This window comes from Perognathus longimembris, unplaced genomic scaffold, assembly GCF_023159225.1.
Source record: "Perognathus longimembris pacificus isolate PPM17 unplaced genomic scaffold, ASM2315922v1 HiC_scaffold_5100, whole genome shotgun sequence".
In the NCBI taxonomy this organism is placed as follows: domain Eukaryota; kingdom Metazoa; phylum Chordata; class Mammalia; order Rodentia; family Heteromyidae; genus Perognathus; species Perognathus longimembris.
In genome coordinates, this window is record NW_025960491.1 from 1 (window position 1) to 128212 (window position 128212).

General features: G+C 57.9%; 3 protein-coding genes across 6 annotated transcripts; 1 reads left to right on the top strand and 2 right to left on the bottom strand.

Moving 5' to 3' along the window:
• Positions 1 to 12537: 12537 nt before the first annotated feature.
• On the bottom strand, positions 12538 to 43481 carry LOC125345007 (pituitary tumor-transforming gene 1 protein-interacting protein-like). 2 transcript variants are annotated; one of them, XM_048337267.1, is made up of 7 exons: positions 43477 to 43481; positions 26397 to 26513; positions 22106 to 22158; positions 21480 to 21588; positions 18918 to 19089; positions 17644 to 17690; positions 12538 to 14258 (listed from the first exon to the last, which is right to left on the bottom strand). In XM_048337267.1, the coding sequence occupies exons 2-7, from the start codon at positions 26509 to 26511 to the stop codon at positions 14221 to 14223; spliced, it is 534 nt and encodes a 177-aa protein (XP_048193224.1). In that variant the 5' UTR covers positions 26512 to 26513; positions 43477 to 43481; the 3' UTR covers positions 12538 to 14220. The 2 variants fall into 2 exon arrangements, with proteins under 2 accessions (XP_048193224.1, XP_048193223.1); XM_048337266.1 differs by lacking the exon at positions 43477 to 43481 and having other exon boundaries at positions 26397 to 26570.
• LOC125345006 (integrin beta-2-like) lies at positions 39364 to 68447 on the bottom strand. Of its 2 annotated transcripts, XR_007209689.1 has the most exons (17): positions 68278 to 68447; positions 61093 to 61153; positions 60644 to 60732; positions 60077 to 60257; positions 57880 to 58050; positions 56702 to 56943; positions 54890 to 55045; positions 53527 to 53622; positions 49404 to 49493; positions 48706 to 48846; positions 47490 to 47677; positions 46149 to 46393; positions 45530 to 45749; positions 43564 to 43766; positions 40654 to 40820; positions 40261 to 40375; positions 39364 to 39815 (listed from the first exon to the last, which is right to left on the bottom strand). XR_007209689.1 is itself a non-coding variant. In XM_048337265.1 (16 exons), the coding sequence occupies exons 1-16, from the start codon at positions 68287 to 68289 to the stop codon at positions 40313 to 40315; spliced, it is 2325 nt and encodes a 774-aa protein (XP_048193222.1). In that variant the 5' UTR covers positions 68290 to 68446; the 3' UTR covers positions 39978 to 40312. The 2 variants fall into 2 exon arrangements, 1 of the variants encoding a protein (XP_048193222.1); XM_048337265.1 differs by lacking the exon at positions 39364 to 39815 and having other exon boundaries at positions 39978 to 40375; positions 68278 to 68446.
• Positions 68448 to 82397: 13950 nt separating this feature from the next.
• Positions 82398 to 119863, top strand: LOC125345008 (ribosome biogenesis protein SLX9 homolog). Of its 2 annotated transcripts, none has more exons than XM_048337269.1 (6): positions 82398 to 82613; positions 83459 to 83567; positions 102792 to 102860; positions 109980 to 110127; positions 116686 to 116751; positions 119609 to 119863. In XM_048337269.1, the coding sequence occupies exons 1-6, from the start codon at positions 82476 to 82478 to the stop codon at positions 119730 to 119732; spliced, it is 654 nt and encodes a 217-aa protein (XP_048193226.1). In that variant the 5' UTR covers positions 82398 to 82475; the 3' UTR covers positions 119733 to 119863. The 2 variants fall into 2 exon arrangements, with proteins under 2 accessions (XP_048193226.1, XP_048193225.1); XM_048337268.1 differs by having other exon boundaries at positions 82399 to 82613; positions 116683 to 116751.
• The last annotated feature ends 8349 nt before the right edge of the window (positions 119864 to 128212 follow it).

Here is a 128212-nt window from a genome sequence, read left to right on the forward strand (position 1 = left end):
CATTCCCAGCCCCTGAACATGTTTGTTAAAGAATCGACGGGGGCACAGTCAGTGAGGGCTTGTGTAAGTTGTCAAAAATGTATATTGGGCTGAGCACTAGTGACTCACCAGCCTGTCATCCTAGCTACTCAGGAACCTGAGATCTGAGGATTGCAGTTCAAAGCCAGCCCTCATCTCCAATTAACCGCCAGAAAATTGGAAGTGGTGCTGTGGATCAAGTGGTAGAGCGCTAGCCTTGAGCAAAAGAAGCTCAGGAACAGTGCTCAGGCCCTAGGTTCAAGCTCCATGACTGGCCAAAAAAAAAAAAAAAAAAGAAAAAAGAAAAGCATATGGATGCACATGGGATAGATCTATCTTATAAGAAAGGGATTAGAGCTGTCCCTGGTGGCTCACGCCTATAATCCTAGCTACTCAGGAGGCAGAGATCTGAGGATCACAGTTCAAAGCCAGGCCAGACAGGAAAGTCCGTGTGACTCTGATCTCCAATTAACCACCAGAAAACCAGGAGTGATGCTGTGTCTCAAGGTGGTAGAGTGCTAGCAGAAGAGCTAAGTACAGTTGCCCAAGTCCTGAGTTCAAGCCCCATGGCCAACAACAAAAAAACTAACTGGGCCTGGGCACCAGTAGTTCATGCCTGTAAACTTAGCCACTCAGGAGGCTGAGATCTGAGGATCACAATTCAAAGCCAGCCTGGGCAGGAAAGCCCATGAGAATCTTATCTCCTGCTAACCACCAAAAGCCTGAAGTAGAGCTGTGGCTCAAGTGGCAGAGTACTAGCCCTGAGCAAAAAAGCTCAGGGACAGTTGCCCAGGGCCTGAGTTCAAGCCCTGGAACCTGCATACACACAAAAAGCTGGTGACTAAAAATATATTAAGACATAAATTTGGTGAGAAAAGATCAATTTACAGACATAAGGAGCTCAGTAAACACAAAGCCACATAGAGAACAGCATCCTTTAACTGTTGAAAACCAGAGAGAGATGACATTCCCGAAAGACACAAGAGGAGTATTAAAAGGGGAACGGGGTTTAAACGTGTTAGCATGTCCTCTTCCATTTGGGGCTTGACAGTCTCCATCCTAGGCCCTCAGTGTGTATCTCCAGCCCCAGCTGCATCAGTGGACAGCCCTCCCCCTCAGACCGGAACTCCACCCTGCCCTCCACAAAGAAAAGACAACTCTCCCCCCCCCCTCCCCACCACCAGCTTCCCCTCCTACACCTAAACCCGGCCCTGCCTATTAGGGCCGGCTCCAGTGACCAGCTGTGCAGGGCCAGTGCCTCCAGCCTGTAGTCCCCACGGTATTGGGATGCCCTGAACCCAGACAGGCGCCATTTCTCCCTCTCACGTGAGGGAGGTGGCCTTGTCAGCCCTGCTGACAGTACAGTCCTGTGCTGTACGTGACTGAGTCCCTGTGGTCTTCTGGGGTGGGTGCTTTCAAAATGACTGCAGGGAGTCCACAAAAAGAAAAATAAAACTACTATCAGGCATACAAAAGAAACAGGAAAGTCTGAAGTATTGAAGAAAAACCAACCGATGGGAACGGCCCCTAAAAATCACTGGTGACAGGGCTGGGAATGTGGCTAGTGGTAGAGTGCTTGTTTAGCATGCATGAAGCCCTGGGTTCGATTCCTCAGTACCACATAAACAGAAAAAGCCAGAAGGGGCACTGTGGCTCAAGAGGTAGAGTGCTAGCCTTGAGCACAGAGAGGCTCATGGACAATGCCCAGACCCTGAGTTCAAGCCCCAGGACTGGCAAAAAAAAAAAAAAAATCATTGATGACAGATCTACCGGAAATAGACTTTAAAACAATCATCTTGAAGATGCTCCAAGAACTAAAGGAAACATGAAGAAAAACAAGAAAACATCCAGGAACAAAATGAAAGTTTCAAGAAAGCGCTGGAGACCTGAATGAAAAGCAAGAAGAAATTCTGGAACCAAAAAGTGCAGTAACATTCACGGCAGGGATTCACGGCAGATTGGATCAGGCAAAGAACAATCGTGAAACCAAACGGACAGGAAAACAAAGAGATTGGGAAAGGGAACCAGATGTATTAGGCCTGTGGGGCACCTCACGAGGACCTGTGCAGCCATCGCCAGAGACCAAAGGGACAGAGAGGGCGGAGTGGAGGGGATTCTGGAAGAAACAATCTCAAGGAGGTAACAAGTGTGACAAGAGACGTGCTCACCACCTTCAGTAGGTAACTGTAACCCCTTGCCATCCCTTGACAATAAAAATGAAACACAGAAAGAAGCAATAGCTGAAAACTCAAATTGGATGAGAGACATGAATATAAACTTCCAGAAAAGTCAACAGACCCCATTAAGATGAACTCAAGAGAAACCACACGGAGATACATCACACTCAAACTGCCGACCAAGACAAGGGGGATTTGGAAGGCAGCACAAGGGGGCCCCAGGAAGATCATGTGAAACTGAAAGGGCCTGGACATAGTGGGCCCACTCCTTCAAAGTGCCCAGAGGGAAACCGCAGCCAGGAGTCCGGAATGTGGCCTAAGGTCCTTGAGAAGCCAGGGGAGAGGAGACATTCCAGATATACGAAGGCCGAGGAAGCTCCTTACCAGCAGACGTGTGCTCAGAGCGAAACGACAGGGCATTCCCAGTGACTCCAAGGAAATTCAGGCCCTGATTCGTGTAAGAAATGTGTGTAGCCAGATGCTTGTGGCTCACGCCTGTCATCCTAGCTACTCCAGAGGCTAAGATCTGAGGACGATAGTTTGAAGTCAGCCCCGGCAGAAAAGTCCGTGAGACTTATCTCCAATAAACTGCTCAGAAAAATCTGGAAGTGGTGCTGCGGCTCAAGTGGTAGAGCCCTAGCCTTGAGCAAAAGCAGCTCAGGGACAGCGCCCAGGCTCAGAGTTCAAGCCGGAGGAGTGGCAAAAGAAAAAGAAAGAAAGAAAGAAAGAAAAAGAATGGCTTATAACTGTACGTTTTATTTCCTACATGATCTAAGAAGCCAATACGTAGAAAACCATTATTATGTTAACAGCATGTATTATTCTGATTTATACAACCATATTTTGTTTTTGGTATAACTTAAAAGTGTCATGTATTAGCCAAGTACCATGGCAGACACTGAGTGCTGAAGGTTGCAGTTCAAAGCCAGCCCAGGCAGGAAAACCCATGAGACTCTTATCTCCAGTTAGCCACCAGAAAACCGGAAGTGGGGCTGTGGCTCCAGTGGTAGAGCGCTAGCCTTGAGCTGAAGAGCTCAGGCACAGCGCCCAGGCCCAGAGTTCAAGCCCCACCCCACCCCCACTCACACGCACACAAAACCTAAAAAACACGGAACTTCCCTAATAAGATGAATACAAGGAAGCAGAAACGGGCTTTGTTGGGAGTAGGTGGCAAAAGGATGAAGAAGGGTGAGCAAATGCACTCATTATATTCAGCATACACTACCTAAAAATTGAACTATGTGAACTCAAGAGTAGAGATGGAATGGGGAAAGATGGGGAGAAGAGGGAGGGGGGCAGTGATCAAGGTGCATTGTACTCATAACCTGACTCATGGAATCGAAGCCCTTTGTGCAACAACTTCACGGAACAAAACAAATACATTTACAGAAACAGAGTAGGAAACACGATGTAAAGCAGACATGCCGCAAGGACCCGCTCTCCACAACAGATTCATCTTAGCTCTAGAAGCAGAGCAGGTTGAAAGACTGGGGAAATGTTGCATACACTTGGAAACCACATGCTTTAAAGAAGGCAAGAGAAAGGCTTAGCTAGGAGTCTGTGTGTGCTTGAGCGAGCAACTCTGGTGGAGACAGACAGACCCAGGGGTGGCAGTCAGCAGCTCAGTTGCTTCATGACTTCAGAGGTTTTGTTTGCAAGATGATCAAGTTCTGGAAACCCATGGTGGTGACTTGCACAAAAATAGGAATGTACTTCATGCCCCTGAACTGTGCCCCTAAAAAATGGCTGTTAAAATGTGGCTGAGAGGCCGGGCGCTGGAGGCTCACGCCTGTCATCCTAGCGACTCCGGAGGCAGAGATCTGAGGATGCCGGTTCAAAGCCAGCCCTGGCAGAAAAGTCCATGAGACTCTTATCTCCGATTAACCACCAGAAAACTGTTGCTCAATGTGGTAGAGCACTAGCCTTGAGCTGAAGGGCTCAAGGACAGCACCCAGGCCCAGAGTTCAAGCCCCAGGACTGACAAAAAACAACAACAAAAACAAAAAAAACCAAGATGGAGAGAGATGTGGCTAAGAGTGTGGCCCTAGTAGTAGAGCGTTTGCCTAGCAACCAGGAGGTCCTGCAGTTCCTTAATGCTACTAAAAAATAAAGTTAAGGGGCTGGGGATATGGCCTAGTGGCAAGAGAGCTTGCCTCGTATACATGAGGCCCTGGGTTCAATTCCCCAGCACCACATATACAGAAAACGGCCAGAAGTGGCTTTGTGGCTCAAGTGGCAGAGTGCTAGCCTTGAGCAAAAAGAAGCCAGGGACAGTGCTCAGGCCCTGAGTCCAAGCCCCAGAACTGGCCAAAAAAAAAAAAAAAAACCCCACAAAAAAATAAATAAATAAAGTTAAGATTGTCAGATTGTCAATTTCATGTTATAGATACCTCTATGTTAGTATTTGTGCCAGTACTGAGGCTTTAGCGCAAGAGACTTGAATTCGGGTTGGGGATGTGGCTTAGTGGTAAAGTGCTTGCCTAGCACACACGAAGCCTTGCGTTCAATTCCTCACAACCACAGAAACAGAAAAAGGCAGAGGTGGCGCTGTGGTTCAATGGCAGAGTGTTAGCCTTGAGCAAAAGAGGTTCAGGGACAGTGCTCAGGCCCTTTTTGGCTAGTACAGCTCGTGCAGATAGTAGCAGCCTGCGACTAGTACCCGGCATCTGTTGCCGAGCCATGAACTACCGAAAAGCTGTGCCTTAGAACAACCAACTTACTTGGTGAACGGCTCAGCCTGGACTTGCCGGGTGCTCTTGGCGGCCTTGCGGGGCTCCCTCCAGTGGTGGCACTCTGCCAGCTGCGGCCAGGCCGCGCCCACCACCTCCAGCAGGACAGCCTGGGCTTCTCCAGAGTAAACTTCCTAAGGGAACAGAAGAGGCCGGCCTCCCGAGGCTCCGTTTTCAGAGCCTTGCACTCACTTCTACCACATCCTGCTGGCCAAGGCACCACTGGGCTTGCCAGGCCAGGGCCAGGGACCAAGAGTGCCGCAGAGAGACCCGACAGGAAGGTCTGGCTCCAGGAACAGACCGAGATGAGACTAAATACAAGAGCAGAGATTTGATTAAAATGCACAAGCGCGGAGGTGTGGGTCAGTGCCAGGCCTTTGCCTACATCTACAAAGCCCTGCAGGCAATGCCCATAACACACTGTGGATTCCCCCTCATGGGGAAGAGGGACACCAGGGCTCGCTGTGGATTCCCTCACGGGGAAGAGGGACACCAGGGGCATGCTGTGGATTCCTCTCATGTAGAAGAGGGACACCAGGGCTGGCTGTGGATTCCCTCTCACGTGGAAGAGGGACTCAAGGGCATGCTGTGGATTCCTTGATGTGGAAGAGGGACACGAGGGCACGCTGTGGATTCCCTCACATGGAAGAGGGACACGAGCACATGCTGTGGATTCTGTGACGTGGAAGAGGGACTCAAGGGCACATTGTGGATTCCCTCATGTGGAAGAGGGACTCGAGGGCTCGCTGTGGATTCCCTCTCACGTGGAAGAGGGACACGAGGGCATGCCGTGGATTCTGTCACGTGGAAGAGGGACTCAAGGGCTCGCTGTGGATTCCCTCACGTGGAAGAGGGACACGAGGGCATGCCGTGGATTCTGTCACGTGGAAGAGGGACACGAGGGCTCGCTGTGGATTCCCTCACGTGGAAGAGGGACACGAGGGCATGCTGTGGATTCCTTGACGTGGAAGAGGGACACGAGGGATCGCTGTGGATTCCCTCACGTGGAAGAGGGACTCGAGGGCTCGCTGTGGATTCCCTCTCACGTGGAAGAGGGACACGAGGGCATGCCGTGGATTCTGTCACGTGGAAGAGGGACTCAAGGGCACGCTGTGGATTCCTTGACGTGGAAGAGGGACACGAGGGCTCGCTGTGGATTCCCTCACGTGGAAGAGGGACTCGAGGGCATGTCGGGACACTCAGCTCCACTCGTTTCTCCCGCCGGCAGGAGAAGCAGGAAGTGTATCCCGGGGGGGCAAAGCCAAGATGAGGTAGAGCCGCAAAACCGCCCGCGAGCCCCCCTTAAGTTTAAAGCAGGACTCAGGACACACAGGCGATTTTGGGGAGCCGTCTGGCGAGCTTTCCGTTTAATAAAGGGGAGGGCAATTACATTTATAGCAGTGATGACGGCGGGAAGGGGAGGGACTTGGATTGCCTAACTAGGTATCAGCGATTGGCTGATGAGCTGTCCGTCCGAGGCGGCATCCTAGGACCTCCTCCAAGGCTAACGTCACGTCCCCTAGGACCGTCCCCCCCCTCCCCCAGGGCTCGGCCGGCGCCATTGTGGCACACGTGCTTACAGATGGGAGGCGGGGCTGGTTTAGCCACCTCTTCCGGTTGAACCTGGAAGGGGGTAGGAGTGGATAACAGCCATGCAGCCCCAGTGCGGGAGAAAGGGGGCGGTCTCTCAGGACCGCTCCCCTCAATGCCAAGCCGATGCCCCAACATCTCCCCCTTTTGTTTTGTTTTTAAATAGCAGGAGGTGCTGCATACATAAGGTATGTGCAGGCATGAGGCAAATGTTGACCTAAGATATATGCGGGGCCTCTTCCACAAGGGGGGGTAGGTGAAGGGGCCACCCATTTGGCTCAGTCCGGAGAAACGAGTTATTAGCCCATTTCTGTGCCACTCAAGATAATGCAGACGTTCCCCTCTTCTGGCGGTGAGGTAAAAGCAGGTGGAAGCTTTGGCGACTCTGGTGGTCCACAGCAACCAAGGCGCTGGTTACTTAACACATGTGGTTAGTAAACATTTTATCATAAGCGTTGAAGCAAGGTGCTAAACCCTTACGCCTATCTTATAAACATTTTATCATAAACATTGAAGTAAGGTGTCAAAGACCTCAACTCCGATTTCCCTTCAACTAGAACCCCTAAGTTTAGCAGCAGGGGAGAGACAAAAGGGAAACAACAAGGTAATAATACTCCATTCCAATTTTTTGTAAGGCTGCAGGCAATATCGCCACAGCAAAACATTACGCCAGAAAAGATGTCAAGCAGAGTCCAGGAAGCAAACAGGGCCGGCGCTGGTCCACCGCTGGTGTACACAGGCAGGCTTCCTGTTTTTTCCCTGGAAGAGTAGGAAAAAAATCCACCACAGTCTCTGTTTCCCTAGAGAAAACAAGGAGAAGACATTTCTCCAGAGCGAGTGCTCTGGGCTTAATTTCCCAATCGGGAAAGGCATATACAAGGCTCCTTCCCGCACTAATTTGGGGGGATTTAAAATTTCTTTTTGTGTAATTTAAGATATTTAATGTGAGCATAGCTGTACTTAACTGGTCATGGGGGCTGTTCCCCCCTTTTGTTTTAATTAATGACATGGGGGGCACCAGGCTGGGAGTATGGGCGAAGGACAGTTTTTTGGAACTAGTTCCTGCTGAAAGGGGGCGAAGTAGTCAGGGGCCCCTGATTTTCCTGGTACCATCCAGTTTGGTTGGTAAAAGTCCTCATCATTACTACGAGAATAGTTATTAGGGCCAGAGGGTGTCATGGTCTCCTCTGGCCAGCTCCTATAGCTTGGGCACATCGAGAAGCTCCTAGGGCTGGGGCCTCCAGGGTCCAGATCTGCACTGGGCACAGCAGTGTAGAAGGATGATGGCCTTGAACTGCAAGTTCCCAGGTGGTGACCTCAGTGAGGGATGTTATTTTGTTAAAAGAGAAAAGGCCAGGCAAAAGACTGACAAGTTCACAGGGCTAGTTAAGATGAATGGTATAGGAGAACATATCCTGGGCATAAGCCAGAAAAGTTCCATTCAGAACATAAACCCAATTGTGGCCAATTACAAGGAAGGAAGGATAGCTGAAGGAAGTGTTTAGGGATAGTGGTCCGGTTTGGAGTAGCCAGTCAGAGGCTAAAATAAATATATATACATATATACAACTGGCAGGAAAAGGAAAACGGACAGGTATGGGCATTGGGTAGGTACAGCTATTCCTCTTGATCTCCTGGCTCTGATTAGTTTTGAAAGGGCAAGACAAGGCAATTCTGTTTAGGATGTGACATCATTCTCCTCTTATTCCTCTCCATGATCCTTGTTCCCTGGACTGGCTGAGTCCCAGGGGTCTAGGTGCTTGTTGTTGGGATGGCATGTTCCCATTGGCATTTACGGGGTTTGAATTCAGGGCCTGAGCACTGTCCCTGAGTACTTCTGCTCAAGGCTAGTGCTCTACCACTTGAGCCACGGTGCCGCTTTTAGCATTTCTCTAGTTCTCTTGAGCCAAGCTTCCAGTCTGGCTCTTTGCTGGTTAATTGGGAGATGGAGTTTTAGAGAGATTTTCTGCCCGGGCTGGCTTTGAACTGTGATCTGAGGAGTTTTAGCCATAAAAGCCCTTTTTATATCCAATTAAAGCAACAAGGAGAACAATAGGAACAGAGTCCCATCTGTAATTTGTTGAAATTGACCAGCAACTACTTGTCAGAGTTCTGTCATAACACTCAGAGAACAGCAGACTGAATGAGATCTATGTGCCATCAATTTAAATCACACCATTTGATCTTACTGGCAGGTGGAAGAAAGCACAAATAAATGACAATCGAGAGGGAAAAAGTTCAGGATAATGTAAAAGTCTCAGCTTTAGCAGTGGCTGTGTCCTCCATCCTGGATTAGCAGGCTTTATTAGCCACGTGGGATGGAGTCAGGCAGGAGAGATCTGGGCAAGGCTGTGGAGGCTTCTCTTGGAATCCACTGGATAGATCGTCACCCCCTGCTGAGATGCCTGCAAAATTTTACACAGACTGGTTATTTGAATCTCCCAGTATTCACTGGTTGCTTATTCTGAGTATCCTCTGGCTTTTGTAGGCTGAGGCCCTTCTGGTTCAAGCAGGGTAAAAGGATTTTCCTAGTCACAAAATCCACACAGCTAGCACACATTTTTAACCTGTATTCTGTGAAGTAAAACGTTAATTTTGGGTCAGGAAAATTTAGGTTAATAGTCACATTTGTATAAAAACGATTCTGATTCTTCGATCTTAAGAGTTTATGAGAGCACAGGAGAGAAAAATGGAAAAGTAAAATCTTAATTTATGCCAATGAACTACATATCTTACCCACAAACAGACAGACAGACACACATACAGACACGGTTGTGCACAAGCTTTGAGCGCTCTTAAAATTGTTTTTTGATTGGCCATGTAAGTTTTCTGGAATTCCAGTGGCAAAATGATATTATTTTGCCCATAATTTTAGAACCACGTGATCAGTTAAAAGAAAAAAATCAAAACCTTTCCTAGGAAGCAAAAATTTTCAGATTCGGGCTCACAGCGAGACACCTCTCTTTCCTTTGTTTAACAAAAGCTCCGAATTTAAGCGAATTCCCAAATTTTATCGAGCCCCAATAACAGAAACATAAAACCCCTGTTATTTTTCTTTCAAAGCAGATCAGCCAGTATCGTGTTAGGTAGGCCAGCAAATGATCAGGCCTCAGACCAGGGGGGAGGGAGCAGGCGCAAGGGCAAACCCAGAAGAACGGCGTGTGCGGACACACAGGGGCCTTGCCGCCCGTCCCCGCCAGGCCAGGTGTCAGGTCGGGCTCCCGCTCACCGCTGCCACCGGGCGGCTCCCTTCTCCCTCAGCCGCCGCCGGAACCGTTGCTTTCTCCATGGGGGGGGGTAATACGAGCGAGGTCGCAGAGGGCAGGGCCGTGGGGGCTACGCTCGGCCGCGACTCGGGCTGCCCAGAGGCCGACCCCGCGCACGGGGCACCGGCCGCCTCGGTCACCTCTACGGTCGCCGTCGATGCCGCCGCCGTGTCACATCGGGTTCCCGCTCGCTGAGCCACGGGCGTCGCGGGGGGGGGGGGGGGGGCTGCCAGGCTTGGACATGGGGGCTCGCGTGACGGCGCCCGCCGCTCTCGGCTCCGCGGCCCGCTCTTCCCCCACCGGGATCCGGGGGATGAGGCCAAGGCAGGTCTAAGGGCCCCTCGGAATGAGGCTTTGTGCCCCTCTCCTCCCGAGCAGCGGGAGGGCTGTCCCCCTCCCACGCGGCCAGGCTAAAAAGGCCAGCGCCATGTTTTAAAGTGTCTGAAAAGTCCAATCCGGTATTTTGGAGCATGAGCCTTAGTGTGTCGGCGGCTGACTGTGGGTTTGCCCCAGGGGGGATGCCCATGCCTCCGTGAAAGATTGCTCGGCTAGGCAGTGGAGCCTCTAAGCCCCAGGTTCGCTCATCATGCGTTCGTTCGTCCCACGTTCAGGCGCCAGTTGTCGGGACTCTCGGCTCCGCGCGCTTCTCCCACCGGCAGGAGGAGCAGGAAGCGTATGGGGGGGGGCAGGGGGAGGGCAAAGCCGAGATGAGGTAGATCCTCCAAACCGCCTGCTGAGCCCCCCTTAAGTTTAAAGCAGAACTCAGGACACACACGCTGTGTGTCCACGCTGTGGATTCCCCCTCATGGGGAAGAGGGACATGAGGGCATGCCGTGGATTCTGTCACGTGGAAGAGGGACTCAAAGGCACACTGTGGATTCTGTCACGTGGAAGAGGGACACGAGGGCATGCTGTGGATTCCCTCACGTGGAAGAGGGACTCGAGGGCATGCTGTGGATTCTGTCACGTGGAAGAGGGACTGGAGGTCATGCTGTGGATTCTGTCACGTGGAAGAGGGACTGGAGGTCATGCTGTGGATTCCCTCACGTGGAAGAGGGACTCAAGGGCATAATGTGGATTTCCTCACGTGGAAGAGGGACACGAGGGCATGCTGTGAATTCCCTCACGTGGAAGAGGGACACGAGGGCTCGGTGTGGATTCCCTCACGTGGAAGAGGGATACGAGGGCATGCTGTGAATTGTCACGTGGAAGAGGGACTGGAAGGCATGCTGTGGATTCCCTCACGTGGAAGAGGGACACGAGGGCATACTGTGGATTCCCTCTCACGTGGAAGAGGGACTCAAGGGCATACTGTGGATTCCTTCACGTGGAAGAGGGACACAAGGGCATACTGTGGATTCTGTCACGTGGAAGAGGAACTGGAGGTCATGCTGTGGATTTCCTCATGTGGAAGAGGGACACGAGGGCATACTGTGGATTCCCTCACGTGGAAGAGGGACACGAGGGCATGCTGTGCATTCCCTCATGTGGAAGAGGGACTCGAGGGCACGTTGTGGATTCCCTCACGTGGAAGGACACGAGGGCACACTGTGGATTCCCTCACGTGGAAGAGGGACACGAGGGCACACTGTGGATTCCCTCACGTGGAAGAGGGATACGAGGGCATGCTGTGCATTCCCTCATGTGGAAGAGGGACTGGAGGTCATGCTGTGGATTTCATGTGGAAGAGGGACACGAGGGCATACTGTGGATTCCCTCACGTGGAAGAGGGACACGAGGGCTCAGTGTGGATTCCCTCACGTGGAAGAGGGATTCGAGGGCATGCTGTGAATTGTCACGTGGAAGAGAGACTGGAAGGCATGCTGTGGATTCCCTCACGTGGAAGAGGGACACGAGGGCACACTGTGGATTCTGTCACGTGGAAGAGGGACACGAGGGCATGCTGTGCATTCCCTCATGTGGAAGAGGGACTCGAGGGCACGTTGTGGATTCCCTCACGTGGAAGGACACGAGGGCACACTGTGGATTCCCTCACGTGGAAGAGGGACTCGAGGGCACGCTGTGGATTCCCTCACGTGGAAGAGGGACTGGAGGGCATGCTGTGCATTCCCTCTCACGTGGAATAGGGACTCGAGGGCTCACTGTGGATTCCCTTTCATGTGGAAGAGGGACATGAGGACATGCTGTGGATTCCGTCACATGGAAGAGGGACACGAGGGCACGCTGTGGATTCCGTCACATGGAAGAGGGACTCGAGGGCTTGCTGTGGATTCCCTCTCACGTGGAAGAGGGACACAGGGCACACTGTGGATTCCCCCCTGCATTGGAAGGATAGACAATACTGTAAGCCCCCCTACTTTCCTGTCCCAAGCTGGAATGTTAGGGTGCACAGGAGGTAAGGCACTAGATGAATAAGCAGAGACCTGCCGTGCCATTTTCTCACAGGATCAGTGAATCTGAAAGCAGGGGGCGGGGGTCATTAATAATGGTTTCTAGGTTTCTAGCTTGTTCCCCGGGAGCCACTGAGGATTCGCTTGCTTTCTCAGCACTCCTGATTGAGCAAGGGACAGGGGCGCAGGTAGAGGGCCCGTCAACAGCCACCCGTCACACTGGGGTGGCTCTGGCCACTGCCCTCTCCAGGTGCATCTAGCCCCGAGTAAGCAACACTGAGGGGCAGGCCACAGGCAGTCTGTGAGTGTTCAGAGCTCACGTGTCATGGTGGCGACCCAGCGGTGCACCACCTGGTTCCCCCCCAGGCCCCTGTACCACAGAGATGGAGCACACTGGAGCACAGAGCAGTATTACATGTTTTTATTGGAAAGTGGTTAAAAAGCAAGGCACCTTCCGGCGCAGTGACTGCTGGGATGGTCTGGAGGAAGGCAGAGGGCCTGCAGCTGCCTGCTGCGTTTCCACAAGGTGGGAGATAAACACCTCTACCTTCCACTCAGCAACCTAAATGACACATCGTGTGACTTCACACCAACGACAGCGCCAATAGAAGTTTGCTAAGGTCTATCTCAAAGTTTATCAACAAGCTGTAAAAAGTCAAATTCTGAAAGTATAAAATATTCTGGAATGTGTATGATATTTTAAATTGTTATCAAATGCCCGAGAAGTCAGGAAAGTAACATATTAAAGGTTATTTCCCCAGTCTGTAAGAATCTCTGGTAGCTATGGGGGGGGGGGGGTGCGGGGAGGCCTGGCGGCCGGCAGCCACCCCCAGGCACGCGGGCGAGGTAAGAAGTCACAGACGTTGGTGACACCAAGGCACAGGTAGCACAGGATGAAGCAGACAGCCTCCCCGCACGCCGCCACAGTGTGCCCGCCGCCCTTCTAAAGGTTTCCTTAATTCAATCTGGCAAGTGAGGCTGTTTCTGAATGTCTGTGGAGTGTCCAGGAACTTCCGGGTGGCCCTCGCTCTCCCCGTCAGCAAGCGCACGACAGTTACCCAAGTCACAGGTCTTGAGTGTAAAACCACGTGCGCCGTGGAGGGCTCTGGGAGCGACCTGGAATCCCACTGATCAACTTGCAGAGGCCAACGGCATGGGACAGGGAGGGGGGCTGGAACCCAGCCGGAAGTGGTGGGTAGCCAGGGAACAACGTGAGCACAATGCCTGGGCTGGACAACCATGCACCTGCCTCCAACACCCCTGGCCGTCGACAAGCCCTTCACTCTCCCTAGAGGGGACATGCCACCCCCAGGCCCCTCGTGATGAGCCCCTCCACAGCCTGACAGAGGAGGAGAAGTCTGAGTCCTGTTCCAGGACCTGTGGAGGACGCGGGACCACACACCCGTGAATGCACCTGACAGGAAGCAAGGCAGACACAGGGGTGGCCGGCCACTCCACCCTCAGAGAGACTTCAAGCCACACTGAGAACTGGGTGTCCACCGGGAAAGTGTCTCATCACCACCTTACAGGGCCTGAAATTTCACATCTAAGTTTCTGGGTGAAACTTTGCGAGGGGAGCAAAATGATTTTGATTATCTCCAAAGCTACCGATACAGATGGGCTAGGAAGTACTGTGTCCTGGGACGCTATGCTCTCACAAAGACCACCAGAAAGAGAAGAAATGGGCGGGCACACACATCAGTCTTCCCCAAGACCAAAGGACAGACAGACGGCCTCCGTGCTCCGCGGGGGTGGGGGGCGGGGTCCTGAGGCTGTGAGCCAGGCAAGGTGTGAGGAGTGCGGCCCACGCGCCTGAGCCACACTGAGTGGAGAACAAATACATTTCCTCTAGAGAAACTCAGTGCGTTTCACGTCTGAAGCTACAGCCACAGCAGGGAGAGGAGGGGAGAGGAGGGAAGGGGAGGGAAGGGGAGGGAAGGTCACAGCTTGCAGAGAAGGAGAAGATTGTCCTTCAAGGCTGCCTCCACTGTCCCAGCTGGAGGTGTCCACCTGCAGGCTGGGCTGGGGGGCAGGCTCTCCCCAGAAGCTTTGGGGCTGCCTGGTCCCAAGGAAGTGTGTGGCGGTGGCTTTAAAACTTCGCATATGGGTTTTGTTCTTTAAACAGACCTGAAAAAAATGACAACTTCACTTACTCAACTGGAAACCACATTCACCAAATACAAGATGGCTAATTTTATAGTACGATTTACTGAGCTTGTGAGAAAAATGACTTCTAAACGTGTTGGGTACTATCTAAGCTTGACCTTAAAGTAAAATACAGCTGGCTTTAAAGCTGACATCAGTCAGAAAGAGTGTTGCTGGTGGATAATCCCTACCCTCGGGAGGCAGCAGAAGGGCCATGAGTTTAAGGCCAGCCTAGAGACAGAGCAAGACTGTCTCAAAAGAACGAAAGGAAGAAAGAACACAAACATTTCAAAATTTACCAGAAAGGATTCCAAAATGGCCTAAGAGACACAGTTACTGATAAAGAGAAATTAAAGTTAAAGCAAGTATTTTTTTCCACAATGGCTGGCTACAAAGTACACAGCAAACAAAGCAAAACCATCCCAACAATGAACATCTTTAGATTTGCTGTTGAACTATAAAGAGTGAAGACCACCAAATCAACTCAAGTGTTGCAATATACCTGATACAATGCCAATGGAACCATGAAACTCAATTTGTATACGCACCCAAGATTGGGAGTTCTTCACACTGGACACTCACTCTCTCTCGGATCACCAACCCCGCCCCCTCACCAGTGTAAATACAGGGCCCGCTCAGCCACACAGCCGGGTCAAGTGAGGCAGAGGACTTTGCTCCACAGCCCTGCCCAGGCCGGAGGTCAGCACAAAATCTGAGGGACTCCACCTTGCACTGGGGGTACTCTGCACCGTGGCCAAGTATATCCATTCATCTCATCGTTGATTCACATTAACGTGGGTCAATGTCAAAAAGCTTCAACTTCATGGAAAACGGGCTGCTTCCCATGGAGGGCTGGGTAGGGCTGCAGGCCATAGGAGTGCCCTCCTGGGGCTGGGGCTGGGAATGCAGCTTAGCAGTAGGGTACTCGACTACCACGCATGACGCTCTGGGTTCAGTTCCTCAGTACCATATAAACAAAGCTGGAAGTGGCACTGTGGTTCAAGTGGTGGCGTGCTAGCCTCGAGAAAAAGAAGCACAGTGACAGTCCCAGGACTGGCAACAAAAAGTGTCCTGACCACAAGGCAGGGCGACACCATGGCAGTAGCTTACTGGAAACCAAGTAGCTACACACCCCAAGAACCCTGGCATCCTCGGGAATGGGCAGGGCAAGGACAAGGCACCCGGCACGGGGGAGAGGTGGAGATGGTGGGCCAGCCAAGAAAGAAGCAAGTTCAGGTAGGACCATCGACAAGGCAGACCATCTAGCAGCCTTGGAGACACCAACAGCTAAGGGCCAGCAAGGGACAGGCACTGGCTGGAAGATATCACTCAGGCTGGAGTCTAGCCCAGCCCATGCAACCCAGTATGGCATGACCACATAGATAGATCACCAGCCCAGAGACCGAGGCCTCCACACCATAGGCAACTGGGCCAGCCCGTGAGCACAGCCCCATTCTGCTGGTGCTGCAACTTCTCACAGATGACCAAGACCATCAGTGCCACGGTCTGCATATCGTGTCCTCCACAAATCCTGCGTGGAAGGTTTGGTCCCCATTGCAATATTCAGAGGGAGACTTGGTAACTGGATCCCGAGGGCTCTGATGTCGCCGGCGGATTAATCCACTAAGGGCTTATACTGATGCCTGACGGGGAGGGGGTGGAAACTAGAGATGGGGCTTGGGTGTAGGAAGCAGGCACAGGTGCGCTTCCACCACGACGGCCTGCCATCGGCCAAGGCCAGTGTGGCTGAAACCTCTGCAATGCAACTGTGGGCCAGAAGCAACTGCCCCTCCTTCCAACAGTTTACCTGAGGTACTTTCTTTCTCAGCAGGAAAAGCTCATACACACAGTGACATAATCATGCCCTTGGTGAACGAGATACTGGCATACCACGAAAACAGCACTGCACACAAACCCAAGTCTAAGACAGGCACCTGTGGGAAGAATTTCCAAACTCCCCTAGTCGGATTCCACCCCTAGAGCTGATATTAAGGCCAGTACAGTAGCTCCCACCTGTAGACACCCTCAGGCCTGTCACCTCATGGGAAGACAGGTGAGAGGTCAGCTTCTAGCATCACTAGGCAATCCCAAAGTCTACTGCAGAAAACTAGCAAACTTCATGGGCTTTAAAGTAAGCTCAGAATCAAAGTGGGAGCAGATGTGGAGCTTAATGTTTTGTTACTATCATGAGCCTCGGGGAGCATCAGTTATTTTACACATGGGCATCCAGTTCATTCCAACAGAACAAAAGGTTTGCCCATGCACGTATGGTCACACTGCATCCCTTCAAGTTCACCCCCTGAAGAAACCACTCCAAACCAAACCAAACAAGATAAAGCACAGAGGGCTGGGGATATAGCCTAGTGGCAAGAGTGCCTGCCTCGGATACACGAGGCCCTAGGTTTGATTCCCCAGCACCACATATGCAGAAAACGGCCAGAAGCGGCGCTGTGGCTCAGGTGGCAGAGTGCTAGCCTTGAGCAGGAAGAAGCCAGGGACAGTGCTCAGGCCCTGAGTCCAAGGCCCAGGACTGGCCAAAAAAAAAAAAAAAAAAGATAAAGCATGGAGAAGGCAGAGACACACAAGGGTGAAAGGCTACACAGAGACAAGACACTCACAGAGATGAGGCTACAGCGTACCCTACTTTAAGGCAAACAGGATGGCAGATAGGGACAGCCCTTCCAGAAATCTCCATACTTCCCATGAATAAGAAGTCTGCTGAGACAAAGCCTCGTGAGGCTGGCTGTGGGACCCGGGAGCCCTGGGGACTGTGACTGGCTACAGAGCTGACTGGGCGCTTGGAATGTGAGTGGACCAGGGGAAAACCCCGGTTGTGTGGTTGTTTACCCCAGGTGTAAGTAAAGACGCAGGACTCTGAATGTCTGGCCTTCTACAGGAATCCAGTCAAGAAACAGGAGGAATCTCCTACGTACTGAGCTCAGTCATTCCTGGTATGTGAGGTGTTACCAAAACTGCTTATCTCAGTGCTTCTTGATTTCTCCTCATGTACCTCTTGGAATGTGCTTTTATTTTCCCAGAACTCCCTAAGAGAGCCCCGGGCCCATCTGAGCCTGTAAAAGTGGAAGCTGAGGGAACAATATTTGGTTTAATCATGTCTATGGGTTAACTAGCCCATTCCTCACCCTATGGTGGAACTGGGACATTACTTATTGAATAGGAATGTGCTGAGCTGTCACTGCATGGGCGGACGTCCTCCGCCGCCCCGGAGTCTGCTGGTCAGATCCAGGAGCTGGCTTCTCGTGGGGAGGCCAGGGCCCTGAGGGTGTGCCCGCTCCTGGCCCCAGGACACAGCCACCCATCACGGCCAATCCTCCCAACCAATCAAAGAGAAACAACCGCTTCTTACCGTATTTTTTTCTGATTTCATCATGTCTCAACTTCATCTCTGCTCTCCTATAAAATATAAAGAAATATCACGTAACATCAAGCCGCAACACACAAGATCACCTCAGAGAAGGGCTCCTCACGTTTCGGCTATGGTTCCTTTGGTGGCTTTCCTCCATCTTCCCAAAAGTGAAGTGGGGATGTGCTTGACCATGGGGTCACCACCCCGGGACCCACAAAGTGTCAGCAAAGTGAGTCTCCTGAGGCTAATTCTTCATTCTTGTGTCTGTGCTTGCATGTGCATGCACGCGTGCCGGTCCTGAGACTTGAACTCAGGGCCTGGACACTGTCCCTGAGGTGCTTTTGCTCAAGGCCAGCACTCTGCCAACTTGAGCCATAGCTCCTTTTCCAAGTTTTTTGTAGTTTATTGGAGAAAAGAGTCTCACAGACTTTAATGCCTGGGATGGCCTGGAACCACGACCATCAGATCTTAGCCTCCTGAGGAGCTCGGATTACAGGCATGAGCATCTGACTCAACCATTCTCTTCTTTTCATCCGTTTGCTTAGGCTTGGCGGTGCATACCTGCAACTCCAGCACTCAGGAGGCTGAGGCAGGGGGATGAGGAGATCAAGGCCAGCCCAGACTACAAAGTAACATTCCTATCTCAGAATGTTAACAAGTCGAATGCCTGACACCATAATCTTTAAAAAGGTCTTTTCACATAAGGAAGACGCACTGGACAGTGAACGCCTATGGCAGGTTCTGATGGTTAGGAAAAGCAATTGTTACTCTCTATTTAGCAGCACCTAATTTCAGGGGATAGCATGAGCGATGTGTCCGCATGTGTCCCCATGTCCCCATGCGGGGGGGGAAGGGATGACATGGCTCCTCCCCAGTCCCGGCACACACCAGAGAAGCATGGCCTTGGCCTGACTCTGTAACGGCACCAGCGAGACTGAGCTCCGAGCACCTTCCCCCACCTCAGTGCTCCTCCTGAGGGAATGGGCAGACTATCAGAAGCCTTGGCCACCTGGGCAGCTGTAAGGGCAGTCTGACGCACCCCCCCCCCACAAGTGGCACTGCCAGCCTCCAGCCTCCTTCATTCAAAGGAGGTCACAGGTGCAGTCTGGCATGATGACTACCATGGCCCCTTGCAAGGCTCCTGACACTTTCTCTCTCTAAGCACAGCCTAGAAAACCCGCAGACACCATGCCAGGCCTTCACTCCCAGGACCTGGCATCACCTCCCCCATCCTCCGGATCTGAACCCGGCCAGAGGAATCACAGAGAGCTCACCTCTCCTCCTGCCGGACCCTCCTCTCCTCTTGCTCCCTCATGGCCCGTTCATCGTTCTTATCTGGCTTCCGGCTTTTCTTCGTGCGGCAGCAGCACCAGCAACAGACAACAATGCTAAGAAGGATGGAGCCTCCCAGCACCGACATGGCGATAATCAGCGCCTCAAAGTTCACTGGAAGCCCAAAGTGTGCAGTCAGCACCACGTCAGGTCCACACCCCTCCACGAGCACCACTCTCGCCCCTGCCAGCAATCCCGGAGCACGGGCCCCAGGGGCCTGCCTCCACCAGCGCAGACCCACGGTGTCACTGGCTTCCTTAAGCCACTGTTTGACTTCAAATACTTCTGGATTCGTAACAGTGAACTGAAGGGACAGGCTGGCCTTTTGCGTGTGCCAGTCCTAGGGATTCAACTCAGGGCCTGTGCACTGTCTCTGAGCTTTCGTCTTCCTTTTGCTAAAGGCTAGCAGCTAGGGTGACATTTTTTACTTGAGATTAAAAAGATACTTGGTAGGGGCTGGGGATATAGCCTAGTGGCAAGAGTGCTTGCCTCGTATACATGAGGCCCTGGGTTCGATTCCCCAGCACCACATATACAGAAAACGGCCAGAAGTGGCGCTGTGGCTCAGGTGGCAGAGTGCTAGCCTTGAGCAAAAGGAAGCCAGGGACAGTGCTCCAAGGCCCAGTGAGTCCAAGGGGCAGTGAGTCCAAGGCCCAGGACTGGCCAAAATAAATAAATAAATAAATAAATAAAAATAAAAAGATACTTGGTGAGGAAAGGCAAAAGAAACCAAAAAGAAGAAAATGAAGACAAAACCGTCTACTGAGACTAAGACACTGTGCCTTTAGTGGCTCTCAAACAAATGGAGGTAAGTGTCCTGGCCAGTCAACAAAATCACACCTATTCCCCAGAGAAAGAAAAGTCTGTTCAGGCATGAGGGGCACCAAGCCCAAAAGAGGCCCACGAGCAAGAATCCAGAGAAGCAGCCCTGGCCACAGGCACTGTGGGCCACCTTCACACCTCTGAGTTATGGGTATTCTGGGCCCGAAAATGGCCACTGGTCAGCACCACTCAGTGGCAAGATTTCCTGGAAGAGCCAAGCTACAGAGACAAATACAAGCCATGATCAGTTTGATCATTCTTCTTTCTCTAAAGCCCTTTACATCACACCAGCTAGTTCAAACCAGAGCTAACTAAGGAATTCCCTATACTACTTGTGCACCTGTTCCAATTACCTAGTTAAAACTGAATTCATTCAAGAACCAATGACATACGACTGGCATTTTCCCCCTTTGGGGTGTGGGTGGGTGGCGGTAGTAGGGCTTGAACTTAGGTTTTTCTTGCTCAGGCTGGAGCTCTACCACTTACTTGGGCCACAGCTCCACTTCCAATTTGGGCTGGTTAACTTAATGAGTTTCATGGACTTTTGCCCAGGCTGGCTTTGAACCACAATCCACAGATCTCCGCCTCTTTAGTAGCTAGGATTATAGGTGTGAGCCAGATGGGGGAGGCCTGTCCCCAGCCTGGTGGATTCTGACATACTCTTCTTGTGAGCTACTCATTTAGCAGTTTTTGTGTTTCAGTCTTTTGTCTGTTTTTTTTGTTTTTGTTTTTGTTTTTTTTAAAATAGTACTGGGGTTTGAACTCAAGACTTTGTATGCTTGCTAGGCCAGTGCTACTCTTTGCTAGTTACTTTGGAGATGGAGTCTAGTGAAATTTCCTGGCTGGGCTGACTTTGAACTACTATCCTCTAGATCTCAGCTTCCTGAGTAGCTAGGATTATAGGTGTGAGCTAATGGCACTTGGCTAGCAGACTTTTTTAGCTTAGCAAACGTTTTAAAATCAGAAGTAGATGTTACATCTGCTCGGATGCCTTTGAGGTTTTAATCATATGTTCTATCTTCCTATGACCCAGTCTAAAAAGTGTAAAATTGCAAAAACAAAAGGAGTCAGTGCTCCACGACCAGTTTCCCAGTCCCAGAGCCGTCTCGGCAAACAGGGAAGGAAAGGCTCCAGGGAGCAGACAGTGGAGATGGAGGCCACGGGCTTCCTTGTGTGAAGCACCCGTGATGGGCAGAATTGGGCGTGCACACGTGCACATGTACGTGCTCCCACAATCACCACCCCAAACCTCTGGGCTCTCTGGGGCCTCAACAGCAGGGATCCTTTCAGAGAGATGCTACCAGGCTTCTGAGATAGAAATGAAGTAGAATGGACATAGCTAAGGAAGGAATAAGCCACAGAGGGATCTGCAAAAGAGTGAGCTCCGGGGAGCAACACACACACAAACTAAGGCAAGGTAGAGGGGCTGTGGCTGTGGCCTAGTGGCAGAGCGCTTGCCTTGCATGCATGAATCCCTGGGTCTGATTCCTCAGCACCACATACACAGAAAAGGCTGGAAGGGTTAGTGGAGCCTGGCTACTTGCCTGGGCTCTAGCCAATCACCACTTTCTGACCTCTTGCTAAGTGCCAGGAGCTACAGCAGCATGCTACGCCACCTGACCATCTAACTACAACTTTCAAAAAAGCACGGATTTTGCACGAGGTAAATGAAAACAACTTACCCCAGCAAACGCCCCATCGTGCAGAACTCAACTTGCAAAGGGAAGCGGGCGGCAAGATCTTCCTCACAGGGTAGTCCAGGCATGCCTTTGTACTACTGCACCACAGACACTGAAAGAGAACGGAGCAGATGACGCGGGGACCCTCCCCCTCTGGCTGCCGCTCACTCCTCTCCCCAGTGAGGAAAGGGCCTCGCTGCTCTTCAGTCATACCCAGTGTCCCAGATGGCTGCAGTGCCTTGCTGACCGCCATGGGAGGAGCTGAGGGACGCCTCCTGGCAGCTATGAAAAATCACAGGTACCACAGCACAACCACGGCCAGAGGCCTGGCTTCTCCGACAGGAGCCGACCCCATAGCACTGCCGTGTAGAGGTGGCAGGTCCCCCAAGTGCCACCACACATTAGTCCTTCTGTCACATGGTGTCACACGGTGTCATGGACCCAACAGACCTCTCCAGTTTGCACAGGCCTGGTCATGGGCAAGTCCAGGACACCAGATGCTTCTCAGCTAGCTCTAGGGAGGGTCCCGCCCAAAGCAGGGGTGATGGCAGGGGCAGCCTGTGTTTATGAAGTGAAGATGCCAAAGGGGCAGGTCTGCCTCCAGGCACGCTCTCTACCGCACTACTTACTGAGACGTTCTTCAGGCACTCCTCACACGATCTGTTAGTACTCTGAGAGCAACCTGCAGGGGAGACAAGGGCGTCACCAAGGGCATGGGATCAAAGAGGTGCCAGAGCCAGCGGGGGCGCCCAGCGCCAGGGCTGGGGCCCTCTGACTTCTGGTGCCAGCCTGCTTCGACATCCGGGCAGGTGACGGCTACCTGCAGGCCTCAGGAAGAGCCAGCCTACGGCTCTCCTCCATATTCTTTTTTCTTGGTGGGTCTTGGGGCTTGAACTCTGGGCTGGGGCACCGTCCCTGAGCTCTTCAGCCCAAGGCTAACACTCTACCACTTTGAGCCACAGCGCCACTTCTTGGCTGTCCCGTAGAAAGGAAGATTCCAGACTCAACAGCTCTCCCTGAAAACAGGTGTGCCAGGTGACTTCACCATCATTAACCCAAACAGCACGCTCTCCTGGGAGACAAAGTCACAGCAATGCTGAACAATGCTGGTGAACATCCAAACACCACCAAACACTATTCAGCCATGAAGACAAAAGCAAATGGATGAGTCTGAAGACCTGGGCGTGGGGAGAACCCCTACACACACTGTGTGCCAAGGGAGCTCACCCACCCAGCATGAGGACGGTGAGCTGGGTGACACGGAGCAAGGGACGGGTGCCGGACCACTGTTCCACAATGGGGTTCTGCACCGGGACAGGTGCCTGAGGGGTCACACAGGACTAACGCACCCAAAGGCACCCCTAAGTTTTGTTTCCTTGTTGGAACAACAAAACCTTGGGCTCTGGTTACTCTCAGGCACAGTACAGTACCAGAGAGTGCGTGTGTCTCCTGAGTCACACACTAGGAAGGAATGTGGGGACAAAATGCATGACGTGGCTTCCTGCACTGTCCCTACCCTGGGCAGAGCTGAGTAACACCTTAGCCTGTGCGCTCGGGAGCTCTCAGGAGCTGCTACAAACTCGGTTTAGGACTTGACCCAGACAGAACAATACCAAATTGAGATCCTCCAACAGACAACAGACAGAGGAGCTGTTCCAGGGTTGGAGACAACCCAGGCACTTTGTGGTCCTGAACACCAGGGGTTTGGTAAGGTCTGTGTATAGGCTGTATGCTAACCCTAGCCGTCAAGGACCCTATCAATCTTCCATGTGCACAATTTGGTAATTAAGTGGCACTTGTGCAGAAGGAAGTCCGAAATCTTGGGAGGAGTCATTTCTGAAGAATTTGGAGTACAAGGCTTCCTCAGCAACTTGCGCCTAAGTTTGGCTAAAATAACAAGCAATTACAGTTTGTCAGTTAAAAAAAAATGATCACACCAGCTCCTTTACAGTAACAGATGGAAGGTGTGGTCTAAGCATCTGGCCAACAAAAGGCCTCTGGGACTCAAGGTACCGCTCAGCTCCCCGGCTGGGATCCTGCTCCCCGAACCTCCCCGGAATACTGAGGCTGACACCCTGCTCCTCTCCTTGGGAGGGAGGTACACAGTGTGCTTAGTGTGCCCACTTTCGGTCCTTTTACAGAAGTTATCTACAAAAAGGAGGCTCCTCTTTCTCCTCAGTCCTGACGGTGGCCCAGTGAGGATGAGGTACAGGATCTTTGTTTTCATAACTGCATGTGTGAACTGAAATAAATAAGCTTGGAGATACACACCCCAAATTCTTTTGCCCCTGGGCCTCCTGATTACTGGCCAGTGTGAGTCAACAAGAGGCCAGGACAAAGAATCGGGCAGACTGCCCAGCCCTGCTCCTCCTCCTCTTCTACAGGCCAAGAACAAGGCGTGTCTTCAGTACCAGGAAACATTAGTGTTGGGGCAGTCAGCTTTAAAAGAATTCCAGGTTTGGGAAGGTTTGTTCAGTTCCATGTGGTGCTCACAGAAAACACCGTCCTGTGTAGCAAGAAGGAAACGCACTGCCCTTTGGCCACTGCTCCCCAGAAAGCCATTTCTCAGAGCCACACAATGGACCTCTGACCTCATCACAAGATGGGAGAAAATTATGTGCTGTAGATAGAAAAGAATGTAGTTGTATTTCATCAGTGTGGAACTGAATATAAATGTCCTGACTTACAAGTCTTATGACTTAGAGGTTTCACCTTAGATTCTGTTTGTTAATTTTGTTTAGTTTGTTTTTTTGGTGGTACTGAGGTTTGAACTCAGGGCCTAGAACTTGCTAATCTGGCCTTCTACTACTTGAATCACATTTTCAGCCCTGCTTTTTGCTGCTTATTTTATTTATTTTTTGCTGGTCCTGGATCTTGAACTCTGGGCCTGGGCGCAGTTCTTGAGCTTCTTTTGCTCAAGGCTAGCACGCTACCACTTGAGCCACAGCACAACCTCCAGCTTTTTCTGAGTAGTTTATTGGAGATAAGAGTCCCACAGACTTTCCTGCTCTAGGCAAGATCCTCAGATCTCAGCCTCCTGAAGAGCTAGGATTACAACTGTTAGCCACTGGCACCTGGCTTTGCTGATTATTTTAGAAATGAAATCTAGCAAACTTTGCTGCCCAGAGTGGTCTCAAACCACCATCTTCTATATCTTAGCCACAGGGCACCTGATGTATTTGTTGACTTTTAAAGAACTTCCAGACTCACCTCCTTTAGAAATTAGGCGGAAGAACAAAACAAAAGCTCTCCTGTCAGGGTACCCTAGGCCATGTCTCACTTCTGAGTGCTTTCCAAGTTTCAGTTGGGTCAGTAATTGATTAAATAAGAAAGGACACACTGCCATGGGTGAGGAGGTGTGAAGGTCACCCAGCAAGCCCCAGGCATGTGCCCGAGAATTTCTCAGCACTCCACCTGGGAGTACTCAGCCAGGTGCTGGTGAGGAGACTGCTGGACGGCACCTCTGCTGTCTGTTTCAGAGGAGGGCAGAGGCTCACAGAGAAGCTCTGGTCACCTTACCACCTCCATCGGAAGTAAGGAGAGGCTGCCCTGCACCACAGGTGTGCGTGCAGGGCCATTTCTTGGGGAGAAGGCCCGAAAAGCGCAGCTCGGTCTCTAACCCACATTGCGCTGTAAGGACTGGCCACACTGTGCTCCTTAGGGTTCCTGTGGGGGACTTGCCTTTCACCAGATGAGGCTTACGGTCCAAGTCTGAGTCCACACACCACTGAGGAGGAGCCCAAATGTCAGGGATTTCACCCTACAACTTTTTAACAGATTGTGGCTCACAATGTCTGCTTCCAACAAGGGTGTGTGTTGGATTAGTCTGGATCGTGTAGTCTTCCTCGTAAGGACTAAATGTTTTAAACATCAGTACTTAGACCTCCAGCTACATGTGGAGGACAGCAGTGCTGTAAACAGCACCCGTCTTCGGGGGAAGAATAGATTCCCAAGGGCGCTGGGCAGAAAACAGCCACAGGAATGACACTAATGCCCCCTCCCTAAGGAGACCACCCACCCACAGTCACCACTCAGAGAGGGCACAAAGAGGGAACTCTTGTGCATGACACCCTAGCTGCCCTTCAGAAGCCCAAAACAGGAACCGCTGCCACCAACTCCAGCAAACACACCCTCGAGCCACTGATAACGCGGGCGGCCGCCACCGAATCTCAGGGGCACACCACTGTTGGGTGAAAAGTCACAGTGCACCAGAACCCAGTTAAAGCCCCAGACTCCTCCTGCACAGTCCTAGTCAGCCCCCCAAGTTACACAACGCAAGACAGCAGGCTAGGCTGCGGGTGCCCCAGTGACAGACACGCAAGGAGCTGGGTCAGCTGGAGTTGGGGGGAAGCTGCGGAGTGGAGGAAACCACTGGTCCGTCCGTCGGGCTGGGCCCGGCCTAACCTTCACCGGGAAGGCTGCGAAGCAGGCCTTGGGCTGTCTGCGGTTCTACTAACGACAGGCGTGAGCGCTCCACGCGAACACGGGGGGCACTGGCCACAGGCCCAACGGGGAGCCCAGCCGGGGGGGGGGGGGGGGGAGGTAGGGGGCTCCGCCCACCCGCCCGCCCGCCCGGGAGCCCCCACCGGAAGTGCTGCTGCCCGGCTCGGCCCGCCCGCCCCCGACCCCCTTCGCCGGGCCCGGGGGGGGGGTGGGCGGACCCGCGCGCTTCTGGGAACACCTCGGCGGGTCACCACGGGGCCCCGCGAACGCGGGACGCCCACCCGGGCGGCAGGGCGTGGAAACCGACTCCGCGGGCGTCGAAGGGACGCTGGGCACCGGGTCGAACCCCGAGGGGCGGCCTCGCCCCGGCCTCCCGGGCCCCGCCGGCGCGGGTAGAGGCCGCCCGGGCCGCCCCCCCCCCCCGCCCGCGTGACCGCGCCCCGGGCGCCCGAGCCCGCCCCGGCCCGCCCGCCTCACCGGCTCCCGCGGGGTCCTGCGCGGCGGCCTCCAGAAGGAGCAGCAGGAGCAGCGAGGCGCCCCCGAGCAGCAGCCCCCAGCGGGGCGTCGGGCCGCGCGTCCCGCCGGGCGCCATGACTGGACCCCGTCGGCGGCGGAGACGCGAGCCCAGCCCGCCGCCGCCGCCCGCCCGCCGGGAGGAGCCGCGGCGCCCGACGCGCACGGGGGCGGGGCCGGGCGACTGCGCAGGCGCGAGCCCCGCCCCGCCCTCGGCCGCCTCCGGGCCTGGCTGCCGCTCACGGCGCCTGCGCGGCGGAGGGCCCGCGCCGTCCCCCACCCGCGTCCCGGCCGGGTCTGCGCACGCGCGCCGCCCCCGTGCGCTCCGCGGGCCCGAGGCCGGTCGTGTTCGCGCGTGGCCGGCTCCGGGCCGTGAACTCGGCCGCCACCGCCTGGCCCGCAGCTCGCGCACTGCGTTGGGGGTAACTGGGGATCAGGTGCGCGCGGACCTCCCCGCGCGGCTGGCTTCGGACCTCCGTCCCCCGAGCTCAGCCTCCCGCGCCGTCCGCACGACCGGCGGGCCCAGGCCGACGGGGCGGGTCCGGGCCCCTCCCCCTGCCGCGCGGGAGCCGGTGTCCATTGTGTGCTGGGTCGGCCGCCTGGGCCCCCCGTGGTGGGCAGGGCCCGCGGGGGGTGCGTGCAGGGGTGGGGTGCAGGGCGGGGTGTCCGTCACCTGGGGCGTGCCAGGGATGGGGTGCAGGGGTGGGGTGCAGGGCGGGGTGTCCGTCACCTGGCCCCCCCCCGTGGTGGGCAGGGCCCGCTGGGGATGCGTGCAGGGGTGGGGTGCTGGCTGGGGTGCAGGGCAGGGTGTCCATCCCCTGGGCCCCCCATGGTGGGCAGGCCCCCCTGGGGTGCCTGCAGGGATGGGGTGCAGGGCAGGGTGTCCATCCCCTGGGCCCCCCATGGTGGGCAGGCCCCCCTGGGGTGCCTGCAGGGATGGGGTGCAGGGCAGGGTGTCCATCCCCTGGGCCCCCCGTGGTGGGCAGGGCCCCCTGGGGTGCCTGCCGGGATGGGGTGCAGGGCGGGGTGTCCATCACCTGGGGCCCGCTGGGGGTGCGTGCAGGGTGGGGTGCCCACCTGCGGAGGTGCCCGTGTTTGTAGGCAGCGAGGCTTGAAGGCAGGATCCCATACTAAAACCTGGGAGGCCCTTTTCCTCCCTGGGCGGAGGATTAAGAGAATGGCCCTGAATCCTGCTTAGGGACCTCACTGCCCAGAAGGAGGCGGGGCCAGCAGCTTCCAGCCTTAATTGAAAGAGTCAATTAGGACCAGCCTCCTAGACGAGGTCAAGGTCCAGCAGACAGAGAAACGGGTGGCTCAGCGCCTGTGGCATGTTGCTCGGCCCAGAGCGCCGCAGCCCCTCCTAGGTTCCACCACCTTCCTGTGATTCCGAGGAGATTCGCAGAAGGGACCTGCTTAGGAATTCACAACCAGTCCAAATATGCCATGCTACATTGGGAGACACCTAATGATAACAGGAAAACCAATCAGAGAGCATAGGCTACAAGAATCCCTGGCTTCAGGGCCATGGTGACACCGAGGGAGCCACTCCCGGAGAAGGGAGAAGGAAACCATGTTATTTGATCAATTCTGTCTCCTAAAAAGGGGTACAGCCTGAGAAAGAACTGTTCTCCACGAGCCCGGCCTGTTAGTTGGTGAAGATAAAGTTTAAGAGTACTTGGGGAAAATAAAATAATTCTAAGAAAAAAAAAAGACTGGCAGTACACAAGATGGACAGATGGTTCTCTTCTGGATACAGTTCTTCACGATCACCTCTGGTTTTCCTGGACTTGGTCATGGAATTCTTCAGAGATGGCGGCAGAGTCTGGCAGTGGAGCTTCAGCACGGGGAGGTATCGTCCGCCACTGAGCGGCGACACCGCAGGCTTTGCCCACTACAGGGTTGCAACCCCAGTCATCCGTGCCAGCTGCATTTGGGGACGGGCTATGGGGGGGGGATCTCCGTTTCCTGCCACTCCACTGGGTCCTTACGGTCCTCAATGCCCACCTCCCCCCTTGACAATTCACTTTTTTCTATCTTCCTGCTCTTCTGGGGCCAGGTCTTACACATAGGACAGTGTACCCAAGAATTGACCACCTAGACACCGCTGTACCCAAGAACTGGGGAGCATCTAGGCACCCCAGCCAGGGGCAAAAATGTCTGCCATCTTTGCCCTTCTGGTCTTCTGGGCCCTGGTATTCTGTCGTGTCCTGCACCTGCTCTGGGCCTGTCTAAACGCAGGGGCCGGGGCCAGATGGCGGGATGGTGGGAAGGGCAATGGGCGTCTCGTGCTCCCTCCCCCTAGCATGTTGAGGTTCAGCAGTGTGGAGTGGAAAGCCTCCGTGCTTCCCGCCCTTGCGAGGGCACCACCATGGTGATGACTGAAGCGGCCTTCCCCCCCTCCCCCTGGGCTGACTTTCTGGTCAGGGGGGCACTGTTGGGCCTGGTGTGCTTCTGCATCGTTGGCAAGGACCTACGGCATGTGGGGAGCCGAGCTAGCAGCTAACCTCATCCTGACCTCTGGCTGTGCTGTTATCACAAGGAAGGCGGTAAGATTTGGCTTAATTGACAGCCAGCACTTACCAAGATGTTTTACTGTGTCCATAGGCGCCTGGCTTATGTTTACCATTCAGCCTTGTCTTGTTTCATTGCCTCCTGTTATTTACGGTCTTAAAAGCTTTCTTATTTTCTTAAACTTTGGTCACCCTATTCCATTCCCTGGTTCCCAAACTGCATATAAGCTGGATGTTAAGAATAAACGAGGCTGTAGTCTTGAGGTTCAACCTTACGGCTGCAGACCTCCCGTACCCCATCTTGGTCTCTTGTCTTTTTTCTCTTGCCTTATTTTTCCTTTTCCTTATCCCCGCCGCCCCTCAGTCAGGATTCCTGTTTCCCTGCCGGCTGGCCCGGCAGGACGGCAGAGTCAGAGTCCAGCAGAAGTGGGCACGTCTCCTGTGAAGGAGCGAGGCTTGAGATCGTGAGGCTGCATTCGCCACGGTGCCCCGCCAGACGCAGGGGAGGCTGCGACCTGTCGGGACACAGAGCCACGGCAGTGCCCGAGGCACTCACCACGCTGGAGCTGTCTCGTGGGTGAGGAGGTGTGTGCTGGGCCACAGGGCGCCATTCGGACACCACTCCCGGGGCCTGGGCCCCACCGCAAAGCGCCAGGGCTCGCGGTCAGGCACGCGAGGTCAGAGCGGGCGCTCAGCCCGTCCTCGCCTCGCAGAGCAGCCCCAAGCTAACCAGGTGCCGTGGCTCGCTGCGGTCTCCTCCCCATGGTTACAGGGCTAACCAGGTGCCGTGGTTCGCTGCGGTCTCCTCCCCATGGTTACAGGGCTAACCAGGTGCCGTGGCTCGCTGCGGTCTCCCCCGCATGGTTACAGGGCTAACCAGGTGCCGTGGTTCGCTGCGGTCTCCTCCCCGCATGGTACAGGGCTAACCAGGTGCCGTGGTTCGCTGCGGTCTCCTCCCCATGGTTACAGGGCTAACCAGGTGCCGTGGTTCGCTGTGGTCTCCCCCGCATGGTACAGGGCTCAGGGCAGTCTGCACTCCACACGCCGTACAAGGACCCCAAGGGGTCCGAGTGTTTGGACAAGCAGCCTTCACCTTCCCTCTGGCTCCAGAGTCATTACGTCCCTTTGAGCCAGGGGCTGGTGGCTCCTTCCTGTAATCCTATCTACTCCGGAGGCTGGGAGCTGAGGATGGGGGTTCAAAACCAGCCCGAGTAGGCAAATCTGATCTTTTATTATCTTTTTTGTCAGTATGGGGCTGGAACTCAGGGCCAGGGCGCCGCCCCTGAGCTCTATCACATGAGGCTAGCGCTCTACCACTTTGGGCCACAGCGCCACACTTCCAGTTTTCTGGTGGCTAATTGGAGTCTCTCATGGATTTTCCTGCCCGGGTTGGCTTTGAACCATGATTTGCAGATCTCAGCCTCCTGAGTAGGTAGGATTATAGGCATGAGCCACCAGCACCCAGCTGAGATTTTTTGCTAGTCCTGGGGCTTGAACTGAGGGCCCGAGCACTGTCCAGCTGAGATAATTTTATCCTCAGTTAACTAGCAAAAAGCCAGACGTGGAGCTGGGGCTCCAAGGGTCAAACCCCAACTTTGAGCAGAGAAGCCCTGGAGGAGTTCACGTCTCAGTGCCAGTCAATCAAATGAAGAGTAAATCCCATTTTCAGGCAACCCCCGTTTTGTTGTCTGTTTAAACTGTGAGCAAACCCAGGACAAGCTTATTAGGGCCCAGCTGGTCAAGAACTCTACCCGCCCCCAGAATGCCTCGAGCCCTGAGCCAATCAGAATTGTACCCGTGTCCTAATCTTGCTTGCTTGAACACCTGATTGCTGTAACTTTGTTTTTTGTCTTGCTTGAACACCTGATGGCTGTAACTTTGTTTTTTGTCTTGCTTGAACACCTGATGGCTGTAACTTTGTGGTTTTTGCCTTTTATAAGCCCTGTGTATTCGCAGCTGGGGGCTGCCTCCTAACCTCCGCTGTGTCGGTGGGGAGGACCAGGCCCTGAGCCGAGGCCCCGCTTGAATAAAGCCTGCCTTGCTATTGCATTTCGGAATGTCTGAGTCTCGGTGGCCTTCTTGGTGGTGGTTTCGCGACTTGGCATAACAAAAACAAATGAATAATTCAGTTTAAAACACAACAACAAATAAGACAGCCTGAGCTCTTGTTTACATCGGCCCGGAACTGTAAAAGAGGGAGAGGTGCATGATGCAACCGAATGCTATCTGGAGTGTACAGACACATTCGCAGTTGTTACAGAGCACCGAGCCCCTCAGCGTGACCACACGGTGCACGACGCAGAAAGCCCACGCCGTGAAGACGTTTGGAGAGGCCGTGGCATGCAGGGTGGTCCCCAAAGCCTGTGCTTTTCCAAAAAGAAGACAGTTCAAACATGCGGCCGACTGCCACGGGGGTGCCAGCTGGGGGGGGGGGGCGAGGCAGCCGCACGGCAGGCCACACCCGGGCGTTCTGGAATCCCAGTGTTGTGCCAAGTCGCAAGACCACCCCCAAGAAGACCACCGAGATTCAGACACTCCGAAATGCAAAAGCAAGGCAAGGCTTTATTTAACGAGCTGCCAACTCGGGCCTCGTCCTACCCACCGACACAGCGGAGGTTAGGAGGGAGCCTCGAGCTGTGATTACACAGGGCTTATAAAGGCAAAGAACAAGGTTACAACAATCAGGTGTGCAAGCAAGATTAGGACACAGGTACAATCTGATTGGCTCAGGGTTCGATTCTAAAATGGGGTTCACGTGGTGGGGCCTGACTTCAAAGTCTGGCACCTCATTTCCCCCTTTTTCTTTTTGGTACCTTGGGAGCCAATCATGGCTCCATTCTGTCCATTTCAATGGCTTGCATGTCTAGGGGATGATATAGAGGTAAGGCATGGGCCAGTAGGGCCCAATGTAGTAACCAAAGGGCCTGTCACCATTTCTTCAATAATAGTCTCTGTACCTTTGTTTTGCATGCCTCTAGTTTATCCTGCCTCATCTTCCCAAAAACAACTCTGGTCCCTTGATTTTAAAGGGGGGCTGATGGGTGAAGATCATCCATCTTCTGTAACTTCTTCAGGCTGACTCAGGGGCGTAGACCTTACCTAGCCAGGAACCTATAACCTTAGTCTCAGTCTAACTTTCTTTTCTTGAGGCGAAGGCAAAGCGGCTGAGTTGGGTGCTTGGAGACCTCCCATGTTCCATCACGGTAGTTGTCATCCAGGGCAAAGGGGTCAGCTGGCCTGGCGTGGAAGCAATGAACCCAAGTGGCGATGCCGTCTAGGGTCCCTTCCACCGTGGTTAATCTGTTGATTGGGGGCATTGGCAAGCTGACAGGCCTTTAACAGATCTCAATAAGGACACAACACAATCTCAGATCTACAAGCTTTCTTTCCTAAACAGATGTATCAGCTTAAAATTCTCACTGCCAGTCAGGGCTTTGAGTAAATGCGGGGGGTTGGGATTTTAATCTATCCTCTCATTTGACAAACTTACCCTTACTAACCACTATCACAGATGACTGGCAAGTTCCTGCCCAGTAGACAGACATGGGCATTGGAAAGGCATGCTTATGAACTATTCTTCTAGGACTTCCCGGCTTTAACTTTTGAAAGGCCAACAGGAGTGACTCTAGGATCTGACACCATCTCTGCCATCCAAGCAGTGGCTTACTGCCTCTGGATGCTCCATCACTTTTGTCCCAGGAGGAGTGACTTTCGACTTGGACTCAGGGCCTGAGTGCTGTCCCTCAGCTCTCCAGCTCAAGACTAGCACCGTACCACTTTTGAGCTCCACACAACTCCGTTCCCAGCCCTCTGCTGGCTGATTAGAGACAAGTCTCTCACAGGGACCTTTCTTTGCCCGGGCTGGCTTCGAACCGCAGATTCAGATCAATGAGTCTTATAAGGGGCCACTTTACTCCAATTATAAGCAACAAGGTGGTCCACACAGAAGTAGTTTTTAAGCATGCTCTTACCTGGAACTTATTAAGGGTCAGTATTAGATCTTGACAAACTTGTAAGAATCACCTGTGCTTCTCTGTGGGCCTGCTGGAAACTGTTACAAAAAACCAACAAAGAAGCTGGAATGGCAATTAAACATTTTGGTAGCCATAATTCTCCTTTTCTCACTTTGCAATAATTATTTAGGACAATTTTACTTCCAAATTTCTTATCTAGAAATGTATTCTTGATTTCCAAAGCCTTTTTAACACTAACACAACACTTTAGCTTTTATCTGCATCGGAAAAACTGAAGCTCACAGGCAATCTGAAACCAGGTGCCGCCCTTTGCTTATGGGCTGCTTGTTTCAAAAGAGCCTTTTTTTTTTCTTCAGTCCCAGTTACTGCATGGCATGAAGACCTTTGAATTTAAACTTAGTTTTGCATCATACTGCAGTCTTGAACATGTTCACACTCACACATGCACACACACATCCATTTTCAAAAGATCTTAAAGCGCGCTGAATAAGCATCGGCCGTACATTTTAAGACAAAAACTTTTAACAAATGATTTTAGCATTCTCCAGCCTCATTTTCCAGGGCTTGATAGTTTTAGTAAAACATTTTTAGTCTTAGTAAAACATTTTAGCACACCAAACAATTTTCTGCTTAAGAAGGCTGGGTGGGGGTTCCCCTAGAGTTCTTTCTGTGGACACTCACACTCTGATTGTGAACCATCGCCTGTACATCTTTCCAATGAGCTATGCAGGTTTGACACAAAAGAGACTGTTAGACTTAAAAACAACACAGAGATGACAACGCAGCATGGTGAGGTCACTCCCTGCCACCTGTGGGTGGCTTGGGCTGGCCCTACGTCCACCCCGTCGGCGGCTGCGGGTCAGGACTTGGACTTGGGGCTGATGCGTCCGTGTCCTGGGCTGTCGGCGCCGGCGAGTTGACTGGGCAGGACCCTCCGGAGCGGAGGGCACAGCTGAAACATTTTCCTCAGAGTCCTCCTCTTGTAGAGTTAACTGGGATGGGGAGTATGGAGTGGGAAACATTTCCTCCTCCGTGCTTCCTCCCTATGTCAAAGCTCCCTCAAATTCCTCAAAGGTGGACCATTCTGACTTGCACAGGGTGATCCACTTTTCCTTTTTAAGGGCCACACCTTGGTTCTGAGCTATCTCCTTAACCTCCCTCCAGTGAGCTAGGATCAAGTCTAGGGGGCTAGATGGAGGTCCTCAAGATAGAACGTTATCCATAGCTCTGATCAGAAGTTCAGTCCAAAAGGCTACAAAAAACAAAACAATAAAAAAGGAGGAAAACACACAGGCCTGAGAACAAGAAAAGCTACGAGTTGGAGATCTCCCAAGCTGGCCCACAACCTCCTACAAGGGTGCAGAAGGAATGGACCCGAGTTGGCCCACAACCTCCTGCAACAAGGAGTGGACCCGAGTTGGCCCACAACCTCCTGCAAGGGTGCAGAAGGAGTGGACCCGAGTTGGCCCACAACCTCCTGCCAGATAAGCAGAAGGAGCAGACCCAAGTACAAGGTGGGCGGGTTGAGTCTCGTTTAGGAGGCCCTCCTGGTCAGTTCCGGCCAAAACCAAACTGACTCGCGCCCTACAAGTATAAGCAAAAGCAAAACAGACAGACAAGACAAATGAACAGCGCTGTTTTCTTACCTTCGGAGTCTGGGATCTCGGGGTCTCTGGGGCTATCCCGGACGAAACCCCAAATGTTGTGCCAAGTCGCAAGACCACCCCCAAGAAGACCACCGAGATTCAGACACTCCGAAATGCAAAAGCAAGGCAAGGGTTTATTTAACGAGCTGCCAACTCGGGCCTCGTCCTACCCACCGACACAGCGGAGGTTAGGAGGGAGCCTCGAGCTGTGATTACACAGGGCTTATAAAGGCAAAGAACAAGGTTACAACAATCAGGTGTGCAAGCAAGATTAGGACACAGGTACAATCTGATTGGCTCAGGGTTCGATTCTAAAATGGGGTTCACATGGTGGGGCCTGACTTCAAAGTCTGGCACCTCACCAGGGCCCCTCCCCCAGGGCACCTCAGAGCCACCTGCGGGTGGTTTGCGCCCAGCGTTACTGGGCAGCTGCCTTTCATGCTCACGAGTGCGTTCCTGGCGGGTTAAAGAATGACTCGAGGCCGCTCCTGCCTGGCCGCAGCACAGGAAGCCCTGGCAGGGCAGAGGGCGCTGGCGGGGGGAGGGCCCCAGGGCTTTGGACACCCGGAGGCCACCTGGCAAAGAGGGAGTCCGTGGGAGTCCTTGGGCAGGCAGGGGTCAGCAGGGGTGGGGTGGGAGAGGCAAGGCCAGGCGACGGAGGCTCTGCTCGGGGCCAGCCCTGGGATGTGGGAACGCGGCCCGAGCAGCCCGCAGCCCGCAGCCCGCCCGCCCGCACGGCCGTTGACTCCAGGGGCCGGGTTGCCGCGTGGGCCCGAGCGGGGCTCTCAGGCTCAGGGAGGCCACAGGGCCTGGCTAGCAGCCTCTGGGGGCTGCTCGGAGACAAGGCCTTCGGTGAACCCTGCACTTGGGAAAGTCTTGCTGTTCAAGGCCGTGCAGCTGCTGGAAGAAGCAGAGCTGGAGGTGAATCCAGACATGATCTCCTCGTGTCTCCGCCAGTGAGGGGACTAGCTCAACTAGGCATGGTGCTTGAGATGACTTTTTTTTTGGCTAGTCTTTGGCTTGGACTCAGGGCCCGAGCACTGTCCCTGGCTTCCTTTTGCTCAAGGCTAGCACTCTGCCACTTGAGCCACAGCACCACTTCCAGCTTTTCTGGTTATGTGGTGCTGAGGATTCGAACCCAGGGCTCCATGCATGCTAAGCAAGCACGCTACCCCTAGGCCACCTTCCCAGCCCCGTGAGATGACTTCTGACATCAGCCCGTGGCCACAGGATGTCACCGTGAGACCTGGGTTTCTGCGCTGGCTTGGAAGGGGCAGCAGGGGCAGGGTGATGTCGGGTTCCAGCCCTCTCCCAGGACACGCAGCAGGCTCAGGGAGGCGTGCTTGCACATGGGCAAGACAAGGCCAGGGGTACGGCACAGGAAGTGCAGGGCGTGCGGGAGGCCCTGGATTCAGTAACCAGCACCAAAAAATAATAGCCAGATAACAATGACACACTGTTAGCTCAAATAAACTCAATAGCTAAATTGGCTTACGTCCTTGGTGCAAAACTTTGACCTTAGGAATGAAAGGCCGACTTTAAAATGACAAGGCAAACGAGAACACTGGCATCTCGCTCGTGTCTGGAGGAGGCACCCCGGGTTTCCACAGCTGTGGTTTGGCCGAACCTAGGTGCTGAGCCGGAGCCGTGGGGCCGAGGCTAGGAGACACCGTGGGAGTCTGTACATGTTTGCTAAGAAAGGGCCAGGGTCCACCTGCGGCGTCTGTACAGCCCTTGGTGTACTGGAAGGACTGTGGGTGCCACCCAAGGGTGACCTCAGAGGAAGGAGAGCAGGGTGTGTGTGTGTGTGTGTGTGTGTGTGTGTGTGTGTGTGTGTGTGTGACAGAGACAGAAACAGACAGAGCTCACCCGTATTCGTCTGTGCCATGGTTACCAGTTAATCTTCGATGGTTGTACGTAGGATGTGCTCTGCTCAGGGGTGCTGGGTGGTGGGGACCCCAAGGCGAGGCCTCACTCACAACATGGCTTGGGGAGAGGCCTGAGTCTTGGGAAGAGGGTGGGCAGAGGCCTGCAGATAGGAGGGTGTTGGCAGGAAGGCACTGAGGCTGGCGGTGGGGGGGGGGGGTGACAGGCTGCGGTCAGCGCAGATCTGAGTGGGATCTGACAAGGGCCAGGGCTGCCCAGCCCTGAGGAAGCACTGCCTCCCTCTGGACAGAAGGAGCAGGGTGTCCGCAGCCTGCGGGGTGAGCACGGCCAGAGGCGGCAGCAGTGGAACGGACTCCGCCAGGCGCTGGGGCGGGGGGCGGGCGTGCTTAGAGCTAGCTGAGCATCCTCAAGCTACGGCTCGGCTGCTAGGACCCGTCTGAAGGTTCTGCTCGGAGGCTGGGGAGATTGAGCTCCCCGATTGGCCCTTCCCTGTCCCAGGCTGCCTCGTGCACACAGGACCGAGTCCGGCACCAGCCTGGCTGCCCTCCCTCCTGTGCCAGCTGCCTTGACTTCCTCCCAGGCACACTGAGGGCCTCCGCGGGGAAGGCACCGCGCCAGGCGGCAGCTTGCGGGCACAGGACTTCTTGGCATGACAGGTCCCAACAAACGCTCCGTGACCGCGAGTCCACTCCCGTGCAGGCCAGTGGGGGGCACGTCCCCTGGTCCCCCAGCATGACCTATGATGGGTGACGAGACGGTCCATTTGCATAAGGGCTCACCGGGACTGGTGCAAACTCAACCCTTCACTTGCACGAGGGGCTTGCCCCCCACGGCACGGACACCTTCCCGTGCGTCCCCCCATCTGGCACTGCAACAGTAGGTCCCAACACAAACTTGCCGGGCGGGGTTCTAGGGGGGGTCTTGTCCACCTCTGCAGAGCTGATAATGAAAGAGAGGAAGAGAAGGAATGGTAGGGAGCAAGGCAAAATGCAGGACAAGGGTGGGACCGGAGCAGCCCCTGCAGATCACCCGGAGGAGGCCGGCAGAACGGCACCTGCAGAGAGAGCATCACCCAGCAGTGAGTCCCACGGCCGGAGGGGAGGGGTGAGAGGTGACAGGAGACAGCGTACCAGACGCTGGCTGCCTGGATCTGATCACTTGCCACAAAAGAGCTGTGACACTGAGGGCGCAGGTCAGGACCTCATGTGGACGCCGGTGCCACCCCCGTGAGGACCTCAGGACGCCTGTGCCACCCACCCGTGAGGACCTCAGAACGCCTGTGCCACCCGCCCGTGAGGACCTCAGGACGGAGCCTGTGCCACCCGCCCGTGAGGACCTCAGGACGGAGCCTGTGCCACCCACCCGTCAGGACCTCAGGACGCCTGTGCCACCCGCCCGTCAGGGCCTCAGGACGCCTGTGCCACCCGCCTGTGAGGACCTCAGGACGCCTGTGCCACCCGCCCGTCAGGACCTCAGGACGGAGCCTGTGCCACCCGCCTGTGAGGACCTCAGGACGCCTGTGCCACCCGCCCGTCAGGACCTCAGGACGCCTGTGCCACCCGCCCGTGGGGACCTCAGGACGCCTGTGCCACCCGCCCGTGAGGACCCCAGGACGGAGCCTGTGCCACCCGCCTGTGAGGACCTCAGGACGGAGCCTGTGCCACCCGCCCGTGAGGACCTCAGGACGGAGCCTGTGCCACCCGCCCGTGAGGACCTCAGGACGGAGCCTGTGCCACCCGCCCGTGAGGACCTCAGGACGGAGCCTGTGCCACCCGCCTGTGAGGACCTCAGGACGCCTGTGCCACCCGCCCGTGAGGACCTCAGGACGGAGCCTGTGCCACCCGCCCGTCAGGACCTCAGGACGCCTGTGCCACCCGCCTGTGAGGACCTCAGCACGGAGCCTGTGCCACCCGCCCGTGAGGACCTCAGGACGGAGCCTGTGCCACCCGCCCGTCAGGACCTCAGGACGCCTGTGCCACCCGCCTGTGAGGACCTCAGCACGGAGCCTGTGCCACCCGCCCGTGAGGACCTCAGGACGCCTGTGCCACCCGCCCGTGGGGACCTCAGGACGCCTGTGCCACCCGCCCGTGAGGACCCCAGGACGCCTGTGCCACCCGCCCGTGAGGACCTCAGGACGCCTGTGCCACCCGCCCGTCGGGACCTCAGCACGGAGCCTGTGTGGCCGCGGGTACTGTGAACAGCCCCGGCCAGCCACTGTCGCTCGCTTCTCTCCGTCAAGGCCTAGGGTCACTAGCGAGCATGCCTGCCTGTCCTTTCTGGCTGGGCAGAGCGGGATGAGCAGCTGGTGGCTTGGAACACCGTCCACGCCGTCTCCTCGTGAATCGCCGTGGTCCGTTGCGGATTCTCTTGTGCGGCCCCCGTGTCGGGCCTGGTTCCGAGCCCTGTGCCATGCTGGGGCCGCGTCCCCCCGCGTGACCCGCCGCGCCACGCAGCCCCTCTGGTGTGGATGGGGTGTCGTCTGAGCACCACGCGAGGCGCTCTCTCACGCGCTGGACTCCCGCTCTCCTACGTGACGGCAGATGCGGCCAGCTGGGGATCACGCGACGCCCCTTTCTGTCATTTTCACTGTTAGTTAGCGAGCTGCTGTGGGTCTGGGGCAGAGGTTGGAAGGAGAGTTCCTCATTGACAGGCTATCAGAAGAGAGCAGACAGCCTGTGCCCTCGGCCGTCAGCCCTGCAGGGGGCAGGGGCTTGGAGTTCCGCCGGGTTTGCCCCAGACGACACGGCAGAGACCAGCTTCCGTGGACAGCCCGTGTGTTTCACACACACACACACACACACGCTCACACACGATTCATCCACAGTACAAGTGATGGGATGTAGTTTTATACTCTGGAGTTTAAACATAAATAAAGCTGCCACCCTTTAGTGAGCGTGTCCTCCGGGCTGCACAGGGAGGCGGGAATGGGGCCTCCCGGGACTCAGGAGCCCCGTTCTCAGTTGTATGACAGGCTGCGGGGATCAGAGGGGGGAATGCCCGAGGAGGACTCTACCTAAAAACCAGGCCCAGCATCATTTTGAAGGCAGAAAGAAGCAAGGGGGTTCTGGTTCACTGTCCGCAGGCCTGCCACAGTAGTAGGATGGAGGAGGCGGGGCTTGGGGGAGTCCCAGGATGGAGGGGGCGGGGCTTGGGGGGTCCTATGATGGAGGAGGCAGGGCTTGGGTGGTCACAGAATGGAGGAGGCGGGGCTTGGGTGGTCACAGGATGGAGCAGGCGGGGCTTGGTGGGGTCCTAGAATGGAGGAGGCGGGGCTAAGGGGGGGTCCCAGGATGGAAGAGGCGTGGCTTGGGGGTCACAGGATGGAGGAGGTGGGGCTTGGGGGGTCACAGGATGGAGGAGGCGGGGCTTGACAGTCACAGGATGGAGGAGGCGGGGCTTGGTGGGTTCCAGGATGGAGGAGGCAGGGCTTGGGGGGGGGGTCACAGGATTTAGGAGGTGGGGCTTGGGGGGTCACAGGATGGAGGAAGCTGGGCTTGGGGTGGGTCACAGGATGGAGGAGGCGGGGCTTGGTGGGTTCCAGGATAGAGGAGGCGGGGCTTGGAGGGGTCACAGGATGGAGGAGGTGGGGCTTGGAGGGGGTCACAGGATGGAGAAGGTGGGGCTTGGGGGGGTCACAGGATTTAGGAGGCGGGGCTTGGGGGGTCACAGGATGGAGGAGGTGGGGCTTGGAGGGGGTCACAGGATGGAAGAGGTGGGGCTTGGGGGGTCACAGGATTTAGGAGGCGGGGCTTGGGGGGTCACAGGATGGAGGAGGCGGGGCTTGGTGGGTTCCAGGATGGAGGAGGCGGGCCTTGGGGCCCCTGGAAGGCTGGTCTTGGTAACCTCATCTTCATTTGTGCTCTCTAGTTCTCAGTAAACTTAGGGTTCATGACTGTTGTGGTGGCACTCTTGAAAAGGGGGTTATCCTGGAAAGAAACAGAACACGCTGGTGAGTGCGGCGGGCCTCCGGAGCTGACTCGCGGACTCCCAGGCTGCCAGCTGGGTACAGCCGCTGCTCTGGGGAACGAGTCAGAACGGTCTGTCCCAGGGCTCAAGCCTCAGTGAGGAGGCCCGTGCAGCGGGGCGCAGGCTCAGATGGGCTGGCGGACGTGGGGCAGGTCCCACGGACAGCCACGGCACAGGCCATCGCCCTGCCCCGCCAGGGGAGGCTGCGGAGGACAGGGACCCCCAGGACAGCACTTACGTTGTTCCACTGAGACTTGAGCTTCTCCTTCTCAAAGCGCCTGTACTCTCGGAGGTCACTCACGTGGGTCAGGGCCTTCCAGATGGCCAGCAGGAGGAGACCGATCAACACGATGCCCGCCACGGTGCCCCCTACGATGGCGGCGATTTTGGGGCCCTCCACGCACTCTGAGTAGGAAGCACATATCCCCAGGGGTCAACCTTCCCCAAACTTCAGCAGACCCTGCACAGTGCCTCATTCCCATGGGGAGGGCGCGGGGTTCACCACCCACCACACCACCACGGTGGACGAGAGAACCCAACCCGGCCCCCACCAAAAATGGGCCAGGCCACGTGGCTCCAAACGACAGTACGCATGGCCCCTTGTTCACAGAGGAGAGGCCAGGCCGCAGGCCGTCCCAAGCAGAGCCTGGATGAGACGCCTGACTCACAGCGCAGCACCCCCCCCCACAGCCTGTCCCCAGACCTGCGATGCGCTTCGTGGACTCCCAGGGAGTCCCAGCACATCACCCCAGTGAGCGGGAAGGGCGCTGGCACTGCCTCCCTCCGTCCCACTTTCACAGCTTCAGTTTTGTGAGGGCCAACTGGCGGCGGAAAAAAACACAAAAACACAACACCTCCCAGGCCCGTTCCTTGCTGCCCCAATTGTCTCCTTCATCGGTACCTACCCTCCTTGGCGCCCATTAAGCTTTTCTGCCTTAAAAACCCCCACTCAGCTTCCCTCCCTAGTTGAGAGACGTTTGTGCAGCTGGCGTCTGTTCCCGACCACTCGCTTTAGCGAGGGACTGTCACATTTCTCCGTTCGTGGCACTCCTTTGTTCTGCCTTGTGTGGGTACAACAGTAACAGCCAGCAGGAACCAGAGTCCTGTGCTCCGGCAGCTGAGAAGGCTGCAGCCCCCCCGCCCCCACCCCCCCAGTGCGGGGCTCCCGGCTGCAGAGCCGCACCCCAGGCCCTGAGCACGGACAGGGACACCCTTGGCCCCTGGAGCTCCTCTGTGTTGCCCCACCCCACCCCCCCAGCATTTTCAGGGTCCCTCTCCAGCCTTCCTTGCCTTTTCCAGGAGGCCCATGGACCTCATCGGGGTTAGGCCACAGCCAGCGTGGCACAAAACCAGATGTGAGCCCACATCTGTCCATCAGAGTGGCTTGGACAGTCTGGAGCCTGCAGCCCCAGGACCGAGAGCGTCACGAGCTCCAGGAGCAGCAATGGAGAGTCTGAGCCCACTGGCATGCCTGGGCACCCTCTTGAGGAGGGGCGGGCACAGGGTGCTCAGGGTGCTCAGTCTGGTAGGAGTTCTGGGGTGCTGCCAGCCCGGCTTCCCGAGACCCCCTGAGCGGCCCCCTAGCCTGTCTCCTGGGAGCTGCCTGTCTAAGACCCTGGACAGGCCCCGCCCTCAGCAGTCATTGTGCCCCAGTCTGCGTCTCCAACATCTTTGGTCATTGCACACAGCCCACTTCCTGAGCGCCCTTATCCCCAGCCTCTGCCTGCATCTCTGGGGACCTGGGCCCTCCAGCCACGCCCTGCCCCTCCTGGTGCTCTGTCCACCACACCCCGCCCACTGGTCAGCAGCAGGAGAGGGGCTGGCCCGCCCCCCACTGGAGGAGCCCTTCCCTCCCCAACAGCCCAACAGGACAGGGGCTGCCTGCCCTCCAACAGGACAGCGTCCACCCTCCCTGACTGGAGGAACCCCCAGCTACCCCGACAGAAAGGGGTCCTCCTGGCCTCGGACAGGACAGTGCCATCCCATCCCCGGGGAAAACCCGTCCATCTGGCTGCGGACAGGACCACGCCCACCCGGCCTGGGAGGCGACGGTGGGGCGGGGTGGGGCCCTAACCCCTCGGGCCCTGGCAGGATGGCGACCCCTTGCTGCCTGCTGGGTTTTATCAACATGCCTGTGCGGGTTCCTTCTCTTCTGGATACTCACTAATGGAACAGACCCCAATCGCTCCCAGGACGGGTGCGGGCTGCCCTGACGGAGCACCCCCAGGACGGAGCACCCCCAGGACCGTGGTGGGCCGCCTTGACGGAGCACCCAGGACTGAGCACCCCCAGGACAGGGGCGGGCTGCCCTGACGGAGCACCCCCAGGACTGAGCACCCCCAGGACAGGGGTGGGCTGCCCTGATGGAGCACCCCCAGGTCGGAGCACCCCCAGGACAGGGGCGGGCTGCCCTGACGGAGCACCCCCAGGGCTGAGCACCCCCAGGACAGGGGCGGGCTGCCCTGACGGAGCACCCCCAGGTCGGAGCACCCCCAGGACGGAGCACCCCCGGGACAGGCACAGTCTGGGGTGGTCGGGACGCCCCAGTGGGCGCTGTGGCTCCGTGCGCAGCGCGTGAGGTGTGCCTGCCAGGGGTTCTCGGGTGCTGCCTTCTGCCCCCTGCAGGGCCGGGTGAGGAGAGGAGAGCCGGAGGGGCAGGGCCGGTGCTCAGCCGTCAGCCTGCCCTGAGCGGTTGCCCTCCAGATGGCCGGGCCAGCAGGCCACCGCCACACACAGACCCCGCCCGGCAGCCTTCCCACCCGGGATCGGAGGGCTCGTCACCACCGGCACCAGACCAGACTGCAGCCTGCCCAGCCTCACCTCGGCTGTCCCTCCCTCCCTGCTTCCCTCACCCTCCCTCCCCTCCCCCCTCCCGCCCCCCGCCCAGCCTCACCCTGGCCGTCCTCCACGTAGACGTCGTAGCTGTCCCTCCCTCCCTCCCTCCCTCCCTCCCTCCCCTCCCCCCCTCCCAGCCTCACCCTGGCCGTCCTCCACGTAGACGTCGTAGCTGTCCCTCCCTCCCTCCCTCCCTCCTGCCCCCCTCCCCCCCGCCCCGCCTCACCCTGGCCGTCCTCCACGTGGACGTCGTAGCTGTCCCTCCCTCCCTCCCTCCCTCCCTCCCCCCCTCCCGCCCCCCGCCCCGCCTCACCCTGGCCATCCTCCACGTAGACGTCGTAGCTGTCCCTCCCGTCGCGCTGCCGCAGGGTGTAGGAGATCCAGCAGTTGTCCGAGCCCCGCTCCTTGCACGGCTTGCCCCTCACGGGGGCGGGCAGCAGCCTCACGCCCCCACACGCGGTGCTGCAGTTCTTCTCGAAGGCGCCCTTCTCGAACTTCAGGCACTCGGCACAGGGGCTGCGGGGGGGGGGGGGAGCAGGGGTGCTGGGTGCTAAGAGCTTCCGACAGGACGGCGTGCAGATGTGCAAGAGTGCAAGCGTGTGTCGGGGCGCGTGGGCGTGTCAGGGCGCATGGGTGTGTCAGGGTGCATGGGTGTGTCGGGGGCGTGGGCGTGTCGGGGTGCATGGGTGTGTCAGGGCGCGTGGGCGTGTCAGGGCGCGTGGGTGTGTCAGGGCGCGTGGGTGTGTCGGGGGCGTGGGCGTGTCAGGGCGCATGGGTGTGTCGGGGGCGTGGGCGTGTCGGGGCGCATGGGTGTGTCGGGCGCATGGGTGTGTCGGGGCGCGTGGGCGTGCCGGGGCGCGTGGGCGTGTCGGGGCGCATGGGCGTGTCAGGGTGCGTGGGTGTGTCGGGGTGCGTGGGTGTGTCGGGGTGCGTGGGTGTGTCGGGGCGCATGGGTGTGTCAGGGCGCGTGGGTGTGTCAGGGCGCGTGGGCGTGTCGGGACGCGTGGGCGTGTCGGGGCGCGTGGGTGTGTCGGGGCGCGTGGGTGTGTCGGGGTGCGTGTGCGTGTCGGGTGTGTGGGCGTGTCGGGGTGCGTGTGGGCGTGTCGGGGCGCATGGGTGTGTCGGGGCGCGTGGGTGTGTCAGGGCGTGTGGTTGTCGGGGCGCGTGGGTGTGTCGGGGCGCGTGGGTGAGTGGGGGCGCGTGGGTGTGTCGGGGCGCGTGGGCGTGTCGGGGCGCGTGGGCGTGTCGGGGCACGTGGGCGTGTCGGGGGCGGGGGCGTGTCGGGGCGCGTGGGCGTGTCGGGGTGCGTGGGCGTGTCGGGGCGCGTGGGTGAGTGGGGGCGCGTGGGTGTGTCGGGGCGCGTGGGCGTGTCGGGGCGCGTGGGCATGTCGGGGCGCGTGGGCGTCGGGGCGCGTGGGTGTGTTGGGGCGTGGGCGTGTCGGGGCGTGTGGGTGTGTCGGGGCGCGTGGGTGTGTTGGGGCGCATGGGTGTGTCGGGGCGCGTGGGTGAGTGGGGGCGCGTGGGCGTGTCGGGGGCATGTGGGTGTGTCGGGGCGCATGGTTGTGTCGGGGGCGTGGGTGAGTGCGGGCGTGTGGGTGTGTCGGGGCACGTGTGTGTGTCAGGGCGCGTGGTTGTCGGGGCGCATGTGTCGGGGTGCGTGGGCGTGTCGGGGCGCGTGGGTGTGTCGGGGGCGTGGGTGTGTCAGGGTGTGGTCTGGGTGAGTGGGGGCACGTGGGTGTGTCGGGCGCGTGGTTGTGTCGGGGCGCATGGGTGTGTCGGGGCGCGTGGGTGTGTCGGGGCGCGTGGGTGTGTCGGGGGCATGGGTGTGTCAGGGTGTGGTCTGGGTGAGTGGGGGCACGTAGGTGTGTCGGGCGCGTGGGTGTGTCAGGGCGCGTGGGCGTGTTGGGGTACGTGGGCGTGTTGGGGTACGTGGGTGTGTCGGGGCGCGTGTGTGTGTCGGGGCGCGTGGTTGTGTCGGGGGCGTGGGTGTGTCGGGGTGTGGTCTGGGTGAGTGGGGGCACGTGGTGTGTCGGGGTGCGTGGGTGTGTCGGGGCGCGTGGTTGTGTCGGGGGCGTGGGTGTGTCGGGGTGTGGTCTGGGTGAGTGGGGGCACGGGCCTCGCTCTGGGAGGGGACCGAGGTGTCCGGTGGATGGGGGCGCGAGCGTGTGGGCGGGGTGTCCCGAGGTGCTCAGGGGAGGTGGGGGGCGCGGGCCGGGCTGCCGGACTCCCGGCACGCGCGTGGGCCCGGGGCAGCCGGGCGGGGCGGAGGGCACACTCACAGGTACCGGGCACAGGGCGCCGGGCAGCCGGGGCACTCCTCACACAGGGGCGGCTGGTAGCCCATGTCGCACTCGCACGTGTTGCAGCGGCACCGGCCGCGGCCGCTGCATTCCACGCGGCGCGCGTTCAGGCAGCCGGCGGTGGACCGGGAGCACTGGCAGGCGGAGCCCTCGAAGCCCTCCAGGCACTGGCACTTGCCGCAGGCGCAGAGGCCCCGCCCTGGGAGACAGCCGAGGCCCTGGGACTCGTCTCCCTGCCGGGCAGGGCGCCGGGAGGCCCGGAGCACCACCCGGCTGCTCCCTCCTCCACCCCCTGCCTGCCCCCCCTCCCCCGAGTCCACAGCACCAGCACGGGAGGACAACCGTGCCTGGGCAAAGGCCCCGGGCCCCGGGCCGGCCACGTGGCCACAAAGTACCACAGCCACCTCACGGCGCGTGGGGCCCTCCCGAGCCACGAGGGAACAAAGTCCCCGCTGCCAGCACGCGGCTTGGCCTTCCAGATGCAGACACCAGCCGGCCCAGGAAACTTAGAACCCATCCGTCCATCTATGCCCCAAATCTGACTCACAGTCCCTCGACAAGGCATGCGGACAGGAGGTTCTGCCGGGACCCCACTCACCCGGGCCACCACACGGCTGGCCGTTGTGCCGCTCACAGTTGACGTTGTCACACTCGCAGTACCGCCCAAAGATCTCCTTGTTGGGTTCGTCGCTGGTGTGGCACACACACTGCCCACAGATGCAGTCCCCCAACCCGGAGCACACGATGGAGCTGTTGTCATTCCGGCAGCTGCCCTCCAGCTCCTGGCTGCTCTTGCCCTGCGTCTGACACTCGCAGTTCTTCCCAATGTAGCCAGCATCACACCTGGGACGAGGGGGGCTGTCCTTAGGCCCTGCCCCGTGGTGGGGACACTTCCTGTCCTCAGGCCCTGCCCCATGGTGGGGACACTTCCTGTCCTCAGGGCCCTCCCCTGTGGTGGGGACACTTCCTGTCCTCAGGCCCTTCCCTGGGGAGGGGACACTTCCTGTCCTCAGGCCCTACCCAGGGTTGGGGACACTTCCTGTCCTCAGGCCCTCTCCCAGGGTGGGGACACTTCCTGTCCTCAGGCCCTCCCCTGTGGTGGGGACACTTCCTGTCCTCAGGGCCATCCCCCATGGTGGGGACATTTCCTGTCCTCAGGCCCTCCCCCGTGGTGGGGACACTTCCTGTCCTCAGGACCCTACCCTCAATGCGGACACTTCCTGTCCTCAGGCCCTACCCAGGGGTGGAGACACTTCCTGTCCTCAGGCCCTTCCCTGGGGAGGGGACACTTCCTGTCCTCAGGCCCTACCCAGGGTTGAGGACACTTCCTGTCCTCAGGACCCTACCCTGCGATGCGGACACTTCCTGTCCTCAGGCCCCTCCCCTGTGATAGGGACACTTCCTGTCCTCAGGGCCCTCCCCCATGGTGGGGACATTTCCTGTCCTCAGGCCCTCCCCTGTGGTGGGGACACTTCCTGTCCTCAGGACCCTACCCTGTGATGCGGACACTTCCTGTCCTCAGGCCCTACCCAGGGGTGGGGACACTTCCTGTCCTCAGGGCCCTCCCCCATGGTGGGGACATTTCCTGTCCTCAGGCCCTCCCCTGTGGTGGGGACACTTCCTGTCCTCAGGACCCTATCCTGCGATGGGGACACTTCCTGTCCTCAGGGCCCTCCCTAGGGGTGGGGACACTTCCTGTCCTCAGGACCCTACCCTGGGCTGGGGACACTTCCTGTCCTCACTCTCCCCCATGGTGGGGACACTTCCTGTCCTCACTCTCCCCCATGGTGGGGACACTTCCTGTCCTCAGGCCCCTACCCTGGGCTGGGGACACCTCCTGTCCTCAGGACCCTACCCTGGGCTGGGGACACCTCCTGTCCTCAGGACCCTAACCTGGGCTAGGGACACCACTCGTAGTGCGGACCCTTGCCCGCCTCACCTGCAGGCCCCGCACTCCAGGGAACCCTTGCCCCCGCAGAGCCCGCGGTCCTTCTTCTGGTCCCGGCACTGGCACTGGCACTGGGGGATGACCTGCACGGTCACCGTGTCTGTGAAGCCCAGGGCCCGGATGACAAACGACTGGTTCTGGGGGCACGTGGTGGCCGTGACCTTCACCCGGAAGGTGATCTGTGGGGGAGGGCAGGACACAATGGGGACGGGGAGCCAGGCCTTGCTCTGTGTTGTCCCCCACTCCGCGCAGCTGCACGCACCGAGGTGCAGTGCTCTGCACGCCCGGCAGCTGTCCCGAGCATGGCTGTCTGGAGCCCGTGTGCTGGCCCACTGCTGGGGTCTTGGACGGGGATGTGACCCTTTTGCTATTCCCACGTGATCCTCTGCTCCTCTCATTGTCAGTGGAGCCAAGTCCAGGGAGCCCTGACAGGCCTTCCAGCAGCTGGAAGCCCAGGCCCCGGTGGAGGCCAAGCCTATAGAGCCACGGTGGAGGCCAGGGCTCCTAAACCACGGTGGAGGCCAGGGCTCCTAAACCACGTTGGAGGCCAGGGCTCCTAATCCACGGTGGAGGCCAGGGCTCCAGGGCCACGGTGGAGGCCAGGGCTCCTAATCCACGGTGGAGGCCAGGGCTCCAGGGCCACGGTGGAGGCCAGGGCTCCTAATCCACGGTGGAGGCCAGGGCTCCAGGGCCACGGTGGAGGTCAGGCTTACAGGGCCACGGTGGAGGCCAGGGCTCCAGGGCCATGGTGGAGGCCAGGCTTACAGGGCCACGGTGGAGGCCAGGGCTCCAGGGCCACGGTGGAGGCCAGGCTTACAGGGCCACGGTGGAGGTCAGGGCTCCAGGGCCACGGTGGAGGCCAGGGCTCCAGGGCCACGGTGGAGGCCAGGGCTCCTAATCCACGGTGGAGGCCAGGGCTCCTAATCCACGGTGGAGGCCAGGGCTCCAGGGCCACGGTGGAGGTCAGGGCTCCAGGGCCACGGTGGAGGTCAGGGCTCCAGGGCCACGGTGGAGGTCAGGGCTCCAGGGCCACGGTGGAGGTCAGGGCTCCAGGGCCACGGTGGAGGCCAGGGCTCCAGGGCCACGGTGGAGGTCAGGGCTCCTGGGCCATGGTGGAGGTCAGGGCTCCTAATCCACGGTGGAGGTCAGGGCTCCTGGGCCACGGTGGAGGTCAGGGCTCCAGGGCCACGGTGGAGGTCAGGCTTACCGGGACGTTGATCTGCACACCGTCGCAGTCTCCTCTGGGCTGGCCGGTGAGAGACACCCCGTTACTGCAGAAGGAGTCATAGGTGACCTTCAGGGTGTCGGGGATGGAGCTGTGGTCCAGGAAGACGCGGGAGGACAGTTTCTGCAGGCAGAGGGGCCGTGCGTAGGGGTGAGAGGTCCCCAGAGCTCTCAGAACGCGGATCACGCTGGGGAGGTCTCCAGAGCACCCGGGCACCCCCTGGCGCTGGGGCCCTGCGCAGTGCCTGGCTCACCCCCACGGGCACCAGGGCCCTGGTCCCCGGGAGCAGCTCCGGGGGCCACAAGCCAGGGAGGAGGAGGAGGCCGCGAGTCCCTGCAGGGCTGTGTGGGGCGATGGAGGGAGGCGGGCACGCCAGGGGCGGCCCCTCCCACAGGCCTCTCTGCAGTGATCCCGGGGCCTCCCCCAGGGCAAAGCCTCTGCCCCACTCCTCCCTGTTGCGCAGTGGGCTGAGCCCCAAGGGAGGGCCGCATGGGGGTGGGGGCTGGGTGGCACACCCATGCCATGGAGGAGGGGACAGATTTGCTTTGTGTGACGTGGCCACCAGGCTGAGGAGATGAGGCTCTCCCCTCTCCCCTCCGTCCCTTCACTCCCCTCCCTCCCGTCCTCCTGCTGGCCCGCAGGGGGAGGCAGGGCTGGGGGCCAGCCCGGCGGCCGCTCACATTGTAGGCGTTCTTGATGAGCTGCACCACGTTGCTGGAGTCGTCAGACAGCTCCCCGACCGCCGACTTGGGGATGATCTCGGTCAGTTTCTGTCGAGTGAGAAGAGCAGGTGGGTGCAGCTAGCACCAGCCCCCCCCTTCACCCACCTGGGGGGGCTTGTGACATCCAGGGGCCTCCTGTGCCTAGGGGACGGCGTGTTAGTGCTTAAGTGTGAGCACACCACGGAGCACGTAGTCAGTGGCTGCAAAGCGTCCAACAGCCGGCTCTCAGGAAGGAAGCGGCCGCTGCTTGGCGTAAATGCTCCCCGGGGTCACTACCGAGCTGGCGATGTCCCTGATTGGGGACCCTTGCCTAGCTCACCAGGAACGGCATTCCCACCACGTCACCGGGACGGCATTCCCGCCACGTCACCGGGACGGCATTCCCGCCACGTCACCGGGACGGCATTCCCGCCACGTCACCGGGACGGCATTCCCGCCACGTCACCGGGACGGCATTCCCGCCACGTCACCGGGACGGCATTCCCGCCACGTCACCGGGACGGCATTCCCACCACGTCACCGGGGACGGCATTCCCACCAGGTCACCGGGGACGGCATTCCCGCCAGGTCACCGGGGACGGCATTCCCACCACGTCACCGGGGACGGCATTCCCACCACGTCACCGGGGACGGCATTCCCACCAGGTCACCAGGAACGGCATTCCCGCCATGTCACCGGGACGGCATTCCCGCCACGTCACCAGGACGGCATTCCCGCCACGTCACCGGGGGGACGGCATTCCCACCATGTCACCGGGACGGCATTCCCACCACGTCACCAGGACGGCATTCCCACCATGTCACCGGGACGGCATTCCCACCACGTCACCGGGGACGGCATTCCCGCCACGTCACCGGGGACGGCATTCCCACCACGTCACCGGGGACGGCATTCCCACCAGGTCACCAGGAACGGCATTCCCGCCATGTCACCGGGACGGCATTCCCGCCACGTCACCAGGACGGCATTCCCGCCACGTCACCGGGGGGACGGCATTCCCACCATGTCACCGGGACGGCATTCCCACCACGTCACCAGGACGGCATTCCCACCATGTCACCGGGACGGCATTCCCACCACGTCACCGGGGACGGCATTCCCGCCACGTCACCGGGGACGGCATTCCCACCACGTCACCGGGGACGGCATTCCCACCAGGTCACCAGGAACGGCATTCCCGCCATGTCACCGGGACGGCATTCCCGCCACGTCACCAGGACGGCATTCCCGCCACGTCACCGGGGGGACGGCATTCCCACCATGTCACCGGGACGGCATTCCCACCACGTCACCAGGACGGCATTCCCACCATGTCACCGGGACGGCATTCCCACCACGTCACCGGGGACGGCATTCCCGCCAGGTCACCGGGACGGCATTCCCACCACGTCACCGGAACGGCTTTCCCGCCACGTCACGGGGACGGCATTCCCGCCACGTCACCGGGACGGCATTCCCACCACGTCACCAGGGACGTCATTCCCACCACGTCACCGGGACGGCATTCCCGCCACGTCACCGGGACGGCATTCCCACCAGGTCACCGGGACGGCATTCCCGCCACGTCACCGGGGACGGCATTCCCGCCACGTCACGGGGACGGCATTCCCGCCACGTCACCGGGACGGCATTCCCGCCACGTCACCGGGACGGCATTCCCACCACGTCATGGGGATGGCATTCCCACCACGTCAGTGTGGCCCTCGCTCACCAGGAACAGCATTCCTGCCACTCCAGCTTTGGCAGGTAGAAATAACCCAAGGGGTACAGTTATCTGTAAAATGTGGCAAAACCTCCAGCAAGTGGCGAGTCCTGTGTGCTTCAATGACTGAGTGCATTTTAACAGTGACCGTGTTACACAGCTCCTGCAACAACCAGCAGCAGCGGACAGTCACGCTGCCCAGATGTGTCCCCAGAGGTGCGCCGGCCAGAGTCCCCCAATTACAGACAGTGCAGCCCCTCCCACACCCGCCCAGCCTGTGTTCAAGGGCTGAGTGCCATGAAGAGAGCCACCTCCCCCCTCCAGGGACAGGCCACTGCCTGCCTACCATGACTCCAAAGAATGGAGTCCAGTCCTCTCCGTGGAGCTCATGAGACCAGTACACAGAGGCCACGCCCAGGGGTCGCAAGCAGAGGCCACACCCTGGGGGTCATTCCCAGAGGCCACGCCCAGGGGTCACATGCAGGGGCCACACCCTGGGGGTCATTCACAGAGGCCACGCCCAGGGGTTATTCCCAGAGGCCACGCCCAGAGGTCACATGCAGGGGCCACACCCTGGGGGTCATTCCCAGAGGCCACGCCCAGGGGTCGCACGCAGGGGCCACACCCTGGGGCCACGCGCAGGGGTCATTCCCAGAGGCCACGCCCAGGGGCCGCACGCAGGGGCCACACCCTGGGGCCACGCCCAGGGGTCATTCCCAGAGGCCACGCCCAGGGGTTATTCCCAGAGGCCACGCCCAGAGGTCACATGCAGGGGCCACACCCTGGGGGTTATTCCCAGAGGCCACGCCCAGGGGTCACACGCAGGGGCCACACCCTGGGGCCACGCGCAGGGGTCATTCCTAGAGGCCACGCCCAGAGGTCACATGCAGGGGCCACACCCTGGGGCCACGCCCAGGGGTCATTCCCAGAGGCCACGCCCAGAGGTCACATGCAGGGGCCACACCCTGGGGCCACGCCCAGGGGTCATTCCCAGAGACCACGCCCAGGGTCGCACGCAGGGGTCCTCCCGCACGGAGGCCCCACCCAGGAGAGGTGGATTGGGGCTTTGTGCTCTTCAGTGCTGACGAGGACAGCAGTGGCGACAGAAGCAGGCAGGGCGGGGCCTCTGCCCGGAGTGCCGTTCAGTGTCTCCGTGAGGAGAACTCAGCCACGGGCAGCCACGCGGTGAGGTCGGCAGGCACAGTCACCTAGGCGCGTCAGGGACGCGCAGCCCTCTCAGGCGGCCATCACTGCCCTCAGAGGCCATCACTGCCCTCGGAGGCCGCAATGGGATGCTTGCCGAGAAACGGCCCAGGAGGTTTGGCTGCGCAAGAGCTGCGGCCTGGGGTTTCTGTCCAGAGACCTGCCGGCTCTGAAGAACGTGACACTACATTTTATGAACGGAATCACGGCCACTACCTTCCCTCGTCCGACGTACGCCCTCATCCGGCCTCATGCTCACCCCCTCGGCCGCCGCCATTGAAGGAGCCGGCTCAGGGAAGAAGGCACAGAGTTCCTCCCGCTCAGCAAATCCCTGCCGCGCAGTTAATCCACAGGCGTGGCCACCCGCAACTCCCACGTCCCAAAGGAAGGCGCGGCTGCTTCCTCCCCCAGGCACGGCGTCTGGCTGCTTCACAGCAGAGTGACTGGTGGTCTCAGAGCGAGGCCCTGCCCACGAGGCCCCTGCACAAATTCTACCCCACTGTGCCCCGACACGCGGGCTCTTCTGCCGTGCCTGACACCGTGGGAGATGTCGACACTCAAACTATGGGAGTAACAGACAAGGAAGCTTCCCCAAACGAGCAAGTCAGACCTGCAGAATTGCCACACTCCAGAAGAAAAACAGAACCGCTACCAGCAGAGCCTACGTCAGGACGATTCCGGGACTTCACACGGGGGGAGATTCCTGGGGGACTCCATACCCCAGCACAGCGCTGCGCAGAGCCCGGGCACCTCCCACACCACCGTCCTGGGGAGATTCCTGGGGGACTCCACACCCAAGCACAGCGCTGCGCAGAGCCCTCTCCCGAGGGCACCTCCCACACCACCGTCCTGGGGAGATTCCTGGGGGACTCCACACCCGAGCACAGTGCTGCGCAGAGCCCGGGCACCTCCCACACCACCGTCCTGGGGAGATTCCTGGGGGACTCCACACCCCAGCACAGTGCTGCGCAGAGCCCGGGCACCTCCCACACCACCGTCCTGCACAGTTCTGCACCGTCCAGCACGGTGGCCACGGCCGGCCGGCCGCCCACGCCCGCGCAGCAGCACGGGAAGCAGAAGTGTGACGCCCCGGCCGGCCCTGTCATCCTGCAGCGGCGCGGCCCGCCGCCCCCACCCACCCGGCGCCGGCGCCGCCCAGGAACCCACTCCCTTACCTCGTAGGTTTTTACCATCCTCTTGGTCACCGCGAAGATGGGCTGGATGTTGCTTTCTGCCAGTTTGTGTGCCAGCTGGCCCACGGATGGGTAGTCCTGGAGAGAGGAGACACCTGTCAGACAGTGCCTGGGGCGGAGAGCAAGCCTTCCAGTCACCTTGTGGAAGAAAGCAAGTGCCCAGGCCCCCTGCCCCAGCCGCGGGCAACGCGGGCCTGCACATCTGGTTTACGGTGGCATCTTCTCTAAATATGGTTTATAAATGCATGACGAAGTTGTGCAGGAAACTGGTTCCGTCCAAGCAGTTACCATATCCTGTATCGCCACGTGACACAGAATCCAGCATAAATAACCACTCTTGGTTTAAAGCCAGGCAGAGTGAAAGCAGCATCTGTGTGTGTGTGCGTGTATATACATGTATCTCCCCAGGCTTGAACTCAGGGCCTAGGCACTGTCCCTGAGCCTTTATTTTGCACAAGCCTAGTACTCTACCACTTGAGCCATGGCTCCACTTCTGGTTGTTTTTTTGTAGTTTATTGGAGACAAGAGTCTCACAGATGTCCCTGCCTGGGCTGGCTGTGAACTACCTCTTCAGATCTCAGCTTCCTGAGATCCCAGCTACCTAGCTAGGATTACAGGCATGAGGCGCTACTATGAGGCCTGAGAGCAGCATATTGAGGGTCCCATGCAGTGGACATGCCTGGGCTCCCCTGGGGGCCGCTCTGATGCTGCCCTGGCCACAGTGGCAGTGGTGTCTACTTGTATCCTGGGGACACTCGCAAGGCAGAGTCTCTTGGACATGGTGTCACACTGCCTGTCTGTGGTGGATCCCCTGTTCTCACCACCACCACTGCTCAGTTCTGGGTTCCTGGTGGGGAATCCTGTCTGTACCAGTTCTGCATTCCCTCGGAAGAGTGAGAGGCTGTCTGGGGATGGAGCCTGGGGCCTCCGCCCTCCCAGGGCTCCTGGTGTGAGAGACGGGATGGAGTCTAGAAGGGCAGCGGGCGGCAGTCCCTGTGCTGACGTTACAAGCCCCAGGCCTGAGGGGGAGGTTATGACGGCAGGACCCCCGCCATGAACTCCAGGCCCAGGGCCACCTCAGCCCACCCACCATCCTCTCCTTGCCTGAAGCTGGGTTCCCCGGACCCACACTGAGCACACTTGGGGCTTCTGGAAGTTTCTTAGTTTGGAAGGAGGTGTTAGGCTCTGGCGAGGTGACCTGGACGGGACATGCGTACAGAGCCTGCTCTCCGCTCTGCCCCTTGCTGCTCTCCAGCAGGCCCTAAGAGGCCGCCTGTGCTCCTCAGTGGCCCCGTCCGTCCCCATCCCCATCCCCATCCCCAGGGGAGCCCCGAGGGGCACTCACAAACTCATTGCTGCGTTTGTACATGTTGTCCTGCAGGTGGCAGCGCCCGTCATTGGGGGTCAGGATGGCTCCCAGCTTCCCGTCGCCCGCAAAGTGGAAGCCATCGTCCGTGGCATACACCAGCAGCCGCGTGACATTGCGCCAGCCGATCTCCTCCTGGAAGAAACGGGCCGGGTGTTACCAGCCTTGGCTTCCGCTGGGCCCTCTGGGAGCTGGGCCCTCTGGTCAGCAGCAGCCCACATCACACTGCTCCGACCCTGTGTTCTCACAGCTGGGAGGACAGGGAGAAAGGGACAGGACAGAGCATACAAAGTGTCCAAGCCGACAACCCCCAGCCTAACCCATGGGAGGGGGAGGGCTGGAACACAGGTCGCAGTCTAAAAGGAGGTGACTCTATATTAGCTCACCTACAGGACTGGATTAGCTCACCTACAGGACTGGATTAGCTCACCTCAAGACCTGGATTAGCTCATCTGCAGGCCTGGATTACCCACCTACAGGACTGGATTAGCTCACCTCAAGACCTGGATTAGCTCACCTGCAGGCCTGGATTAGCTCACCTCAAGACCTGGATTAGCCACCTGCAGGCCTGGATTAGCCACCTACAGGACTGGATTAGCTCACCTCAAGACCTGGATTAGCTCACCTGCAGACCTGGACTAGCTCACCTGCAGACCTGGACTAGCTCACCTGCAGACCTGGATTAGCTACCTACAGACCTGGATTAGCCACCTACAGACCAGAAATAGGTCCCTGAGAAGAAAAGTACTGCCATGGTGCAGAAACATCACCACATTGAGAAATGTCCACCACAGTGTGGAAAACTACAAGTGAAAGGAGGAGCCTGAGGACGCCTACAGGCAGTGCTGGAGCATCCCTGGAAAGGGCGTGTATGCAGGACGTGGGTCTCACAAACGCGCGTGACCTCACACGAATGGAAGGTACGTCCAGAACGTGAGCGCGGAGTGCCAGAGGCCCCAGGGAAGCTGCCAAGCCAGGGCCCGCACCAGGCTGTGTGTGGTCAGGAAGCCACGGTTACATCGATGTTAGTTACAAAGACAGCCCAGGACAGATGCAGGTGGGAGGTGGTGAGGACTTGGCGTTAGCATTTCCCTAGCCTCAGGTCCTCAGCTCCTCCCACTAGCCCCCAGACCCACCCATACCTCATGAGCCACTCCTACTCACTACCTACCTACTTCCCCTTTACCCCCAGAGAGAAGCTGCCACCTGGATAAGGGGCAGACGCCATGCAGCTCCCTCTCCCGTGGGAACTATGGACCCACTAATAAACCTCCTTATGGACCTTCTTCTCCTGCCTGTGATGATCTCCGCAGGGTCCTCTGGGATGGCCGGGACCTAGGCTTTCACTTGGGACATGGTGAGGACTTGGGACGTGGTGAGGAGAAGCTTGGCAGAGCCCCCACACCCCTGGCTGGGGAGCAAGGAAGGATGAAAGGCTTTGGAACCACAGGCCCTGCTCTCTGGTGGCCTGGCTCCCATGGACCTTTTGCAGAAGACATTAGACTTCAGAAGAGTCCTAGGAATCACTAGTTAACAATGAGACCTGCGACTAGGGGTCCCTATTCCCCGTCTCCCCGGCTCCTCGGCCTGGAGGCTGGCAGAGGGCTTCAGCCGGCAGGCAGGTGCTGCCCTCGAGGCCACACTGGCAGGCGCGGCCACGACAGAGCAGGCGGGGGGAGTCCCTGTGCCCGCCTGCCGTGGTTGCAAGGCCCAAGGCCGGCAGCCCCCCTCCCCCCACCCCGGTGCGCAGCAGTGTGGGGACGCCAGAGCACCCGGGCAGCCCTCACTCACCGAGCAAGCGGCCACTTGCATCATGGCGTCCAGCCCGCCTTCAGGGGCGTCCAGGTTCCCAGAAATGAACTGCTTCCCAACCTCCGTCTGGAACTGGTTGGAGTTGTCGGTCAGCTTGAGCACGTGCCGGAAGGCGAACGGGGCCTGGCACTGCTTCTCCTTGTTGGGACAGGGGTTCCTCAGCTTCTCGGGGTGCGTGTTGACAAATGGCAGCACCGTCTTATCCACGAAGGACCCAAAGCCTGAGGACACACGGCACAAGGCTGAGGAGGACGGGGGCGGCAGGGACACGGGGCAGGTGACCTTACCATCAGAGCACAAGGGAGAGAGCCAGCCCGGGTCCTCGGGCGCGTGTGAGTGCGCATGTGTGCACGTGTGCGAGTCATGCATGGGATCACGCACAGGTCTGAGCCCCCGTGTGTGCATGTAGCAGGAGTGTATGTGTGGCCTATCAATCACACATGGGTATCCACAGATGCAGTCTACACGTGTGGACATGACAGTGTGGACATGCATGGTCTTGTACATGTGGGCGTGTGTGAACTGTGCACACACCTACACCTACGTATGTCATGTGCAAAGGACTGAGCGTGACCATGCTTCCGTGTGGACATGACTGCGTACCGCCTGTGCATGCACACACGTGGCCTTGAACATGTGATCATAGCCACACATGCACACACGTGTGCCCAGGGTGGAACCAGCTACCCATGTGACTGGGAGAGCATTGCACACACATGTGCGACTGCGAATTACATGTGTATGTGTGCCTGCGACCCTGCACACAGAGAAGGAGGCAGAGCACCGTTTGGAGAGCAGCACCAGCTGGGGTTCCCTCGTTCTCGCCTCCCTGCCATGCTGGCGTACCCGGAGCCTGCACTCTGTGAACGCGTTGCTGGCCCCGACCGCGGCCCCCAGCCTGCAGAGGTGGCTACGGCCACTCCCCAAAGCCCATTCCGGGGCAGCCCAGCGTGTGCAGTGTTTCTTGAGCACATCAGAAACGGAAAGAGAAACGGGGCGAAGTGATGCTCACAGCTCAGGGTGGGTGACCATGCCTGGACTCCCCGCCTTCCTCGCCCACTTGTGGGGGTCCACACGTTTAGCCTTGCGCAGGAGGCTGCCCAGGGTGGTGGGCGGGGCCCGGGGCGGAACCAACCACCGGCAGCCGAGGGCCTCACCGATGCGGCCGGACTCCGTGATCTCGTTGAGGGCGCGCAGCAGGTCGCCCCCCAGCTTCTTGACGTTCATGAGGTCGTCCAGCATGGAGTAGGAGAGGTCCATGAGGTAGTACAGGTCAATGGGGTAGCCCTTGGCCCGCCGGAAGGTCACGTTGAACACGGCCGCTTGGCCTGTGGCGGGGTGGGTGGAGTGAGTACTCCGGGGGGGGGGGGCGGCGTGGGGGGGTGGAGTGAGCTCTCCTGGGGGTGGGTGGAGTGAGCTCTCCCGGGGTGGGGTGGGTGGAGAGAGCACTCCCGGGGTGGGTTGGGTGGAGTGAGCACTCCCAGGGTGGGGTGGGTGGAGTGAGCACTCCCAGGGTGGGGTGGGTGGAGTGAGCGCTCCCGGGGTGGGGTGGGTGGAGTGAGCACTGCCCAGGGTGGGTGGGTGGAGTGAGCACTCCCGGGGGTGGGTGGTGGGTGGAGTGAGCTCTCCCGGGGTGGGGTGGGTGGAGTGAGCACTCCCGGGGTGGGTGGTGGGTGGAGTGAGCACTCCCGGGGTGGGGTGGAGTGAGCTCTCCCGGGGTGGGTGGGTGGAGTGAGCACTCCCGGGGTGGGGTGGGTGGAGTGAGCGCTCCCGGGGTGGGGTGGGTGGAGTGAGCGCTCCCGGGGTGGGGTGGGGTGGAGTGAGCGCTCCCGGGGTGGGGTGGGTGGAGTGAGCACTGCCCAGGGTGGGTGGGTGGAGTGAGCACTCCCGGGGTGGGGTGGGTGGAGTGAGCACTCCCGGGGTGGGGTGGGTGGAGTGAGCGCTCCCGGGGTGGGTGGTGGGTGGAGAGAGCACTCCCGGGGTGGGTTGGGTGGAGTGAGCGCTCCCGGGGTGGGTGGTGGGTGGAGTGAGCACTCCCAGGGTGGGTGGGTGGAGTGAGCTCTCCTGGGGTGGGTGGTGGGTGGAGTGAGCACTCCTGGGGTAGGTGGAGTGAGCGCTCCCCAAGCCATGTTCTAGGCGCCTTGGGGCACGCTCCCCACCTGTTACAGCCTCCAAACTCTCCCTGACCCCTCTGTTCCCGATGGTCAGAGGGCCGGGTAGGACACGGGATGGCGAGGCAGACTGGCAATCAGCTCAGTCCGTGGACAAAAGGCCCCCTTGTGGTGGACCGTTGGCACTCCTCATCTCCCCACGTTTACCCTGAGGGAGGAGCCTTGGACGTGGGTCCTCTGGGGGGCCTCGGGTCACGAGGAAGTGTCCCCAAAGAACTGAGGCATGGAGAGAGCGCCGCCTCCCTTTCCTACCGAGTGTGGCCGCACTGTGCTGACTCCGTTTCCTTGCTGAGAAATGGCGTCTGCCCTGTGAGGTCAGGGGCAGAGGGGCCTGTGCCAGCTAGCTCAGGCAGGAGGGGCAGGCTCTGCCCCCCCACGAAGCTGCCCCCGGGCCCAGCACCGCCTGCCTGCTGTTGGCTCTTTGAATGTCCTTGCTTGTTTACTCTGACCTACATCGAACGAGCAAACCCTGACCCGGGCTCTCCAAGGGGCAGCGTCCCAGAGCCGCTCTGACACGGCCGTTTCCTAGCTGACTCCTCTGAGCCCCTCCCTGAAGCCGCCCCCGGCCTTCCCACATGGTAATGTGCCCGGATGTGGCTGGGCCACACTGACCTCAAGTGGCCTAGGAGGCCCCACCACCGCAGCCACTGGGTGCCAAGAGCAGAGCCTTCTGCTCCCCCTCCCTGCTGTCCCCCCCCCCCACCGCAGCTCCTCCTCCCCGCTGCTCCTCCTCCCCCCTGCTCTCCCCTCCTGCAGCCCAGCCCACAAGCGGCACTGGGGAGGGTGGCTCTCTGAAACAGATACTGAGTCTCAGGGCTGCTGGACACTCCTGGTTTCAAGGTCCCCAGGTTCTGGGCTGCAGGAGTTGTCACAGCTCGTGTGGGGACTTCTGTCAAGAGGACAGGGCCTTCTAAGGGCAGAGTAGAATGGTGTTTTCCCAATGCCATGCCTCAAAACACAGGCCTAAATGACAGGCCAGGCACTCGGCCACAGACAGCACAGAGGGGGGATTTCCCAGGAAGAACAGGGAGAGGAAGGGGGTGCTGCTGGAGTCAGCTTGAGCCACGGGGGTCCCCACAGCCCTCGGGCCTTACCTGGCTCTCCCGGACACGGGCCCAGGGGGTCGGCCCCGATCCCGGGGTGAGCCCACCCGACCCCCCCCCCCCCGGGCCGCCAAGCCTACCTGGCCGCAGGTGCAGGGTCACTTGCGGCGGGGACAGCTGTTTGCCGCCCCGCTGCCCCGTGTCCTGGGACTCGGCGAAGCTCTTGGGGTCCAGGATGTCGTCGGCCACGCAGCCCTTCTTCTGCAGATGTGCCCGGGTGTCACAGCGGATGGAGTCAGGCTCCCCTCGACCTGTGAAGTTCTGGGGGAGCGGGCCGGGGTTCAGGAGGAGGCCGCAGGGCCCAGCTGTGCCCTCCTCGTCGGCACCCAACCCCCTGGGGGGTGGGACGGCAGCCTTCTTGACCACGGCCCTCCTCCCCCCTCCCCCCGCCCTCCCCCCCACCCCCTACGGCCTCTGCCCAGCAGCAGGAGGGGCTCAGAGCCCACCGTCTGCAGCCCGAGGGTGGTCCACGAGGGGCAGCCGCGTCACCAGCACCACCCGGGCCTTTGAGGGTCCCATGGCAGGGCCTGTGTCCTCGGAGCTGATCCCACCCGGGGGACGCGTGCAAACCCTCTCCAGCCGTGTGGCCCCCCGGGGAGCCCCAGGAGCCCCGGGGCGGGACCTGAACTCGGGGCCCGGCGTCTTACCAGCATCTGACACCAGGCACAGCCAGGCCCCAACTGAATACAATCCCGGCAGGAGCTGACCTTGTACTTGGTGCATTCCTGGGACAGGGCTGAAGAGACGGGCAGGGTGAGCAGGGAGGGGGGCGGTTGCCCCACCCTCGCCACCCTCAAGGGCAGGTAGAGGAAGGGGAGGAGAAGGAGGAGGAGGAGAGGCAAGAGCAGCAGGAGGAGGAAGAGGAAAGGAGAGGGGAGGGGAGGAGGCCTGGGAGGGGACTTCAAGCCACGCCACATAGCTGAGTGGACACCCCAGGGGTAAGTACCCCCTGTTAAGTGAGGGACTGGGCCACACGTGGGATCTGCCCCTGCAGGAATGGTCTTTCCTCAGCCGCCAGGACTTGTATGGGAGGATGGAGATGCTCTGGGATGCTGACTGGGGACCCCACCCACGGAGCTGGCTCCACAGAACTCACCAGATCCTATCAGAAGCTGCCACAGCAGGGGGAGCAGGAAGAGGCGGCAGCGGGCTGTGTCCTGCGGAGGGAAAGGAGAGCGCTCTGGGCCCTGCACTGCGCAGGTGTGAGAACTGGGTGGAGCCCGCACAGGCCTGCCACTCCGAGTCCCTGTGTTGGGGGCCGTCCAGAGAGAGAGGGGAGCAGGGCCAGGAATAGCAGGCAGGGGGTTCCTGAGGGGTCCGGCAGCCCCCAGCCCGGCCCTGTCCATCCTGAGCACAGTGCTGGACCCAGGCCGCGCAGAGAAGCTTGGGTGCATAGAGTCTATGAGTCCTGTCCTTGCTCCCCAAATCGGCACATGTGCCCTGGCTCTGTAGTGGGGGCCTCCCCGGGATTCAAGACCGCAGAGGCTCCACGGGGCCCCTGACCCTGCCCATTTCAGGTGTCTTGTTCCTTCCTCCGAAAGATTACAGTCACGGCCAGGAGCTGTCAAAACAGCCCTCAGTCCTTCCTGTTTGGGCAGAAGGAGAACTCTCCAGGCTTCTGGTTCAAAGAGGCAGGTGGTTTTGGTTTACCAGCACCAAAAATGTTGCTGAAGTCCTCATCTCCATGTCCCACAATCCACCACTGCTGAAGCCCCCATCTCCACGTCCCATGATCCACCACTGCTGAAGTCCCCATCTCCACGTCCCATAATCCACCATTGCTAAAGCCCTCACCTCCATATCCCAGGATCCACCACTGCTGAAGCCCTCATCTCCATATCCCACAATCCACCACTGCTGAAGCCCTCATCTCCATAACCCATAATCCACCACTGCTGAAGCCCTCATCTCCATATCCCACAATCCACCACTGCTGAAGCCATCCATCTCCACATCCCATGATCCACCACTGCTGAAGCCATCTATCTCCACGTCCCACAATCCACCACTGCTGAAGTCCTCATCTCCATGTCCCACAATCCACCACTGCTGAAGCCCTTATCTCCACATCCCACAATCCACCACTGCTGAAGCTCTCATCTCCACGTCCCATGATCCACCACTGCTGAAGTCCTCATCTCCATATCCCACAATCCACCACTGCTGAAGCCCTCATCTCCACATCCCACAATCCACCACTGCTGAAGCCATCTATCTCCACGTCCCATGATCCACCATTGCTGAGGCCTCATCTCCACATCCCATAATCCACCACTGCTGAAGCCCTCAACTCCATGTCCCACAATCCACCACTGCTGAGGCCTCATCTCCTGGTCCCAGGGACTCAAGTTGCACTGGAACTTTCTTTTTTCTTTTCTTTTTTTTATTTTGTTTTATTTTCAAGTAAAAAGATGGATTTATTGGGGAAGTAAAAAGCGAACTGACCGGCCAGGGTCGCAGCTCAGACTCGGGAGCTGAAACTGTGATGGTAAAAAGCAGGCTGGCAGCCCAGACCTGGGGTCTGGGACGTCACAAGCCAGGCCACGCTTGGGGTGAGGTTATAAAGGCAAATACCACACGGTCAAGCCTGCCCCACACAGAGCATCCCAGGTCACACACAGGTGGCCAATGGAGTTACAACCTGCCACATCTTATCTGTTTGAACCAACCTATCATTCTAGTTAGAACTGCCGTGGATTTGGTGGGTCCCCATATGCAGGTGGATACGGCTACTCATGGGGGCCGGGGGAAGGCTGCTCCTTGATGGGAGGGCACAGGTTTATCCTTGAACGTTCGCAGCTCAGGTGGTCAAGCGGTTTACATATCTTATCACAGCTAAGGGAACCTTCCCTGGACAGGGCAGGGCCCTCAGCTCTGAAGCTCAGGGGCAGGAGAGATAGTGGAGATGGACCCAGCTTCTGCTTTCTTTAAGTACTCTGAGATGGAGTCAATCTGACACCCCTCAACAGCCAATGATGGCGCTGACCAGATCTGACCTCCATATTACAGTCCCTCCTTTTTAATTTTTTTTCTTGTACATGAAAATCAAATCATTGATTTCTCTTCTGGAGAGCTTAGTCTTGCCTGGACTGTAAAGTGACTCCACCCACAGGCTGCTGGGGAGAGCAAGGATGAGACGAGAGCCAGTCTGATGGGTCTGCTGCTCTTAAGCTTGCACCCAGGAAGAAACAGGTTATCTGTGAGGTCCACCCCCAGGAGGGCTGCAGGTGTTCTCACCTGTTTAAGTCGCCATCCAGTTCCCTAGGTAACAGGCACACCTGGAGGCATTGCCTCCCTCCCTTCTCCGAGGTCACACCCTAATCCACCTGCACACACTCCAATACACTTGGACACACCTTCCACCCCAGGCATCGTCTGGGAGTGACCCTCTAGCCTGCCACCCATGCTTTCCAATTTCCTTAATAGAGCTGGTCAACTCCAGTCAACTCAGAGGAGCGGGAAAGTTACCACAGAAGGTCCCCCCAAAATCTTAGCTTCAGCAGATCCAAAGTGGTCTTCCAGAAGGAATCAGCTGCAGGTGATGGGAGTCCCAGATGCTTTTACCACGGTAGGGTGCGCCGGAACTTTCTGCTGCAGTGCTGGAGGCCACAAGAGGGTCTCTTGACCCCACATTTGACACAGAGGCCCTGTCCTCAGGACTCACACACTGGTTTTCCAAGTCTAGACCCCTTCTGAGGCCGCAGCGGCTCTGAGCGGAGAGCAGGAGGCCGCAGTCCCAGAGCAGCCACACCACAGCAGGTGTGTGGTAGAGAAAGTCAACTGTGCTGCGTGCTCTCTCCTGCAGCCACACACCGGGGCTCCCTCATGGGGAAACTGAGGCCCCAGGCCACAGCAAGACACAGAACCGCTGTCCTGTTTGCCTGCACCCCAGAGGGAGGGCAGCGTGGCTTGGTTACGAGATCACCCCACAGAGCGCAGAGGCTGGCCCCGACCACAGGAAGCAGGAGGCAAGCAGCCGTCTCCTCCTCCGTGCTGCCACTCTGCTTCGTCCTGGGAGTCTCGCCCTGGCCCCTGTCTCCTGTCTCCTGTAGCTGAGCCCAGACGGTGGCAGCTGGGAGCCGCTAGGGCAGGTGGATGACGGCCAAGCTCCGGAGGCGAGGCAGAGCCCCGGCCTGTGACAGGGCTGGGTCTTGGCAGCCAGCGTGACCCTCCGCGGGGGAAGCGGAGGGTGACCGCCCACCCCACCAGTCAGGGGCTGCTGGCTCTCAGAGGTGAGGGCTTCACCCAGAGCTGGGCACGGAGGCCCCGGCGAGCAAAGCCCTTCTGCTGGGTGAGTGGAGGACATCGGTCGGTGCTCAGTGCCTGGCAGGGGCAGGTGGCCACCACGGAGGCGCCTTGCTGCCACCATCCCCCACCCCCCCCAAGGCTACCCTGGCAGAGTGGGCAGAGCGAGGGCGGGGAGACTGCCACTTCTCTGCCCAGCCGGGCCTGGCCTGGCGGGCTCTGACCTGGGCAGGGGAGATGGCTGCCCCTGCCCTCCTGCCCCCCTGCCCCTGTCCCCCCGCGGCATGGGCATTGTCTTCTCCAGGCCCTGGGCTTCAGGGGGGCTCTGTGGAGACAGGGTGGGTTCCCTCACCCATGTGTATGTGTATGGTGGACACCTTGGGTAGAGATGCTAGAGACCTCAGCCCCAGTGGCCACCCCAGCCCCCTTGGCCTGACCCTCTGAACGCTCCGCGAGAGCCACCCTCGAACCGACCTTCCTCGCAGGGAATGCTGGTGCCCCCTCAGGAAGCAGCGAAGGGCACCAAGTCCCTTGGCTGTGCCTCGGAGACACCCCCCCCCGCCAGGCACTGGGGTGCCTCCCACCTTGGTAACAGATGAGATAAAGAGGGAACACGCAAAGAGAAGCAAAAAGAAGAGACGGCAGGAGGGGGTAAAACGCAGGTGTCTTGATAACAGTTGCCCGAGTCACATCCGGTCAGAACTGTCACAAAGGCTTTGCCGAGGTGCTAGAGTTGCAAAACTCTACCTCAGTCTATCTTCAGAGCACTGAGTCACAGCCCGGACCCACCTGGCCCCGGGGCCCCCTCGGTGCTGCCCGGGGGCTGCTGGGCTCCCTGGGCCAGGTGCTCAGATTGAGCAGGGGACGATGGCACCGGCACTGGAGGGGGGGAGAAGAGGAAGCAAACCCGCCTCCAAAGCGAGCCTCAGGTAGGGAAAGCGAACGGCTATGAGAGGGTGACAGAGGCCTGGAGGAGGGGAGAAGAGGAAGCAAACGGCTGTGACGAGGGTCAAAGCGGCCTCGGATGCAGCCATCTCAGCCTGACACATACAGAAAAGAACCAGGGGGAGCAAGGTGACTCAGGAAAACGCTTGACCGCACAAGAGCGAACTTTCCCAAGTGTCCTTGAGGCACTGAAAGTTTCAAGGGTCACAGTGCCTGACCGATGGAACTAAACGCTTCCTTCAAGGTGAATTTGGAAACACTCCCAGAACCACTGTCACGTCCAAGGGGAAGTGACACCCTCCACACCGGCGTGCGGCACAGGGGTGGCCCCGCAAGACCTCCCGGTGGAGCCTCAAAGCCCAGCCCGCAGGGCTTTCACTCGGCACCAATGAGTTGTATGAATGTAATTTCAGCACATAAAACCAAGAAATAGGAGACAATGTTTCTCAGAGCAGGGAAATCTGAGTGTAAAAACGAAGGGGAAAACACCAAGAAAGGAGGCTAAAAAGAACAAGTTCCAGCCAAGGGCAGCGGCTCACCCCTGCCATCCCAGTTACTCAGGAGGCCGAGATCAGGAGGTACCCACTTGAGGACAGCTAGAGCAAAAAGGGCAAGACCCTCATCTTCACCAACAAGCTGGGTACGGTAGCATGTACCCAGCTACAAAGAAGGCATGGATGGACAGGGAGGCCGAAGTCCAGAACAGCCCTAGACAAAAAACGTTATTAGAAAAAGAACAAAAACCAAAGGGCTAGGACATTGCTTAAGTGGTAGAGTACCTGCCTGTCAAGTGCAAGGTCTGGAGTTCAAACCCTAGTACTGCCAAAAAAAAAAAAAAAAAAGGGTAACCGTCACTGAGAAAAGGCCACTGTCAGAACAGATCATTCACAAAAGCAGAAGACCTCTGGTTAGCCTGCCTGAGCAGCCCAGACCCCAACCCTGCCCTGTCCCCACCTAGCTTCTAGTCATGAGCTGCTGTGACGAAGGCCCAGGCCACACAGCACGGGGGTCAAGGTGGTTCCTGGCAGTGGGCAGGGGTCCCGCAGAGGCAGGGCTGGGCATCGTGGCCACCCTTTGCCTTGGGTCCTCTGTGGGCCATTCTTGTGCCCTGTTCTGCTAGGGGCCAGGCCTGAGATACTCGGCCCAATGCCCAATGTGCACAGCCAGGACAGAGCAGGCCCTGGGGCTCATGTCAGGCCACTGTCAGCGCCAAGGTGCTCACACTTCCGCCCTGCTGTCTGGGGAGTCTGGACAGTCACTCCTACCGCTGTTTCTCCCCTTGTCGTGTAATGGTAAATTTCATTTCAGTGTGACTGGGCCATAATGTCCTGGTAATGGCTCAAATATCCCTGAAGTTGGGCGTCACTGTGCAGGTGTTTCCAGAGATCACCATCTAAGCCAGTAGCTCTGACCAACACAGCTTGTCTTGCCCCTGTCAGTGAGGGGCACGCCTCGAGCGGGTTTGACTACACAGACCCGGGATGAGGCTCCGCTTCCGAGGGCAGGCTAAGGGCTAAAGAACAGCACTATGGACAGAGATGGGGGGAGAGCCGTGACTTCCACCCAAGCTGCTGTGTGTTTCTGCAGCCGTGGGTGCCCCCTCCCTGGATCTCATGTGGTTCCTCTCTCAGGCCTGGGCTCATGCGGAAGCCAAGTCTCTTGGAACTCTGACTTGGTTCCTGTTGCCTTGACCACTGTGTGGATGGGCAACCCAGACCCCCTGGTCCTCGGAGGAGGAAGCCTGAGCAGGGCAGAGGTCTGTGAGGGCCACACCAAGTTATCTCTGGGGTCTGGCCTGGCCTCCGTCCTCACCTCTCTGGGGCCTGCTTCTTCACCAAGAGGCTGCTCTGACTGACCACTGGGAGACTGGACGCCGTCCCTGTCCAATGAGGACGTTCTGAGAACACAGGCGAACACTCCCCTAAGCCTGTCACCTGCAGAGCCCCCCCCCCGCCCCCAAGTGGAAGCGTGGTCCCCTGTGGGGTCTCCAACTGTCCCTTCAAAGGAAGTGAGTAAGAGCTATGTTTGATTTCAGAGGCGAATGGAGTTCCCACGGCTGACCAGCTCACCCTCCCATTGCATGGATGGGGGGGGGCATGGTGCGTCCCCGAGAGGCCAGAGGCCTCTTGCATATGTCTCCCTCGTACTCCCAGTGAGCAGCAGGCAGTGTGCAGCCTCCTGGGGAGGTGGGGGGGGGGAGTTCTCACTCAGGGCTCCTGCGCTAGGCTGCCCAAAGGCAGGGTGCTGCCGAATGCTTGGCTGAACAAGACTGGGGGTGAGGGGGTGGGGGCAGGAAGCTGGGTTTTTCCATCCCCATCTGTGGCCCTCCCACTGGGGAAGAGGCCACGGTGGCCTGACCCTGCAAGCTCGTCCTGGGCACCTCCACCAATCGGCCTCGGCATGCCCTGCTGGGAGCAGGACTCCACCTGCTGAGCTGAGCAAAGGGTGCCCAGCACCCTCCGGAGGCCTGGGCTCTGAAACCATTCGTCCTGTGGCCTTGGAGCTCTTTGACTGGATGTGCGGCCACGCTGGGCCCAGGGGCCGGGTGGCACAAGTCCTGGAGCCAGCAGAGGCTGGGGCACATGGGAGACGGTCCCTTCGGGAGGTGCAAAGGTCTCCAGTGGCTCCACTACAAAGCAGCCACGCCACAATCCACCCCTCTGCATCCCCCCCAGCCCTGCTCATCCTCCTCCCTCCCGAGCGGGACCAGCCGCCCCGCTCACCGCCCTCCACGGCAGGCAGGCCTCCCTGCACCTTTCCTTCACCCGCAGCGTGCCCAGGGCCCCCACCGCCCTCATCCCCGACCAGAGCGGCCCCCTCCCCGCCCCGGGCCCCATGCAGCGCCACGGAGGGAGGGGCTCGGGCCCCTTTCCACAGATGCCCGGCTCTGGGAGGCTCTTCCAGCGCCTCTCCTCACGGAGTCTCGGTAGTTGAGGGAGGGTCTAGGATGAACCTTTTCTGACGGACCGGCGCTGCTGGGGACACGGGGGGGGGGGCACCAAGGCCCACTCCGGGGCCGACTCCGTGGGGGACGCCCGGGGCTGAGGGGGCCCCGGTGAGAGCCATCGTGGACATGGGGACCTGTACTCACCCGACTCGGCATCTCGGAGCCTCGGTGTCAGGCCGGGCTGACAGGGGCTGTGCCTGCTCCCAGCAGGCTCTGTGGTCTCCTCTTGAAGACACAGATGAGCCGGATGCTTCCTGTTCAGTCAGCTCCTCAGAGGAAGTGGTGACAAGCATCTGGTTGCCCCATAGGCGAGTCTCGCCCAACCCCTCTGCTCCTGGCCCCGGAGGCAGGTTGTAGAGAAGCCCCGCCGGTGGGGCGGGGCCTGCCGCAGGAGGGCGGGGGCTGCCGCCGAGGGGAGGGGCCTGCCGCCGAGGGGTGGGGCCTGCCGCCGCGACCCGCTTCCACCGTGGGAAGTAGGAGAGCTCGAGATGGAGTGGCAACTTCTAGACGGCCGTCCGGTGACACCGGCTCTCCCCGCCCAGGGCGGGCTGCGGGGAGCGCCGCACAGCTGCAGGAGCTCTCTCAGACCGCGGGGCCCATGCTTCTCCAGAGGCTCCAGGCGGCAGGTGGGCGCTGATCGCAGAGCCGCAGGCCAGAGCGGCGCTGGGAGCCTGCACGTGGACGTCACTGAGCGAGCACGTGGGCAGCGCCGGAAGTGGGCAGGTGACCATGTCGGGAGCGAGCGTGTAGACAGCGCCGGAAATGAAGAGCGTCGGAGCGAGCACGTGGGCAGCGCCGGAAGTGGGCAGGTGACAACGTCAGGAGTGAGCACATGGCAGCGCCGGAAGTGGGCAGGTGACCATGTCGGGAGCGAGCGTGTGGACAGCGCCGGAAGTGAAGAGCGTCGGAGCGAGCACGTGGGCAGCGCCGGAAGTGGGCAGGTGAACAGCGTCGGGAGCGAGCGCATGGGCAGCACCGGAAGTGGGCAGGTGACAACATCAGGAGTGAGCACATGGCAGTGCCGGAAGTGGGCAGGTGAACAGTGTCGGGAGCGAGCAGGTGGGCAGCACCGGAAGTGGGCAGGTGAACAGTGTCCGGAGCGAGTGCGTGGGCAGCGCCGGAAGTGGGCAGGTGAACAGCGTCGGGAACGAGCATGTGGGCAGCGCCGGAAGTGGGCAGGTGAACAACGTCGGGAGCGAGCGAGTGGACAGCGCCGGAAGTGGGCAGGTGAACAACGTCGGGAGCGAGCACGTGGACAGTGCCGGAAGTGGGCAGGTGAACAGCGTCGGGAGCGAGCGCGTGGGCAGCACCGGAAGTGGGCAGGTGAACAGCGTCCGGAACGAGCATGTGGACAGCGCCGGAAGTGGGCAGGTGAACAGCGTCGGGAGCAAGCGCATGGGCAGAACCGGAAGTGGGCAGGTGACAACGTCAGGAGTGAGTACATGGCAGCGCCAGAAGTGGGCAGGTGAGCAGTGTCGGGAGCGAGCAGGTGGGCAGCACCGGAAGTGGGCAGGTGAACAGTGTCCGGAGCGAGTGCGTGGGCAGCGCCGGAAGTGGGCAGGTGAGAAGTGGACAGGTGAACAGAGTCGGGAGGGAGCAGGTGGGGAGCGCCGGAAGTGGGCAGGTGAGAAATGGACAGGTGAACAGTGTCGGGAGCGAGCGCGTGGGCAGCGCCGGAAGTGGGCAGGTGAACAGCGTCGGGAGCGAGCGCGTGGGCAGCGCCGGAAGTGGGCAGGTGAACAGCGTCGGGAGCGAGCGCGTGGGCAGCGCCGGAAGTGGGCAGGTGAACAGCGTCGGGAGCGAGCGCGTGGGCAGCGCCGGAAGTGGGCAGGTGAACAGCGTCGGGAGCGAGCGCGTGGGCAGCGCCGGAAGTGGGCAGGTGAACAGCGTCGGGAGCGAGCGCGTGGGCAGCGCCGGAAGTGGGCAGGTGAACAGCGTCGGGAGCGAGCGCGTGGGCAGCGCCGGAAGTGGGCAGGTGAACAGCGTCGGGAGCGAGCGCGTGGACAGCACCGGAAGTGGGCAGGTGAACAGCGTCGGGAGCGAGCGCGTGGACTGGAAGCAGCCAGGTTGGTTGCTGTGAAGCCAGGCTGACCTGGAGGCCGAGCTTGGGAGGCCGAGCTTGGAGGCCGGGCTTGGGAGGCCGGGCTTGGGAGCCCGCGGCGGGGACAGGGGAGGCAGAAGCGCGCCAGCAGCGGCGCAGCCGAGCCCGCCGTGACGGGAAGGACCTGCTGAGGACGAGGAGCCCAGGTGTCCGAAGGCGGGGGCGGGTGTGGGGAAGAGGGTGGGCGGTGGCCCCGGTGAAGACCCACACCCAGGCCCGAGGCGTGGCTCGAGTGGCAGAGCGCTGGCGGAGCAGCCCCGGGGTGGGGGCCGAGGGAGGGCAGGCGCAGGGCTGCGCGCTCCGAAATGGTGCGGGCGAGGGTGCGGCCCGGCCGGCGAGCAGACGGCAGAAGGCCGAGTCCACAATGACCGGCTTTTCCCAACAACGGCAAAATAGGAGCGATCTGAAGCAAAAGGTGGGAGCGGGCCTGGGCTGGCCGGGCGTGAAGAAGACCTCGGGGAATACGCCAAACATCCCAGGAAAGGGGCAAAACGAGTTCCAAGTCGAAGTGTCTGTCAAGAGGCCTTGTAGAAAGCAAGGAAGAGGGAAGGACCGAGTGAGAAGGCCTCTACCCCTATCCCCTCACCCCACCCCACCCCCGCACTGGGCTGCAGACGGGTGAAGTAGACAGAGCCACCCTTCTCTAGGAACTGCGTCCTTGGGCAAGGCCATTTTGCCTGACTGTGGATAGGTGAGGCTGTCCACTGGAACGTGGGCTTCCCCGGACCAGGCGGGGCTGTCTGAACCCATCACAGGAAGCCCAAAAGGTAACTTGGAAATGACACACCTGGCCTGGAGTTGATGTCATCCCCACCTGCCCTTTGCCTCTTTAATTAATGGCCCGTGTGTGTGTGTGTGTCCATGTGTGTGTCACCCAGCTTGAATAAAACTCAGGGTTTCCCCTACCTTGAGATCCAAACTTCTTTCTGGCCCTAGCCTGGTTTGGGTCACTGGCAATGAATTCCTTTATTCTCTCTAAAAAGTGCTCTTGATCTCTGCTGGGCTGCGTTGCTGCCGCCCGTGGCCACTGACAGCACAGGAACACACCAGGTCTGTGCACAGGTTTCTAGTGAAGCGGTCCCCATGAAATAAAAGGATGGCAGCCTAATAAAAATAATGATTCTTAACTGTAGAAATAGTGGTTATTAACTGTCAGCGTGTAGGAAAAACAAGGGACTGGGGAGCAGTATTCCAAATGACCAAATAAGTAAACTCTGGGTTGGAGAAAATCCCACAACTCAAATAACAAATTTCCAGATTTAAAGGGCATGATTCAGGCTGTGATCTCAGCTGCTCAGGGGTCTGAGATTTGAAGGATCATGAGCAAAAAAAAAAAAAAAAAAAAAGTTCACAAGACTCTATTGCTAATTTACCAGCAGGAAGCTGGGTTGGAGGTGTGGTTCAAGTGGTAGAGCACCAGTGGAGAAAGCAGGCTAAACAAGTGGGAGGCCCTGAGTTCTAAGATCTCATGTCGCCAAGTGAAAGGGGGAGGTGTGAAGGCGAGATGACCAGCTGGGCCCAGAGATTTAAGAGATAAAAAGGCCGGGTGCCGGTGGCCCATGCCTGTAATCCTAGCTACTTGGGAGGCTGAGGTCTGAGGATGGTGGTTCAAAGCCAACCCGGGGAAGGAAAGTCCACAAGACTCATCTCCAATTAACCACCAGAAAACCAGAGGTGGCCCTGTGGGTCAAGTAGTAGAGCACTAGCCCTGAGCTGAAGAGCTCAGGGACAGCATCCAGGCCCGGAGTTCAAGCCCCAGGACCAACAAAAAAAGTAAATAAAAATGAATGATATCAAGAGTAACAATGCATGAACCACACATTAAAAACTTCCCTTTTTAGCTGTGATCATATTGTTTGTTATGAACAAGAGCCCCACCTTTTAGAGTTCCATGTTGAAATACTTACAGATGGTATGATGGGACATTTCAGCTTTTCTTCCAAATATCAAGAGGTGAGGCTAGACAGGTGGTGACTGGTAGAAATACAGCTGAAGCAAGACTGACTGACCGTGAGAGATGGCGCCGGGCCCTGGGGGTTCATAAAACTCTTCTCTCCTTTAATATACGTGTGAACTTTTCTGTAATAAAGATTAAAAAACAAACTGAAGCTTTGTTCAGTGGGGGTAGGGTTTCAGTTTACAACATGAAGTTTTGGAGGTAGACAGTGGCCATGGTTGCAGTAACTGAGCCTGAACTTAATGCCCCTGGTCTGTGCAGTTAAACTCAAGACAGCAGGTTTTATATCATGCATATTTCATCACCACTGGGGGGAAAAAAACCCAAAACACTGACAAAGTGTGAAAGATAAACCACTGAAAAAGTGTGAGAGATAAACTGTTAAAAACATCATTGAAGGCTGAAAACAAGCAATAGGAAATATGCCTATGTGTTAGAGAACACTTCACAAAAATAGAACTAGTATCAGGCTGGACCCTGCTTTGTAGGCAGAGGACAAAGGAGAAGGGCCCCAGAAGCCAGAGGGCCCAGGCTAAGCCAATAAGGAGGTCAAGAGAAGGCACCACGCAGGCTTGTGAAATGTTCAAGACTCACTCCTGGGCCAGGCGTGGGTGGAAATGACTGCAAGAGCATCTGCCCTGGGGTGGGCCGCATCACACTCGGGCCCTGAGGGACAGAAGTGAGGCGTGTTCAAGTGCCTTGCAGAGATTCGAAAAGTGGCCTAGAACCAAAGCCCCGAAGGGCCACTCGGAACCTAATCATAGGCAGAAACAGGACCATCAAGGTCACACAGAGGACTTTACTAGGACCTAGAGTCTTACTAAAAACTCTTCTAAAATACTGAAAAGTGCTCCAGCAACAACAACTAAGAAACTCCCAGGGACTCAGAAAATGCAGCTAACTCCCTGAAAGAATCATAGCTATCTCAAGCAGTGACTATGCACACACCCTATGAAGCAAAGACAGATACAAAAGCAAAAACTCACAGCAGAGACAGAAAAGCTACAAAGAATACTGAACAGCTAATATATATATGTATATATATACATAGAGACAGAGAGAGAGAGATACACTGTCACTGAATGGGCTAACTAGAGTGGCAAAGACAGGAAAGAGTGAGTTTGATGACCACTGGCAATCACTCAACAGGAATGGCAGGAAAAGTGACAGAGGTGAAGAGCAGAGCCTCAGGGACAGTGGACTGCTTACTGCCAGTATTACGAGGGGTGGGGGTGGGGCTGAGGGTGGGGGTGGGGGTGGGGTGGGGCGTGTGTCCCTGGAGTCCCGGAGAGAATAAGATGTAGGGCCAGAAAAACAAGTATTTGAGTTAATGACGGAAGTTGGTCACAGCGGCTCACACTTAACAATCGCAGCTGGGCTGGAAGCTGAGGATCGAGGTTCAAAGCCAGCCCAGGCAGAAAAGTCGTGAGATTCTTATCTCTGACGAACTGGCAAAAAGCTGGAGGTGGAGGTGTGGCTCAAGTGGTACAGTGCCAGCCTTGAGTAAAAATGCTAAGAGCACGAGGCCCTGAGCCTCAAGCCTCAGTACCGGCATAAGTTCACACGTGTGTGCACGTACACTAAAAAAGAATGACAAAATTATAAATTCACAGATAAGGAAACCAGATGAAACTGGAAAGGAATAGACTCAAGGAGATGCAGCTTATTGATACCTGCCATACTTAAGCCACTGAAAACCAAAGACAGAAAGCCCTGAAAGCAGCTCTGAAAAGCAGCCTTGCCTGGTGGGGCTCCCAGGGTCTTGCTGGGGCTGAAACGCCACCCAGGGGAGGCAGCAGGCGCCCGGTGAGTCACACGGTGCCTCTGGGACGCAGAGGTTGTGTAGTTCAGTGGTTGCCTTGTTGCTTAGTGAGGCCCTGGGTTCAATTCCCAGTATTGAAAAAATCAGGAAAAGTTGGATGTAACCTCTTTGTACAACTAGAGATCATTAAAAATGTTTTAAAAGGGGGCTGGGGATATAGCCTAGTGGCAAGAGTGCCTGCCTCGGATACACGAGGCCCTAGGTTCGATTCCCCAGCACCACATATACAGAAAACGGCCAGAAGCGGTGCTGTGGCTCAAGTGGCAGAGTGCTAGCCTTGAGCGGGAAGAAGCCAGGGACAGTGCTCAGGCCCTGAGTCCAAGGCCCGGGACTGGCAAAAAAAAAAAAAAAATGTTTTAAAAGAAAAGTTTCTCAGGGTTGGAAGTGTGGTTCCAGTGGTACAGCACCAGCCAAGTAGTGAAAGCATCAGATACTGAGTTTGAGTGCTGGTCTTGGACAAAAATGGTTTCTCTGCTTTCACCCGAAGTGGGAAACTGCTGGATTTCAGTAGACAGTGAGCACCTAACTTAGCACGTGCATCAGGATCTGAGGAGCAGCCACCCAGGGGCCACGCTGACCTGGAGTGGGGCCACCGGGTGTGCTGAAATTCCACACTTGCAAGCGTCCAGACAGCAGGACACAGGAAACCCGGCAAGAAGGCGGGAGACAGAATCTAAGCAGTGGTCCCAGCGCCAGTCCTTCACGGCTAACGCACGAGGGGCAGAGGGGCTTAGTACACTGATTTCAAAGTCGATCTGGGCAGGAGAAATGACCTTCTGTATTTAAGAGTTTGAAATGCACCTACTTCAAACGTGATAATACAGGAAGGACAGGGCAGAATATGTCCCCTAAACAAATGAAGAAGAAAGGAATATGGCTGTGCAGATGCCCAAGCAAAGTCTTGCCAACGGTAGGCAGCCCCGGGGTGGCAAGCATCCCATGGCTCATCGACAGATGGGCGCATCCCCTGCGTCTGGAGACTGGGTAGGTGGTTCAGGGCTGTGCGGGAGGCAAAGCCAGAATCCAGCAGCAGGACTAGAAATGCTGCTCCACTCAGGAAGTATGGATCTGCCCTGGGCTGTGGGCAGAGGGAGTTGCAAGGGCGAGGCCCACGTGAGGAGGAGCTGGGCCCGCAGGCGGGGTCCCGTGGCAGATCAAGAGTGGCCTTCCTAGGGGGCCTGGGCTAGGCTGGGAAGTGCAGGGTGCAACTAAGGGCTTGGGGCTCCCCTTGAAGACTTGGCCACCAGGATGGGTGGCTCCAGCATGGCCCCCCTCCCTCGTGCCTACCCCCAGTACTTGTCTTACCTCAGCGTCTGATGTGCCTCCTGCCCCGTGAGGCTGAGGTTGCGTGTGCCTTTTGTGTGATAGTTAGGGAGGACTTGACCTACACACCGGTGTGACCACAGAGCGGAAAGCCCAAGTGTGGGGGAGCAGGGGGTGGGGAGCTGCCTGGCCACTTGCTTCATGACAGGGAAGTGGTAGTCAGAGAAGACCGCACGGGGGCCGCCCCCAGCCCCCGCCAGCCCAGTGTTTTGGGCCATGTTGGTCTACGCCTGGGGAGGTGATCTAATAGCAGAGTGGTGCTTTCTGCCCACAGTGTTGTGAGCGAGGCCACGACTCCTCCTCTCTGGACTTCCCAGCCACCCCGGCAGAGCCGGCATCTAAACCAGGAGTGAGTGAGCAGGGCTGGAGCAGAGTTCTAGAAACATCTCCTGCTTTCACTTGCAGCCCCTCTTGTCACACCTTGGGTTGTCGGAGGGGCTCCTCTGTTGTGCAGGGCACACAGCTGGCTTTCTGGAACAGCGAGGGGGTCAGGAGTGGGCAGTGATGCAGGCAGAACGAGAGGGGAGGGGATCCCCCAAAGATCCCCCCAGGCCTCGTGGACAGAGGCACAGCAGGGGAGCAGGAAAGGGAGAGTCCTCCTCATATTTGCACCCATGTGCCAGCCTGTGCCACCTCCACTTCCCCCTCCCCCCCGCTCCTAACACACAGTGGGACAGCACAGGCAGGTGCTCCTTGGGATTCTGGAAGCTTCCATGCAGGAGACCCCATGTGAGCAAGGTTCGAAGGTCAAGGGAGATTTCAGTGATGGAGAACTTGAGCGGGGCAGTGGTGGCACTTGGTCTGGCACAGGGGAAGCTGGAGCACCCGAGGGCCAGGGAGGGATGGGCGCCGGGTCAGCGTGGTCTGTGGCCTCTGTGGTGGGGCTGGAGGGCAGCAAGGGCCGGGGCCATTCCTCTCCTCCTTGGGGGAGGACTCAGTAGGGCTTCCCAGCCCTGGGACTCTGGCCGTGCACCTCCGCTCTCCCTGCCACCTCCCTGCTGCCTCCCGCTCAGGTAGGCGCCCTTTGGGGGCCTGCTGCCCTGCCCTGCCCTGCCCCGTCTTCACCCCTCCTTTCTTTCTGACTCTTCCCCCAGTGACTTCCTTGTGCAGCAGTGGACTTGGCGCTGCCCCTGAGGTACGGCAGGACAGGAGGAGGAGCTGGCGGGGAGGAGTGAGAGGAGGGAGGCCCGACAGGGCGGCACAGGAAACGAATGGGCAAGTGTCATGTTTCTTTCTCACTTGGTCCCTCAAACCACAGAAACAGGGTACCGGATTCCAGTCCCCGGGGGTTCAGGGCAGCCTGTCCAGCAAAGGCTAAAGGGAAGAGGGGGAGGGTGGGGCTGTTCCCTGCCCTCGCAGTCCTGGCCTCTGCCCGTGCTCCCACAGCCCAGCTCCTCTCCCAGCCCCAGCTCCTTTCTGCATGGCCTTCCTCTTTGTGGCTTCCCCCTCTGGTGTGTGTGGGGGGGAGGGGTGACCAAGGAGCCTGAATTCTGTCTGCTTGAAGCACTACTGAGACCCATGTCCGGGAATCCCAAGAGGTGCAGGACCTTGGCCTTCACAGGGGCTGCCAGGTCAAACTCACTTTCCAGCCCCCTCAAGACAGAGGACGGGCAGCTTGGACTACGTAGAGAAATGTTCTAAGAAGCCTTTCATAGAACCGCGCCAGCGTGGGAAGGCTCGGCTCTCTTAAGAGATTGGGCAAGGGAAAGGCTGAGCAACTATCAACTGGAAGGAAACCAGAAAGCCATACAAGGGAGGGCGGATAGTCAAGGTCGGTCCGTTTTGTTCAGTGCTGAATGGCATTTTCACACTTAGACTAACGAAAGGATTAAACCCAAACTGTAGTGTAGCTGTGCACTCAGGGGAAAGGGGGCGAGCACCCTCCTCGGAAGGTCAGATGCCCTCCCACCCCTCAGAGCTGACTCCTCCCCATCATGAAGGCCATGCTGATATGTCGTAGGCTCCTAACTCTCAACCCAGGCCCCACCAAGACTCATGGCCGCTGCTTGCCCTCAAAACACATCACTTCTTTTTGTTTTTTGTCAGTTGTGGGGCCTAAACTCGGGGTCTGGGTGCCGTCTTTGAGCCTCTTTGTGCTCAAGGCTAGCACTCTACCACTTGAGCCACTCCCAGTGTTTGGTGGTTAATGGGAGATGAGATTCAAGGGGACCTTTCTGCCAAGGATGGCTTCTAACCACGATCCCCAGATCTCAGCCCCCGAGTAGCTTGGATTACAGGCATGAGCCACCAGCGCCCGGTGTCATTTCTCCTACTGTTTCTTATTCAAGGTGTGGCTCCCAGCAATGTCCTCACAGAGCTACTTGACGGCATGGCCAGGACTCAGTGCTCACTGGAAGCCTGGACTTGCCGTGACTCAGTTTCCACAGGTGCTTCTCAAGTTCTTCTCTGCCCAGTGAAGGGCACGGAGGCAGAGTCAGCAGCAGCATATTCTTGGGATCTGATGTAGGCCTCAAGCAGAGGTGAAACCATCTCCTTCCCCTAACCTTCCCCCACCCAGTGTTACAAGGTCTGGTAGCAGGGCCCTGCAAAAGCCCTGGTGCACCAAAAGTGCACAGAAGACGTAGAAGATGTAGACAGAAGACGAGCAGGGACACAGCTCAGCGGTAGACCACTTGCCTGGCACGTGTGAGGCCCTGGGTTGCACTCCCACTACAAACACCTGAGGCCAGGTATGGTGGCTCAAGCCTGTCGTCCTGGCTACCTGAGAAGTGAAGACTGGGGGCTGGGGATATAGCCTAGTGGCAAGAGTGCCTGCCTCGGATACACGAGGCCCTAGGTTTGATTCCCCAGCACCACATATACAGAAAACGGCCAGAAGCGGCGCTGTGGCTCAAGTGGCAGAGTGCTAGCCTTGAGCAAAAAGAAGCCAGGGACAGTGCTCAGGCCCTGAGTCCAAGGCCCAGGACTGGCCAAAAAAAAAAAAAAAGAAGTGAAGACTGGAGAATTGTGCTTTGAGGCCCACCCAGAATAGAAGTTCAAGAGGCTCCATCTCAACAAACAGTTGGGTGGCTGAGCACCGTCATCCCAAGGTTGGGGGGTGGGGGGCACAGTGGCACATGCCAGTCATTCCAGTGACAAATGGAAACCCAAATCAGAGGATCACAGTCCGGGTGTGCACAGACACAGAGTGAGACGCTACCTTGAAAGGAAAACAGAAGGGTCTGGTGGAGCAGCTCAGGCAGCGGAGCATCTGCTTGGCACGCACTGGTGGAGCAGCTCAGGCAGTGGGGCATCTGCTTGGCACGCATTGAGGCTCTGTGTTCATTCCCCAGTTCGGCCACGATCAATTAATAAAATGTCTGTGTTTTGTTTTGTTTCTTGAGTAGATGATCTTTTCTGGACTTACAAAGATGTTTCTTCACATTGAATTTTCTGCCTCTACTTTTTAGCTTTTGAGCCTGAAAGAACAAGTCATCTGCACTGTCCCGACACAGATAGGCTTCCTTCCAGTCATGTCCTTTACCTGCAGGGACAGGTCAGGGGGACATTCCAAGTGAGACCCTGGGCTCTCACTGTACTGGCTGCTGTTCTGCCAATGGCACCAGAGAGATGACGACTTGGCTGTATTTTCTAAATTGTCCCTGACCGTCATGCACTCATTCACAGGTAAGGATGTGATTGGGGGCTGGCGGAATGGCTCATGTGGTAGGGCACCTACCTTAGCAAGCCCAAAACCGAGTTCAAACCCGAGTACTGCCCCTTCGCCCCAAAGAAGGATGCTATCATAAATGAAGGTCACAAGACCCTAAACATACACCAAAGGACCCGAGGCCCAGTGTCTAATTCAGAAGGATTTTGCAAAGGAGAAAAGAAAAGCTGAAAGCAAAGCTACCAGGGCCACTATCTGTGTCAAAATTACAAGCTGGCCACCTCTTCCCCAACTCCTTTCCTCCCACGGCCCCTCATTTCCTCTGAGTCACCCTACATGAGTTAGACATCATGTTTACCCATGGGCTTAAAAAATAGGAACTTCCCTGCCCCTAACTGGCGTTTAAGCTTCCCAGGGCACCCCAAGTGAGGACAGACAAGCAGACCACACTCCAGGGCTGCTGCTCTGGGGTGTGGAGGGACAGCTGCAGACTCAGGAATCCAGAGTGAGGTGAGGTGCAGACACGCAACTGTAGAAGCACAGACCTTAAACAGCAGAGAAGAAACCCAAGTCTTCTTTTTCGCCAGTCCTGGGGCTTGAACTCAGGGCCTGAGCACTGTCTCTGGCTTCTTTTTGCTCAAGGCTAGGTAGTGCTGAGGAATCAAACCCAGAACTTCATGTATATGAGGCAAGCACTCTACCACTAGGCCACACTCCCAGCCCTAAACCCCAGGCTCCTCTGAGCCAAGCCAGAGCCTGTAGGTCGCTGGGGCCAAGGTGGCCCCAAGACGGTCAGTCAGTCATTCCCCCCCCCCCAACCCTCTAAGACCCCATGCTCATCAGTCCAGGTTTCAGGGACCCAGGGGACTCGGCAGGAAGCCTGTCCCCATGTGCAGACAAAGGCTCAGCTGGGTGCACCAGACTTTGCGAGCACTGGGAAGCCATCCCAGTGGCCCAGCAGAACCAGGCAGAGTGCAAAAGCCGGGATGGCTGGACTTAGGGCCTGCCCATCTCCCCATCCGCAGGCACTGGCTGGGGCCGGCTGTGCTCCCGGGCTGGGGGCTCTGGCTACAAGGAGGAGCCTGGATCTCCAAATGTGTGAGGGAGAGGAAGCACCTCCTGGTACCTCCATGGGGAGAAGCAGGCAGGGCTTGGGTCGGACTCAGGACTCTGCCCAGGCCACAGACGCTTCCTAGTGCTTTACCGGTCAGTCCTACCCTCCGCGTAGCCCCACTGCAAAGATGGGGAAACTAAGGCTGGGAGAGATCACTCAAGGCCTTGCCTAAGTTAGCTGGTGTGAGGGGCAGAGGACTGACTGCCTTAGGGTCACCTATGCCCCAGTGACCTGCAGTCTTTGGCTTGGCGCAGGGGAGGCTGGGGATAAAATGACTTTTTGTGTTGTTGTTGTTTAAGGTCTGTGCTGCTTCAACAGTCAGCAGCCTTGGAAGCCCGGCCAACTCTGGCTGAGGGGGTTCCCTGGGGAAAGGCGCGGTGGGCCTCCTCTGACCTGGAGAGGGTGTGGTAAGGAAACTCGGTGGTGAGACACAGAGAAGCCACCACTTAAGGGGCTGCTGGTGGACTCACATCTCAAAGAGGAGCAGCCCCGAACGCAGCTGGCACAAAGCTTATACAGGCCTGAACCACACAAGGTGTGTGGAAGGTTGATTAAAGTAGGTAGCCCATGAAGGAGAACACCATGAGGTATTCAGGCAGGAGAGAAAAGTTCATTCCCAAACTGCTGGCCTGTGGCTGAGAGGATGCTTGGCGGGAGAGAAGGGCTGAAGCACCGCCGGGCCCTGCCTTCTCTAGGGCAGGGGCAGGGAGCTGTGGCCTCGGATGTGACCTTGGAGAAGGGGGAGGTAACCGGTTGCCTGCGGGCGTGCCAGTTACCTACGTCACGTGTACTGACCTAGGAGTGAGAAAATCCACCGAGGCACAGTTAAAGGTGACAAATGAGTTTTACTTAGTCCGTCTGCAACTGCCTTGCCCCAGGCTACCCCGGAACTAGGAGCAGCTGCGGCCTCCAAGGGGGCGAGGTTTTCCCTTCTTCCATTCCAAGGGCCTCTCTGCAGGCCCTGGGCTGGGGCCTCTCCCGCCTGCAGGCCCTGGGCTGGGGCCTCTCCCGTCTGCAGGCCCTGGGCTGGGGCCTCTCCCGCCTGCAGTCCTGGGCTGGGGCCTCTCCCGTCTGCAGGCCCTGGGCTGGGGCCTCTCCCGCCTGCAGTCCTGGGCTGGGGCCTCTCCCGTCTGCAGGCCCTGGGCTGGGGCCTCTCCCGTCTGCAGGCCCTGGGCTGGGGCCTCTCCCGCCTGCTGTCCTGGGCTGGGGCCTCTCCCGCCTGCAGGCCCTGGGCTGGGGCCTCTCCCGTCTGCAGGCCCTGGGCTGGGGCCTCTCCCGCCTGCTGTCCTGGGCTGGGGCCTCTCCCGCCTGCAGGCCCTGGGCTGGGGCCTCTCCCGCCTGCAGGCCCTGGGCTGGGGCCTCTCCCGTCTGCAGGCCCTGGGCTGGGGCCTCTCCCGCCTGCTGTCCTGGGCTGGGGCCTCTCCCGTCTGCAGGCCCTGGGCTGGGGCCTCTCCCGTCTGCAGGCCCTGGGCTGGGGCCTCTCCCGTCTGCAGGCCCTGGGCTGGGGCCTCTCCCGCCTGCAGGCCCTGGGCTGGGGCCTCTCCCGCCTGCAGTCCTGGGCTGGGGCCTCTCCCGCCTGCAGGCCCTGGGCTGGGGCCTCTCCCGTCTGCAGGCCCTGGGCTGGGGCCTCTCCCGTCTGCAGGCCCTGGGCTGGGGCCTCTCCCGCCTGCTGTCCTGGGCTGGGGCCTCTCCCGTCTGCAGGCCCTGGGCTGGGGCCTCTCCCGTCTGCAGGCCCTGGGCTGGGGCCTCTCCCGTCTGCAGGCCCTGGGCTGGGGCCTCTCCCGTCTGCAGGCCCTGGGCTGGGGCCTCTCCTGCCAGAGGCGAGCCCGGGTCCTGCCCCGCTCCATGAGGCGCCTCCCTTCCTCTGCGTCTCTGCGGAGATGGGCACCCGGCCCTCTGCATGAGGGCGGCCGTGGCCTCGGCCCGGTGCGGGGCGGGAACCGCCCCCCCCCCGTGGAGTACTGGACGGAGCCGTGCCTGGGGACGGGGCATTTGCACGGAGGCCCCCCGGAGGCAAACCCCACCAGCGTTACCCGTGAGACAAGCACACCCATGGACCCAAGGCACTGAAGCCAAGCCCCGGAGCCACGGCGACCACCTAGGGGAGCGCGGACTCGGCGCGCCCTGAGCGGCCCGGGGCGGGGCGGGGCGGCCTGGGAGCCGACCGTCGGGCCGCGGCGGCTCCCGGACGTGCGCGCCGGGCCTCGCGCTCGGCCATGAGGCCCGAGCTCCCGCCCAAGGCCGGGCGACGCGCGTGCGCCGCGCCTCTCGCGCCGGACGGGGGCACTTCCGGCGGCGGCGGGGGAACCCTGCGGCCCGGACTCTGTTTCCGCCGTGCCGGAGGCGCGGAGGACCGGCTTCCGGGAGGCGCTTCCGGGAGCGCGGCGGCGCCGGCTCTGCGTGGCTCCTGAGGAGATGGGGAAGGTGCGGGGGCTGCGCGCCCGCGTGCACCAGGCCGCCGTGCGGCTCCGCGGGCAGCCCGCGCCCGGCCCCGCGCCGCCCGCCCCGGAGCCGGCCCTCCTGCAGGCCTCGGCGGGCGCAGCCGGAGCACAGGTGAGGGCCGGGCGGCGGGGCGGCGGGGCGGCGGGGTCCCGGCTCCGCTCCGCGTCCTCGGCCGCCGCCCCCGCGGGCCTCGCCGCGCGCCTCCGAGCGGGGGGGAGGGGGCGGGAGGGGGCGGGAGGGGGCGGGAAGACCAGACCCGAGGCCGTGCTGGCGCCGGAGCCCTTAGCCCCTGCTCGGCCGCCGCGCTCCGTCTCCGGCCCCCTCCCCGGGCCTGAGCCAGACTGGAGCGGGGCGGTGTGGAGAGGACCCGGCCCCCTGTCAGGTGTGCTCTGGCGGCTGAGGGGCGAGGAGCACCGCGTCCAGGCCGGGCTCCTCCTTCAGGGAAGGGCTGTTTCGCGCACCCTTCTTGCACTCGGCCTCTGGGGTGCTTTTGTCCCCAAGTGATTCGGCCCGAGTGGTGTGCTTTGAGGTGGTCAGACACGAAGCCCCATTCTGGGCGTCGGTACTGCCGAGGTCACGGCACTCCGCCTCGACCGAGCCCGGCAGGAGGGGTAAGGGGTGAGGGACCCCCGTGGATCTGAGCGGCCGCAGTGACTTGGTGGTGTAGATCTTGATGGACAGATGAATGTGGGCGGGGAGGTCTAGAAAGCCGAGAGGAACAGGGTGTAAGGAGGCAGATTGCCGTGGAGGAGCGTAGCGGTCAGGGCGGGCCCCGCGTCCTTTGGGGGAGCATGCTGCTCCCTGAGGCAGGAGGTTGGCAGCCTGCCCCTCCAGGTCCTCCCTGTCAGAACTGGAGTGTCTCTAGCTGGACCTCCCCTCCCTGCTGAGCCGGTAGCCTCGTGTATTGCTTGGGAACCCCGGCCGTCCTAATGTCTTTGCTTTGTTGGGGACCTTAGGACTGGGCATACGTCCACACCGACCTCTTTGCCAAGACCCAGATAGACCCCAGGGCCTTGGTGCAGAAGCTGGACCTGGACCAGAAGAGTGTGGTCTCCCTGAAGAGAGGTAAGTCACTGCCTAAGTCAGACGAGGGGCTGCTGCATCTTGGTGCAGTCTGCACATCTGCTCGCGGGCAGTCTAGTTCAAGTTAGTTCATGCAGTTAAAAATGTATCATTTGGGGGCTGGCATTGTGGTTTGGGGAGTGCTTGCCTAGCATGCATGAAGCCTTGGGTTCCATTCCTCAAGCACCACATAAACAGAAAAAGCCAGAAGTGGCACTGTGGCCCTAGTGGTAGAGTGCTAGCCTTGAGCAAAACAAGATCATGAGTTCAAGCCTCAGGACTGACCAAAAAAGAAAAAAAAATCATTTTTATAGGAAGATTTATTTAAAGATTCACTAAAAAGAAAAAAACAGTATGGGGAAATTCCACGTGCCCATCACCCCAGCAGTACACACACGTCCTGAATTATTTTGAAGCAAATACCAAACTCCATGGTATTTCCTTCATCAATAAATACTTGACTATATGTTCCTGAGGACTCTTAACAAAGATACACTTACCCATCAAACAGTAGTCACACCTAAAGAATTAAGCTTCAATCCCCTAGCTAACCTGCTTCCTCTCCGGAGCAGGGCTTCTCAATGTCTCCAGCCTACCCTAACTTCTTGCCTTCATGTTTTGTTTACTGTGGAAGCAGGTTGCTTGCCTATTGGTTGCCCTTCCCCTTGTGGATTTTGCTAATTGCATTCTCCTAGTGACTTTTTAGTATCTCACATGGAGCCAACATTCTGGCCTAAGCTTCTGTCTTTGAGGTGTGGTGTGTGGGGTGGAGTTTGCTCTTCCTCAGGCACACCTCTGGGAGGTAGGGGCCTGGGCTTGGCTCCTCTTACACCACATTGTGGAGAAGCCCTTTGTAGATACATTGTAGATACATTTGATGGTCTTTTTTGTTTCAGTAGCAGCTGAACATTTAAAAACAGTAGCAGATGACATCAGAGGCTGAGTAGCTCCATCTCATTGGTACTGGCTAACCAAATCTTTCTGTATTTTCCTGCACACAATCTTATCCTGCTGTGCATTGTACTCTTCAGAGTTTGAGTGGCTGCTTTTTGTGCTTCACTGTTGTTGAAGGGTTTCCTGTAGTTCTTCCAGGTTTCCATCTACAGCTTGTGAATAGCTCTTGTAAGTTATAATTGTGCCATGGTTTTGTATGAAGTGTTTTCTGTGGATCTCATTGGCATCATTGCTTTGTATCTTAGGGTTTGCTGGGCACTATGCACCTCCGGATCTGTCCTCTAAAGCGTTGGCCTCCACAGATGGTGCCTGGGATGAGCCCCAGAATGGGTGGTAGCAGTTGGCCTTGACTGTGAGCTTGTGCTTCCCTGCCCAGGTGCTTTGCTGATTTTTCTGTGGGGGCCCGCTGCTGCCCGAGGTCATGGGCTGGGGTTCCCCTGCAGCCTGCCAGTGGCCGTCCATTCGTGTGGGCTCTGCAGCCTCCTTAGTGGTGTGGGCCGGTCTTCCTCAAGTCCTTCCCCCCTCTCCCCACCTCCAGCAGTGCGAGCTGAGTCTATCCCGGAGCACCAGGCTGGGGGGTCTCTGGTGACCAGTGATATAAGACTGATTTTTGTGTGTTTACTCATTCTCAAGGTTGGTCTGAATTGCAGCATTTGTGGCATTTCTTAGACTTGAGTTTTATGCTTTGCTCTTTGTCATTTTGTGCAGCTAAGCTTCTCCCCAGAGCTGCTGCCCCTGTTGGCCTTCAAGTGGAGCTAAGGGACAACAGATTTTTATTTCAGCAGTTCAGGCCAACAGATTTTCCTACCCTGTGACCAAACAACCGGTCCAAACAAAGATAAATAGGGGAGGGAGAAAATGTGTCCTTCCCAAACTGCTTGCCTCACCTCCATGGTCCTTTCTCAACATCCCAGGCCATGTCTGTCTTTGGAGCATACAATGAGACTTTCCTTTGCCCGTTTCTTTCATTTTTTCTGCCGCGGCAGCAGTGCTGTAAATGTAGACACAGCACTGAAAGTGGGGACCTCCCTCCCGCTGTCCCTGCCGTATGTTGGACTGTGCCTAAGCAGATCAGCGTCCCTGCCTAAGGTGGTGAACCTGCTCTTTGTGGTGGAGCCTTGGCCGTGGGGCAGAAGAAGAGAAGGAGATTTATTGCATGGCAGCATGGGAGGACAGCATTCAGTACCTCCCTTTCCAGGGATCTTCACAGGTGCAGACCCCTGGCTTCAGGTTAAACAGGGAGAACTGGGGCCACAGTGAGAAAGGCATGCAGTGTAGACAGTCACGGGTCACAGGTGAGACCTGTGACTGGCCTTTATCACAGTTTTTGGCTTTGGAGGAGTTGTAGAGAATTCTTACCATTTTATTACTAGAACAAGGTGGTCCCTACATTTTTGGTTGTTTCCTTTTTCTTTTTTAAAAATTACACAAGGCTTTTTTTTTTGTCTTTAAAAACTATGATTACTGAAGGAAAACTAGAAAACCGAAAGGCATGTAGGAAAAGTTAATCTCAACGCCAAGTAATATTTAAATGCTCCAGATATTTTGTATTATACGTAATTTTTCTTCTCTTTTTTTTTTTTGGCAGTACTGGGGTTTGAACTCAGGACCTTGTGCTTAGTAGGTAGACACTCTACTGATAGTAACACTTCTTGCCCTTTTAAAAATTTTTACTTACTGTATTGTTATTTTAAAGGTGATGTACTGAAGGATTACAGTTACAAGAGTCAGGTAATGAGTGCATTTCCTTTTGTACAGTGTCATCTGTTCCCTCACTCTCTCCCAGTCCCTCCCTCCCATCTCCACCCACGAGTGGTGTAGTTCACTTTCATCAGTGTCCAGTGAGCTCCACTGCTGCATTTTTCCCCCTTTCCCCCTTAAGTTCTGTGCTCTCCCTCCACCCTCCCAAAGATATATATGTGAATGCACAATACATAATGAAGGTAGTCATAAAAGATAAAAAAGGAGATATCTCTTGTTTCCCCCCATCTTAGAGTTAGTTTCAATGTATTTATATGTATTATTTTATATGAAGAGTCACATAAGCATTGCACCTTTGTGTTTCTCTCCTATGAATATTTTCCTAGGAGTGTCTAGAGTATCTAGAACCCTGTATAATTTGTCATATCATAGTGCACATTAGCTCTAATTTCCACATATCAGAGAGACCATGCTCCACTTGTCTCTCTGAGCTTGGTTTACCTCACTTAGCATGATTTGTTCTAGTTCATCCAATTTCCCTGCAAATAGAGTCATTTATTCTTTCTAGTGGCTATGTAAAATTCCATCATGTATAGGTACCACATTTTTGGAACTCACTCATCTGATCTGTTTCGTATTTTGGCTATTGTGAATAGTACAGCAATGAATGTGGATGTGCAGGCGTCTTTATCATATCCTGGTTCGTGGTGTTCAGGGTAGATGCCCAGGAGTGGTATGGCTCGGTCATAGGGAGGATCTGTTTAGTTTTCTGAGGAACCTCCAGACTGCTGTCCAGAGGGGTTGTACTACTTTACATTCTCACCAACAGTGTAATAGGGTTCCCTTTCCCCCACATCCCCACCAATATTGTTCAAATTCCTGATGTTGGCCAATCTAACTGGGGTGAGATGGAATCTCAGAGTTGTTTTGATCTGTATTTCCTTTATGGCCAGGGATGATGAGAACTTCATGTGTCCCTTTGCCATTTTTTCTTCTGAGAAGTCTCTCCTTAGCTCCCTCTATTATGGTTTATTACGTTTGGGAGGGGTTAGTTTCTTGACTCCTTCCATATATTCAATATTAGGCCTTTATCTAATATATTACTGTAAAGATCTTTTCCCAGTTTGTTGGCTATCTTTCTAGTTTAGTAACTATGTTGTTAGCTGTGCAAAACCTTTTTATTTTGATGTGGTCCTACTTGTCAAGTCTCCTATCTGTTGTGCCCCTCTTCAAGAAGCTTCTACCTATACCTGTACAATCTAGTGTTTCTCCTACTCTGTCTTGCAATTATTTCAACGTTTCCGGTCTGACATTGATGTCTTTCATCCACGTTGAATTGATATGCATGGTGACAAACAGGGATCCTCTTTTGCTTTTCTGCTTATGGACGCCCAGTTTTCCCAACACCAATTAAGGAAGAGGCTATTTTTTCTGTATATCTTTGGCTCCCTTATCAGATAACTGTAAGTGTATGGATTTATTTCTGGGTCTTCAAATCTCTTCCATTGATCTTCAGGTATATGTTTTTGCTAATACCAAGCTGTTTTTATTATTAGAGCTCTGTAGTAGAGCTTGAGGTCTGGTATTGTGATACCACTTGCATTACTTTTTTTTCCCCCAGAATTGCTTTGGCTGTTCTAGGCCATTTTTGTTCCATATGTATTTTTGGATTGTTTTCTCTATCTTGGTAAACAACATCATTGGGCTTTTGATGGGGATTGCATTGAATTTGTACATAATTTTTGGCAGGATGGCCAATATTGATTCTACCTGTCCATGAACATCTTTGCATTTCCTGGTGTTGTCTTTGATTTCTTCAAATTTTTATAGTTTTCACTGTAAAGATCGAAGTCTTTGGTTAGGTTTAGACCTAGGTTTGTTTTTTTGTCATTGTTGTTTTTGAGACTATTGAAAATAGAGTTGTTTTCCTGGTTCCCCTTTCTGCTTATACATTGTTGGCACACAGAAAGGCTACTGATTTTTCTTTCTTTTTTTTTTTTTTTTTGACGGTGCTGGGGCTTGAACTCAGGGTCTGAGCACTGTTCCTGGCTTCTTTTTGCTCCAGGCTAGCACTCTACTACTTGAGCCACAGCACCACTTTCAGCTTTTTCTTTGTATGTGGTGCTGAGGAATCGAACCCAGGGCTTCATGCATGCTGGACGATCATATGGGTTTTGTCTTTGGCTCGGTTGATGTGCTATGTTACGTTTATTGGTTTGTGTATATTAAACCAGACTTGCATCGGTGGGATGAAGCTTACTTGGTCATAATGTATGATTTTTTTTATTAGTTTCTAGATTCTGATGGATAATATTTTATTGAAGAGCTTTGTATCTATGTTTATCAGAGAAATTGGTCTGTAGTTCTCTTTTTTTTTTTTTTTTCTTTTGTTGGATCCTTACCTGATTTGGGGGTAAGTGTGATATTGGCTTCATAGAATGAGTTTGGAATTGATCATTCTGTTTCTATTTTACATAAAAGTTTGAGGAGTACCAGTGTTAGTTATCTATCTTTTTGTTTTTTGGTTTTGGTTTTGGTTTTTGTCGGTGGTGGGGCTTGAACTCTGGGCCTGGGCACTGTCCCTAAGCTCTTCAGCTCAAGGGTGTGCTCTACCACTTCAGCTACAGCTCCACTTGGAGCTTCCTCAATCTCTTTCCATGTTATGGGCCTGTTTAATTAGTTTATATCTTCTTGGTTCAGCTTAGGCAGTTTCTATGTCTCTAGAACTTTGTCCATTTCTTCTAGGTTTTCCATCTTACTTGAGTATAGGTTTTGTTTTTTTTTAAGTAGTCCTTTATAAGCTTGGATTTCTTGGATGTTTGTTGTAGTGTTTCCTTTGCCGTAGTAGTAGTCTCTCCATTTTGTTGTTGTTTTTTCCCTCAAAGAACCAGCATTTTGTTTCATTGATTTTATGTATAGTTTTTTGTGTGTGTCTATTTAGTTAATTTCTGCCCTAATCTTTGCCATCTCTCTCCAGCTAGTAGTTTTGGGTTTGGTTTGTGGTTGTCTTTCTACGAATTTTAGTTGTATTTTAGTTGAGGTTATTTACTTGAGCTGTTTCTGTTTTCTTTATGTTTGCACTTAGAGCTATGAACTTTATTCTTAGCACTGCTTTTGTGTATCCCAGAGGTTCCATTGTGATGTTTTCATTTTCATTGAATTACAAAAACTTCCTAATTTCTTCCTTTATTTCTTCTGTGACATATGTCATTCAGTAATGTGTTATTTAGTCTTCATGTGGGTGAGTGTTTTCTGCAATGTTTTGTTGTTGAGAACTAATTTGATTTCACATAAGATACAAATCAGATAGGATACAAAGAGTTATCTCAATTCTCCTGTATTTGCTTAGGTTCTTTGTGTGTCCTATGGTCTGATCAATTTTGGAGAATGTTCCATGGGCTACTGAGAAGAATGTGAATGGGTTGTTGGGTGGAATACTAAGTCCATTTGGGTGATGGTGTAATTTAATTTTGTCTTTTGTTTGGTTGACTTATCCTTTGGCACGATGGAATGTTAAAATCTCCCACTATTATTGTGTTGGGGACTATTATGTTCTGAAGTCCAAAAGTGTTTGTTTAATGTATTTAGGTGCTCCATTATTTGGTGCATAAATATTGACCACTGTGATTTTCTCTTCATAGATCATTCCCTTTATTAATATGTAATGACCTTCTTCGTGTCTTCCTACTGCTTTTAATGAGAAGTCTATTTTATCAGTTACCAATATAGCTACTCCTGCCTTCTTGCAATATGTATTTACATGAAAGATCTTTTTCCATCCTTTGTGAGACAACAAGTGGTTGGATCTTGGTTGTGATCCAATCTGCTGCTCTGCTTCTCTACTTGTTTTGTTGGGTAATTGAGTCTGTTAGTGTGTAAGGTTATTCTGGAGAGGGATGTTATGTTTTCTGCCATTTTCTTGGTTTCCTATAATTTACTTTCCTTTTCTTGTGTTTACTAGCATAGTTTTCTAGTGATTTTTGTTGTGTTTCCTTGACTTTGTTTTCTTCAGATTGTATGCTTCTCTTTAGTATTCTTTGTAATCTGGTTTAGAGTTCATGAATTCCTTTAACTTTTGTCACAGAAGGTTTTAGTTTCACCTTCAATTGTAAATGGCAGATTTACTGGGTACACTGGTTTGGGTTGGCAGTTGTTGACCTTCAGAGCTTGAATTATCCTTTTCCATGTTCTCCTTGCATTCAGTTTGTGTGGAGACATCTGCAGTGATTCTGACCTTGTTTTCATTATAGTATAGCTCCTTCTTTGCATTTGCTATTTCTTTTTTTTTTTTTTTTTGCCAGTCCTGGGGCTTGAACTCAGGGCCTGAGCACTGTCCCTGGCTTCTTTTTGCTCAAGGCTAGCACTCTGCCACTTGAGCCATAGCACCACTTCCGGCTTTTTCAATGTATGTGGTGCTGAGGAATCGAACCCAGGGCTTCATGTATACGGGACGAGCACTTTACCCTAGGCCATATTCCCAGCCCCATTTGCCATTTCTTAAGGTCAGAGTTTTCACTATGATGTGTCTAGAAGTATTTCTTCTTGGATCCTGTCTGCTAGGAGCTGTGTATAACTCTGGCAGGTGAGATTTTTCTCTCTTGAGATTGGGGAAGTTTTGTTGGTATTTTTGTTGAATAGATTTTTCAGTGCCTTTATTTTTTTATTCTTTTCCCTCATATATCTTGAATATGCATAGATTAGATATTTTGGCTGAAATGCTAATTCTCCAATTTCCCTTTGGTATCTTGAGTGTGTTTTTTTCCATGCGTTTTATTTTTTTGTTCTAATTCTTGTGTTTTATCCTCAACTTTTGATACTATATTACTTATTTCACTTATTCTTTAGCTTATGCTTTCAACTGTCATTTGCAATAGGGAAACTGAGCCTTTCATGCTTTCAGGCTCTTTGTTCAAGTCTCTTCTCAAGGTGTTAATTTCTTCTTTTAATGAGATGTGTAGCGTTTCTTCATTTTCTCTGTATCTTTCTAGGTGACCTGTATATTCTTGGTCATTTCCTCCTTTGTATTCCATTTGTTTTTTGATATCCCCTTTTATTTCATAGGCCAGTTCTCCCATTATTACCTTTTGTCCTCCATCTCTTCTTCACTCTCACTAGGGTTCTTCCCTGGATTGCTGTTGGCTTTTGGATGCAGCTTGTCTTCATCATGAATTTTGTAATCTTCCATTGTGATTGGCATTTGAGTTCAGGGATTGTCAGGGTGTTCAGATTGTGTATTAGGTTCCGTGGTGGTAGTGTGCGACTCACTGGGTGGACCTCCGTGGGACTTGTGTTTGCGGCTTTCAACTCAGGCCAGTGATGTGGGGGCAGTCTGGTGTCCTGGCCTGGGTTTAGGTCCAGTGGCAGGCTCCGGTTCTGTGGTGCACAGCAGTCTAGTGTCCTGTTCCGGATCTGTGTCTGAGGTAGGTGGATTCTTGCTATTTGTAGTAGATAGGTCATCCTGGCCTGAATCCTGGATTGATGTCTTATTTCCAGAAGGGAAGGGAGCAGCGTTCCGGCACCTGGACCTCATTTGAATCCTGGATGGGGCAGATCCTCACTCTGGGGTACAGGGAGGTTTGTCCACTTGAGTCCTGGACTGTCATCTACTTCCTACGGGGTAGGGAGCAGTGTTTGAACTTCTGGGACAGGTGTGAGCCTCAGAAGGGTAGGTTCCCGCAGGGTGATGTGGGTAAATAGTCCTCACTTGAGTCCTGGACTGGTGGCCACTTCCCATGGAGGGAAGGGCTGTGTTTGAACCTCTGGGACAGGGGTTCGGAGGGGCAAGGTTCCCGGAGGGCTGGGCAGGGAGATTGTCTCTGCTGCCCTTTAGCAGGTCAGGTTTCTTTCTGGGCCATCAGCTGTGGTTGCTGGGAATGCAGAGTCCCAGTGCCCAACCAATATCAGTCCCAGTTTGTTTTGAGCTGATGAGCAGCAGGGTGGTGAAAGTTTGCTGCCTGGGTGAGGTGGTCCTCCGTTACCGATTGGTGGCTCCGGTCACTGTTGCGGCGTAGTCATGCCGCAGGGGTGGGAGGTGGGGGGAAAGCACTTCCCAGTTTTCCATCCTTGTGTGTGTTAGGTACAAGTTCTTCATCCTTATGATTCTTTCTTTACCTTTTCCTGTTGTCTTCTTGAGGTGAAGTGCGCATTAGGACCCCGAATCTCTGTTGGCTCAGAGAGAACTAGGGTGATTCCCTGTTGCTACACTGCCATCTTCCCAGCCACCTCTTGGGTGTTCCCTTTAGGATGATAAGGCCTGACCTGGTGGAGGTCCTGCCGCACAGAAGCTTCCGGTGAACCTCCTCCTTGTTGTGGCCCAAGGCGATGGTAACGGTGACTGCAGCAGGGACTAGCTCAGATTACAGGGCCCAGATACAGAGTAGCAGGGCTGCCTCTTACAGCGCCTCTCCATGTCTGTGCGTGGAGGCGGCAGCTCAGAGAACACTTTCCTCCTCATTTGTCCGCAGGTGTCCTCCCGGGGTTCCGGATTGGCGGCTGAGCACGAACATGTGCAGCCCAGCTCCCCGGGTTCGTGCAGCTGGCTGACTGGGTTAGCGCTCTTGTTGGTGGCAAGCGCTGGCTCTTAGCCAGTAGTAGTGGCCCTTAAAATTGTTGCTTCTAGCCAGGGCCAAGCAGCTAGAAGGGTGAGTGGCAGTGCTGCCTGGCTTGTGGTTTCCAGGCTCCTGTCCCATTGGTCTGTGCTGTCTCAGTCAGGATCCAGGAAAAGCCCACTTGAGGACCTGGGTGCCCAGCTGTGTGTTGAGGGAACAGGCCTGCGGCTGACACCGGCTGATGGTGGTGTGTGGAGACGGGCGGCAGGCTGGGTTGTGCCACGCCGGGTGGGCCTGCGGCTGACACCGGCTGATGGTGGTGTGTGGAGACGGGCAGCAGGCTGGGTTGTGCCACGCCGAGTGGGCCTGCGGCTGACACCGGCTGATGGTGGTGTGTGGAGACGGGCGGCAGGCTGGGTTGTGCCACGCCGAGTGGGCCTGCGGCTGACACTGGCTGATGGTGGTGTGTGGAGACGGGCGGCACTTTCTGTTGGTGCTGAGTTCAGGGAGTCTTGTCTCTCCTCAAGGTGTCTGAGGTCCTTTCCCAGGACCTTTCCAGAGCGGCTTCTGTGGGGTGGCCTGGGCGGGGGCCTCTACGCAGATGCATGAAGCAGCTGTATGGGCTAGGTTTCCACCATGCTCAGCCCCCAGGGGCCTCCCTGCCTGACTTGGGAGTCATGACACTCATGTGGAGGCTTCACTGTGTGCCTTCCTAGCCCCCCTCTGCTCTGCTGGACCCACAGAATGGAACTGAGGCTACCCCTGCCCCACCCAGCACCCTGAGGGCACCTTGGATGCAGTGCGCTGGGCCCTCTACTAGCTGCTGGCACTTGTCACACTATCCAAGGACCCCGAGGCTGGGGCCTGCCCTGAGCTCCAGCAGCGCAGCCTCTCCGTGTGCCTTACCATTGGGAGGGTTCTTGAAGCCCAAAGCCGTCTCTGTGAGCTTTTGGCACGGGCCTTCCTTGGCCTCTTGGTGGGGCTGTTCAGCTGAAGGGGCTCACTGGGCGCCTGTGAAGGCGCATCCCCTTGGGGCTGGTCAGCGAGGGTCACTTACAGATGTCCCCGTGCCTTTGTGATTGTCCAGATGTTTCAGACAGGGCAGACAGTCACATGAGGACAAGCTGCATTGGCTGTCTAGGATGGACTGTGGCAAGGTCACTTCCTGGGCATAAACCCAGGAGGAAATCCTTCCTCTACCCATGAAGTTGGTATGGGGGAGTCATGGGGCTGGAGGCCGGTTTTGGAGGCTGGAGCCTTGGCCTGTGTGGGATTGCTGAGCACGATGGCCTGCTGTCCGCAGAGCTGAGTGTCAGAGGAGGTCAGGGTGGAGCACAGGACAGAGGCCCTGGTTTCCCGTTGGTTGAGGGCTTGAGGCTCTTCTCACTGTGACTTCCAGCCAGGTGCTTGTCGGCCCTGGCTGCACATTTGTGGAAGGAGATGGTAGCATTTGGGTCTCCTGGGGTGTTGAGGACAGCATTGGGCAGCAGCAAGCGCTAGTTTGGCATGGAGCCCTGTGACTGCCAGGTGGAGCAGGCCTCGTAGCTTCTCACAAGTCCTGTGGCCATGGGCCAGGACTCTCTGTCCCCCATCCACAGGTGGCGCCAGCCCCTCCTTGCAGGTCCTGAGACTGACTTCAGGCAGAAAGGTCCCGGCTCAGCACACACTGCTTTGCTCTCCCAGGGGATCCGCCAGGTGGCTCACACCGGCTACTTGTGTTCACGGCATCTCTGGAGCCCTTGACATCCTGGAGAGAATGGACTAAGATGAAGTCAGAAGCTGAGTTTACTTGTATGGCTTTCATCATTCTCCGGTTCTGGAAGGACATTGCTGTTGTTTGTGAGGGAAAATGAACTGAGGTCTCTCCTGGAATTGGGGTGGCCCACTTCAGTGTTGAGGTCTTCCTACATTCTCCCTATTCCGTCCATTCCTGAAGGTCTGTGTTCCACATCTCTGGGGAGCTGCTTTTGGGAGGGATGCAGGAAAGCCCATTCTTCCAGGGCGGAGTTCAAAGGTCACTGGCACCCTGGCTTCTGAGGTGTCCCCAGACCTCCTCAGTGCTCTCGTTGCAAGCAGGTGGAAGGAGGCTGAGGGACGCTAAAGGAGCTGGTTTTCTGGCATGTGAGGAGCCAGCAGCCTGGTTATCCCAGATGACAGTGGCCAGGTGAGGGCTCCCTGTTCCGTTCTGTGAGCCTGCTCAGCATCCCAGTGGGAATGGGGAAGAGATGCTCCTAAATGCACAGTTCACCTGCTCCTCAGCTGGCCTTGGGTCTTGAGAGGCTTTTCCTGGGCTCTCCTGTGCTTCCTTGCCCTCTTCACAGCCCCGACTCCCAGTGTCCTGGGCCGGGACTCTCGACTCCAGAGTTCCGGTGTGTCTTCCCCACTCGCTCCCCTTGGGCTGGACCTGGGTGGCCATTGGACCCCCAGAGGGCATGGCTGGGGAGAAGGGCTGACTCCTCCACCCCTCAGCCCTCACATCCAGGGGTTCCAAGGGCCCCCTGTGGGCACTGAGTGTGTGGCAGCCTCTCTTTACCACACCTCCACTCTCCTAGTGCCTGTCCTGGTTTGGGCGTAATCACTTCTATCCTGGATGCTGACCCTGCGCCTGGCTGGTGGCTTCTCTGGGCTGCCACTGCAGGGGATGCAGGCCGGGATGCAGGCCGGGCCGGGATGCGGGCTGGGATGCAGGCCGGGTGGGGATACATGCCAGGCCGGGATGCAGGCCGGGAGGGGATGCAGGCTGGGAGGGGATGCAGGCTGGGATGGAGTCTGGGCCGGGATGCAGGCTGGGAGGGGATGGAGTCTGGGACAGGATACAGGCCAGGCCGGGATGCAGGCTGGGATGGAGTCTGGGCCGGGATGCAGGCTGGGAGGGGATGCAGGCCGGGATGCAGGCCGGATGCAGGCTGGGATGCAGGCTGGGCCGGGATGCAGGCCGAGCGGGGATGCAGGCCAGGCAGGGATGCAGCTGGGTTGGAGTCTGGGCCGGGATGCAGGCCGGGAGGTGATGCAGGCTGGGAGGGGATGGAGTCTGGGACAGGATACAGGCCAGGCTGGGATGCAGGCTGGGATGCAGGCTGGGCCGGGATGCAGGCTGGGCAGGGATGCAGGCCGGGCAGGGATGCAGGCTGGGATGGAGTCTGGGCCGGGATGCAGGCGGGAGGTGATGCAGGCTGGGAGGGGATGGAGTCTGGGACAGGATACAGGCCAGGCCGGGATGCAGGCTGGGATGCAGGCCGGGAGGGGATGCAGGCCGGGCGGGATGCAGGCTGGGAGGGGATGGAGTCTGGGCAGGGATGCAGGCCGGGCAGGGATACAGGCCGGGCTGGCGTGCAGCCCACGTCTCCCTGGCTGCTCATGCCCAGTGACCTGTCTGGTTTCAAAGGCAGCAGTGGCCTGCGGTGCCTGTCTGCCTTTGTTAGCATGTGTCTCATCCCCGCCTTGCACTGAGCCAAAAATAACTCCACGTCCCTGACCTGGGGCTGAGGAGGATGCAGCTGCTGTGGCTCTGCAGCGGCTAGCGCTGCCTGCCTGTGTGTCCAGGATTTGTGGGCAGACACCTGCCGTGCCGCCCTTCCTGGGCGAGCGTGTACCTCTGAGGCGGTGGGGCCTGAGTCCCCTGGGCGCTTCATTGGTAGTCTGTATCTTATGTGTTTCTGCTGCAGTCTTGGAGACCATCTGGCTGGGGCGTGCCATCTGCCCCAGGTCTCCTCCCATCCTCTGTGCCCCCCAGCTGCCCCCTGTGGGGTTGTGCTGGACGCTGCACCTGCAGAGCAGGACTCGTGTAGTGCATGGCTTGGCTGGCCCAAGAGGAGGATGGGGTATAGATCTGAGGCTGGAGTCCAGTGTCCTCTCTGAGGCCCCAGGCCCCAGCAAGCTCACCTTTGCTCCATGGCCTAAAGGGGAGTTGCTGTAAGTTCCTGGACCCTCCTATCTAGCAGCTCCTATGTACTCTGTCCATTCTTTGGGTAGTGACTGGGGGACTCCTTCCTCCTGGGCCCTCGCCCTACGCTTGAGACTGCCTGGAGGCCAGCAGCAGAGCTGGTGCGCCGCGGCCGGGCCCGGCACCCCGTGCTGCCCCGGCTGCAGCACTCTCTGGCGCCTGTCCAGGCCCCGACTCACAGTGACCTCCGGGTGGCATCTCCATCTGTGGACGCACTCAAGGGCAGGACACCGTGAGGCCCCATCCAGCCGCACTCGCCTCGTGACCGGCAGAGGGCAGCAGAGCCACGTTCCTTTCTAGGTCAGCCCAGCGTCAGGCCCATGCCGTGCCATGGCCAGAGAGAGGCGCTCAGGGGCTGGTGTTGGAAAGTGAGCTCAGGGATGTGAGCAAGTTGTCCTTAGGGAAATTTTTAAGATGTAAACCTTGTTGAGCAAGTTCTTCCCTAGTGTGAGTTCTGCACCCAAACATAATGCATGCAACCCAGTGTTAGGCAGACCCTGTGTGGGGCACGGACGCCCGCGTCCTTGTCTGTGCAGCGGCTGGGTCCCTCCGTGCTCCCTGTGTGTGTCCTCAGCTGCCCCCTCCCGGTCGGGTGGGAAGTTGTGGTTTAGGCCCAGCGTCCTTGTGAGGAAACCCTGTGGAGGCGCTGGAGCTGAGCGGGTGAGCCAGTGTGGCCCAGAGGCTCCCCTGTGCTCCTCCACACGTCTTCCGGGTCCTCTGTGGTGCAGCCGAGAGCGGACAGATGGGATCCGAAGCCAGCATGGAGCCAGCGGAGGCTGGGCTCTGTCCTCCTCACTGCCTCTTACTGGCGGCCTAGCACTCCCTCCGGCAGGGACCCCAGGGGTTTCTCCTGTAGTGCTGTGAGCGCAGAGGCTGGTGGGGGTGCACGTGTGAAAGTGACCCCTCCCCATCCCAGAGCACTGCGTCTGAGAGCACAAGGAGGGGGGGCAGGCTTTCATTGGATCCAAGTTGCCTGTTGGAGCTGACGGCCTTAACGCAGTCCGAGTATCCAGCAGTGGAAGGAAGGTCATGCAAGAGGGCTGCCCCCCTGCAAGCTGCCCTCCGCTCCCCGTGCTTGGGAAGGAGGTGGACGCGGAGGCGGTGCCTGCCCTCCGGCACTGCGGAGGCCCAGGCGGGACCTGGCAGGGCCAGCACCTCCCCGGCTCAGCCTCTCCAGGCAGTGAGAGAACCGTGGATGGGCCAGGGGCCAGGCGCCCTGAGTCTGGGAGAGCAGGGGAAAGGACTGATATGGCCCCTCAGCCCATTCTGCCAACGCCTGGCTCCCTAGGAGTGGAGCCAGCCCATGGCAGAGTTGAAACATCTCCTTATAATTACTAGTGTAAGGAGTAAACGTATCACGGGGGAGAAAGCAGAAAGCATGCCCTTCCCGGTCCTTCTCCCCTGCAGCGCCGTGCTATCCGCTCTCCGCACCTGTTTGCTCGGAGCTTCCCGCATGCTGCCCCCTGCCCCTGAGCCTGGTGTGCCTCACTCTGGAGGCCTCGTGCCTGGACACTGGGCCCTCAGAACGCCTTTCTAGAACTCTGTTCAGGAAGTGGGCCTGGAGGTTCTCCTTGGGGACCAGAAGACTGTCCAGGAACTTCCTTGCCCTGTGGGTCTGTCCTCTGCTCTTTGGTGCTACCCTCCCAAGGGATGGAAGCTCAGCCTACCACAGTGGTTTGGGGCCTTGGTGAACTTGGAGGTTCCTCCCTTGTTTGAGTGAGTGTGTTGTGGCCACCCACCCACCTGGGGGAAGACTGGCAAGAAGGTGTCGTCTGAACGTGTGTGTTGCTGTTCCTAAGCCTGACACTCATGATCTGGGGGCTGGGATTGTTTGGGTTCTTAGCTGTTTGTGGCTCCCGCTCCTTGCTGGCAGCTGGCCTGGGCCAGAGGCGGCAGCGGGTTTCTAAACGGGACCTTGGAGGTGGGGTGGGGAAGGAGGCTTGCATGGGATGCCCTGTGCAGCTGTGCCACCCATCCTGCTTTCTGGCACTGCCCTGAGCCTGACAGGAGCAGCTTGATCTTGCATTCCCAAGGCCCTCATGACATGGAGGTGCCCCAGCAGAGCCTGTGACGCCGGGCCGTCCTGGAGTGTTCTGAGTGGTCGGCCCCCAGTGCACCTGGCCCTGTGGGTTCCTTTCCCTCAGGCCCGTGGCTGGGCCACAGTGAACGACCCCAGGGTAGGTGGGACGTGGTGTGATTTTTACCCATCCTGCAGGGCTGGTGAGGGCAGGCAGGCAGGCAGCCCTTGAAGGGCTGAGCCCCAAGGTCTGAGCTGCACCTCCGGTTTCCGTCACAGTAGAACGCTGCGGAGTGGAGCCCAGCTCCGCGTGCCCTTGCTCCCTTGCTCCCTTGCTCCTCCTCCAGCAAGCCAGGGCGGTTTGCGCTGTACAGAATCCAGCTGTGGCTGCAGAGGCAGGCCTGTGCTTGCTCGAGAGGTGAGGGGGACGCTTGTGTTCCAGCACCTCATTCCCTTTCCGGAGCGGGCACAGCTGACCCCGGAGGTGCCAGCTGCTGTGGTCTGAGTCGCTGTGCCTGCCTAGCTTAGAGGCAGGCCTTGCCAATCCGCTTCGTCCTCGTAGCCTCTGGGTTTCCTGCATACATGTGTGGCGCCTGTGTAAGCCATCTCATGTCCTTTTTTTGCCGGTCCTGGGGCTTGAACTCAGGGCCTGAGCACTATCCCTGAACTTCTTTTTGCTCAAGGCTGGCACCCTATCACCACTGGAGCCACAGTGCCCCTTCTGGCCTTTTCTTTTTTCTTTCTTTTCTTTTTCTTCCCCCCCCCCCCCCCCCCGGTCCTGGGCCTTGGACTCAGGGCCTGAGCACTGTCCCTGGCTTCTTTTTGCTCAACGCTAGCACTCTGCCACTTGAGCCACAGCGCCCCTTCTGGCTGTTTTCTATATATGTGGTGCTGGGGAATCGAACCCAGGGCTTCATGTATACGAAGCAAGCACTCTTGCCACTAGGCCATATCCCCAGCCCTCTGGCTTTTTCTTTTTATGTGGTGCTGAGGAATGGAACCCAGGGCTGCATGCACAGGCAAGCACTCTACCACGAAGCCACATCCCCAGCCTGATCTCATGTCCTAAGTCAGCTTTTGTGCTTTGTTCATGGTCCTGGCTTCTTCGGAGGGAGAGAAGCCAGGCTCCTGGTCTTGGCCGCTTGGCTGTGCTACTGAGGAGTCCTGGTGGGTTCCCACGTGCTGAGCTCCCTAGGGGCAGCCACACAGATAGCAGGACTCTGCCTGCTGTCCACGGAGAGTGCCATGGGTTTGAGTCAGCCTTCCTTTCTTGGTGTTGGCTCGTGGTCTTGCAGAGTGCCCGTCCTCTGGGCTCTTGTGTCTCATGTAGACTTCAGGAGGAGTGGGACAGCCTGTCAGGGCTGGGAAAAGTTCACCCCATGGATGGGTGGGGTGACACTGGCGGTGGGGGCCAGTCAGCAGTTTCACCCCACAGAGAGCCTGGGTGCTCTTCTGAGTACTGAGTGCCTCGCTGTGACTCGCCTCCATTGCAGCCGGCACGGGGTGGGGGGTGGGGGGGAGGGTCTGGGCCTCTGCCGGGCCATGTCCCTTCTCTGGATCACAGCGAGTGATGATGGGCTGCAGCACGGCGGGGGAGGGGAAGCCGGCGGGGCTCCTGCAGGAGGGCCGGGAGGGGCTCCTGGTGGACGCAGCAGCTGTGGGGACATGGCCTTGCCAGCCCTGGAAAATGCCTGTGGGGCCAGACCACACGGTGTCTCCTGTCACAGTCAGTTGCAGGGTTTGGCATCTGCCCTTCTGATGTGCAGAATGGTTTGGGGTGCTTAACAGTTCATCACGAGAGGCGATTTTCATCGACGGGGCCGGGTCAGAGCTGGTTCAGTGCATGCTTACTTCAGAGATACGTAAAACTGAGCGAAGATGAAAGCAACCATTTTGGAAGCCAGAATTTTGCTAAAATGATGAACTGTTAATACAGATAGGATACTGTACGTGTTTACTTATTTTACAGAAAAATGAGGGTTTGCATTTGCAAGGCCTGGATTCCACCCATCACTAAAGCAAATTCAAAACCTGACCAAGGACACAAGAGCAGGAGTGGAAGCTAATGGAGGGGTGGATGGATGGAAAGAGGATTGGTAGGACGTGCAGTCAGGATGCACTGGAGATAGAAACAGAGCGGGAAAGTGTGGTAGCGTGTTTGAGAAAATACATGGATGGGGCTGGGTGGTTAATTTTTCAAGGTAGCGATTCTCATTTCGGTTACTTGGCCTCAGTTTATAAACGTATTTTGGGTTTGTCTTTAAAGCAGGCCTTTAATTACGTGGTGCTGTTTAGATGGTAAAGAACTTATAAGAAAGAAGGGCGTTGACTCTTGCTGTGCCCTCCAAGGTAACTGCCCTCCTGTCCCCCGGGCGTGCCAGCAACGGACCTCACAGAGCTCCTCGGGTGAGGCCTCCCATTTGGTGACTCCTGCCTCTTCCCCTCCCCTCCTCACACAGGTGTGCCCCATCCCTTGCCTCTCAGGTTCCCGGGAAGCGAGGTGCCACATCAGCACTTGAGTTTGGGGGCTGCTGAGATCACCTTTGTGAACTGGAGCACTGGTGCATTGGTGGTAAAACTATGGCTGTGGGATTATGAATCACAGATACACCCATCTAAGACACCCGCAGATGCTGCCTGGAGGGAGTGCCGGGCATTGGTACCAAGAGCCTGCCTGTCACCAGACCCGGGCGGGCCAGGGGTACAGTCCTGGGCCTGTATCCTCAGGACAGAGGATAATAGTAGCTAGCATATACAAGTGTACTGTCCTTTATGACCAGGTTCATTTCTCTTGGAGCTGTGTGCTCCTTTTTCCTTGTTTTTCCCTATTCGGTTGTTGTACAAGGGGTTTGTTTCAGTTTCACGATTGATATGTGTATCTAAGACGAGAGTCAGCCTTCCATCATCCTTGCCCTCCCCTCTTCCCTTCCTCGGTAACCTTGGGTAGTATACCATTTGCCCACCCTTCACCCGCCCCCTCCCATTAGCTTCCACTCCTGCTCTCAGCATGTTTCTTACTGACCTGAAAAAGCTATTTAGGTGATCTGCAGATGACCTCTCAACTGGTGGGTCCTTTTGAGTTTGTTCGTGTAATTTTGTACCTTGTAGAGGGGTTAAACTTGACAGTAGTAAAAGTTACTTCTTGTGTATGTCTTGTGACTCCCCGGACAGCTTGCTTTACTAGATCCCACTGCCAGGCTGGTGGGGGAGGGGGGCTGTCGGCCTTCCGGCTGTGGGCGGGTGGGGGGCTCTGCTCCCAACAGCTCACCTTGAGCTGAGGGCCCTCCGCGATTTTGGCCACACCCCGGGCACTGCTGTGCAGCCACGCTGGGCCCTGGGCCTGGAGGTGCTGCAGCGCAGAGGTGGCGTGGTCCTCCCCAGGGGGAGGAGCGGAGGCTGCTCCCTGCCACCCCGCAGCACGGGGCGGACCCCGGACCACTGCGCTTCCTCCTCCAGCCCTGCTCCTGTACCGGCCGTCCTGGCAGCCCCTTCCCGAGTCTGGGTGAGGTCTGGGGAGAGAAGTCCTCCCTACCAAGGCCTGTCTGCTCTGCAGAGTGGTAGCTTCCCGGAGATGGCTGCCTGGAATCTAGTCTGGGGCTGGTTGGGAGCACCTCGCCCACTGGTCGGTGCCCACACATGCCAGGCAACTGCAGCATGCTACCCCTCGGGGTACAGGCCTGTGGTGACGGGCTAGGCTGCTCCTGTAGCTGTGCACTTGTCCAGCTTTTGTCCTCTTAATGCTTCAGTTGTGTTGCTTCTGTAGAGGGGTCTCTCCAGCCTTGCTGTCCCTTGGCTGTGGACCTGAGGCTAGCCCGTGGTGTCCAGTAGCCCAGCACACACCTTGGTGGGGACAAGTGCGGATGTCTGGCTCTGCTTGTTCTCCTGACGCGTGCTGGCACTTCACCGAGCCGCTGTGTCTGGAGCAGCCAGCACAGTCAGAATCGCCCCCGCCTCGCCCACAGGTCCCAGGACACAGGGTGGGGGCTGTGGCTGTGGGCCGTTGTCCTGTGAGAGCAGAAGGGCTACCTGAACGCTCACTTGTTGCTCATATGCTCTCTCCTCAGGTTCGGAGGCAAAGGCCGTTCTGCCTAAGAAGGAGAAACTGAGGCTGCGGCGTGAACAATGGCTACAGAGTAAGTTGTGCCCTCATCTCCAGGGCAGCCGTGCCAGGGCCTTCATCCGACAGGCCCCTGCCTGTGCCCAGACCACACAGGCTGGGGTTCCCTCCTGGGGTCACTGGTCCTGGCCCTAGCTCACGGCACCCTGACAGAAACCACGGAGCAGGCCGCTCAGGCTCTCAGCTGGGGGGGGACGCCGTACCGGGTGGCCTGTCCCCAGAGTGAGTAGCATCGCCTGGCCCACCAAGGAAGCTGGCTTCTCCGTCCCTTTGGATTAAAAGGGCCTGGTTTTTGCTCCCATGGTAAGGATTTTTTTTGTGTACCTGTGCTGGGGTTGAACCTCAGGGTCTTGCATTCTCTCCTTTTTTTTTTTTTTTTTAGCTCATGGCCTGTACTATACCACTTGAGCCACACCTTCAGGTCAACTTTGTTTTTTTGCCAGTCCTGGCGCTTGGACTCAAGGCCTGAGCACTGTCTCTGGCTTGTTTTTGCTCAGGGCTAGCTAGCGTGCTGCCTCTTGAGCCGAAGTGCCACTTCCAGCCTTTTCTGTGTATGTGGTGCTAAGGAATCGAACCCAGGGCTTCATGCATGCTAGGCAAGCACTCTACCACTAAGCCACACTCCCAGCCCCCGTGAGTCAGCTTTTTTTTTTTTGCCAGTTAGTTGGTGATGGAGTCTTAAGGACTTTTCTGCCTGAGTTATCTTCAAACCATTATCCTTAGATCTCAGCCTGCTACGTCGCTAGGATTACAGATGTGAGCCATGGTTCCCACCTTCCCATGGGAGGGTTTTTAATCTCGAAGGTGGTGTAGACCTGGTGAGTCTTGAACAGAGACGCCTGGAGCAGACAGACACAGATCCCTCTCGGGTCAGCTGTGTGTCTGGCAAGGGCCATGGTTCTTGTTTTCCTGCCTGCAGCAGTGTTGTCCCAGGCTCACAGCCAGACATGTTTCAACAGGTTGAATGCTTCTCCTCTCACCCCTTTTATTTTGGAATATGTGGTTCTTTTTTATAGTGCTAAGTATTTGCTGATTTAAAAAAAAAGATTTTGTGTTTACATCGAGTGTTACAATTTTGTTCTTGATCTTTTCTTTGTAGGGTGCTTCTGCTGACTCTGAAATTAGTTTGTAATATTTTCTTTCTTTTTTTTTTTTTTTTGGCCAGTCCTGGGCTTTGGACTCAGGGCCTGAGCACTGTCCCTGGCTTCTTCCTGCTCAAGGCTAGCACTCTGCCACCTGAGCCACAGCGCCCCTTCTGGCCGTTTTCCATATATGTGGTGCTGGGGAATCGAACTGAGAGCTTCATGTGTAGGAGGCAAGCACTCTTGCCACTAGGCCATATTCCCAGCCCTAGTTTGTAATATTTTCATCTTAATCTTCTCACATGTTAAAATGTGATTTGCATTATTCTTTGCTTTGATGACTATACATGGTATGTGTTTTTATTTATTTATTGCCAGTGCTGGGGCTTGAACTCAGGGCCTGAGCACTGTCCCTGGCTTCTTTCTGCTCAAGGCTAGCACTCTACCACTTAAGCCACAGCGCCACTTCTGGCTTTTTCTATATATGTGGTGCTGAGGAATTGAACCCAGGGCTTCATGTATATGAGGCAAGCACTCTACCACTAAGCTGCATTCCCAGCCCTTGTTTTTGTTTTTATGGTGCTGAGTTTGAACTCAGGGCCTTGGGCTTGCTAAAATAAATTCTTTACCACTTGAGCCATGCACCTAGCTCTTTTTGCTTTAGTTTGTTTTTCGGATAGATCTTCAGTTTATGCATTGGCTGGCCTCAAGCAGTGATCATCCCAGATCTTCCTTTCAAGGAGATGGAAGACTGAGCACTGTGGCCAGCACCATAGGATGTGTTTTGTAGGTAGCACTCAGAGAAACACACCAGCTTCTCCATGGTTATTAGTTTCCTGTTTTCTGTCATTTCTTGGATGTTTCCTAAGAAATGGTTCATTCCTTCATTTCCCTTTTCACCATTCCTAGCATGGTGAGCTAGATCTGAGCACTGAATGGGTCACGCTGGCCAGGCCTGGACACGTTCGGAGGTGTAACTCTTTGGAATGTATTAGTTCCACCAGCTGGCGGTACCGCTCCTGGTCTCCTTCGAGAGCGCTGATGAACTCCATCTCCACCTTGGCTAGCCGTGCTTCCTTGCTGCTTTCTCACAAGGGTCCCTTGGGTCTTGCTGGATGAGTTAAGTTTTACCTTTTCTGGTCCTAGTTCTCTTTATTTTAATGCTCAGTCCTACTCTTCCATCCTAAATTAGGTGTTTCTGTCTTTCTGGCTCTCTCTTGCGTCTCTCTTTAGGTTTGTTTGGCCATGAAGCCCTTGTGTTTTCATGTTTTCTTTAGCATTGAATGCTGTCAGTTGTCCTCATACGGCTTTAGCTATGTGTGCATTTAACACTGTTTCCTTACCACAGAGGGTCTTCTCTCCCCTCCTGTCCATCCGTCACACTTGTTTGTGCATTCCAAAGTAGATTTCAGATATCAGCACACTTCCCCCCAAATAATTTGGCTACAGGCTAGTTTGTTTATGGGCCCTCGTTTCCCTTTTCCTTTTGAAGATTATGTTTGTGTACAGTGAGTAGTGATGTCCCTTGGAGCCAGTGACCTTCACATCACCACCGAGCCCTCTCGGCGGAGTGGATGGCGGAGTCATGCGGGGAAAGATCTGCCCTGCCCGGCTGCGCACTGGGGCAGCACCTCCCTCCCTCTCCTCTCGAGGCACCCGGCCTGTCCATTTCGGCTCTACTAACAAGGCTGCGTGAATACTTCTTCCCCTTCCTGTAGATGTGTTTTTGTTCCTCTTGTGTAAATACTTAGGAATGGAACACTGGGTCGTAGGGTAGGTGTGTGTTTAGTCTTATAAGCAACTGCCAGACATTTCTAAAGCAGTTGTGCATCTGCGCCCCCACAAGGGGCGTGAGAGTTCTTGGGGCCCGTGTTCTAGCTGAGGCGCTCTGCAGCCCTACAGTCAGGGGGGCACTACCAGGGGGGTGTGCCGTGGTGCTTCCTGCCCACTTGGCCGCCTCTTCAGTGGGGGTCACTTAGCAAGGCTTTTTTGCTTCTTTATCTCTCATTTCAGAGACTCCTTTCTGCATCTTGAAGAGCAGTCCTTGGCCAGCCCTGTGCTGTGTAGGTTATTTCCCTGCAGAACATGACTTTATCTTTTTTAATCACAAGAGCTTAATTTTGAGAAGTTTTATTTCTTCATTGGTTATGGTATATGTACTGTTTAAGAAAATTTGCCTAAACCTAATCATGGAGATAACTTCTCGTTTCCTTCTGGAAGTAGTTTTGCTTTTATCTTCCGGCCGTGGCCCGTCCTGTCTGCCTGCTTGCCACTGTGGTGATGGAGGTCCTTTGTAGCGTGCGACACCTTTGTTCTAGCACTGTTTGTTCTTCATCCGGTGATATTTGGGGTGCCAGTGGGAAAGGCCTGCCAGTGCGGGTCTGCTTCCTGACTCTCTTCTGTCTCGCCAGCCCATGTCTTGCACATGATAAGGTTTCGTCTGATGCGAGTGTAGACGTGGGCAGTGTAGGTCCCCCACCGTGGCCCCTCTGCCCTGAGCATTTTTAGTTCTTGGTGTTTCCATTCAGTGTTACCTCCACCTTGCCAGTGTCTTATTTGGCTCAGGAATGGGGTTGTGTTGAAGCTATAGATCAACTTCAGGAGAATTACCACAACAACAAGTCTATGAAAATGGCATATCGTTGCTGTTGCTCTAGAATTGGGGCTTGAACTCAGGGCCTGGGCGTTGTCCCTTCGCGCTCTCACTAGTGTTCAGCAGCTCCATTTCTGCCTTTTGGTGGTTAATTGGAGATGAGAGCCTCGCAGACTTTCCTGCCTGAGATAGCTTTGAGCTAGATTCTCTAATCTCAGCCTCCTGTGTGGTATTGCATGTGTGAGTCATTGGCACCAGTGGTATTGAGTTTTCATTTCCAGCATTGGTGTTGTGTAGCGGGTTTTTCTGTGTTTCTTCTGGAAAGGTGTGTTGGTATTCTGGTCTAACTGTTTTCTCACCTCTCATAGTACATTCAGTGTAGCTGATCTTTTAAATAGTTCTCTTGCACCTTGTGATATTGCTGCTCCATCTTACACAGATTTGGCTGTTTCCTTGTGGATTCTTAGGACCTCAGTGTTGCTGTGTTCTGTGGCCCTGCTCTGCTGTGTCCCGGCCGCACCATGGTCCTTCCTGCCACTGAAGCAAGCCCTTCCTCCACTCCTGGGCCCGTGTGCCCCAGGATGCTGGCCCTGGAAATGCACACAGACTCATTGCTTTCCCACCTGAGTTCCTCCAGAATTGCGGGGTGCATGTACCCTTGCCTCTCCCAGTCCCTCAGTCGGCCTCAGTCCACTTGGATGCTGTTGGTGTGGTATAGCACCGAGAGCTTGTATTTCAGGTAGGATTCTCTTTTCCCCTGGTTCCTAAAGAGCTGTGTTGGGCAGGCTTGGACACTGCTTGGCTGGTTCGTAGTGTTCTTCAGGAGTGGGGTGGGTAAGGGGAACAGCCATGGTCTGCTGCCGCTTTCGCTTGCTTTCTCTGCTGTCTTATTTTGGTTCTTCATAATTTTCTTTGTGATTCATTGGTCTCGCTGAGAGCCCTGTTTATTTTTGGTCATTCGTGGGGCTTGAACTCAGGGCTTGGCCAGTATCCTTGAGCTCTTTTGCTCAAGGCTGGCATTCTACCACTTAGAGCCACAGCACCACTTCTGGTTTTCTGGTGTTTAATTGGAGATAAGAGTCTCACAGGGACTTCTCAGCCCAGGCTGGCCTCCTGAGTACCTGAGGTTAAAGGTGTGAGCCACCTGGCTTGTGGGCCAGGGAATATTGACTTTTTTTCTTGTTGGCTGTCGTATTGGGGTTTCAGCTCTGAGCCTGGCACTTGCTGGGTCGGCTCTGTCACTCTACCATGTCCCCAGCTCTTTCATTTTTCCAGTAGGCTCTCTTGCTTTTTCCTTAGTCTAGCCGGGGCCTGTGGTCATTCTGTTTATGACCCCCACTTAACTGGGATTACAGGCTTGTTTGTTGAGATGGGGTCTTGCTGACTTTTTGCTGGGGCAGTGCTTGAACCGTGATCCTCGGGTTCTTCTGCCTCCTGTAGCTGTGATAGCAGGCATGAGCCATGGCACCAGACTTGACGAGTTGGCCCTGGATGCCCCATAGCCTCAGTCCTTCCATCTCTTCCTCCCTCTTACCTGGCATTACAGGTTTGTACCACTGCACCTGGGTATTTGGACTTTCTGTGCTGGTACTGGGACTTGAACTCAGGACCTGGGCACTTTCTTAGTTTTTCTTCCAAGGTTGGCACTCTACCACATGAGCCACAGCTCCACTTCTGGCTTTTTATTGGCTTATTGAAGATAAGAGTCTCGTAGACTTACCTGCTGATCCTCAGATCCTGAGTAGCTTACAGGTAGATTACAGGTATGAGCCACCAGCACCCTGCTTGTTTTTAGCCATTCTTTTTTTTTTTTTGCCAGTCCTGGGCCTTGGACTCAGGGCTTGAGCACTGTCCCTGGCTTCTTCCCGCTCAAGGCTAGCACTCTGCCACTTGAGCCACAGCGCCGCTTCTGGCCGTTATCTGTATATGTGGTGCTGGGGAATCGAACCTAGGGCCTCGTGTATCTGAGGCAGGCACTCTTGCCACTAGGCCATATCCCCAGCCCTGTTTTTAGCCATTCTTATGCATTGACTTAAAAAAATTATATATTTGTGTGTGTGAGTGTGTGTGTATATACACTCACACACATATGAGAGAGAGAGAGAATGAGAGAGAATATGAATTAGTCTCACGGCTTCGGTTTATAGTTCTGTTGAAATCCTGGATCCACTGGGCATGGCTAAACCCCTGCTTCTTCTCTGAGCCGCTCAGACATGACAGCGGCCCACCCACTGAGCTCCCCACCCCAATGTCCGTTTCTTTTCTGTGTCTTTCTCAGCACCGCGTGGCCAGATGGAGTGTCCTGAGATGGTGGTTGAGTTCGTAACCGAGGGTCTTGGATTGCTAGGAAGTGCAGTGTTCACTCTGAAGGGCTGTAACTTGTGTCTCGGGTGGTTAGGGAATCTTATCAAGCTTGTGTTGAGTCTGGAGAGCAGGCTTCCTTCCCTCTTGCTTCCTCGTGTCCTGCCTCTAGGCTGTGAGCATGAGGCCTTGGGCCTCTAGCCCCTACCTGCCCATCGGGGTGATCTTCTCTTCAGGGAGAGGATGAAGTGCTAGTCGAGCATCAGGATCCAGGCAGGACGGGGAGAACACTGCCACCGAATGAGTCCAGTAGTCCCTGGGCCGGCCTGAGGTGGACAGAAGCGTGCTCTTTGCCCTCCCAGGGGCCTTCCCAGGGGTGGCAGCCTGGGCCTTGCAGACCTGGCTCTTTGCCCTCTCCGTGGCCTGGCCTACGTGGGGGGCCAAGCGGGCGCCTGTGAGGGCACCTCTGCCCTGTTGGGGCCGTGGTGCCTCTGCCCAGGGCTCCTGGTGACAGAGCCCATGGCGTTGCCCTGCTGTGGGCACTGGGGGAGCCTCACACGGGTGAAGAGCGTGTCTGACGCTTGTTATGCTAGCAGTTTCTGCGTCAGTACTTTCTTGGATGGAAATCAGATCCCAGGGCTGTACCCACACCCTCCAGACCCTTCTCCACTGTGAACCGTGGCTCCCCCTCTGAATGCCTGGCCCTCTCCCCTCCACCTGTGTGACTCGGCCACCCACTGGCCCTGTGACTGTCCCCCCTCCCGTGTGGAGTTAGTCCCGTGGGGGCGCTCGGTGGTCTGAATCACGGGGGACAGAGACTGTGCCATTGGAGCCTGGGACCACCTTCTGCTGCCGGGCCGGCCTCCTGAGCCGGGTCCCCTACAGAGGAAGCAGTCCTCCCAGCTCATCGTCAGCCTGTAATTAACATGTGCCTCTGTGATTAAGGACAAAAAACAACTGGAGCCAGCCACCCACCCCCAGGTCTCCAGGGGCGGAATGCTGGTGACAGCGGGAGATAAGAACACGGCCTGCCGTGCCCTGGGGGTTGGGGGGGGTTGTGACACCAGGACCAAGGCTTCTCTGCTGGCCTGGGGCTTCAGGGTCATGCATTAGGAACCTGGCCTTTGCTTCTGTCTCTGACCTGCCTCATCTGCCTCAGAAATCGAAGCCATAAAGCTGGCTGAGAAGAAGATGAGAGAGGAGCGGAAACGCAGGGCCACGGTGATAGTGGGGGACCTGCACCCCCTGAGGGACGCCCTGCCTGAGCTGCAGGAACTGGAGGCTGGCGGCCAGCGACAAGCCAGAAGGTGAGTGAGTGTCCGGCGTGGGCCAGCTCTTCCGGAGCCGGGGTCCTCACACCTGGGTCCCTCGCTAGGCGAGGGGGGGGGGGGGCAGGAGCAGGGGCCAGGGGCTGGCGGACGTTGGCATGCCGGCACGGGGGCCGTGTTGGCCCAGCAGCCCTCACCCTGCGTGGAGCCCTGCAGGCGGCCGTGCTGGCTCTCGTTGGCCGCCGCCTGCATGGCCCACTGCCGTGCCCTCGCGAGGACTCTGATCTGGGCCTCAGTGTGTGGGCCTTTGCAGTGTGTGCACCCGGCTCTTTCAGCCCGTTTGGGTGGCAGCTGTCGCGTCCCTTCCTGCCCCTGTGCCTGCTTCCCTGGCTCCCAGCAGAGGTGGGTCTTGAGGGGTCGGGAGTGTGGGGCCCGTGGGTGCAGGTTTGCACACGGGGCCGGGCCCGGCCTCTGCTGCCAGGAAAGCACTTGGAAAGTGCTGGACTTGCCCCATGTGTCCCTGTTATTTCCAACTTTGCCATTTTAAAAATAGCTTATGCTCCTACGGCCTCTCCATCTGAGAAGAAAGCGGGGGCTGAGTCGCCCCTGCTTTCGTGGGCTCACAGGCTGTAGAGCAGATGGCGGGAGCGGCTCTGGCGTCCGGAGTGGCAGGGACTTGCCGTCCAGACAAGGGGCGGCCACCGGGTGAGACTCCGGTGGAGAAGGGCCAGCCGTGCAGATTCCATTTCTGGTTCTTGAAGAAAAATGTGACCCTGGTCAAGGGTCCTTTCCCTCTTTTCAGTTTTCTCATCTGAAAAATGTGCTCTGGGCTCCCAGGAGGGAGGGGGCTGTGTAAACACCCAGGAAGAATGTGCCGGGGCCAGGCTACAAGGGCCATGCTGGTGTTCTGGTTCCAGTGTGGGAAGGTGCCATCGGCCCCTAAAGCTTTAGTATGCCCCAAATCTCTGTAACCAGAGCCTCACGTGTGCCCGAGCCTCAGTGCCCCCCCCAGCCTCACCTGCCCCCTAGCCTCAGTGCCCCCCCGCCTCACCTGCCCCCAGCCTCAGTGCCCCCGAGCCTCAGTGCCCCCCCGCCTCACCTGCCCCCAGCCTCAGTGCCCCCGAGCCTCACCTGTCCCCCCAGCCTCACCTGCCCCCGAGCCTCAGTGCCCCCCAGCCTCACCTGCCCCCCCAGCCTCACCTGCCCCCCGGGCCTCAGTGCCCCCCAGCCTCACGGGCGCCCGAGCCTCAGTGTGGCATCTCTGGACAGCTGGCTGGGTAGACTTCACCTTGCAGCAGTGTTAGATTTGCTGACGTGGCAGAAATGGTGGTAGATGATTAGAGTGGTACATCTGTCGTCGTTAGGGGACAGCGCCAGCCATGAGTAATCACAGACTTAAAATCGTACTTAATGAAGCCCCCACCTCACGCTTCTCCAGTTCCCTCCCATCCTAGACCCCCCCCCCACGAATCCCCTCAGGACCCCACCCAGCAGGACCCCACCCAGGACCTCTGTGAGGAGCCCCCTCAGGCATGTAGCAGTCCTCGAGTCTCAGGCTCCTTCTACTTAGAGTTGCTTAGACTCCTTGGCTCTTTGTTTTCTTTTAGTTGAGTTTGACTTTGGCTAGTTTTGGGGTTGAACCCAGACTGGTGCTTGCTAGCAGGTGCTGTACCACTTGAGCCTCGCCTCCAGGCCTTCCTGTCTTGGGGGAGGTGCTGCGTGTGCTCAGGACGTGCCGGGTGGTGATCCCCTACCCACACTTCCCTCCTAGCTGAGGTGGCAGGTGCGGACCCCAGTTCCCAGTGCCCAGCTTTTGTTGATGGGGCGGATCTTGAAGAGTTTTTTGCCCAGGCTGGCCTTGAACCACCATCCTCCCAATACCTCTCTGAATGTAGCTGCTGCTGCTGCTGCTTTTTCTTTTTGACAGTCTTGGTATTTGAACTCGGGGTCCGTTGGTGGCTAGACTGGCGCTCTGCCACCTAGGCCCATCTCGAGACCATCGTGCTTGCACAGTTAGGTTCCAGGTAGGCCCCATGCTTTCGCAGGCTGGCTTCGACAGCAGTCCCCTTCTGTACGGAGGGGGTGGGGCCGCAGACATGTGCCGCCACGCCCTGCTGGCCTTTTTTTTTAAAAAAAATAAAATTGTTAAATTAAAAAAATTTTTTGACAGTGTTGTACAAAAGGGGTTCAGTTACATAGTAGGGCAGTGTGTACATTTCTTGTGATATCTTACACCCTGTTTTTCTTTCCCTTCCCTAGGTCAGGTAGACATATATACATTACACAGTGTACCAAAAACATATACAGTAGCTATGTGGCCTATGCCAAAGGAAATTCACCTAGGACTTTAAATGTAACGCCAACAATAGAGTTTGCTTATCCTTGTCTTATACGAACTATACATAGCTTTTGAGCTATTGTGATACACTGAGAGGTCTATTTTTGACCTTTATGTATAAGTTGAGTAGTTGTTTGGTTTTAGTTACATAATGTTGGGTCGCTGACCCAATCCTGTGGGAAATACCATTTGACAAGCAGTTTTTGGTTTCACAGACCTGGTCTCTACTGTCTGTGCCCCTCCCCCACCCCACCCCACTTTAACAGTGATATATCAAGGAGATCATGCCCCTTTGTTCTCTGTGTTCTAGGCTTGTCTCGCTCAACATTATTTGTTCAAGTTCTGACCATTTCCCTGCGAATACCAATATTTTACCATTTCTAATCACTATGTAGTGTTCCATTGTGTATAAGTACCATATTTTTTGGATCCATTCCTCTGTGGAGGGGCATCTGGGTTGTTTCCATATTTTGGCTATTGTGAATTGTGCAGCGATAAACATGGAAGTGCAGATGTCTTTTTGATATCTTGGGACTTGCTGTTCAGGATAGATGCCTAGGAGTGGTATGGCTGGGTTATAGGGTAGGTCTATGTTGAGCTTTTTGAGGAACCTCCATACTGTTCTCAAAAGTGGTTGTACTGATTTGCACTCCCACCAACAATGGAGAAGGGTTCCTCTTTCCCCGCACCCCCTCCAGCATTTGTTGTTGCCTGAGTTCAGAGTAGAGGCCATTCTAACTGGGGTGAGGTGGTATCTCAGGGTTGTTTTTATTTGCATTTCCTTTACTGCCAGGGATGTGGAACATTTCCTCATATGTTTCTTTGCCATTTGCCATCTCTTCTCTTGTGAAGTCTCTCTTTAGCTCCTTTGCCCATTTCCTAATTGGTTTACTGGGCTTGGAGGGGCTTAGTTTTTTGAGTTCTCTGTAGATGACAGATATTAGGCCTTTGTCTGTTGCTGTGCTGGTAAAGATCCTTTCCCATATGGTTGGCTGTCTTTCTAGTTTGGTGGCTATGTCTTTAGCTGTGCAGAAACTTGTCATTTTGTAGTAGTCCCATTTGTCGAGTCTCTCCCCTATCTGTTGTGCCCCTGGGACTCTATTCAGGAAGTTCCTTCCTGTGCCTATAAGTTCTAGCGCCTTTCCTACTCTGTCCTTCAGTAGTTTCAAGGATTCAGGTCTGATGTTGAGGTCCTTGATCCATTTTGAGTTGATCTTGGTGCATGGTGATAGGCTTGGGTCTACTTTGAGTTTTCTGCATATGGCTGCCCAGTTTTCCCAGCACCAGTAGTTGAAGAGGCTATGTTTTTTCCATTGTATGTCTTTAGCTCCTTTGTCGAATATCAGCTGACTGTAAGAGTGCGGTTTTATTTCTGGGTCTTCGATTCTAATCCATTGGTCTTTCGATCTGTTTTTATACCAATACCAGGCTGTTTTTGTTATGATGGCTCTATAATAGAGCTTGAAGTCTGGTATTGTGATACCTCCTGCACTGCTTTTTTTGCCTAGAATTGCTTTGGCTATTGTAGGTCTTTTGCTGTTAATATGAATTTATGGGTTGCTTTCTCTATTTCAGTGAAGAATGTAGCTAGGATTTTGAAGGGGATTGCATTGAATTTGTATAACAATTTGGGCAATATGGCCATTTTTACTATATTGATTCTGCCTACCCATGAGCATGGGAGGTCTTTCCATCTCCTTGTATCCTCTTGGATTTCCCTTTTTAGATTTTTATAGTTTTCATTAAATAGGTCCTTCACATCTTTAGTTAGGTTGATCCCCCCACTTGCCTTTGAGATGGTGTTTTGCTAACTCTCCTGGGATTATGTTCACCAGCCACGGTGCCCACCCCAGTCAGGCGCCGCCCCAGCCTTCCCTCACAGAAGGGTGTCCAGTGTGTTCCTTGGAGGACGCAGGGGTTGCAAGAGTAATGTCACAGGGACCAAGTTCCATTTCCACGACATTGCGCCAGCCAGCTTGCCCTCCGGAGGAGGCTGCCCTACACCGAGTGGAGGCCCCGTCACTGGCTCCCAGGAGCATCCATGCCCCCCCCTACCCCCGCCATGCTGTCTGAAAGGAAGGGGCCCTGCAGGCCCCCACCTCGGGGAGGGAGCGAGGCCACCCTTCCTCCAGCCCACCCACCGCATCTGCAGAGGTGGTGTGGGACGTGCTGGAGCGGGAGCTCTGTTTATTTACGGTGGTTCATTTATGCAGCGTGGAGTCGTGATGTTTATTTAAAGATGCTTTGGGCTGTCCGCCAGCACTGCTTTATTTTGCTGGTGAAGTTGTTCCAGCATGGGCCCCTGGCAGCTCCTTCCGTTGCTCCAAGATGGCTCTGAAGAGCCACTTCCTTCCTCACTTTCCAGGCCGGTGGGTGCTCTGGGCTCACCTAGGGACCCTCCTGGCCAGTCCTGGAACCCACCGGTTCTCAGGGGAGCCCAGACTTCTTATTTGGACACCGAGGTCTGGGGCTGCCAGTGTCGCACAGGGCGACACTGGGGAGTGTGGCCCATAGTCAGTCGCTCCTGCCTGTCTCTAACAGTTCTCTAGAAGGACTCGCCTCCTGGACAGCCGGGGTGGTGGTTTGTACAGCAGAGGGCGCTGTGAAAACCAGAGGAGGGAGGAGACAGGCAGACGCACCGGGTCCCCTGGCAGAGCTGAGGGCTGCAGCTGGGGTCGCTCCCGGGTGGGCGGCTCTGCCTTGACCCTCTCACTCCACACTGCCCATTCCCATGTCAGTCCCCTGGGCGCGCAAGCCCAGGTGCCTCTCACCTGGCGCTGGCCCTTCACCTCGGCCTCTTCCCCGCTTCTCCAGAGCAGGGCTCCTTGTGGCGAGGCGGAAGGGGCCGTGCCCGAGGGGCACTTGAGGCTCCGCTTACCAGGGTTCTTCGTGTTTGTTTCTAGCTTAGGCGGTTCGTTATTAACTTTACACTCGCTTACAATGTATTTCTCTGCCTGGCTCCCACCGCTGCAGCCTGCTCCCTTCCAGATCGGAGGAGTGGCCAGCAATAGCAAGTCCAGGATCTGAGCCCTCCAAGGGCCACCTAAGGTGGCAGGTGGCTGTCCTTCCTGCCCTGTCCCACAGGCAGTCCCCCAACACCACATCCAGGCCGAGGTGGAGTCAGGAGAAGGTTTGGTTCTCCGGGAAGTGGGCCGCTCCCCGCGCAGGGTGGGCTGTGTCTGTTTCCAGTGCGTGGGATCTGAAGCTCCGCTGAGCCCATGCACCTTCACTAACACAGGTGGAGGGGCCTGGGGCCAGAGAGCAACCCTGGGCGGGGGTGGGAGGGCGCGGAGAGGTTCATGGTCCCTGATTCTACAACCAGTGTGGTTCCGCCAAGAGGGGCGACCCCCACCCCCACAGGATCCTCCTAAAGGACGTGGCCCCTCCACCTCGCTCGGTGGTTCTCACGCCCTGGTGGGTCCTGGGTCTCCGAAGGGGCCATGTGGAGAGCGTGCCACCTTAGCACTACTGGAGAAGACAGCTGCCTGTAGAGGACACAGGACAGAGACGAGGCCTCTCGGTCTCACAGAGGTGTTGCCCGGACTTGGTGGGACGGTGGAAGGCTGTCTTGTCAGGCCGGCTGTTCCCCGGGACAGGAGCCTGCAAAGCCAGTCCCGCGTTCCCATCTCTCCTGACAGCTGGCTGTGGTGCCCCTGGCCCGGCCCACACTGCCTGGCACTTGGTCCAGGTCTGCTTGTCCCAGGCAGGTCCGGCGAGGGGTTTGGAGGCCCCAGCAAGTCATGGAGACCTATGCCCTGGCCCTGTGGTCAGGCAGCGCCCCAGCCTAGAGGGCCCCTCAGCGCACAGGCGTCCTCTGGGTGAGGTGGGGCTCCCGGGCCCTCAAGGTCACGTGGCAGCAGGTGTGCTGCTCATGCAGGGTCATACCCTGATGTCTCGGGGACGCAAGGATGGCAGGCCCTGCCAGTGGCCGTCAGGGCAGGTGGCACTGTGTGCTTGCAGCATGGACGCTGCCCCAGCAGCTGGGCCTCTGGGGCCTGAACAGGTTGTCCAGCTGCTGGCCCATTCTCCACTCCAGTGGGGGGCGAGTGGGAAGTGGGCCCTTCCCACACATGAGTCCCAGGGCGAGCGAGTGCCCCACTCGTTAGCTCCAGAGGCCATGGTGGGCAGACGCCACACAGGGCGCCCGACTTGGTGGTGCTGGAGCCCCACAGGCTGCTGAGGAGGGGAGAGCCACATCTACGGCGTGGTTTTCGGGTGAAGTGTGCGTCCAGCTAACTCGGCCTTCTCGTTCTCAGCAGGGTGCCCAGCAAGCCGAGGCCAGCCGAGCTCAGCCGCATGAGTGCCGCACAGAGACAGAAACTGCTGTGAGTGTCACCCTAGCCACCCCGTGTTCTGTCTGCTGAGCCCCAGGCTCCACCTCCCTGGGCTGCCAGCCTCCTGAGCCCCAGCCTCCTGTGCCCCGGGGCTGCACCCTCCCGAGCCCCAGCCTCCTGAGCCCCAGCCTCCTGTGCCCCTGGGCTGCACCCTCCCGAGCCCCAGCCTCCTGTGCCCCAGGGCTGCCAGCCTCCTGAGCCCCAGCCTCCTGTGCCCCGGGGCTGCCAGCCTCCTGAGCCCCAGCCTCCTGTGCCCCGGGGCTGCACCCTCCTGAGCCCCAGCCTCCTGAGCCCCAGCCTCCTGTGCCCCGGGGCTGCACCCTCCCGAGCCCCAGCCTCCTGTGCCCCAGGGCTGCCAGCCTCCTGAGCCCCAGCCTCCTGTGCCCCGGGGCTGCCAGCCTCCTGAGCCCCAGCCTCCTGTGCCCCAGGGCTGCACCCTCCTGAGCCCCAGCCTCCTGAGCCCCAGCCTCCTGTGCCCCGGGGCTGCACCCTCCCGAGCCCCAGCCTCCTGTGCCCCGGGGCTGCACCCTCCCGAGCCCCAGCCTCCTGAGCCCCAGCCTCCTGAGCCCCAGCCTCCTGTGCCCCGGGGCTGCACCCTCCCGAGCCCCAGCCTCCTGAGCCCCAGCCTCCTGTGCCCCTGGGCTGCACCCTCCTGAGCCCCAGCCTCCTGAGCCCCGGGGCTGCACCCTCCTGAGCCCCAGCCTCCTGTGCCCCGGGGCTGCCAGCCTCCTGAGCCCCAGCCTCCTGTGCCCCGGGGCTGCCAGCCTCCTGAGCCCCAGCCTCCTGTGCCCCGGGGCTGCCAGCCTCCTGAGCCCCAACCTCCTGTGCCCCGGGGCTGCACCCTCCCGAGCCCCAGCCTCCTGAGCCCCAGCCTCCTGAGCCCCAGCCTCCTGTGCCCCGGGGCTGCACCCTCCCGAGCCCCAGCCTCCTGAGCCCCAGCCTCCTGTGCCCCTGGGCTGCACCCTCCTGAGCCCCAGCCTCCTGAGCCCCGGGGCTGCACCCTCCTGAGCCCCAGCCTCCTGAGCCCCGGGGCTGCACCCTCCTGAGCCCCAGCCTCCTGAGCCCCAGCCTCCTGAGCCCCGGGGCTGCACCCTCCTGAGCCCCAGCCTCCTGTGCCCCAACCTCCTGTGCCCCGGGGCTGCACCCTCCTGAGCCCCAGCCTCCTGAGCCCCGGGGCTGCACCCTCCTGAGCCCCAGCCTCCTGAGCCCCAGCCTCCTGTGCCCCGGGGCTGCCAGCCTCCTGAGCCCCAGCCTCCTGTGCCCCGGGGCTGCCAGCCTCCTGAGCCCCAACCTCCTGTGCCCCGGGGCTGCACCCTCCCGAGCCCCAGCCTCCTGAGCCCCAGCCTCCTGAGCCCCAGCCTCCTGTGCCCCGGGGCTGCACCCTCCCGAGCCCCAGCCTCCTGAGCCCCAGCCTCCTGTGCCCCTGGGCTGCACCCTCCTGAGCCCCAGCCTCCTGAGCCCCGGGGCTGCACCCTCCTGAGCCCCAGCCTCCTGAGCCCCGGGGCTGCACCCTCCTGAGCCCCAGCCTCCTGAGCCCCAGCCTCCTGAGCCCCGGGGCTGCACCCTCCTGAGCCCCAGCCTCCTGTGCCCCAACCTCCTGTGCCCCGGGGCTGCACCCTCCTGAGCCCCAGCCTCCTGAGCCCCGGGGCTGCACCCTCCTGAGCCCCAGCCTCCTGAGCCCCAGCCTCCTGAGCCCCGGGGCTGCACCCTCCTGAGCCCCAGCCTCCTGTGCCCCAACCTCCTGTGCCCCGGGGCTGCACCCTCCTGAGCCCCAGCCTCCTGAGCCCCGGGGCTGCACCCTCCTGAGCCCCAGCCTCCTGAGCCCCAGCCTCCTGAGCCCCGGGGCTGCACCCTCCTGAGCCCCAGCCTCCTGTGCCCCGGGGCTGCACCCTCCTGAGCCCCAGCCTCCTGAGCCCCGGGGCTGCACCCTCCTGAGCCCCAGCCTCCTGAGCCCCAACCTCCTGTGCCCCGGGGCTGCACCCTCCTGAGCCCCAGCCTCCTGAGCCCCTGGCTCCACCTCCTGCCCGGACACCAGGGCTTCCTGAGGCTCTGTACTTAGGCCCTCGTCTTACATTTGGACTGCAGAGGTGGCACAGTTCTCACAGCCCTCTTTTCAGGAGAGAAGTTAGGATTGGCGTACGGAGTCAGGCCCAGAGCTTCCGGGATTGTGGCTTGGACAGGTTTTTCTCCCACTGCCTTTGAGAGTAGAGCCCCTGTGATCTGCCCGGCCAGGGCAGCGCCCCCTGAGGAGGTGACCAGCAAGGTTACGAAGGGATATCCCGGCCCGCCAGGGTGGTCAGGACTTCCCAAGGTCACTCGGGGCCAAGGCTCACCCCCTGGGCCTTGCCAGCCATGGTTGCCCACCCGCCCGCCTGGGCCACTTTCAGCGCCCTCGGAATCTCTTTGTCTGCAGGGCCCTCCTGTGGCCGTGAGCCTCTCTGAGAGCAGGCACTGGCCGCGTCTCCCTTCACCACAGCCCTGCTGCTCACACTCCCCTGTCTGCATCTGTTCGTCCTCACCGGGAGAAAGTGCCTCTTACGTAAGGCTGAGCCACCTGCAGGCACCAGGCAGTCGCCAGTCCCCGTTTGTTTCTCTGCTCCTGCCTCCGCAGCAACCCATCAGGCCCCGCTGCAGCCTGGGGCACAAGGCTCCTCCATGCAGACTGCGCGGTGGTGTGGCCTTAGGCCCACTTCCTGCTGCAAGCGCCAAGGCCCCCGGCCGAGTCCCATGGCACACCAGACCAGGTGGTCTCCTCTGGTGGAAGCTTCCTGGGCATGGGGTTGCTGACTGACTGTTCTAGGGTGCCCAGTCCTTCCCATCTGCTCACCTCTGGTCCCCACTCTTTCAGCGAAGAAGAAAGGATCCGGTTTCGGGAGCTGCTGGCCAGTCCGGCCTATAGAGCCAGCCCCCTGCTGGCCATTGGGCAGCAGCTAGCTCGGCAGATGCATCTGGAAGGTGGTAGCCAGCTCTGACCAGGTGGTGTGTGTGCCACGAGCTCCGGAGAGAGGCCAGCTCCTCTTGACTGTTCTCTGAGCCTGGTGGACACCCCTTGCCCAGCACGGGGCCTCTCGGTAATAAAGTGCCTTACGGACGTTTTCCCCTATGCTTCAGAGCCACCCTTAGGTTTTCCATCCTGACCTGAGCTGGGATGGTTGCTCATTCCCCTAGGCCTGACACCCACGGTGGAGAGAGCTGAGATGGCGGTCGACATGTTAGATCTTGGCAGCTCCCCCACAAAACGGGTGCCCATCAAGGGCCACCGGCCTCGAGCGGGCAACCACACCCTCCCAGGACCTCAGTGAGGTTCCCAGCCTGTTTGGGAAGGAAGTGTGCCACCACCTGCAGCCCTGCCTGCAGGAATTGCTTCCATCCAGCAGCGGCTGTCCCACCGGGGCACCCGCGTGACCCCTGCCGCTCCCGTCTCCTTGTCCCCTCTCCACCAGCCTCCTCTCTCAAAGCTCCAGCCTCGGCGCAGCTGCTACCCCCTTGAGGTCCTGTGGCTGGAGAGCAGCCAGCCCTGCACTGACGCACAGAGCACGCCTGCCCGGGAGCCTCGTGGCTTGTCCAGTTATTAGCAGGCACTTGGGTTGGGAGATGGGAGGTTGGCCATTCAGCTCCATGATCCAGATGTGGAGGTGAGGGGCCGTGCCCCCAGCCCCTGGGGCTCACTCAGGGTTTCCTGTCCTCAGCCACCCGTCCATGTGCTGTGCTGTACCCCTCCCCCAAGAAAAGGGCCAGCCACCCATCTCCATGTCCTCCATGTGCAGATTCACCTCACGCAGGACATACAGCCCAGGCAAGAGCACAGTTTGCCCCTTGTGGACAGAGAAGCAGTTCTCTAGGGGTGCGCAGTCCAGCATGGCTGGAGGCAGTGGTGGTGCGCACTTCATCTTCATCCTTCTCTGTAGAGCCCAAGGGCTGTGCTGGTGATAGAGCAGCTGTATGCACAGGCTGCCCAGGGCTGGGGTTCTAGGGGTGGAGGAGGGGGCCGGGGGAACTGCACAGGCCACCCAGGGCTGGGGTTCTAGGGGTGGAGGAGGGGGCCGGGGGAACTGCACAGGCCACCCAGGGCTGGGGTTCTAGAGGCTGGAGGAGGGGAGCCGGGAGAACTGCACAGGCCGCCCAAGGCTGCAGTTCTAGGGGTGGAGGAGGGGGCTGGGGGAACTGCACAGGCCGCCCAGGGCTGGGGTTCGAGGGCCCTGCTCCACGTGGACCGCTACGCGGGTTTTGTTGGTTGGTTTCTGGTCTTTGTAGAACGACGCGAGTGACTTGGCAATAAACAAGTGGAACAGTTCTGCCGTTGACTGGTTTCTCATGCTGCGCGGGCCCTGGAGCCCCACGCCTGGGTCCTGATTGGAAGGGTAAACAGCAGATAAAAGCCCCCTGGGGCGCAGCAGGGCCAGCTCGCCCACGTGGGGGTGGAGGCTGTGTCGGCTGGGCACACCCAGCCCTGCACACACAAGTCCACATGCGTGTGATTCGGGGGAGCGAATGCACGAGCACTTGCAGTGTGCCTGGCGTGGTGGGGTGGATGTCCTGTGCTATGGGTGCAGCACCTCCCGGCCCAAGTGCCCAGCCCGGGAGGGCGTGGTGGGGTGGGTGCCCTGTGCGGTGGGTGCTGCACCTCCCCTGCGGCTTGAACTCGGGTCTGGGCCCTGTTCCTGAGCTCTTTTCTCAAGGTTAGCACTCTGCCTCTTTGAGCCATAACGCCCCTTCTCGTTTTCGGGTGGCTCGTTGGAGATAAGAGCCTCATGAACTTTCTGGCCCAGGTGGCTTCGAGCTGCAATCCTCTTTCAGCCTGGAGTGTAGCTAGGGTGAGAGGCCTGAGCCACTCACTGCCCCGCTGAGCAGGGGCCCTGGAAGGGGTGCGGTGGGATGAAGTGAGCTTCGCTCCCCACAGGCGCCTGCCAGAGTGCCCCACGCTGCCGCCAGCCCAGAGCAGACACGCTCGGAAGCCTCGCTTCCTTGTTCTCCTGAGCTTGTCCGCTGGGACGTTTGATCGCAGATGCACGAACCACGGTGCCCGGCCCTGAGCGAGGCATTGGCCTGCCGGGGCGGCGTCCCTGGCCTGTGCAGCAGTTTAGTGGAGCTGTGTGGCCAATTACTGATGGGCCTGGCCCCTGGGCGGCATCAGCCCTGCTCATCTGCCAGAAATGCAGGCCAGAAGAGCACCTGGCGGGGAGGTCGGGGGGGAATGCGGGTACAGCTGCTTCCCCAGAGGTCGGCCTTCCCTCCAGGGCCTGGGCCTGGATGTGGCCCAGCCCCTTCTCCCCCTGGCTCTTGTCACGTGATCTCCCTGTGTCTCCTAGAGGACACCCTTCGCTGGTTTGGGGTACCCCGCTCCAGGTGACCTAATGGTTTAATTTTTGTTTTGTTTTGTGAGACAGCCTTGCTGTACCTTAGGCTGCCTTCTCAATGCTGGGATTAGAGCCAGGTGCTACTGTGCCTGGCTTTGTATGATAGCTAAGTGTGTCTTCATTGTCTCCCTTCCAGGGTTGCCCTTACTCCTCAGTAGACACCTGGTCAGGAACATTTGGGACGGGTGTAGAAGGACTTATCCCCTCCTGGTGAATAGAGGGTGGGTGTATGGTCTGTTGAGCTCCGTTGGTGTGGGGGAGGGTGGCCGGAGAGATGACAGGGAGGCTGAGGGAAGCGTCCACCGTGGAGCCGGAAGGAGCTGAGGCTGGGAGGCGGGGCTCAGCCATGGACAGGCCAGGGCAGCCCTCTCGGGGCTGGCCTCGGGGTCCACTCTCAGCGTTCTGCTCCGCCCTCACTGGCATTTTCGGTGCCGATGGTGTGTGCCACCGTTGCTTCTCTCCCACCAGAGGGACAGCGGTGCTATGAATGAATGAGGCTGGCCTGCGGCTCTGTCCCAGCCTCCGTCTGCCCAGGCGCTCCCTTGGCAGGAGTGGGAGGTGTGCAGGCAGGGACCCCTGGGTGTCGGTGCGGAGTGGACTGGCTGCCCGCTGCCCGGGCGGGCCATGCCGGGAGGGTTGGTGCTGGCGTCACGCGTTGCCATGTGTGTCCCGTCCAGGCTGAGTTAGAGCACGAGACTCTCCCTCGGCTGTGGGAGGAGGTGGGGCGGGCCGGGCTTCCAGGCTGGGGTCAGGCCCAGGCAGAGGCGCCCACGGGCTTCTGTGCTGCTCGGGAGCCAAGTGTTGAGCAAACACCAGGCGTGTTGCTTCTGGAATGCTTCTCATGCGGTGATAGCATCGCTCTGAAGGGAGGTGCTGGCCGCCTTTCAGGCCTTGTCTTCCCGGGGCTTTAGGAGCAGCCCAGCCGCTGTGGGCAAGGAAGGCTCAGCCCCTGGAGGGTTCTGGGCCACCGCCCTGTGTCCGGGTTCCAGAGCCGCTATCGGCCTGTACTTCAGGATGTCGGGGAGCCGGCTGGCTGCTGGAGATAGTGGGGGCTGGACCCCCGCCATCTCCTTTGAAGCCGTGTTCCCGGGCCCAAGGCCTGAGACCCTGGCTCCTGACCAAGACCCTATCTGTACCTTACTGTAGAACTCATTGCATCTTTCTCCCAAAGATGCTAAGGCTGTATTAGCTGAAGTGATAATTACGCTTCTGGTACTGATATAGACTTATCTACAGTTTAAGATTAAAGATCTTAAAGCCTAAAAGATGGAAAGAGAATTTTAAGTGTTTTGATAGAACGTTACTCAGAAAGTGAGCATTTGCTTTCTGAACCCCGGTGTTTCTTCCCAGTCTACAGACGCTGTGGCTGATTGGATCCTGCCAGCCTGCCCGACGCTTTCCCCATTCCCGCAAGTATGCCTTCTCCCGCCCAACCCCCGCTCCGTCCGCGTACTCAGTGTCAGTCCTGCCGCGTGCAGACGGAGGAAGCCCAGCCCGCTGAGCTGGCAGGACTCCGGGCCCTGGGGGGAGGGGGGCTGGGGGAGGGCAAGAGGGCCGGTGGCAGGGGAGCTGGGGCCTGGGCCCTTCCCTCCGGGGCCTCCGTCTGTTAGGAACGGCACATCAGCCTGCGCACCCGTCCACCCAGAACCCTGAGGAGGCGACGGAGGCTGCTGCGAGCTGCTTGCTGCGGATCCCGTGCCGCGAGGCTCGGGTTCAGGGTGCGGGGGCCTCCCCTCGAGGCAAGGTCTGGGGGGCATTGTGCGTCGTGCACTCGCTGTGTGCTGAAATGCCCCTGCTGGACTCCAGCCCGCACGTCCACACTCCCGGCAGAAAACGGGCAGAGGGCTAATGTCGAGGGGGACAGGGAACCCCCAGCCATGTCCGCCTACGCCTCCTTGGCCAGGGCAGGGGTCGTGGTCCTCAGATACAAGGAGGCCACAGGCACAGGTCCCAAGGCAAGAGACCAGCGGGTCGATCAAGGGCCTCAGAGCTGTGGAGGGCTGGGGCCTGGGTTGAGTTTCCCAGGGGAAAGGGAAGGGGAAGGGGCCCAAGGGCTTGGGGCAGCCGGCAGCTGGCCTGTCCGTGACTTCCAGGCCTGCCAGGGGGCGCCTGCCCTGCTGCCTGCAGGAGCGAGGACACAGCCGACACGGATCAGACACTCGCCTGTTTCCACGACAGCTCTCCTGGGGAGGCGGCCTGCCGCTGGGGGGCAGCGGTGGCCTCCTGGGCACACTTAGGCCGGACAGAAACCTCCCTCTGCCCATTGCCCCTTGCCTCCCGTGGCCAGCTCTGTGGTGTGGCTCCCGGACCCCCTGGAGTAGGGAGAAGTCTCCGTCCCTGAGCCAGTCTTGAGTGGACCACACTTAGGACCCACCCGCGGGAGGCTGGCTGACCTCCCGGCCCTGGGCCCTGCCATCGTCTTTCTGGCCTGGGGCAGGAGCCACAGCGGGGGAGATACTGTGGCCACCTTGTGCCCGCTCTCCTGTGGGCCGAGCTGTGGGGCAGGCTCTGCCCCGCTGCCCCCCGGGTCCCAGCTGCCGATGCCACGGGAGACCTGTGCACAAGCTCCAGGGACCACAGAGGGCTCGCCTCTGATGCCCGTAGGACCTGCGGGCCCGGCCGCCACCCCCGCGTGGAATGGAGGGCTTTTCCAGGAAATTCGGTCCTCCGTCCCTGGGCTGTGCTGTGTGGGATTACGTTCAGGGCAGAAGACCTGGCAGGAGGGGCAGGCAGCAGCCAGACAGCTGGGCAGACCCCGCCGGGGCCTGGTAGAGCCGCCTGCGAGGGGCTACATCAGCCCGCCAGGCTCAGGGTCACTGTTGTCACTGCAGCTGCTGCTGAGGAGAAACGCAGCCTATGGTCCTCGAGGCCCCCCCCCCCCCAGTCTGCCAGAAGTGAGGACTGCGTGCCGGCTGCCGGTCCTGGGTGCGAGGACTTGCCCAGCGCAGTGAGCCTTGCTTGGGGTGCAGGGGCAGGATTTCCAGACCTCAGAGAAACCTCTACAAAGGCTGCCCTAAAATGCCCAGGCTGAGCAGCGAGGGTAAACACCCCGGGCACTAACCTCAGGCCGGCATGGGGCGTGCACGTGTGCCTGTGTGTGCGTGCACGAGCACGCGAGTGTGCGGGTGAGCGCTTCACAGAACCCAAGCTCCCTGCCAGACGCAGCGTAGGCCCGTGCTCTCAGGCGCGAGCCCCGTCAGAATGGGACTGAGACGCACTGTTGCATGCCGTTTCTATGAACGAGAGATGTCAAATGCTACTGAGCTCCTCTTGGCACCTGTGGAGAAAGTCACGCGTCGCGTGGTCTTCCCCGCTGGCCGCGAGGGCTGGCACCCCCCTTCTGCACGCCGCGGAGCAGGGCTGTGGGTTTCTGGGGTCCCCCCAAGGCACGGGGCTCCTCGGCTGCACCGTGCATTCTTTCTCCTTTTGCTGGGCTTCACGCGAGAGTGTTTTCCCTGCGCCCCGTGAACCACCTGGGGCACTGCTGTCAAGCTGAGGCTCCTCCTGCGGTTGGGATGATCGGGGGGAGGGGGGGAGGGGGAGAGGGGAGGCCCCGTCCCTGTCTCCAGGGGGCAGTGATGCCTTTCAGCGCTGCTCAGGGCCCTGCTTTACTGTACATGGGGAAATCCTCGCTTCTCAACCCCCCCTTCAGTCAGCGCGCCACGGGGCAGGTGCAGCCATCCTCCCCAGCCATGCTCTGCCCAGCCCTAACCGGGGTTCCCTGAGACGGCCCCCCCCACCCCTGCCAGGAGAAGGTGCCATCAGCACGTGAGGCCGGCGGTGTGAGAACTCCATCTCTGTGAGACGGCACGCCAGGCTCAGCCCCTGGGGCCACTGGCCGCGATTCCGTCTTTGCCAGCTCAGCGGTAGCTAGGGTACAGGCTCTGGGTTTTCATAGCCATGAGCTGTGGTGTGCGCACAGTAGGCACTCGGCCGGTGGAGTGGGCGGTGGGCGCACAGTAGGCGCTCGGCCGGTGTGGTGGAGTGGGCGGTGGGCACACAGTAGGCGCTCAGCTGGTGTGGTGGAGTGGGCGGTGGGTGCACAGTAGGCGCTCAGCTGGTGCGGTGGAGTGGGCGGTGGGCGCAGTAGGCGCTCGGCCGGTGCGGTGGAGTGGGCGGTGGGCGCAGTAGGCGCTCGGCCGGTGCGGTGGAGTGGGCGGTGGGCGCGCAGTAGGCGCTCGGCCGGTGCGGTGGAGTGGGCGGTGGGCGCGCAGTAGGCGCTCGGCCGGTGCGGTGGAGTGGGCGGTGGGCGCGCAGTAGGCGCTCGGCCGGTGCGGTGGAGTGGGCGGTGGGCGCGCAGTAGGCGCTCGGCCGGTGCGGTGGAGTGGGCGGTGGGCGCGCAGTAGGCGCTCGGCCGGTGCGGTGGAGTGGGCGGTGGGCGCGCAGTAGGCGCTCGGCCGGTGCGGTGGAGTGGGCGGTGGGCGCGCAGTAGGCGCTCGGCCGGTGCGGTGGAGTGGGCGGTGGGCGCGCAGTAGGCGCTCGGCCGGTGCGGTGGAGTGGGCGGTGGGCGCGCAGTAGGCGCTCGGCCGGTGCGGTGGAGTGGGCGGTGGGCGCGCAGTAGGCGCTCGGCCGGTGCGGTGGAGTGGGCGGTGGGCGCGCAGTAGGCGCTCGGCCGGTGCGGTGGAGTGGGCGGTGGGCGCGCAGTAGGCGCTCGGCCGGTGCGGTGGAGTGGGCGGTGGGCGCGCAGTAGGCGCTCGGCCGGTGCGGTGGAGTGGGCGGTGGGCGCGCAGTAGGCGCTCGGCCGGTGCGGTGGAGTGGGCGGTGGGCGCGCAGTAGGCGCTCGGCCGGTGCGGTGGAGTGGGCGGTGGGCACGCAGTAGGCGCTCGGCCGGTGCGGTGGAGTGGGCGGTGGGCGCGCAGTAGGCGCTTTTCCGGTGCGGTGGGGTGGTGAGGAGCTCTCTAGCCATGCTTGTGCTATGAATGGACAGTTGGTTACGCAGCAGTGGGAGGAACACTGGAAATGAGCAGCGCCCGGGGGACCTCTGACTACAGCACCCTGAGGACTGGGCCAGCCCCAGACGGGACGCCAGCCCAGACGCTTCCAGGAGAGCCGGAACGCGGGTCACCCGGATGACCTCACTGTGATCGAGGGGAGGCGGAGTACACCGGCCGCCAGCCACAGGCTGTAGAAGGACAAGCGAGGTACGCTGCGTGTCCAGACACCGACCCGCGCGGCCGGGGGACGGGGTGGCGGCGGCGAGAACCTTCCCCGTGGGACCAGAGCGGAGTCAGTCAGGAAGAGTGGGCCGTGGGCCGTCTCCCTAGGAGAGACCCAGACACGCACGGAGCTATTGACGCTGCCGTGGCTGCTGAGGACACCCCGGGGCCCCCAAGCGTCCAGTCCAGAGCCTCCTTTCTGATGGCAGCTTTAGGGAAGTCCACCGTGTAAGAGCTCAGGGTGCCGCAGCCAGGCACCGTCTTGAGATGGGACCTGTTGCTTGAAAATGGCAAATAATCACAACTCCGGGTCTGGAGACACCTGCCCCGTGTTGGCCCTGTGGGGGCACGGGGCTGGGTGTGGACACGCTGGCAATGGAAGCAGCCAGGAGCCAGGGCTGTGGAGGGCAGCGTGGAGGCCAGCGGCCTGTACCAAGTCACGGGAGGATTTCCTGGAGACGGAGCTCTGCCCGAGGCCAGCGGTTGCTCTCTCCTGCACCGCCTGACAGACTCGAAGTGTCTCCAAATCAGACCACACTTCAGACCACAAAAGCAAAGCTTAACAGATAGGAGAACACCGAAATGGTTCCTGGACACCCGTGGAGGTGGAACAAAACAGGGTTGAATGATCGGTAGTCGTTGAAGACACTGGAGAAAATTAACGCATTCCTAGAATGAAATGAAAATGACAAGGCCACTTACCAGAAGCCCTGGGGTGTCCTGAGGGCAGGGCCCACTGCTGGGGTGGTCCTGCTGCGGGCGGAACCCATCTCTCCTGGAATCGGCCGGTCGAGGGGCCCCCGAGGGGCTGCCGGGAGCCTTGGCTGCCCCCGGGGCCCGAGATGGAGAGGCAGTCACTGGGGCGGGGGAAGCCAAGCCAGCGCCATCATAAATCACAGGCGCTGTAAAACACACTTAGCCCTGTGGTAGCATTCTGGT

Bases quoted from the DNA above. Each gene is read 5' to 3' on its own strand.
- LOC125345007 (XM_048337267.1), bottom strand. From the start codon at position 26,511: ATGGCGCCCGGCGGGACGCGCGGCCCGACGCCCCGCTGGGGGCTGCTG. The intron at 22,159-26,396 runs GTGAGGCGGGCG...TCTCCCCTGCAG, and splicing joins GCAGGACCCCGCGGGAGCCG to GTTGCTCTCAGAGTACTAAC. The intron at 21,589-22,105 runs GTAAGTAGTGCG...GTTCTCTTTCAG, and splicing joins AGTGCCTGAAGAACGTCTCA to TGTCTGTGGTGCAGTAGTAC.
- LOC125345006 (XM_048337265.1), bottom strand. The intron at 60,733-61,092 runs GTGAGTTCTGTG...CCGTCTCTTCAG, and splicing joins GCAGCTTCTGATAGGATCTG to CCCTGTCCCAGGAATGCACC. The intron at 48,847-49,403 runs GTGAGCGGCCGC...CTCTGCCTGCAG, and splicing joins TCATCAAGAACGCCTACAAT to AAACTGTCCTCCCGCGTCTT.
- LOC125345008 (XM_048337268.1), top strand. From the start codon at position 82,476: ATGGGGAAGGTGCGGGGGCTGCGCGCCCGCGTGCACCAGGCCGCCGTG. The intron at 83,568-102,791 runs GTAAGTCACTGC...CTCTCTCCTCAG, and splicing joins TGTGGTCTCCCTGAAGAGAG to GTTCGGAGGCAAAGGCCGTT. The intron at 110,128-116,682 runs GTGAGTGAGTGT...TCTCGTTCTCAG, and splicing joins GGCCAGCGACAAGCCAGAAG to CAGGGTGCCCAGCAAGCCGA.